At 38.8% G+C, this 132,845-nt stretch overlaps 1 long non-coding RNA gene across 1 annotated transcript; it reads left to right on the top strand.

Annotated features, from left to right (window-relative positions):
• The first annotated feature begins 78,056 nt into the window (after positions 1-78,056).
• On the top strand, positions 78,057-118,499 carry LOC131415858 (uncharacterized). The gene is made up of 3 exons (XR_009222521.1): positions 78,057-78,176; positions 95,595-95,682; positions 118,401-118,499. It is a non-coding gene; the product is annotated as an uncharacterized LOC131415858 (long non-coding RNA).
• The last annotated feature ends 14,346 nt before the right edge of the window (positions 118,500-132,845 follow it).

Below are 132,845 nucleotides of genomic sequence, written 5' to 3'. Positions count from 1 at the left end.
TTTGCTACTTGAGTCATAAGACAGGCTCCTTGGCTGTTCAGGCTTTCGATAAGACAGGGGACATAGTGTTTTATCACTATGTGATAAGCTTGAGAAGAATTGATGTCTAAGCTAGAATTAAGGAGGAATAGGAGTTAGTGTATAGAAGAAGGGAAAAAAGAGTTACAGCTAGATGACTTAGTGTGAGAAAGAGTGTGGTAGGTTCAGACATTTATAAGTGCTAGACCAAGGAAGATGTATATTTGAATTTACTGTATTTTTTTTACTTTTTTAAACCCAGAAAATGGTAAAAAAAAAAAAAAAAATCCAATACTACCTTCACTGTACATATAATACCTGCAAATGTTAAAAAAAGTCAGTCTTCGGTATTTGTAAATGAAATGCCTGTTGACAGAACAGATATAACTATAGCTGTAGATTCTTAATGTACCAAAAGTTTTAATTGCTATTATATGAACCTCAAAACATCTTTGGTTTATAATTTCCTCTGTTTGTACTTTTCTTTTTTTATCCTTAAAGCATTTAAAGATGCTGAAGCAATGTTATATTTTACCCATATTTTTAAGAATTCACCTAAAAAAAACTAAATGGATATGACCCTATTGAATAACTAAGTAGATTTCAACGAGGAATATTTTTTTCCAAATGAGACAAGCTAAAAGAACTGATACATTTATAATTTGAGCATATACTAAAATATTTAATATGCAGAGCTTGCAGAAAAGTAAAAAGCCAAGACTTCAAAAGGGTCAGACAGAGCAAGCAAAACAGCCTTTTTGGCACAAGAAATACTAAGTAATTCAAATAGTATCAATAACGTTAAGTCCATTTGTGCTCTCTGTAGCAAACTCATATTCTCAACATAAACTCTGAATTCTCATTATACTTTTATCCTCTATGTCCTTCCTGCAAATGGCCATGCTCATTCTGCCTCCCTTCCTTTAGTTCAGTGTTTGAAGCGCTGACCCTTTTCCTTCAAGAGCCTCTTCAAAGTCTTGTTCTTCATGGAACTTTCTCTGAGCGTTCTAACCCGTATCAATCTTCCCACTCTCTGAAGTAACAATGTTATCAATACCATGCATTTTGGCATCATTCATCAAACAGTGATCAAGTAATGCCCACCCTGTGCCAGGCACTGCACTAGGTGCCAGGGAGGCAATAATAAATAAGGCATGATGCCCTCTCTCAAGTTGCTCACAGTCTACTCAGGGAGACAGACATGGAAAAAATTACAACGGAATTTACGTTGTACGTTAAATGAGTTCAGGAAATGTCATTAGGATAACTGAGGCTACAGAGGTTCATTTAGTCATATTCCATCTTCATTCAGCTGTTTCATGTGACATGTATACTTTCCTACAGCTCCTCTTTGCCTCCTAAACTCACAGCAAATGCTACAACACTGAATATCTAGTGGTCTACTGAGTAGAATCTTTAAATATTTTTCTTCATGAAAAACTAACAATGTCTTTGCAATTTTTCTGTAAGTCTAAAACTGTTCTAAAATAAAATGTTCATTTAAAAAAATAACAATAAGGACTATGTCCGTCTAAAGAGAAGTAATATTTGTAAATTACTGAATTTCCCATCCATTCCACATATATTTTCCCCCCTTCTTAACAATTTTGACTCCTTTTCTCAGAGCCTATCACCTCTTCCCCATATGTAATTTTTTTTGTCTACAATTCCCATACATTCCTCTAAATTAGTTAATACCTGCAAGATGATGCAAATTTATTAACATGCAGTAATTTTGAGCACAAATTCCAGTTTTGAAAAATAAGTGTGTATTCATTTTTAGCGTTATAACTTGGAAATATCAGTTGGCTACATGTGCATATGGAGACTAAATGCTGAATGCCTGACTGCTATACCAGTTTGACTCTTTAAAAAAGGAGATTTGTAGTTCTTTGTGGAGGCAACCTGAGATAACAGGATACTCCTCACGTTATGACATTTCTTTTGCACCTGCTAGAATGTGCTTATGTCAGTTTCCTGTTGCTGCTATAACAAATTACCTCACACTTAATGGCTCGAAATAACACAAATTTATTGTCTTACACTTTAGGAAGTCATAAGCCCAAAACGAGTCTTACTGGGCTAAAAACCAAATGTCAGTAGGCCTGAGTTCCTACTGGTAGCTCTACGGGAGAATTTGTTTCTTAACCTTTTCCGGCTTCTAGAGACCACCCACATCCCTTGGTTCGTGGCCCCATCCTCCATCTTCAAAGCCAGCAACATTGACCTGAGTCCACACTGCATCTCTCTGGTTCTCTCTCTTCTGCCTCCCTCTTGCCTTATGATTATACTGAACCCACCTGGATCATCTCCCTATGTCCTGGTCAGCTGGTTAGCAACCTTAATTCCACCTGCTGCTTTAATTCCCTTTTGTCATGTAACCCATTTTAAAAGGTTCCAGGGATTATAACATAGATATCCTTGGGGGACCATTATTATCTCTACCACAATGCTAACAAAATTTCTGCCCTCCTCTGGTCTGACAAGACAGAACCAGCTTTTTAGGGTCTTACGGAGAGGGGAAACAACAGTCTACCCCCAGAAAATACAGCACCCTTAACGGCGTGAGTAATGAGAACATTTACCTCCCTTGACTTGGGGAGGCTACCCTTCCCAGGAGTACGTCTGTTGAATCTGTCTTGTGTGTGATAATGCTCACTGGGTTAAAAGCAAAAGAACCTGTTTTTAGTGTTCTTGGAACTCAATTTTAACAATTTTAACGATGCAGTATTGGCCAAGATTTTACTGCTTAGTCATCAGTTAAAGCTGATCCTGACTAGACATTGTTATTGAGAAAATTTGAGTGCCATATCTGTGCAGTGGACTGGATTGCAGCATTGCTTTCACAGGTTTTTATGCTGACCATGAGTTTAAGCCTCATTAATGATAGGCTGAGGGATTAATCTAGTCATTCAATGCGAATTTTTGAATACTACTGCCTTTAAGGCAAAGGGCTAACAAGTGGGGATTCAGAGGAAATAAAGATCGATGTAGTCTTATCCACATAAACTTAACATTTTACCAGGAGACAGAGATGTGAAACTACTAATTATAAATGAATTATTTAATTACAGTTGTGGCCAGTGTTGTGAAGAACAAAGCTCTGTATATCCAGTAATTCTCCAACTATCATCAATTAGGTTAGAAGGAAGAGCTCACAAAAAGGAAAAGAAAGCACTAAGGAAATGAAAGTTTTGCCTGTTTAGTTCACCACTGTGTGTGGATCACTTTGCACAGTACATGGCATTTACTAGAAACTTATTAAATATTTACTAAATGAAAGAAGATTCATTTAGAATGGAAGATTTAGAAAGAAGATTTCCATTTAGAATGGAAAAACCAGGGTGTTTTTATTAAGAACTATGTTATTAAAAATGTACAATATTTGGACAACAGATCAGCCTTACATAAACCACGTTTCCCATAGGTTTGTACAGAGGGGAAATGATTATCTGTATTGAATAACATATCCCTTCCTGTTTTATACCAGATCTTTGATTAGGCTCCTTCACAATTTTCTGAGCCCATGCTGGAGTAGTAGATCCAAAAACAGTCTGATATTTCTCAGACACTGGAGTAAATAGAGGTGGCATGCCCAAATCTAGGGTTTGAGGGAAAATCTAAGGCCTAAACTCATTGAAATCACACTTAAATATAGCAGCAAGTCTGAGAAGGGACTAACATGAGACCCAGATGAACAAAGAGAGAAGAGAGCCAGCAAGTGCTGATAGGAGGGAAAGTACAAAAATCAGGAATAAATATTTTTGTTAACCTTTGTCTAATTGCATTTGTCCAGACTACACTCGTCTGTCTCGGGATGTCCTATGAAAGTTGCAGAACACATATCCTATGTTAAGCTTCCAAAGACTTTCAGGACCCTCAAAATCTGATAACTGACAAGACTTACTTTCAGAAAAGGAGGTGTGGGATGAATGACAGGAATGTTCTTCTCTTCTAAATCAGCATGAAATGAAACCAAAAGTACGCATACGAGGGGGAGACAAAAAAGCTTCATTCCTCTTGTTTTCAGAATATGTATAATTTCCTAATATCGTAAGAAAATTAACCTTACGATCTTCTTACTTTACGTATCACATCTCCTCCAAAGAGGAAAAAATCAATTGTAGCTTTTCTTATTTTTCTTTTCTTCCTCTTCCTTTTTTTTTAAAATCTGTCCTGGAAACATTAAGAAAGGCAAAGTAGTCTCACAATTCTTTCAAAGAGAAACTAACCTTGAAGTCAAACAAAGAATGTCTATCATCTAAAGTAGAAATGAAGGAGATCTGATTAAAATCAGAATTCCCATCACTACATCTCTACTCACCAAACCAAAATCGGGAGCTATCGATTCCTTTAATTAAAAAAGACCTGATATGGAAATACTACATTGAGACCAGTCCCAGATGGATAAATCTGTCAGGATTTCTATTTTCTGCCTCACACCTCAGAGATGAACATGCTTAAATTTGCAATTAAATATTACAGGGCCATGATGCATACTCATCCACTGAAAAATCCCAAGGGAAAAGGGAAACAAGAACAAGGGGAGAGAAATGTGGGGAAATGAGTGGACTCTTATGTGAGAAGGGAAAAGATAATAAGAACCCAAAACACAGAACAAGGAGTCACAGGAACCAAAACAGAAAATAGGCAAAAGTAAAAGTTAATGAAGGCAAATCATTAAAATCAGGTGAGCTACACAATAATCACTCAAATCTCCCAAAGCGTATAAACAAAATACTATTTGATGAAGTTTAGAGTAGGTACAGACGTGTATTAAATACCAAGATCTAAAGATTAGTTATACATTAGCTCTAAAAATCTGAGTAGACCTTGTTTATTTTGACTCCATGTCTCTCTAAGACTGTCGTTCTATAAAGCTAGTATTAAAGACAGGCCTCAGCTAAGAAATAGGAGACAGTGTCTTTTTATAGTGTCTTTTTTTTTTTTTTACTAATAAGCAGTAATAACTATAATTCAAAGGAAACATCAGCTTTCTGAAAATATGTAAGTTGATACCAGTTAACGATGTTATACAGTTGTTTTCACTTTTTTTGTATATTAGTGTTCAGAACATACATATGGAAACAAAGAGAAAAGGAGGAGGAATTGGAAGGAAAGAGAAAGTCAGAAAAAGAGAGAGAGAGAGAGAAAAGAGCAAGAAAGAGCATCACTTTATAAATGGACCTGGTATTATATTTTCATTGCAAGTTATTTCATTTTTACAATTCAAGTACTTCAAGTATTTTAAAATACTTATACTACTTCTGTTTATTAAATGGCAAACTGGTTTAATGTTCTTAGGTCTGGGACCATGATGCTGGCATCTAAAGCAGAGCCAGTTCCTTACACTTATAAAACTGTCCTAAATATCTATTTCCTCCGTGTCTCATTAATAATGAATTTTTCTCTCTCTGGGACAGACTCTTTTATATTTGCACATGGGATGGTGCTTAAATGCAAAATGCAGCATAGAAAGAATAAAACCGCTGCAACAACTTCCAAAATTCTGAACAGAAAATAAGAAAGGCATAAAATAGACAAAGCTACAAGAAATGATAAAAAGAAAAAGGAAATAATGAGGAAACACAAAGTGTGAAACAGAAAAAGATGCTGAGAAAACAACGTGTGGGTCAGTTTGGCAGACACGACATCTGGTCACCCTGATTGTTTCCATTGGAAAGATTGATGCCTACAGACCTTGTCAATGATTCCTCTCCCTGAAGGTCCACAGCTGATTGATTAATCCGTCAGATAAGCTGTAAACATTTCAAAGGCATTTCTTCTAGTGTGTTTGTGGCACCTCGAAGCTCAAAAATATTCAGTCCATTCAAATTTTCTTTGACATTCCATCAAAATGGTTAAAAGAGAAACTATTGCCATGTATTACCATCCAGTTAAAAAAAAGAAAAAGAAAAAAAGATTTCAATCATTAATTTTTATGGTGATAGTTTATATATCAAAGAATTGATGATCATATTCAACTCACAATCTTCACCACAGTAGAGAAGGAACACTCCTTAGAAAAGAGAAAATAATTTGAAGTCACAGAGTATAAATTTCTTATCTTAGCTGTGATCCTTGAAGATCTGAGGAAGCCATTCACAATTGAGATGGCTTCCAGCTAAAGATTATGCTCCCCTTCACTTTGCTAATAACAGAGGGGGTCCTTTTAATGTCCAACATCTGGTTCACAGAAGAATTCATGAAAAGCTAAGAGGGCAAAATTAGGAGCAAATTCTCCCAGTGGTCTCAAATACTATTCTCAGAATCTATTGCAAGAGAGTTGAGTTTTATGGTCACTGAAAGTGATCATGAAAACTTTCTTGGCAAGTGTCAATGTAATTTCATGCTAAATAGATAAAGGAGGAGAAAGCACTGGAAAGAGGAAGGATGGGACAATAGCTTACAATTTGTCAAAACTATAGATAAGAGACCTCATTTTCTACAAAGAGAGGAAGGGAGGAAGGAAATGCAGCAGTAGAATGGATTGGCTAAAGATCTTAATTGAAAGTATTCCTGAGGTGCTTATCATCCTCAGTAATAATCATCATAACAATAACAACAACAATTAAAGTCTACTGAATATGTACTAAGGAACTGCACCAAGTGTTTTACATACCTTTTTCCATTTGATTTTCAAAATAGTGCTACGAAATTGCCATTATTTTTCTATCTACAAACAGAGAAACCAGGACATAAAGTTTAAATAACCTGTAACTGAGTTAATAATAGGAACTGATACTTGAGCCATATATATATGAAAATTGAAGGGACCTGTGTATCAGTCAGGGACCAGTTAAGAGACAGAAGTAATTATTTGAACAGGAAAGTTTAACATAAAGAATTGTCAACTAGGAATAGGACGTTAACTAATAAGGGGTACAGAAAACTCTAAAGAACATAGCAATAGCAGAATAGGGAGGGACCACTAACTCTAGGCTGAAGGAGGGCTCACAAGGAAGGAACAAATCTGCAGGAGTCAAACTACACCATGCTGAGATCTCTCTGAAGAGAGAGGGGCTGTGGTCCACTGCATGGCAGAGAAGACTGCTGGGGGCTGCAGGCTGGGGCTGGAGAGCAGAAAACAGCCAGCTGGGACGCCAGTGAAACCTGAGTATGTGCACCACTGAGTCTGAGTATCATTAGCCCAGAACCACTACTGGCAGCTGTGTGTCAGGCAGCCATGCCATACGACCAAGAAGAAGACCAGAAAAGTGGGAAAGAGGAAGAAAAGCTCCTACCTCTTGCACTGTTCCTCCAGCATCCCCTACCCCAGAAGGGGAATATTGTCCTCACTGGAAGTACTGACCAAGTCCATCTCCTGGATCACAAAGGGCAGAAAATGGGTGGGTTTTGAGCTGAGAGTTAATAAATTGATGACTGGTACAATCTGTGACTACGAACACTGCTTAACGTTAAAATGCATCGTTGCAGAGAATTTTCATATTTCAAAAAAAAGTCTGGAGTTAAACCACGTTAGATATTTTTAAAATCTTGATTATTTCTGCATTTATTTTACATTTGTTTATATTGGAAAATGGAAAGTCTGGGAAATTACCCAATTCTATGAAAGAGTTTCATATATGGAACTTCTTCAAATAAGAGTTTTAGAGAAACATACTCTTTTAGATGCCAAGAGAATGACAATGACCACCAGGTCCTCCAAAGGCAGGAGGTATTCGTGCTTTTCCTTGGTATGGAGATTTTGGCTGCTTGAATCTCCCTTGCTGGAGCACTTGGGCTAGGTCTGCTCTATTTCTTCTCTGTCCTCCCTACCCAGCACGTAATGTCTCCCATTATCTCAAGTTGGATATATCTGTTCCAGCACTTTTGATCACAGGAGGGCAATCTTCGCTCCGGTCTCTCACTTGGGCCAAAACCATCCGCTTAATGATTGGATGGATTAGATATTTTTACTGAAAGTACTTTGAGAAGTGCTCTCCACACCTGAATAAATATTTGCTTCAATTGATGCATATTATAACACTCTCCTCACCTGCAGCAGAGACAACAAATATCCTACCCCCAGAAATCGGCTGTGGTGATGCTCTGTTTTGCAGCAATAGCCTAGTGGTGCCCACTCCCTCACTTACAGGGAAGAGGAGATCTAGTGCTCCAGGTTCTTACTGGTTATATGCCAAAAGTAGTCGCCAATGTATTAAAATGTTGAAATACAAATACAAAATTATAGAAAAGTTGGCAGTAAAATACTTTATAGATCTGGAGATGTGATAATTTTCTCATCTTTGGAAAAATAAAAAGTCTGGAAAGAAAGATTGGCAATTTCAAAATTTCAGAAGCAGTGTTCATGTATGACAAAGAATTAATGACCACATTATGCATAGATTGCATTTGGATTTGCGAGAAAAATATCAAGATCCCCAAGAGATATGTAGGCAAGAATTATGAACAGATCATTAGCAAGCGAGGAAATACAAATAATGTAAAGGTGAAAAGAGTTCATCCTCACTGCTAAACTTAGAAATGCATAAAAAATCAATTAAAATACCATTTTAAGCCTACTAATTTATGGGGAGGGGAGTTCCACGCAGAGCTATTTGTTGGGGAGATAGATATGCTTATACAATGCTTGTTGAATTTTGAGCTGGCAAAATCCTTTATGCAAACAACATAAGGAGTACAAAAAGTGTTCATAATGTCGCAGGAATGTCGTCTCTAGACATTTATCATAAAAATAATTGAATGGAAGAAAAAGATCCATAGGTAGAAAGAAGCTCATCACAGCATTGTCAAATGATAAGCACACAAACACACACACACATACACATGCATTCTCCCTACATTTTTTGTCACACATAGCATACCCTGAAAGAAATATTATGCAAGCATTAAAATCATAATTTTGAAGACTATATAGAAACATAGACAAAGTTTACGGTGTCAAGAAAATGGAAAAAGAGTAAAAATAAATGAAGAGATGAATTTACACTGTGGCTTTAATTATATAATACATACAGTTCAAAAGACTGGCAGTTAATTTGTAAAACTAAAACTCATGTTAGGATGCTAGAATTACAGTCTATTTTTCTAACATTTTATTAATATTGTATTTCTCTTAAGATTTGCCAAAAAAAGGAGCTCCTTTGTTCTTTCAGAGATTTGTTGCTGGTAAGGTAAATCATTTGTCGTTCTCAATACTGTCACAAGAAAATTATAAAAGTTTTGTTTGCTATGGAAATAAATTCATTCAAAGTTTAGTTCACACTAAACCTTGTTAAACTTTTGATCTACAGAGAGGGAAAAATCTTGGAGAGAACTAGAAAGGAAGGTGAGGTTTCTTCTCCTTTAAGGGAAACCCAAACTGTCATCAACACCCTACGATACGGCATCTCTCTGCTCACTCAACTATACAAAAGGCAAATAAAGTCATGAAGACAAGGGAGCCGGAACGTGTGTGAAATTATTGGAGCATCCATATGTCAAAGAAGGAAGTCACAAGTTATTCTCTAAGCTAAGGTACCTACAGGCCCAGCTACGAGGAACTGCAAAAGCTTCTGATGTTGACTGACCTAAAGCTCCAGAGACTTCTTTAAACTCGGAGAAGGATTTTGACAATAAATTGCAAGAAACAGCTGCATAAATTCCAAGAAAAATAAACAAGTCACTGGATTGTAAATATGCCTAGGGACTTCTTATTGTTATGAACTGATGCTGAAAATACTCACATGTTTCTCACCTTTTAGGCATCACAACATGAGTGAATGTTTTTTATTAATTTAGCTTTTATTTTTATCAAAGATACATATACCTATAAAGAGTCAATTCTACAGGATGGTTTTGTAAAAACAGCACTCTCTTTGCCCCATTTCCTCTCTCCAGAGGATTCATTTTTAGTAAATCTTTTCATATTTACTTCCTTATCCCTAAATAAATTTCTCATAGTGACTATGAGCATATAGTGACTATAGTGACTTTTTTTATTTACTTTCATTTTTAGAGGCTATGATGTGAGTAGACAATGCCGCCCCAAACACACACATTCACATTTCCCAACCCCTAACCTCTGAATTTGGTTAAGATAAATATTCCCAGTTTTACTTTACTAGATGCATGATAGTCTCAGCTGAGCTATGTTCTCTAAATGATTATTTTTACTTTCCTGAAAAATATTTTATTTTCCCTTATAGTTAATTTTTTTCCTCATTTTCTTAGCTTTTGTGTACTTACCATTGATTCAACCTCCTAAACCTTCCCTAGATGTATAAATGTCTCCTCAATACACTGAAATAATTAGTTATGGCATTACTTTCCTTTTTTTAAAGAAATCTTTTCCAGAACCGTTTGCCCTGCTTTCACCTGTGTGTCCTCTGAACCTGATGCATCGTTGTTTCCTTGGGAACTTCTCTTACTGATGTCTTGGGCATTTCTGTTGCTTCTCTTCTGCTTTGGAGCCCTGTATTTTTCACTCTATATCTTCCCTTAGTTGTAAGTAAAAACTCTAGACAGGAAATAACTTTCCATCAGAATCATTAAGCCATTGCTCTATTACCTTCCAATTTCCAATCTGTCTTTTGAGATTATCTAATGCCATTCTGACTGTTGAAGTTTCAGATCGTCTCATTTGTATTATTTGAAAATTTTAGAGTGATGGGCAACCCAGCAGGTCTATTTCATCCCCTATACTGTACCCCTGGTGGGGGGACTTTCAGTCTTGGAACTGATGTTCACATCTACACATTTTTCTTAAGTTGTTTCTTTGATGATTTTCTATTCTCTGCTTTCTATTTTCTCTCTTTCTGGCAATCATACTATTCTGATGTTGGACAATCTGGCCTGGTTCTTTAATCTTGTTCTCTTTTCTCTCTTGATTTTCGTATCTTTTTCTCTTTGCCCAATTTTATGGAGATTTCCCCAACCTTATCTTCTTACTTTTTTGAGTTTTTCATTTCTATAATATTTTCAATATCCAAGAGTTCACTCTACATCTCAATGTTCCTTTTTCTAGCTTATTTTCCTTATTTTAAGGATATAGTATATTTTCTTATTGCTCTGAAAATATTAATGATGTTTTATATATTTTCTTCTTCCTTAAAAGTCCCTATTTATTCTAAATTGTGAGGCCATGTAATATACTGGTTACTGGTGTGGACTCCAGTAACTGAGTGCCTGCATTCAAGTCCTGGCCCCAGCACTTATTAGTCCTGTGACTGTGGGAAAGTTAGTTCACCTTTCAGTGCCCCAGTTTCTTTATCTATAAAAATCATAAGTGATAGAGTTGTTCTGGATATTAAATGACTAATACATGTAAAGCGCTTACAACAATGCTTTGTGTAAGGTAAGCCCTATATGTGTTATGTTAAATAAGAAGATGATCATTTGTTTTTCCATTTGTTGGTTTTAGACTTTGCCATTCATCGAAGGTCATTTCTTTAACTGTCTTGTCATCTCCAACTGTATGTTCAGACCTATTTCTAGAGTACTGAAAAGACGACCAGAAACTCTATGCAGGTCAAGGATCTTTCCATTTGCAGGCTTCACTGTAGGCCATTTAGTTGGGGAACCCTGGATCTCAATATGTTCATATCTTGGGCTTGCCAAATTTCCTGCCTGAAGAGTACACACCTATCTGCCAGGTAAGAAAAGATGGCTGGGGATTTCAACCTTCAGTATAAATTTTTACTTAAAGTTTTCCATAAGGTGTTTCCACCCATCACTCTGCTTTATGCTTTCTGGAGAATAAACTGCAGAGTTCAGTATGGAAAGGATGAGCTAAAAGAGGGAGAAGATCTGGGTGTCTAACTTCCTCTTAAAAAATTTTTTTAATTTAGGGTATATCTCAGATTTCATTAATACTGGCTTGAGAATCATATTCTCTGATCTGGTAAGTTAGTAACCACTTAACCACAACTTTCCAGGTTCCAATGATCTCAACAGAAGTGGTTTTATATCTTGTTATGAATCCCTTTGCTATTTTTAATGAGATTTTACAGAGAATAAAGGTAAATGTGAGTATTCAATTGACCATCTTTAACTAGAAGTTGAAATAACTATTTAAGACAATCAAATGCAATTGTTAGTGAAAAAAATTGTCTAATTTTACCTGGGCATTTACCTCTATAAATTTGTCTTTCTTAACAAGCATTGATATTTTGGGAATAGCATTTCTGAATAATTGCATCCTGTAGCCATTTAAAAATTGTTCTCACTAACAAATCAGAAATGAAACCTTTGTTCTGAATCCAACCATGATATTCACCTCTCTGCTTAGCCAACGTTGACCCTCTGCAGACAGATTCCCAGTATTCAGCATCAGCCACTAAGCGTTACCTTCTTCCCTTTGTGCTTAAGCAGGTTAATATACACGAGGTTGTCTATTTGTGAGGTGCTATATATCAAATATTATTTTTGCCATCTTCCATAAAAATGGTTCCAAAAAGAAATTTAAAAAAGAGTCTAGTGCTTCTGATAGAGCACAGAGAAATGTCATCTTTGAAAGTGATTCACAGAAGCTCAGCAAAAGAGAGTGAGAGAGAACAGCAGCCACCACATCCATTTTCTTTGCACACGGTGTGGCGAGGGAAGGCTTACTTTTAGGTTTGCATTTTCTACAAGCAGAGCTGCACTTTTAAACAGAATGTGCTTTATGGTAACAGTTATTTCAGGCAATGTCTTTTACGCCTCGCACTCTGAGGGGAAACAAATTAAAGGCATTAAACTGGGAGTAGGTGTATTTCTTTTGTAAAATATGGTTTCAGCAATGCTAATTAATATTGCCAAGCTTGGCTATTCATCTATTCTATTTTTTAATTAAATAAAATCATAATTGAATGGAAAGACATCTCATTTCCTATCTCCTTGATTATCACTATGGGGTTTAAAGCAACGACTTGCACTAAAACATTAATCAGTGGTACCATTATGGCAGCATAATCCCCACTGCAGGAAAGTATCTAGTGGAAATCTGTAGTCACTTCGGTATTGTGCCAAACCTACTAAACATACAACGTGACAACAGCTTCTGGAGCAGAACATCTCAACAGTCTACTGAAGCTTATCCTCCTTGGAAACGCTGTCTGTGTCTCTGTCCATGACATGTTATAGCTCATCCAAATGTCTCGACCAGTTTTGATATGAAAGGAACACAGCGAATGATTTAAGCATATAAGTAACACTAATGAGTGAAACATTTTTCCTCCTGCCTATATTCCATCTTTTCTGTAAAGTTAGTTCCGGAATTATCAATAGCTGTTACAGTACAACTCCTCTGCACATTTCTCTGGACTAAACAGAATTATTAAATTATTATTTATATTACTAAATTTAAAAAACTATATTTAATTCTTAAATTTAAGTATCCTCAGGATGTTCCATTATGCACTCAAATTTGTGATAACTATCCTGAAAAAAACTTTTTGCGATGTGTAAAAAGATTGCTATTGTATTCCTAAAGATCATTTTGCTTGGCACACATTGAAATTAGGTCAATGATTGCTCATTATTTTCCTTTTAAAAATTAAACAGCTGTATTTATAAATGTAAATATATATTATATATTTATATATATGTATATATTTTTTGCACAAAACAGTTAATCCAGTGAGACTTCCTGTGTAAATTTACCAACTCCACAAAAGCGTGTCTCTGTCATCCAAGATAACTCACACCTCTGTGTATTAGGCTCTGCTTAGGAGAGGAGTGGAGAATAAGATTATGTCACCATGTGGAAAAGTGAATTTAAATTATCTTAGATAGACAACATAAAATATCAGAAACTTAAATCACTGATACCCCATTATTTTCTTTTCTTAAATCATACACCCTCAGGCAACTTGTGGGCCTGCATAGATTGGTGACCGGATTCTCTGCAGCCTGGCAACTGAGCCGACTTGAGCAGGGCAGGGTGTGCACAAGGAGTGGGTGGAGAGTGTGGGGCGGTGGCAGAGTGTGTGGGGCTCCTGCCGTGGAGAGACTGGCTCCGCTTGGGGAGGTCGGGGCACTCACACAGGGCAGGACTGTGTTGACTGTGTGTGTGGACCTGTGGGCGGCAGGGCTTCTCAGCTGCAGAAGACTTGTACTTCTCAAAGATCCACATAGGAGGTTTGCTCCACCTTCCAAAACCTGAAACAATTGGGTGCTCCTGTGCCTGAGGCCAGCCCCACCCAGCTGCAATCCTCAGAGAGCTGACAAGAGACCTAATAGGCTAGAGGCTTACAGCAATTGTAAGGCCCTGAGCCTAACAACCTGCCACACTGGGGGCCTACTCACTTAAAAGAAATACTGCAACACAAATGTGGTATTAGAACTTGCAGCCAACTGTGCTGGGGATTCCCACACCTGATAAAGAGACTGAAGGGCCCACAACAACTACAAGTAGCTGAGCATTACAACAGCTGGCCAGGAGCATAACTCAGCCTCCCTGGGTGCCTATAGGGAGAGCAAACAGGCCACAACAGGACACACGTAGCCCACATAGGGGTCACACCTGGAACATTGAGAACTGAGGGAAGCACACTGGAAGCCTCCTAAGGCATCACTTACATAAGGTCACCTATCCAAGAGCAGGAAACGCAGCTGACATACATAATACGTAGACACAAACACAGGGAAAGAGGCGAAATGAAGAGGCAAAAGAATACATTCCAAGTAAGGGAACAGGACAAAACCCCAGAAAAGGAACTAAGTGAAACAGAAATGAGCAACCTACCCGACAGAGAGTTCAAACTAAGAGTGTTAAGGATACTCACTGATCTGGGGAGAAGAATAGATGAACTCAGTGAGAATGTCAACAAAGAAATGGAAGATATAAAAAAGAACCTATCAGAAATGAAGAATACAATACTGGAAATGAAAAATTCATTAGAGGGACTCAAAAGCAGAGTAGAGGATACAGAAAAACGGATCTGTGAGCTGGAAGAAAGACTAGAAGAAATTACCCGAGGTGAACAGGTAAAAGAGAAAAGAATTAAAAAGACTGAGGACAGTCTAAGGGACCTCTGGGACAACATCAAGCGCACTAACATCCGTGTTATAGGTGTCCCTGAAGGAGAAGAGCGAGACAAGGGGTCAGAGAATCTATTTCAAGAAATAATAGATGAAAAATTCCCTAACCTAAGGAAGGAAACAGACTCTCTGTACAGGAAGCACAGAGAGCCCCAAACAAGAAAAACCCAAAGAGGCCCACACCAAGGCACATCATAATCAAAATGTCCAGAATTAAAGATAAAAAGAGAATCCTAAAAGCCGCAAGAGAATGTCAAGTTACGTACAAAGGAAACCCCATAAGGCTATCAGCTGACTTCTCTGCAGAAACCTTACAGGCTAGAAGAGAATGGCACGATATATTTAAAGTGCTAAAAGGAAAAAACTTACAGCCAAGAATACTCTACCCAGCAAGGTTATCATTCAAAATGGAAGGAGAGATCAAAATTTTCCCAGATAAGCAAAAATTAAAGGAGTTTGTCACCAAGAAACCAGTGCTACAAGAAATGTTAAAGGGACTGATTTAAGGGGAAAAGAGAAGACCACAAATAGGAAAAATTATCTATTTCCATGATTAGAATGTAATGGATACAAATGCACAACAAAGAGGTTAGATATGATATCAAAAACATGAGGGAGGAGGGGAGTTAAAGAGTACAGCTTTCGGACAGAGGTCAAACTAAAGTGACCATCAATTCTGTATAGAAGAAGAAAGGAACAGAGAAGGACTACTAAAACACTGAAAAAAAAAAAAAAAGTTAAAAAATGGCAGTAAGTACATACTTGTCAATAGCTACTTTAAATGTCAATGGACTAAATGGTCCAATTAAAAGGCATAGGGTGGCTGACTGGATGAAAAAACAAGACCCATATATATGCTGCATACAAGAGACACACTTCAGACCTAAAGACACTCACAAACTGAAAGTGAAGGGATGGAAAAAGATACTCCACGCAAATGGCAATGAAAAGAAAGCTGGGGTAGCAGTACTCATATCAGACAAAATAGACTTTAAAACAAAAACTGTAAACAGAGACAAAGAAGGGCATTACATAATGATCAAGGGAACAATCCAACAAGAGGATATAACACTTGTAAATATCTATGCACCCAATGTAGGTGCACCTAAATATATAAAGCAATTATTAACAGACATAAAAACAGAAATAGACAGTAACACAATAATAGTAGGGGACTTTAACACTCCACTTACACCAACGGATAGATCATCCAAACAGAAGATCAATAAGGAAACATTGGTCTTAAACGACACACTACAACAGATGGACCTAGTAGATATATACAGAGCATTCCATCCAAAAACCGAAGAATACACATTCTTTTCAAAGGCACATGGAACATTCTCCAGGATTGATCACATATTAGGCCACAAAACAAGTCTCCATAAATTTAAGAAGATTGAAACAATACCAAGCATCTTTTCAGACCACAACGGTATGAAACTAGAAATCAATTATAGGAAGAAAATCAGAAAAGCCACAAATACTTGGAGATTAAACAAAATGCTACTGAACAATGACTGGGTTAACGAAGAAATCAAAGAAGAAATCAAAAAATACCTGGAGACAAATGAAAATGAAAATATGACATGCCAGAATTTATGGGATACAGCAAAAGCAGTTCTAAGAGGGAAGTTTATAGCGATACAGGCCTATCTCAACAAACAAGAAAAATCTCAAATAAACAATCTAACAATGCACCTGAAGGAACTGGAAAAAGAAGAACAAACAAAGCCCCAAATCAGTAGAAGAAGGGAAATAATAAAAATCAGAGCAGAAATAAATGAAACAGAGACCAAAAAAACAATAGAAAAAATTAATAAAACCAAGAGCTGGTTCTTTGAAAAGATCAACAAAATTGACAAACCTTTAGCTAGACTCACCAAGAAAAAAAGAGAGAAGGCACAAATAAGTAAAATCAGAAATGAAAGAGGAGAGGTTACAACAGACACCTCAGAAATACAAAAGATTATAAGAGAATACTATGAAAAGCTATATGCCAACCAATTCGACAATCTGGAAGAAATGGATAAATTCTTAGAATCATACAACCTTCCAAAACTGGATCAAGAAGAAGTAGAGAATTTGAATAGACCAATCACCAGTAAGGAGATCGAAACAGTAATCACAAACCTCCCCAAAAATAAAAGTCCAGGACCAGACGGCTTCCCTGCTGAATTCTACCAAACATTCAAAGAAGATGATACCTATCCTTCTCAAACTCTTCCAAAAAATTGAGGAGGGGGCGAAGCTCCCTAACTCATTCTACGAAGCTGACATTACCCTGATACCAAAACCAGACAAGGACAACACAAAAAAAAAAGAAAATTACAGGCCAATATCACTGATGAACATCGATGCGAAAATCCTCAACAAAATACTAGCAAATCGCATACAACAATACGTTAAAAAGATTATACATCATGATCAAGTGGGATTTATTCCAGGGATGCAGGGATGGTTTAACATTCGCAAATCAATCAACGTAATACACCACATTAATAAAATGAAGAATAAAAATCACATGATCATCTCAATAGATGCAGAGAAAGCATTTGACAAGATACAGCATCCATTTATGATAAAAACTCTGAATAAAATGGGTATAGAAGGAAAGTACCTCAACATAATAAAGACCATATATGACAAACCCACAGCTAATATCATCCTCAATGGTGAAAAACTGAAAGCCATCCCTCTGAGAACAGGAACCAGACAAGGATGCCCACTGTCACCACTCCTATTTAACATAGTACTGGAAGTCCTAGCCAGAGCAATCAGGCAAGAGAAAGAAATAAAAGGGATCCAAATTGGAAAGGAAGAAGTGAAACTGTCACTATTTGCAGATGACATGATTTTATATATAGAAAACCCTAAAGAATCCACCAGAAAACTTTTAGAAGTAATAAACGAATATGGTAAAGTTGCAGGATACAAAATCAACATACAAAAATCAGTTGCATTTCTGTACACTAACAACGAAGTAGCAGAAAGAGAAATTAAGAATACCATCCCATTTACAATTGCAACAAAAAGAATAAAATACCTAGGAATAAACTTAACCAAAGAGGTGAAAGATCTGTACACCGAAAACTATAAAACATTTCTGAAAGAAATTGAAGAAGACACAAAGAAATGGAAAGATATTCCGTGCTCTTGGATTGGAAGAATTAACATAGTTAAGATGTCCATACTTCCTAAAGCCATCTATAGATTCAATGCAATCCCTATCAAAGTTCCAACAGCATTTTTCACAGAAATAGAACAAAGAATCCTAAAATTTATATGGAACAACAAAAGACCCCGAATAGCTAAAGGAATCCTGAGAAAAAAGAACAAAGCTGGAGGTATCACACTCCCTGATTTCAAAATATACTACAAAGCTATAGTAACCAAAACGGCATGGTACTGGCACAAAAACAGACACACAGATCAATGGAATAGAATGGAAAGCCCAGAAATAAACCCACACATCTATGGACAGCTAATCTTTGACAAAGGAGCCAAGAACATACAATGGGGAAAAGAAAGTCTCTTCAACAAATGGTGTTGGGAAAACTGGATAGCCATATGCAAAAAAATGAAAGTAGACCCTTACCTTACACCATACACAAAAATTAACTCCAAATGGATTAAAGACTTGAATATAAGACCTGAAACTGTGAAACTTCTAGAAGAAAACATAGGCAGTACGCTCTTCGACATCAGTCTTAGCAACATCTTCTCAAACACCACGTCTGACCGGGCAAGAGAAACAATAGAAAAAATAAACAAATGGGACTACATCAAACTAAAAAGCTTCTGCACAGCAAAGGAAACCATCAACAAAACGAAAAGACAACCTAACAATTGGGACAAGATATTTGCAAACCATACTTCTGATAAGGACTTAATCTCCAAAATATATAAAGAACTCATGCATCTCAACAACAAAAAAACTACCAACCCAATTAAAAAATGGGCAAAGGACCTGAACAGACATTTCTCCAAAGAAGATATACAGATGGCCAACAGACACATGAAAAGATGTTCAAAATCATTAACTATCAGGGAAATGCAAATCAAAACTACAATGAGATATCACCTCTCACCTATCAGAATGGCTATAATTAACAAGACAGGAAACAACATGTGTTGGAGAGGATGTGGAGAGAAGGGAACTCTCATACACTGCTGGTGGGAGTGCAAACTGGTGCAGCCATTATGGAAAACAGTATGGAGATTCCTCAAAAAATCAAGGATAGAACTACCATATGATCCAGCCATCCCACTGCTGGGTATTTATCCAAAGAACTTGAAAACACCAATTTGTAAAGGTACATGCACCCCTGTGTTCATTGCAGCGTTATTCACAATAGCCAAGACTTGGAAGCAACCTAAGTGCCCATCAAGGGATGAATGTATAAAGAAGCTGTGGTATATATACACAATTGAATACTGCTCAGCCATAAGAAACGATGAAATCCAGCCATTTGTGACATCATGGATGGACATTGAGGGTATAATGCAAAGTGAAATAAGTCAGAGGGAGAAGGTCAAATACCGCATGATTTCCTTCATTAAGTAGTAGGTAATAACAACAATAAACAAACACATAGGGACAGAGATTGGATTGGTGGTTACCAGAGGGGAAGGGTGGAGGGAGGAGGGTGAAAGGGATAATTCGGTACATGTGTGTGGTGATGGGTTGTAATTAGTATTTTGGTGGTGAACATGATGTAATCTATGCAGAAATAGAAGTACAATGATGTACACCTGAAATTTTTACAATGTTATAAACCAATGTTACTGCAATAAACAAAAAATTAAAAAAAAAAAAAATCATACACAAGCCGTAGGACAGAAACGTGCCCTGGTGCCCAGCTGAACGACGAGAGCATGTGTCACACTCTGCCTATTCAAAACACACTCCCTGATAGAGATTGAAATTGTGGAGAGTGTTAATGGAAAGGCAGACTCTACAGTTCTGTAGAGGCTATTACCCAACGTAAATGAAAAGCGCAGAGCACGGTGCTCTGGGCTCTTTGGCCCATTCTGCTGAATTGAAAGGAAAAATTGAAAAGGCTCCAATTATGCCATTTATTACCTTGATGAGTTTTTATAACATGAAATGAATTTTGTGATTAATGAGCATTTTATGTAGACGGTACATAAAAAACTTCTACAAAAAGCAAATAGCATTATTTCCTGGCTAGTGAAGGTGAAAATGAAATGCAAAATAAAGTTGATTGACTTAAATTTAATATATAAAATGTAGCACTAGTTAATAGAGTATTGATTAAGGATATAAAAAGAGATGGTGACAATTCATCAAATATCCTTGTTCTAGGTCCTCAGAGTGGCTGCTGAATAAATATCTTCTCTTATAACTGATTTATATTTTAATATTACTCTTTTCATATCTTGTTTCTTTTTCCTGTAGACATACCAAAATCACACACTATCACTATCAGCAGCACATATTCATGCAAAAAACATTATTTAAAAAAACTCAATTTATTTAACATCTTAAGTGGGATTGATCTTACAACAGGACCAGGTGCCAAAGGGTTGGGTGTAAATATAATTAAAACACATCAGTCTGAATTGGATTGATTAATTCAGGCACAAAACTATAATTGACAAATAGGAAAATATACTTATAATCTGTATGTTTTTAATCCATGTAATATTAATTTTGCAACTAATTTAAATATATAATTCATTCATACGTGAAATTTATAATATAATTTGTTACTATAAAACACCAACACAAGACCAGCTTTATAATATATCAAATTATAAAACAATTTTTAAATCTTAGAAGAATGCTTGTTTTCTTATTGAATTCGTCATCTCTTCCCTTTTACTAGGTGTTGTACTCTCCACGCACAGACAACTTACATCCTCAACACACACAGACACATACATGCACACACACACACAAACACACAGACACACACACACACTCCAGCTTCTTTCCATTCCTCTCATTCCTCTCATTCCTTCTCCTGGGGAGAAGAAATCCACATGCAGCCTCTCCCCAGGATTATGCAAAAACAATTACAAATCCTAATTCAAGAAAAGATTTAACTATTTTATATGCAACAGCTTCCTCCTTTGTTTTCCTCTAAATCATCACACATAAAGTGATAGGTAAGTTCCTAAGGACCACACTTTTGTCCTCATGAGAATACCTCACAGAGTGCATGTCATTCTGCAACTCACAAATCTTGGAAGTGAATGAAAAATGAGGAAAATCGCCCTACTTATAGTATAGTGTTTTAAGCATTTTCTTCTTTTTCTTGACCTGCAGATAACTTTGCCCTCTGCTTGGCAATTTCAGCCTAGGCAAGAAATCTGCAACTCTGTGAAATAAGTGCCAATCAATCCTACTGTCTGTCTATATATAGCCAAATAAATGGACTCTGGTGCAGCACAGGGTGAATGGCCAAATTAACAATCAATCCAACTGGCAATCTGGTCAGTTGGCCCAAGAAACATCTACCTAGAACCAAAAGACAGCTCAAGGGAAAATATATCAAATAATTCTATTATGTCCCACGTAGTTTTCATGAATACTTTTCAATAGATAAGAGCCTAAAAAATACAGTAATGCATTCTATTTATTGACAATAGAGAAACAGGGTTGAGAGTTTCATTATTTCTGCTCACAAATAGGATCCTGCAGAGTGGAGAACACCCTATCCTAGAGCTATATTCTCTTTCTTGAAATAATATAATAAAAGAGGAAAAATGTTTGCCAGACTAGTATTTTACAAAGAAGTGCAAGATTTTAGACTTTAAAAAACAAACAAGCAAAAACTTGGCATATGTTTTTCTTCCAACTTTCTCATTTATGGTAAAAAAATAATTTACAGCACATCTTTGTATGTTTACCTCTTATAGTCAAGTGTAATCATTCTTGCCATTTACCTCCCAAGATAATAGAAACTAATAGCATTTTGTGGGAACAATTTTGAATCCTCATAAAAATGCTGCTGAATATGGTTAAGTATTATTATTAATCACCAGCTATGCTCAGGATCAATAAAGCCACACATTAAATTTAGCTTAGCCTGAGTTATGCCTGAAGATATATTTAAACAATTATGTGATGCTTCTACATAGCTATGCGAATCATACAACCCAAATTTTCCAGCTCAATCCCAGTGTTAAATATTATATTTCATTGTCAGCACGTGTCCTGGTTTTTATTTTGAAAAATTTAGTCACGTCATATGTTGGTGATAGTCCACGATTCACAGTATTTAGCTGGTGTATTCTAATTAACATTTCTTCTTGCTGTTTTACTAAAAACAACTCCAAACACAATTCCAAATAATATGGAAATGCCATATTATTTCCAAAATTCATGAGCATATATTTTTTCTTTTAATCTATTTGTCTAAAAGTTAGTGTAAACAATAGAAGATAATACTATTACGTTTGCCATCCATCCTTCTTTATAGTCATCAAAGTACTAAATCAATGTTAGTCAATTGGGAGAAGATATTTGCAAACCATACATCTGATAAGGGCTTAATCTCCAAAATATATAAAGAACTCATGCATCTCAACAACAAAAAAACTAACAACCCAATTAAAAAATGGGCAAAAGACCTGAACAGACATTTCTTCAAAGAAGATATACAGATGGCCAATAGACACATGAAAAGATGTTCAAAATCACTAACTATCAGGGAAATGTAAATCAAAACTACAATGAGATATCACCTCACCGTCAGAATGGCTATAATTAACAAGACAGGAAACAACATGTGTTGGAGAGGATGTGGAGAGAAGGGAACTCTCATACACTGCTGGTGGGAGTGCAAACTGGTGCAGCCACTATGGGAAACAGTATGGAGATTCCTCAAAAAATCAAGGATAGAACTACCATATGATCCAGCCATCCCACTGCTGGGTATTTATCCAAAGAACTTGAAAACACCAATTTGTAAAGGTACATGCACCCCTGTGTTCATTGCAGCGTTATTCACAATAGCCAAGACTTGGAAGCAACCTAAGTGCCCATCAAGGGACGAATGGATAAAGAAGCTGTGGTATATATACACAATGGAATACTACTCGGCCATAAGAAACGATGAAATACAGCCATTTGTGACAACATGGATGGACATTGAGGGTATTATCCAAAGTGAAATAAGTCAGAGGGAGAAGGTCAAATACCGCATGATTTCCTTCATTAAGTAGTAGATAATAACAACAATAAACAAACACGTAGGGACAGAGATTGGATTGGTGGTTACCAGAGGGGAAGGGGGGAGGGAGGAGGGTGAAAGAGATAATTCGGTACATGTGTGTGGTGATGGGTTGTAATTAGTATTTGAGTGGTGAACATGATGTAATCTATGCAGAAATAGAAGTATAATGATGTACACCTGAAATTTTTACAATGTTATAAACCAATGTTACTGCAATAAACAAAAAATTTAAAAAAAATAAAATAAAAATATAAAAAAAATAAAAATAAATAAATAAATCAATGTTAGTTACCATATGCACAAAATCAGTCACTGCTCAGTCTAAGAAAGTGGGCAAAGAGATTTTCCCACAACTGATATAGGCCCTATTTTCACAGAGGGTATATTAGGAACACAGTATGAAATACTTGTCACTATCCATAATTTAAGTTTGTAATGTTTCTTACAGTTTACAAAGTAATTTCACATTCATTTTTTACATTTTATTAGGACTAAATCTATAAGACTCATTTAAAAGAGTCAAAGATGCTAGAGCAAGACCCTAAATGATGGGGTCTTGTCAATTGAGCCATGTCTGTCTGGGTCCTTAGGAGAGATATTATGACTGAAATAGTGGGGCAGACGGCCAACTCCCAGGAAAATATTTCCCCAAGCTGCTGTTTAATGATATCCTCCCTTTCAATATTCCAAGTAGTATAGAGGGAGATGAAATCAAGATACTCAAAGTTGGGCCAAAGAAAATTGGATGGAAGTTGAGACAACAGATGAAATTAAACACAATTTAATGTAGGCAATTTTTTACTTTTTTCATCACTTGCCTAGTTGCTAGAAAGAGGTCGGCTGATCTGAACAAAAAACAGCAAGCTCAAGAAATAAATATACCCTTAAAAATAAGAGTGTAATAGTGTAAAACATGGACACAAATTCTTTAATGCTCCACCCATCAAGACATGAGGTCTATGCCCCTTCCTTCCTCTTAAATCTGGATGGAGTTGTGACTGGTACAAGCACAGAGTAAGATGGACATAATGCCATATGACTTCTCTGAGTACAGTTCATATAAAATCATGCATGGGGCCAGCCCAGTGGCGTAGCCGTTAAGTGCGCATGCTCTGCTTTGGCAGCCCGGGGTTCACAGGTTTGGATCCCAGGCACCGACCGACACACCACTTGTCAAGCCATGCTGTGGCGGCGTCCCATATAAAGTCGAGGAAGATGGGCACAGATGTTAGTCCAGGGCCAGTCTTCCTCAGCGAAAAGAGGAGGATTGACAACGGATGTTAGCTCAGGGCTGGTCTTCCTCACAAAAAAACAAACAAAAACAAAATAAATTAAAAAACTAAATAAATAAAACCATGCAGACTCTGCCTTGTTTTATTGGAATACTTGCTTTTGGAGCCCCAACTCCATGTCTGACTACCTTGAAATCTTCATGCCATGAAGAAACCCAAGCCACCAGGAGAATCCTCCAGTCATGTTAACAAAAAAGTCTCCAGATAATTCCAACCCTCAGTCATTCAAGTCACTCACAGCCATCTGATTCTTCCCAGCCTCGCCCCAACATTGTACAAACTATCCACACTGTACCCTTTCTAGTCTTCTGATTCACAGAACCTGTGAGCATAAGAAAACAGTGGTTGTTTTGTGTCTTTAAGCTTTGTAGTAGTTTGTTACACAGTAATAGATAACAGATACAACGCATAATTTCCACATATGTCAGAACAGGGCTTCATTCCCCAATTCTTTCTTGGAGCAAGGCTTTGGTGAGACAAATAAGAGAGAGAGAGAGACTCAGTTTGCTTGATAACGGATACAAAGTAGCTAAGAGAGGCTGACAAAACTAGCAAGATAAAGTTTTGTTGTTTGTATAGCTATTGCCCTCTGGAAACCATGAAGGATATAAATTTCCCCACCACACTCAGACAGAGTAAGGTCCAGAATGATCTGTTGCCTCTTCTGTGTCAAAGAAACAGAAGAACCTCATGTATCCCTCAAATAATGCAGTCTGAATCTTGGAAGGAGGGCAGAGTTGTGGAAAATGCAAAGAGAAATACGGAAGAGGAGTGAAGACAGAGAAAACAAAGAGAGAGGCAGACTCCAAATTGCCCATCTGAGGTGGATGCCATATGCACTAATAGATGAGTCCAGGACATTTTTGTGCCATGCTCTGGATTCATCCACTTATGATTCCTTCTGATGATCGTTATGGCAACATTGGGGCTTATATTTGGAATGTTCATCTAGTACACTGTTGAATAACTCTTTTTGGAAATGATTCCAGTGAATCATAGTTTTAAAAGTCTGTTAGCAAAATTGTTGAACTGTAGCAGAAGAGTAAAATGAGAACGTTGGCAAGGGTGGGGATCTTAGAAGAAAACAGAGTAGCCACAACTGGCAGCAGGAGAGCGTCCTTGCATCCGCTTAGGACATGAACAGACAGCAGCTGGAGTGATGGAGAGAGGGAGAGTGAAATCTAGACTCAGAGAAGTTACACACCCTCAACCGCAGCCTGCTGTCACCAGGTTCAGAGCTTCTAGCCATCCGGAAACACGAACAAAACACCATGGTGAACTCAACTGCGCCATCCGGATACAAACAGGATATCTCGAGGTAAAAAAAAAACTAGTGTAGGGATGGAAATTAATTTTAGTTGCTTACATATATGCAGATGTACAATCAGCAAAGAGGAATTTCACTCCTCCACTTAATTTGGGGGAGAGTTGAGATGCAGTAAAATACAGAAGGGAATACCTGAAACCCTAATCCAGCGGACTGAGTGCCATCAATTCTCAGAGGAAGCCACTTTTTTAGATTTCGGAGGCTTCACTTTTTTCTCACTAGGAGTTTATATTTCTTCTAGGAATCTCCTCTATTTATTTGTAATTAAAAAAAAAAAAGTCAGTCCTTAAACTTTATCTGACCAGTTTCCTGCTACCAATAACAAAAATGTGATATTTTTGTAATTTGTTAATAAATTGCAGCACAAAAAGATTCACGTCTCGACAATGTCGAGACCTAATGTATTTCAAAGGTATTTTATAACTAGGCTGGAATGTCTGGGAAGAAGGCAGAAAAAAAGAAAAAACACATTGTTTATTTGCATTTTAATAGAGTAAGAATCCCATTTTGAAAACTGCTGCAGTTTCATTTTAAACCAAGCCATGTTTGAATACACCAATTTCAGCATTTTTAAACACCTCTGTTTCCCGTTAAACCACTGCATACATTTAATTTCCTCCATTGAAACTCCACCGAGATAACAATATACAGAAAAAGGCAGGAGCACTTCGGGCAATCTACTGACAGATGTAATAGTACTCGTAGTACGTTCCATCTCAGTGCTCAGAAAAGTACAAAATCTGACAAAATAGATTCTTACCTCTCTAAACGGACAGACTCCACTACGCTAGCTCGAGATGACTACATAATATTACCACTTTCTGGAGGAAAATTTCGTTTACATATGCTTCCTTTCTCCTTGGCTCAAAACCAGATGAGTTGAGTGGCTCAAATATTTTCTTTTGTCTAGTACCTTGTAAATCATATTGAACATCTAAAGAATGTTTACTGTGAGGTAGTTTATTACCAAGTATTTACAACTGGTAATGTGAAGGGATTGTGGTATTCATTCACATAGGAAAGAAACTAGAAAATTGTAACTGTTGAACTACTGCTTATGTAATGAGGTTTATAACTTTTAATTTTAAGTTAGTGCCACTTAGTCCTCTTTTGGGAAGCTAACTTTCCCTCAAGTTAATTAGAAATAAATGCATGACGTTGAGAGATTATTCTACCTGTCAATAAAACTGACCCTAGGATGTTATGATGCCTGTCACTCTGAAACTCATAAATCATGAAAATAACATTGTTAATTCTTAATTATCTGAAAATTAATCTCTCTCCTCCTCCTTCCCTCCTGTTTCAGAGGAGAAATTATCCGTAGTCTTTTTCATGGCTAATGTCTCTTTCTCTATTCTGCTTTCATCTATTGCTGCCTTTTTCAGAGAAGTCCTTCTCTAGTGGAAGACACTGTAAGAGTTGAAAAAGATTGACTTTCAGGAAGAAAGAGACCTGGGTTCAGACCTTCATAACTCACTGCTTCCTAATTCCCAGAGGTGTGACCTTGGGGAAATTACTCAATCGCCTATCACCTGTAGGTAAAGAATTTGCAAAATCTTTTTCCCTATGGCATGAAAATTTGGCCATTGGTTAATTTTAGCCAAATGACTCCTTCCTGATAAATTGCATCTGGACAGGAAGGAACTATAAAGGTATTATGAATACCTTATGGGGAAGCCATAGGTAGGGACTTACCTAAATGTCAAGACTCTTGTGACTAGCATCTTCCTTGCAAGAGCCCTGGAAACTGAGCCTGTGGAGTTGTTCAAGAGCTATTGGCTTCCGTGGAGCATGAAGCTTCTAAGGTAGACCCAATTTTCATCATCCTCGTGAATCTTATCTCCTATACCTGAGCTGTCTGCTGGACCGCTGCGTGGTCTCCTGTAGGAGAAACATGTACGATGCTTCTCTGCTGGATTCCGTGTTCCTGTTCTATATATCTTTCTGAGCATTCATATCAAATATGGCCTACGATGGTCTTGTAAGTCTGAATGTCTAGTTGACCCTAAGACTCCCCGAAGAACAGTGTAAAAGGATAATAAAATCTACCTTCAAATGATACTATTAAGATTGCACATAAATACATACTCACATAGTGATGCAAACACACCTATATATGTTTCCGCACATATATAGTAAAAGGAAGCTCGTTATACTGGAATTTTATCACAATTGTAATTTACAATGTATTTTTGTAATTTATGATGTCAGTCTTCCACTGGTAATTATAAATTTGGTGAGGGCAAGGGTCACTACTTTCATTTCAGTGTTCCTAGCCTCTATCAGAGTGCTGCCACATAATGGCTGTTCAGTTTATGTCTGTTCTCTCCTATCACTCTCTCTCACTGCAGAGGTCCCAGACTGAGATCTGTGGAAAGCCAATTCCGTATAATTTCGACTTGAGTTATTCTAAATGAGAAATAAAAAGACTTATTGGTCCAATAAATTTGTGAAACACCCAGTTAGGTGATAAACAGATTTTCTTTTTATTGGTTTACTTCTTGCAACTCTCCAGAATGGAGTGGAGTGGGAGAAGGTGACACATACTCACTGCTTGTGCAATTCCATTCCCTCTCTTGTAGGGCCAGCTTTTGAGATAGGTTTTGTGTAAGAAATACTGCCAAAAATCTGAAGATAGATATAGATTAGAGCTATAAGGGTCCTTGGACATACACAGAAGCAACTAATTCTCTCATATACCAGTGAGGGGAATGAGAACAGAAAGATTTAGTAATTGCAAAGATCTCCCCGCAAGTAATATTTCTGTATAGAGCTCACCCTACTGTTGATTGAAAATTGCTCACACAACTTGCCGCAGCTGGTCTGTAACGTACCCACACACACACATGAACACGCGCACTCATCATTCCAGATGATAACACAGTAAAATGAAGTAGAAAACCGAGCATGTGTCCAAGAATCAGAAGGATCCTCAGGTGCTAGGTCTGTGGGAGTGACCTCGCCTGGTCCTCACACAGGAACTATCGGAATGTTTGCTCTCCGCAAGGACAAGCTGACGTTTTGCGTTGCATCTGCTTTTTCCAGTCTCCCTTGATCCTTGACTCTCGGCTCAATGATAACAAACCTGTGGCTCCCTTAGTGTTTCTAAAGCTCTCTAGCATTTTCTGATCTTGGAAGGGATCTGTATCCGCTTCTCTCTGGCACCTGTTTCCTTCTTTGCCTGCCCAGCTCAATCATAAATTCCACAGCAAGAGGAACCAGAAATCATTCATCACTAAACCTCCAGCCTTTAGCACATGGTATGTCCTTACCAAACATTCAGAAAAGGAATAGCTGAGCTAATGTGATGAGGAGAGTTTAAAAAATCACAGAGCTGGGGCCGACCCCGTGGCTTAGCGGTTAAGTGCACGCGCTCTGCTACTGGCGGCCCAGGTTCAGATCCTGGGCATGCACCCACGCACCGCTTCTCTGGCCATGCTGAGGCCGCGTCCCACATACAGCAACTAGAAGGATGTGCACCTATGACATACAACTACCTACTGGTGCTTTGGGGAGAAAAAGGAAAAAAAAAAAAAAAGGAGGAGGATTGGCAATAGATATTAGCTCAGGGCCGGTCTTCCTCAGCAAAAGAGGAGGATTGGCATGGATGTTAGCTCATGGCTGATCTTCCTCACAAAAAAAAAAAAAAAAACCTCACAGAGCCGATCTGAGCCAGGGACCCTGGAAAATCCAGAACCCAGTAGCTCTGTACACCAAGAATTTTAGATGCAGTGGAGAGAGCAATATTTCCAGATAATGATGGAGTTTTCTGTTTCTGAAAAGGGAGGGAGAGAGTGGGATATTTAATAAAATTCTGTCACTAACTATCACATCCATATAAGCATTTATTGAAAACTTAGGACCTTCTGATGATTTCTGCTCTATTTCACTGGGCTTGATAAAGACTCTGTGGGGTCCTGAGCACCCAAGCTGTCATTAGTTTAAGATAAATAATTAAGTATATAAGATTTAAAAAAGAATTCTCGAAGTATCTAAATCTTCTCTTTTAACTCAACATAGAGCAGTGTTGTTTTTTCTTGTTATAAAAGAAGCTGTAAAATCTCTAACCCTCAGAAATCTTTTAAGAAGAGACAATGGGGAAAGGGAACCATTTTACTTGTGAAGAGATTCTGGGGGAAGAAGAGAAGAGGTAAATTCAGAATTAGATCCTAAAAGACATGATGCTTATTGATGAACACGATGATGTATTGTACCATCAAATTTTACTCACGAAAAGAAAGAAAAATTGGCCTTCTGTGAAGCATTTAAGGGAACTTTGCCCTAATATTTGTACTAAAAGGACAGAAGGAAAGGTCTAAGGGTCATAAGGATGGATTTCAAGAACAAACTCTTATTTTTACTGTTAGTAAAAGGAAATCAGAAACATAGTTTGAGATAATACACAGACGTCCAATTTATTGACTAAAGAGGAATCTCTCCACCCACAGTGACTCTCCGTCATCATCTTACAAGCAAGCTCCTCCACTGTGAAGGACCTTACTTACTCAAGGTCTTGAATTAATAAGGAATATGTTGGTTACCATGAAACCCAATTGAAAATAGGTTAAACAAAAAAGGGGATTTGATTGGATAGAAACTCCAGCACCTCGTGAAAGAGATGAACGACCAAACCAAATGAATAAATGAGCTTATGTGGTAACAGCAGCAATGCAGGCTGGACCTCAGAGAGCAGTGAAGCAAGAGCTCAGGCCCCCACAGACCATCTCATGCCTCAGCTCTGCTTCTCTCTGCACACTAGTTCATTACTCTCTCTCATTCCAAACTTGTAAACTGTGCACATGGCAAAACATATGCTTCCAATAACCCTCAAGGTATGTGTTTGAGTGCTTCAGCATTGAGAGATTTCATTGTACTTTCTCTCTAGGTTCCAAGGGAGTGGCTCAGCTTGGATCAGGTACCCAACATATATCAATTAACTGTAATCGGGGAGGAAGTTGCTGTAAGAACGTAACAGCTCCCTTAGAGCCCATTTGAATGGAGTGAGGAGAAGCGCTATTTCCAGAAGAAGGAGAGCTATTCCCAGAAGAGTTGTCAGCAGACAAACAAATCAGACTGTGCTAGGCCAAATAATAGCCCCCCAAAGATGTCCACGTCCCAACCGTCCTAATCCCCAGAACCTGTGCATATGTTACCTCGTACTGTAAAAGGGACTTTGCAGGTGTGATTAAGTTAAGGGACTTGAAATGGGGAGGTTATACTGGATTGCCCGGGTACAATCAATATAATCACAGTGTCTTAATGAAAGAAAGAAGGAGGCAGAAGAGTCAGAGTCAGAGAGAGAGGTGAAGATGCTATACAGCTGGCTTTGAAGGTGGAAGAAGGCACTATATGCTAAGAAATACAGTCTGCCTCCAGAAGGTGGAAAAGGCAAGGAAACATTCTCTTCACATCTCCAAAAGGAACACAGCCATACTGACACCTTAATTTTAGCCTAGTAAACCCATTTTAGACTCCTGACCTCCAGATCTATATGGTATAGATAGAGTAGTACAGATAGTATACTATAGAGAGAGCATAGAAATAGCATAATAGATCTGCATTGTTTTGAGACACTAAGTTTGTGGTAATTTGTTACAGCAGCAATAGGAAACCAATGCACAGCTTGTCTATTGTAACCTTGCTTCTTTTTAAAGCAGCGGACTTAAGCATGCCACATCCCAACACACACTTTTCTGTTCTCTTAAAAGAGCAATCTAAACGTCAAATTTCACCTTCCCAATTATATTTTAATTCACAACTTTCTACTACATGACTTCTAACACCAGCCCTCTAAAACTGATCTCTAAAAGGCCATTAAATGACTTTTCAGTGGAGAAATCATATCTCTCCTTCTCATTCTTTGTATATGAAATACAGGCACATTAGGAGACTCCATTGACCGATATTCCTTCTGAAAAGGCTCTCCTCCACATCTTTTTTTATATAGAGGTACATTTGACAATTAAGAATTATATATATTTAAGGTGTACAATTCGAAGATTTGATATACATGTACATTGTGCAAAAGTCACCCCATTCAAGCTAATTAACATACACAGTTTAGCGGGATCTTTTAAGTCTCCTGCTATTCTTGATTTCTTTTGTTGTTCTTTCTTCTACTCATCCTTTAAATATAAATATCCTTTCCTTTGATATGTGGTCTGTTTCTCATCTATACACTTTCTCCAAAGAACACTGGCTTGGCACAGAGAGACACTCGAGTTTCAATCCTGTCTCTGACATCAGTAGCTGTATAATATTGGTGAGATTGTTTCACATGATTGCGTTTCCCAAATGACCACAACACCTGCTTATATGATGGTTGGATGATTAGAGACAACATAGAGAAAATATCTGCACATAGTATAGATTCAATAAATTGTCCCTTTGTTATTTCACTTCCATCATTTCTCCTTCTGTCCTGTTATAGTTGTCTTTCTCTAACCCTGCTCTTTCCTATTTAATTCTAAAACTGCCTACTGAACATCTCCATACAGGTAACATGATGGCCACATGTCTAAAACCCATCTCATATCTCCCTTCTCATAGACCACAACTGCTCCTCTTCTGAGCTTTATATCATCCTAACAGAATCACAAGTATTCATTCACTCTGCCTGGAAAGTGAATAATTCCCTTCCAACTAGCTGTTTCTCAAAACCAATTGATCCTGTAATATCTCAATTAACTTCTACATAGTATCCACACTGCTATTTCCAAAAATTTTCTGTTTTCTTTAAGCCCTGATTCCCAACTCTACTGTTTTCCCTTTCTGTAATGACTCTACTTTGTAATTTGATGAAAGAGAGTTCTGATAGGAGCTACCTCATCTTGCTGCCTCTTTACCTTAAATTTTCTCAACATCTCAATCACTCTCTTACCCTTCTCCTTCCATCAGAGAAAGAAGAATCATTCTTCCTCTCCATCTACCTTTGAAAGGAGGAAAACCTTATGGCAATTAAACCCAATTAAACTCCAGGTTTAAGAGTCCAAGAGACCTGGATTCAATTCCAAGCTTTTATCACATATTAGCTGGATGATCTTTAACAGCTTACCTCTGTCTGGTTTTACTCAACTGTAAAGCAGGAAACATACCTACCTTGAAAGACTGAGGTGGTGATTCAAAATGGAGGAGCTTTGGAAGGGTGCCTTTACCCTGGGCTCGATCCCATTTCCTCTTGGTGATGTCCACCTACTCTCTAACATATCTTCTCTCTCTCTCATCATTGGACTTCTAACCTCAATTTCATCTTCTTAAATTGAAACTAGTGTTTGAGACTAAATGCCCTTCTTCTAATCCAGATTGCCTGAAAAATGTTTAATCACCATAGAGGGGGTTGCCAGATTCAGCAAATAAAGATACAGCACACCCAGTTAAATTTGAATTTCAGATAAACAATGGATATTTTTCAGCATAATTTTTTAGTATAAGTATGTTGCATGCAATATTTGAGACATAACCATACCAAAAAGTATTCATCATTTATCTTAAATTAAAACTTAACCAGACATCCTGTATTTTATCTGGCAACCTTAACCATATAATGTATCTTTTTAGAAATAGATGAGACCTTATAAAAACCTCTGCTTTAATCTTTTCAAAGGACTTAAATGGAAAAGATGTCAAAGTTAAATGAGTTAATGTATGCAAAGCACCCAGAAAAATGCAGGGCACGTGGTAAATATTTGTTATATTGTTACTATAATTTTGAAATTCTTATAAATGCTTCTATTAATACTGACAAATATTATTTTATAGATGATAAAAATATCTTTAGGTTCAGAAAGAGTAGGTGACATTATCAAGGTCTTGCTGATATATAATGGTAGAAGCCCTCTAACTGCTAAGCTGATGTTGTTCATACTACTCCATTCTGTTGTGTGAGGCTACCTGCCACAAACTGTTGTTGGTCCCAATTTGTGCAGCAACATGTAGTGTTACCACAGAGTAGTAGTGTCTTGGCCAAAGTGACAATATACTTTAAAAAGATAAATCTGCTCTAACAGAAAGAGAGAAAAAAAGAGAGAGTAGGAAAGAAAGAAGAGAGGAAGGGAGGTAGTGCATTAAAATGAAAATGGACCATCCATTATCACTCTGGTTTTGTGGCTTAATAAGGGTCAGCTCATCCAGGTAATAAAGCACTAATACACTTTTACTTCTGCTGAGTGATTCATGCAATGGAAAAGTTTCCTGTTTTCTTTATCCCTCTCCTGCCAGTGGATAACACATTCTCTTATTAACAGTCATTTTCATTAGAGTTTGTGAAAACAAGTATTTAACATAAAGTATGTGTACTTAGCCCATAGCTGGGAGAATTCAGCTCTGAGGAAAACGAATTGCTGTCCTTCTCTGCAAAGGAGCAGTATCTGCCTGATGCCATTTTCTAGGTCTTCAGCTGGGAGGTATTGCCAACCTAACAGAGCCAAACCACTAATGTGTACAGTGACAGAAGACTCTCACGATATCTATTTTAAAAACACACTGGAATACATCTATCTCGTATGATTTATAACCTCCAGCATAGTATTAAAAACACACACTGCACTGAAGAAACAAAGTACAGAGGTCTAGTTACAAATAACTACAGAAGAAATGCACATTTGACTGTGAACAAACATTTACAGATATATTAAGGATTTAAATCTATTTTATTTTGAACTAGCAATGTTAAACATACTGGTCACCTAAACGGACTCATGAGAAACCTGATTTTATAATTCAATTCTTGAAAACTAGAGGGTCAATATTTATTTAGTTTTAAAACTAAATGGCTATAGCTATTGATCACAACAAACTCTCCCAAAATACAGGGTTGACTTGAACCCAGGTACAATGGGTAATTATTACGGTGAAGAATGTTTGAATTGTTAATGTCATCTATTAACTCATTTGAGAACCAATACTTAGTTTCCCTATTACATTTAAAGTTGTCACCTGCACTACCTTGATTGAAAATCAGCAGCAAATAAGTGTCTTAGACTTAGGTTTTTTCCTTCATTTTTTGAGTAATTCCCAGACTGCAGTGGTTACTCAATGTCATCAGTAAAAATAAAGCCATTAAAGAAAAGTGCAACATTTTCACTAACCTATCTAAAAAAATCTCATCTAAATAACTGCTCCAATCACTTCTTCTTCTTGCCTAGCAGCAGGGTTTTCCTGAAACTTTTCAGGGCTCACAGTAGCCCACACACTTGCGTTAGTTTACCTTCTTATTTTTGTGGTCAGGTTGCAAGAGTGACGAGAATTAGGGGAGTAAATATACTTTACTTCAATCAGAATTCTAGGTGCAACCTGCAGGGGACTTTTGTAACAACCAATTTGCTGTAGCCAAATCAGTCACAAACACTATGCAGGGGACATTTTGCAAGATGGGTTCACCGTAGGTGGGAGAACTTCTGAGGAAGAACCATTAGGGTAACTAGTGTCTGGTCAGCGCCAGTGGGGACCTGGCTGATTCAGCTGAAGATAGTACTCTCCCAGGCAAACATACCGTGATCAGAGGACTATTGTATCCCAATTTTCAGGCATTTCAGCTGAAATCCCTGAATATAATTTGGGGGACAAAGGACATAATTAAGATGACCCAAAACATCACAATAAATCAACTATATAAATTAATAAACCAGTAAATAGTTAAAAAAGATCCTCTCAATTTTCTCGTAAACCTGAAATTGCTGTAAAAAACGTCTTTCAAAAATACAGTCAACAAAGATGTATATATAATCAAGTATTATATGCATAGTAATAATAAAATAGTGATTCTGGTTTAAACAATTCTTAGGTTCCAATTTTAATTTTTTTAGCTACAAATGCCAAGTTATATCTTTTTGCTTAAATTACTTTTTTATAATATAAACCTATAACTAGTTATAAACTTCATATATGAACAGCTATTCTAAATTTATAAAATCTTTACACAAACAAAATTATAAAACTATCAAACCAATAATATCAAATTTTGTATCATTAATTTAACAGTTTGTGTTGTTTTACTAAAACTAAACAATTATTTTCTATATATATGATACATATTGCCATGAGGAAGGTTCTGAGTTTAAAATTTGTATATCTACTTTTTTATTGTGGGAAAATATACACAACATAAAATTTACCATTGTAGCCACTTTTTACCTGTACAGTTCTCTGGCATTAAGTACATTCATATTTTCATGCAACCATCACCACCATCCATCTTCAGAACTTTTCATCTTTTCCAACTGAAACTCTGTACCATTAAACACCAAATCCCCATGTCCCCTCCCCCAGCCCCTGGCAACCACTATTCTACTTTCTGACACTATGAAGTTGACTACTCTAGGTATCTCATGTAAATAGAATCATACAATATTTGTCTTTTTGTGACTGGCTTATTTCACTCAGCAAAATGTCCTCAAGGTTCATCTATGTTGTGTGATGTGTCAGAATTTCCTTCCTCTTTAGGGCTGAATGATATTCCCTTGTGCATATGTATCACCTTCTATTTACCTATTCATCTGTCGATGGACACTTGCGTAGCTTCCACCTCCTGCCTGCTGTGAGTAACACTGCAATGAACGCTGGTGAACAATATCTGTCTGAGTCCCTGCTTTCACTTCTTTTGGGTACATGCCCGCAAGAGAAATTGCTGGATCAGGTACCAATTCTATATTTAATTTTTGAGTAATTGCCATACTATTTTCCACAACAGCTACACCGTTTTACATTCTTACCGGCAACCAAGTTATATTTTTGATCCTATTCCTTTTTAGCAGTGCCCTGATCTTGAAGCCCAACTGCCTAATTTGGACTGACCAACTTTGCTGCTAGTAAAAATAATCTCAAAATTTATGCTGACAACGGAGGTCCTCATAAGTCTTTGATTTTAATGGATGAAAATTTCTGCTTAAATCTCTGCTAGCATTCTACTCCTGTTACTCCTAATTTCTGCCTATCTGGGGCTCTTTGCATGAGCATAAGCGTGTGCTAATGTAACACGGAGAGAAAGGCACATCTCGGTGTTTACTCAGGAAAACCAGTCTTTTTTGTCATCCCGCATTCATTTGCAAAAGGTTCAATATCTCTCTTCTTTATTAACTAATCCTTGTGTGCTTCTGGTCCTACTTCCCAGTACTGAGTTTTCTTTAGGCACATCTCAGATTTACCAGTCTTCTAAGGCTGTCACTGATGTCCTTGGTCACATTCCCGAGACAAGGGGAATGCTGCCCTGGCGTCGGTAAGCTCACTCCCCTTGCCTTCTTCTCCTAAGCTCTTCAGGTGGCCACCAATTCCTTTACCATCAGTACTTCATCCTCACCATCACGTCTTCAATTACTCTTGACTCTTGGCTTCCTGCCAGGTACTAGTTTTTGAACTTTTACATTCTCTATTGTTTGAGGCAGGAAGAACTTCTGAGCACCATTCTGCTAAGAAAAATATCACTCATCCAATTCATTCTGATCTTTTCTAATTCTTCTGCTAAAAAAAAAAGTAATTCAGGATATATATAGAAAAAATATATAGCACAAATAGATACATTTATCAATTTTATTTATGACAGGGTTTACGTCCTTAAATATAATGGAAGAAGTCAAAGAAAAATATAACATTTAAAACATCTGTACATAAAAAATTGCTACAACATGGATGGATCTGAAGAATATTATGCTAAGTGAAATAAGCCAGACGCAGAAAGACAAATACTGTATGATCTCACTTATATGTGGAATCTAAGACAATCAAACTCATAGAAACAGAGAGTAGAATGGTGGTTGCCAGGGACTGGGACAGGAGGAAATGAGGAAGTGTTTGTCAAAGGGTACAAAGTTTCAGTTATGCAAGAGAAATGGTTCTGGATATCCATTGTACAGCATAATGCCTGTAGCTAACTGCATTTTATACTTAAAATTTGTTAAGAGGGCAGATCTACGTTGTGTTCTTACCACAAAAAATAAATAAATAAATAAAAAGAATAATAATAAAGGGAGCAGGTAGAAATTTGGGGAGGCGATGGATATGTTTATGGTGTTGATGGTAGTGACGGTTTCACAGCTATATACTTATCCCCAAACTTGTGAAGTTGCGTACATCGAATATGTACAGCTTTCTACAGGTCAATCATACCTCAGTAAAGTTTTTTTTTTTTTTAAAGAAAGACAGCATGTGAGCTGGAAAGAAATGCTCAACATATTATCAGTAATTAAATCAAGTGTTGGGATGATTAGTGATTTGTTTTTCATAGATATTTTTGTGTTTGCTTCCCAAAACAATTACACATTACTCTCATTATCAGTAAAAATAAAATAGGTAATGAAAATAATTGATGATTTAAACAAAATACTTAGTAGTGGAAAGACTGAGTGCATTGGAGGCAGATCACCTTGCGTGTGAATTTTGTGTTTCACCACAAATGAGCCATGTGGGCTTGGTAAATTATGTAAGCTCTCTGAACCTCGGTTTACTCATCTGAAAATTAGATCTGATACTTTTCACCTGAAGGTGAAAATAATAAATTTTTTTTTAAATACTTTTTTTAAATAAATAATAAATAATAAAAATTGATATAAGGGCTATGAGGAAACACAAATGTGAACCACCAAAATGTGGTGCGGAGTAAGTGCTCAACCCATGAGAGCTAACATTACACCTTATAAAGTTTTTACTTGTTAATCATCCTTTCCTGAACCTCTGGGGAGCAAGAGACACAATGTTTAATACACTAAAGCTGTGGCCGGCATTGTTCAACTCAGCAGGAAGTCCATTTAAACACGTTTAATGCTGGAAAGTTTCCCAGTCCTACCTGTCTGCTCGAGCTAATGATCCCCAGCAGTAGGAGACCTGTCTTTTATTCCTCCTATGAGGCTCTGTCACTGACACAGTGATGTCTCTCACATCCTGTCCTTCCCTCGCACCACTTTGTTTAGAGTACTCTAATACCATCTCAGAAAGCAAACTTATGTCAGCCCAGGTAAACTTGGTTATCCTGTGGCACATTCCTGCTATGTCTCAAATGCTCTTGAGTAAATCTTCTGGCTCTGCAGTTTAATAGGGAGTCACTCAAGAGTTGTGGAATCAATTACGTTCCTACTCCCTGCTTCCCACGACTGAAAAGGATTGACAAATGACACACAGAGGCCTGGTTAGTGAAATGAGTCCTTTTCCCTTAACTGCAACTTAATCAGCACAGTAGTCTCAGTGCTAATAAACATTAGTCCAACCAAATCTCAGCTGGAAGCAACCCAGAGAACTTCTCCAAGGGGATCTTTTTATAGATGAGAAAATTGAAGTCCAAAGAGTGAATGGACCACTGGGACACAGGAGGTGCTGAATATAAGCTTGGTGAATGAATGTGCTTTTATGTCACAGGGCTAGATTGTATCACAAAAAGTGATGGCTAATATATTTTAAGGCCTTACTATTGTTAAATACTATTCTAAATGCTTTACACGCATTAGTTTAGGTGACCCTTGCCACAACGCATTCTACAAATAAGGAAACTGAGGTATGTAACAGTTTAGTGACTGCCAGAGCCACATAGATGATAAGTGGGGGAGGTGGACTTTGATCCCCAAAAGTCTGTCCCCAGATCACATACTCTTAATAAGTAGACTATCCTCTCCCTCAGATTAGGACTCCAGTCCTGCACTTCTATTTTAAAAATATCTCTTAAGTCTCTCCAGTTCTTTCCATCATTAATGTTAACCAAGCTCAGTCCCTACCTTCTCTCACCTCTGTTCCTGAAACTGCCTCCTAACACGTCCCCTTAGCTCCAGTCTTCTCCCCCTACTCTTCTCCCCAATGCCATCAAACGGATCGTTCTAAAAGACAAATTTAATCATGCCATTCCCCACGGTTAGAACCTCGCAATGCTTCCTCATTACCTCTGGTATATAATTCAACCTATCAAGGGTCTTAGGACACTTGATAACCATTTCGCCCTTGAAACTCACACGCCAGTCATATTGAACTTATTTCACTTCCTATAAAGCAATACCTCTTTGACTTCTACTCTGCTCTACCCTTTGCCCTTGCTGGCTAACTTCTATTGATTCCAGATTGCAGCTTCGACATCACTTAGACGGGGGAGCATCCACCCAACGTCTCCCCAGTCTTGCTTAGATGCCCCTTCTTTGTATGTGCTTCTCTAACACAGAAGCGATCATGCCATACAGAGCTTCTTGTTGAGCTGCTTATTTCTCCCATTAAATTCTTTACTAAGGCAAGAATCAAACTAAATTTGCCTTTTCTTCATTGGATCCCATTTCCCTAGTAAGTCTGCCACTCTCTCTGTACTTCAATTTCCTCAGCTCAAACTGGGATGACTTCATTGAATTAAATGAGAAAAGACATGTAAAGTATGCAGTGCCTGGCACATAGTAATTACTTAACAAATGGCAAGAAATATGGTTTTCAATATACAGATACTTTGTGACATTTCGTTAGGAAGACAGCATAATTACATTACATTATATTAAATATCAGCTAAAATGGTGGCTGATATGTTTAAAATGAAATATAAATTTAATTTTGAACAGTGGCAAGTGAAAGAAACGCCAAGGGAAAGGGTGACGAAGAGAGAGAGCAAAGGGAAAAGGCAAGGTGGGGAGGAGAGAAGCCGGGAGGAGACGCAGCTGGCCTTCCAGTGAGCCTACAGGGCTCAGTATCATGTGCAAAGTCCCCAGGGCCAGGGGAGCCCAGCGCAGCTTCCTCAGAGGAGGAATCTATTGGGTGGAGTGAGAAGTTCATAGGGCATATTATTGCAATATGGAATATTCCATATTATTTAGGACACTCTCATCTAAATTGTGGGAAAAAAAAAAACCTTGCCTATCTACTTGATATATCTTGCATTTTCTTAAGAAGAAACAAGACATTTTATTCCACAGCAAAAGAAGAAACACAACTTTACAGACGTGTAAGCGAACATTTTAAAACTCATTCACACTAAAGTATAAGCAGTCTGTCAGCAAGGTGTTTGGCCGTTGTTAGATTCTCCCCGTTTCCTTTCCAGAGGCAGATAGAGAGCAGTACGGCCAGTCACATCAAAACTCAAGTAAGTGGTAAGTCTTGGTGTCTGGGGGGTGAGTAGGCTGGGTTAGGTAGGTAGGTAGATGGTGGGCACAGCAATCAACACTAGATACAATTCAAAGACTTCCCGAACTTAGCTCAGTTTTGTCATGTGGCCTTCAGGGGAGGGGATAGTGGGAGTGGATCGAAATTGTGTATAAAGGCATTTTTGTGTTACTAGACTTTGAATTCACAAAGTTCTGCCTCATATATTTTAGGGAGATGCGTCATTGTTTAGTGTAGAATCTCCGTTCCCAGGGGAGTTCTTAGTCTTGTTGTCGTGTGCGTGGGAAACTGCCCTCCAAAAAGCTGGCAACCTTACATCAACTACAGCCGTGCCTGTGTGGGCTAGAGCTCAGCTGCTGTTGGGCTCACATTCACTTAGACCCCCATTGCTAGAAATTACCTTCTCACTCTCTCCTCCTTTTCTCATCCTGATTTTCCAATATGGACCCTGCCACTATCAGAGGGGGCTGAATTTGCAAACATGTTTTTAGCTCAGTCTTTTATGCTACCTAGCAGCATTTCCAAAGACGACTTCTGTCTCCAGAATTAATACCTGCTTGTCAGCTGCCCAGGACGACGCTGTCCATAACTTTGTCAAGATCCTAATGAAGGAGCTGCTCCATCCACCTGAAAATCCATGCTTTTGTGTGGGTGCACATTCCCTCCCCTTCAGAAGAAATCATGGGTGGACAATGTGGTCCCCTTAAAAAGTGAGCTGCACCACAATGAGGCTTCTCCAGTGCAGTGACCCAGGCCCTGAGTGGTCTTTCACCACACATACACACACTCTGTCCGTATGTATGTGTGAGTAGATGTATGTATACACACACACACATTATATAGATAATGAAATAAGTTACAAATTTTTCCAGTCATAGCTAGCAAAATAGGAGACAAAGTTCTTGTGATAAATTTGACTGGTGAGCACTAACTGTATGATTGATGTCATGCTAAGCACTTCATCTGTCTCCTTATCTATCCTCCCAACATCCTTGAGAGAGTCATGGTTATCCCTATTTTACTATCTAGACATTGAGGTTCATAGAGGTTAACTAAAGCCCAAGGTGACATAGCAGAACCAAAATTCAAGCCCTGCTCAGCCTTCCTATGCCTTAAAGATTAGGTGATAGCCCCAAACCACAGCCCAGATGATCCTCATCTGGGGTCCATGTGAACTGCCATGATTACAGAAGCACCCGATTTAGGACATGTGCAAACACAAGCGAGGTAAGTAAAGACCCTGGAGGATACAGCTTCACCTCCAAAAGAATAAACACAGTCAAGGTTGGACTATCCAGAAAGCACCCCAAACTGTAACGAATGATAGTCCCCTTCAAAGCCACCTTCATGATGCCAGAACGCCCAGTATTTCCTTGGCCGGAAGATACCGTCATGATTTTCCTGAGGACTGCCGCCCTGCTGCTTCCCTCACACTCAGCAGCCCGTGCCTGCGGCCTCCTGTTTACCTTTTCTTTATGAAAATGCCCTCCAGTCCCAAATATAATATCAAACAAAAATAACTTTTTATTTTATTAAAAGATCACTTGAGGCCAGAACAAGGATTCTGACAGCTTAATCTTGTTTTTATATCAAACATCTTAGTTGAAAAACAATTTACAGTCATTGATTTCCCCAAATTCTCACTCTGAAAACATATCCCAAATAGTTATTTCCTGGGAAGTTCCGTATAAGCCAATTAAGTGTTATTTCAGGTACATTGAATTGTGATCTATCAGACATTTAAAATAATGTAAGCAATAACTAAAATTACAACCTTCCAATTGTCCAGAGAGAACTTAATAGGCCTATTTTCCTTACGCTTTGTAGCAATGAGTGAAAGGAAACAAATATGTGAGTACTAAAGCAATACAATCTTCTTCTTCAGGGGTGAAAGTAAAAATAGGAAGTTGAGGGGCTGGCCCAGTGGCACAGCAGTTAAGTGCACATGCTCCGCTCCGGGGTTCAAGGGTTTGGATCCCGGGCACGCACCGACGCACCGCTTGTCAAGCCATGCTGTGGCAGCATCCCACATAAAGTAGAGGAAGATGGGCACGGATGGTAGCCCAGGGCCAGTCGTTCTCAGCAAAAAGAGGAGGATTGGCAGCGGATGTTAGCTCAGGGCTAATCTTGCTCACACACAAAAAAAAACATAGGAAGTTGATCTCCCTGTAAAATTAAGAAATTACATAGCACATTGCGGTACTTCTCAGACTTTAAAATGCATGTTAATTACTGCGAGATCTTGATAAATTTGAGATTCCATTTCAGTAGGTCTGGGGTGGGACTGAGATTCTGCATTTCTAACAAACTCCCAGTTGATGCTGCTGCTGGTCCACACACCACACTTCAAAGAGCAGAAGCCTGGTGGTTAAGGAAGTGGCCCTTGAGTTAAATAACCTGTTTTGTATCTGGGTTGCAATTGAACCATTGTTGTGACCTCGGGTACGTTATTTAACCTTCTGTCTGCACAGTAGCAGCTGTGAAGTAGAGCTAATCAGAATGTTGTTATATAAGACAATGTATGTGAAACATTTATCACAGTGCTTGGCACATAAGAGATAATTAGAAGAAGCAAGAGAAGGGGAATTAGGGACGAATTAACGTATTTCCTTTTAGCGTGGCTGTTTAACAGGCACAGAGGGACGAGTCCTTAGCCTTACTGAAATAATGGAATAGTGTGTGTGTGTATGTATGTGTATATATATGTTTGTATGTGTGTGTATATTCACTATTTCACAACTATTTCAATATATATGTATATATAGTCACTATTTCACAATTATATATGTAAATATATAGTTATAGCATCAACTCGTATCTTAGCCTTTCTCCAAAAAGAAGAAGAATGAATGATATAGGGATGAGCACCCCCCCAGATCGAAAGAGCAGATATAAATGGGGCAGCTAGTGTAAGATTCTTGGCCAGGCCCAAAATCTTAAGGATGGCTGAAAAGCCAGAAGTCTCAGGGAAGTCCTGAGCTCACAGGACAGCTGACATGGGACTAACTCTGCTACCGCTAAGGCTGCTGAGAAGTTTCAACAGCCACTCTAAGGCTCTTTGCCCAGGCTAATCTCCCAGCCAGAGGAACTCCTGATCAGCCAGTGATGATAAAAATTTTCTGGAGGAGTAAAAATTAACTTGACTTCTAGAAGGAGAAAACTTTTCAGACAAAAGAAACAGCATGTGCAAAGGCCATGTGATGAGATAGAGCGTGGTAGAAAAGAATCATTGAAAGAAGGCTAGTGTTGTGGGAGAGCAAACAACACGAGGCTACGTGGCAGTAAATGAGGGTAGATAACGTAACAGGTCCCAGACCACCCGGAGGCCATACTAAGGAGCTTTGTGTTGGTCTTTAGAGCACTAATATATTTCAAGCAAGCATTGTCATGATCAGATGTAAAATCATCAGACTAGTAAGGTCTGGAATGAAGCCAGAGCTGCTACTGACTTGATAGGAAACTATTAAATTAGTTAAAGACAATGGCGGCAGAGGGAGAGAAGGCATGATGGTGCATTGGCACTGGAAATCATTAAAGGATTTAAGCAGGGAATCAAGAGGGTAAATTTGTCATTTTAGAAACATATATGATAAGTTGAAGATAGCAAGCCCAAAGTAAGACCAGTTAAAAGGTTATGGCAAAAGTACAGGAATATGAAAGTCTGCACTAAGATTGAAGGGTTGGAGAGGAGAGGATGGATTTAAGAAATACTTAGAAATTAGAATCTTTTTTTTTTTTTACCAAGTTTTGGGTACTCCCCCAGGATTCGGTGACACGAATAAGGGAAGAACACAGGGAAGGAGAAAGGGATTCAAAAGGCCAGGTTAGAGGTTCATGACTTGTAACAAGACTTAGTTGATATACTTAATATACTTCACAATTCAGCAGCCTAATATGCCTCCCCTCAATCCTTCCGCCTTCTTCCTAATAAAATTTCAGAATGAAAATAATTCTCAGAACAACACTATAAGTCAAAATAATATCATTCAAGTCTAATTTCCCAAATACTTTCATTAAAGGGAATTGTGTTCTGACCAAGAGGTTGATATCCATTTTAAAAGCCAGACCTCAAACTTCACATTTAATCAACTGTAACTTGATGTGTGAGTACACTGTATGAATAAAAACCATTTTGTCAAGAGACAGTGCCAGAGTCTGTAAACACGATTGAACCTCAAGAGTAAGGCTGGTGGTCACAGGGTTTAGCCATCTGAAACCCGAACCTGGAGAATCAAATCTTATGAACTGAAACACATTGGGAGTCAATAGGTCAATGTAGCATTGCGCGATTTGCTGTAATGGCACTAAGCAATCACACGGATGGATTGGCAGAGCAACATACGTGTGAATCACTATTGTAGAATCATCCTGAGTTCATTTTAGTTTGAACTGTCTATGAAAGAGCTAGAAGATACACCTGGCAATGCCACTAAAGGAGTAAACAATGCCAAGGTGAGTGTCTATTTGTCTTCATCGCAGAGAGCCAGATGCAGCCTGGGAAAGTTCCAGAGACATAACTCACCCTGGATGACAAAGACATCAGTGCTTTAAGGGAAAAAACACAGGCTCTGAAGCTAGGCTAGATAAACCTGGTTTTGCACTAAGGTATTGCTCTTACTGGCTTTGTGATCTTGGAAAGGAGAGCGGAATCACATTTTCCCCTGTGAAATAATAATGACTGATTTATGCATGTATAAGGATTAAAAAGCTAATGTACAAAAAATACATAAAAAAGTGACGAGAATATAGGTGCTCATCAAATGTGTGCTCTTCTCCCTCATCTTTTTTTAAGAGTGGTTCGAGACTAGCGTACATGAACATCTCCTAGGGCGCTCGTCATAATGTAGGTTTCTATCTCCACTCCCCAGTAATTTTAAGTCCTGAGTCTAGGGTAGTGCTCAGAAATATACACCCCGAAGCACCCCCAGTGACCGACGCAGTTGATACACGGACTGGCTGTGTGTTGAGAAAGTGTTATAAGAAAGCTGACACAGTTACAAACCGACAATCCTGGAACCACCACAAAAAAAACGACTCAAGTCCTGACTCAAAATATCCTACAAAAAAGGACTCATTTCCTGGAGTGGTCCAGAATCTCCACAGGAAAGGAAAGTATTCATTTTCTAGGGCCAAAGGTAGAATTTTCCTCCGAAAGCCAAAGTCACTGACATTGGAGACCATGTTCTGCAAAGTCACCTCAGGTTTAAGACAAAACCATTGAGTGATCATCCTATGACAAAGAATATTTGTTTGAAAAAGGTTAACTCGCATTTAACCTCAATGAGTAAGTTTTCAGGAAGAAATAAAACAAATTGTTGAGTGTTAGGACCTATGTTTTCCTACTCAAAAACATCATTTGCTGTGTTTTTTACCCTGCTTTGGGATCTCAGAATTCCTAAAGAGCAAAGCCTGTTTCTCCTTGCTACCTCCTCACTTAACGTTTCTTTTGCTGGATTCTGTACACGGAGCTCCCACATTAAGAACGATGAGTCAGTCCTCTCCGTACGAGATAGAGAATTTTATACAGGGTTCAAACACCGCAGCAAGCACAATGACAACCGACCCGAATTCCAAAAACTGTTCATCTCGCTAAGCAAGCTCCATCCATTTCCCTCCGCAGCCAGCTTCCTGCTCTGGCGGTGGCTAGTGGGTGAACCGGCCATTCTCATTCCTGCTAGTTTTCCATTCATCTAATAGCCTTGCTCTTCAGGATGTGTGAATACATTAAATCACTCAGTGTTGAGTGGTGGTAACTCACAGCCCTGCACGCCTGACTTCCACTGAAGCCGCTGACAAGGAAACCTCATAAAAGGAGATCACTCGATATAATAATCTTGTTCCAGATATGATTTGGGGGGCGCCAGAGGCCATAAACGGGCAGAAAGGAAGAGAGGAATAAGATGTGATCGTGCAGCATGAATCAAAAATCAGAAAAAGAAGGAGAAAAGGAACATTTTAGGCTCCTTCTTTTAAAATAGCTTTGGTATATGAAAGAATGAGAAAAGATTTCCCCCAAATAACAATCCTTTGGGGACAAAACTAAACCAGGCTTTGTAAATAAGAATTTAGGACTTAGGAGAAAAATAGTTTAAAAGTCGTTAATCATCACTTTCAAATTCGAGTGCACTTTCAAAAGCTCCAAAAAATAAAAAAATAACTCCAAACATCTCTCTATATTTAGGTCTTTTTAGGGCCCCAGAGAGAAATCAGGGAACTGGTAATCAGCGCTTTTAAGATGAAATTCTAAGTGCCCCCAGACAATCAGGAAATGGAACTTTCTTCTCTTTAAAGGTTTATGTAGTTTGTGACCTGACTGCAATCAGGTAAAGAACGTAAAAGAAAAGACCTGATTCTGAGTTGAGACCAAATTTCAGAGGTACAGAGGAAAAGGAGCACTCCAGAAAAGGGAGACAGAAAGTCATCAATCTATATCTCTCAAAGCTTTTAGGACACAATACATTTTACCATATCTACAGTCTTGGTGGCTACAAGATGTTGCCTCAAGCTACAAAGACAAATTAAGGAATGCTTGTTTTGAGAAAAGTATCATTGAAGGGATTCAAGAGGTCCCCTATAAATAATTAGTTCTTATATAGTACACTCTGTGCTAAAATACATTTCTACGTGTCTCCTAGATCACATTTATTGCTTAAAATAAGATTCACCTATCTTCTGGTTTCCACAGTAAAGACTCTAATGTGTCTAAATTTCAGTCATTTAGGAAACTCGTCTTATGAACGAGAAAAATCTCTTGACAGGTTTTCATATATTTCCCCTTGAAATATTCGTGAAAGACTTTGAATGAAATATAATATTCATTCAGCAAAAATTCATGGAGTAGCAACTGTTCCAGGCTCTCTGCTTTCACAGCGTGAGGCTACTTCATTATGAAGACTCGTTGTGCAACCTGACACTACCAACGCATCCAGCTTTGCTCCCTCACACTGAGGCAGCCCGCAGAGTGCTTCCTCTTGTATGCCCTGGGTATAGCCTCCTTGTTGAAAGGGCCGGCTGCAGGTAGAAAGGACGTGTTAGATTAAGTTTCCCCATATCACTGGCCTAAGCATCTTATCTCCCCCACCACTAGGATTATTAGGCCACTTGACCCACACTGTGGGTATGTTTCATCACCAGCCCCAGGAAAATGTATAGCATGTCTAAACATTTGAGCTCTCACAAGCTCAACTCTCCAGCTTCAGCAGCAAGTACTTTGCTACCTGGTTCATTGTGATCTTGTGCACTATATATGGTAACAAGACCAACTGCTTATAGGCCCCCTTCCCCAGGCTCACCTCACCCTGTCCATCCCATGTCTGATAATTGGGCTTCTACTGTCCCTGTGCCAAAGATCCTCATGTGGTCCTAATTTTTCATGACAACATTAAACACCAGCTTAAGCCACAAGGCTACCCACAATCTATAACACCCGTCTCTGTAGCCCAGCCTCCTCTCCTGCCCCTCCAATAAAAAAAAATATGTGTGCCTATCGATACAGTCATACCCCACCAATTAGAGTTCCACAAATGAGGTGTATGGTTCCATATCTCTGTACCTTTGAATGTTCTTTCTCTCTGTTTATAAAGATAACTTCAGCACATCCTTCAAAACTCTACTCAGGCATAGAATCTCCTGGAAGCTTTCCCACGTCCCTCCTCCCCAAGTCTGTCTCACCTCTGTGACCCAAAGATCTGCTATACACAAATCCATGGTAACTTTTCACTATTCGTTCACTGGTCTGTCACCTTCAAGCAATTTGACTCATTGATTTATTAGCACGTTGCCATTTTAGTTCTTTGTACATGTGCTTCCATGCTAAGTACCCAGACCTCTGTTGTAGCATTTAATTCTTAAAAGTCAGAGATAGCAATTGTTTTCTCTATTTTTCAAAAGAGAAAGTAGTCTCAAGAAAAAAAAATGGTTTGCTCAAAGCCATACAACTAGTAAATAGTGGAGCAGAGGTTTGAACCTAAGTCTGCCTCCAAAGCTCTCAGTCTTCACAAGTTTCCAATACTGGTCTTCTATCTTGAATGACTATGGCAATGCTTAGCCCTTGCTAGGTACTGAGTAGATATTTACTGATAAAAATGAATGAATGACTGAATAAGTTCATGTTATGTTACCTCCACAGGACTATCCTGGAGAACCTCACTCATTCAGTGACAAATTGGGCACATAACTCACAGTCTCTCTCTCCTTCAAAACCTGCCATCACCCTGGTGGAAACTGGATGCCCCATCCAACATTCCAGCATCTCAATTCCCTGTAGCCTCCAATAGACATCTCTGTAGACATCTCTGACTCTTATCCTGATCCCTTTCTCTGAGAACTGACCCTTGTGTGGAGGGATATGACCTCTGGAAGTCGTGTTAGCAGTATGTAACACATTTCATGGACACAGTTGATTAGATTAGGAAAGATACTTGACCAGAGCTATGCCAATTGGATTCTCTCTCCCAAGGATTGAGAATTGGGCTGGTCAATTGAACAGAGAAAATGTTTAGACTCTGGACCTGTGAAGTGGCCTCATTTGTTCATGTACATGCCAAGCAGTGAAACCTAGTGTGCAGAGAGAGACTATTGAAGCAGATACATAAAGCAGAAGCAAAAAAGATACAGAATATCACTTGAATTATTAATGTTTTATACTTACTTTTATAGCATGGCTTAGTGCCAGGCTACTCTTGGGTTTGTTCCATAAACTATCCCTATATATATGTATATCTATCTATGTATTGATAGATAGATAGATAGATAGATAGATAGATAGATAGATAGATAGATAGATAGTTGATGGGTAAAATAGATAGATATAGATAATACATTTTCTTTATTGTTTTGCTAGAGTTTCTTGGAAAGTTTTAACCAAGATAATTCTTCATGTCTAGATATCTTCTCCGTCACTTTTCTTCCGTCACATGGACCCCAAATAGCTCTACTTCCAATATCACTAGGGCCAACATCCCTCTTCTAACCACAAACTTATGTTTTCCAACTCGGTTTTTCAACTAATTACTCTACCTATTCATCAACTCTAACTAATCCTCTATCCCATTGACACCTCAATCTTCTCCCTATTCAAAGCACCCAGTTGTGTATTCACTTCCCTCCCTATTCGGTTTAAATCCCATGGTCCTCCACTCCCACCACTTGTCAGTACACTTAACTTCCTTGCCATTTTGACATTCTCTGGAATCACCTGAAAACCAGACATCATCAGTACCAACCATGGCAACAACTTGGATGAATCCAATTATCATGCCTTTTTCCCTACCTGCACTTGGACAGCTAGTATATATATCACATATATATGTATATATGTAATATGAATATATTAAATATTAATACATTAATATTAAGATAGTATAGTAACATTAATATATCTTAAAATATATATATTAAAACTTCTATGTCAGGCACTGTTCCAAGCATTTTGCTTACAAAAACCCGTTTACCATATGAGGTTAGTATATTTTACAGAAAAATAAACTGAGGCACAAATGGAGAAGCAACTTCCCAAGGTCACACAGCTAGTAAGAGGTAGAGTCAGGATTCAAATCTAGATAGGTCTGGCTCTATAGAATCTGCTCTTATTTCATTCTATTTCACATAAAAATATAGAAATATTATTTTATAGAAATTTTCTCAATGTCCCACCAACAAATTTAAATGCAAGTATGTGCCCCATCCTTTACTCCGTTCTTCCATCCCTCTAGTAAGAATAATCCCTGTCTTTATCCCTGGATTCCCATTCCCTGCCCCTCATCTTCTCAGAAATCTTACTCGGGTTATTAGTCTCTCTCTTCTGTGTCTAAAACCCAAAGTTCTAATTTCTGGAGAATTTCCTATTTTTAAATTCCAAACATTTTGTTATTTATTTTGCTATTATATTTTTAACTACCAAGAGATATTCCTCAGTCCTGGTGTTTATTTCATGGCTTTACTTTTTTCTTGTTTAATGTGCACAAAAACTTTTCTTGTCTCTCAAAGGACATTAATTGTCATATTTTGAAGATTACTTTGTTTTCTCCATTATCCCTGTGTCACCCATGATCCTTTCATCTCTTTGTTTATTTTTATCTGTCTTTCACGATCGAGGTTTCTAGAGTATGCTGTTGCTCTTTGGCTATAGATTCATTCTTAAAGCACTGATGACCTAATGGAATCACTGTATTTGGGGCAGAGCTTTCCAATATGAACTTCTATGCAGGGTAATCTGGACTGTCTGTCTGGGGACTCCAAAATATATCTAGATTGGTTCAAGTTTGACATCTGTTAACGAGTTGAACTGTAGTTCCCCAAAATTCATATGTTAGAGTCCTAACCCCCAGTGCTTCAGCATATGAACTTGATTAGAAATGAGGTTGTTGCAGATGTAATTAAGTTAAGATAAAGGTGGGCCCCTAATCCAATCTGACTGGTATCCTTATAAAAAGGGGAAATTTGGCCATAAAGACCCACATACATGGAGAACATCACATGAAGATCAAGGCAGAGATTGGGATCCTGCAATAGAAGTCAAGGAATGCCAAGGATTGCAGGCAAACCACCAAAAGCTAGAAGAGGGGCATGCAACAGATTTTCCCTCACAGGCCTCAGAAGCAAACAACTCTGCAACACCTTGATCTCAGACTTCTAGCCTCCAGAACTGTGAGACAATAAAATTATGTTATTCAAGCCACCCAGTTTGTGGTACTTTGTTATGGCAGCCCTAGTGAACTAATATATATAACACCTCTAAATGCCCTTCAAGAGAGTTTGTTTCTGGCTTCTGCCATTTAAAGAGCAGGGTGAGGAATCCCAGCTGGGATGCCCACTCTTTAGTGTGCAAACTTGCACTCACTTCCTTTGTTTTTAGTCCTGTATTTCACCATCTACACAGCCAAACACACACACACACACACACACACACACCCCTCCTATTGTGTCAGGTGTCCTGAGCCTTTTGATGTAATGTCTTCAGAGAAAAGTCCTCTGGGTTGCTGTGTGGGAGGGTGGTCCTCCGGGTTCTGCTGACTGGGGCCGTGTGTTGCCCCCAGGTGCTCCATACACAGACCTTGAAGATCCCTGTTTTTTCTTCCTCTGCTTGCAGTTCACTTTGAATGGCACATGGTGTCTCTGAGACCTGAAGCTCTCTGAAGGGTCTTAGTCATTTTGGGGAACCGAAATTCAACCGTGTTGGTATCTCCTCCTGCAATAGCCTAGTTTCTAAATTTATATGGTCCATAAATGACTTATCATTTCTCTATCTGCTTTCTGGCTTTCCAAAGTGTGTTGCATTCTCATTATCACAGTGGATACATACCTTTTTTTGTGTGTGTGTGTGTGGAAGATTAGCCCTGGGCTACCATCCATGCCAATCCTCCTCTTTTTGCTAAGTAAGACCGGCCCTAAGCTAACATCTATTGCCAACCCTCCTCCTTTGTTTTTTCCCCTTTTTCTCCCCAAAGCCCCAGTAGATAGTTGTATGTCGTAGTTGCACATCCTGCTAGTTGCTGCATGTGGGACACTGCCTCAGCATGGCCTGACAAGCAGTGCATCAGGTCACGCCGGGGATCCAAACCCGGGCCACCAGTACTGGAGCGAGCGTGCACTTAACAGCTAAGCCACAGGGCCGGCCCCCAGATACATACCTTTTTAATCCCCTTATTCTCATTTTAGTTGGTTTTCTGTAAAGAGTGGAGGTAAGCACCGCGTGTGAACAATTTATCTTCCATCAACAAAACTCCATCAGCATTTTAAATATGCTCCTAAATTTGCACCTCATTTAATTCCACATTTCCCCTTGACTACTATTCTCTCAGCCTGCTCCTCCTCACAGACAAATTTCAAGTTGTTCAAGTTGTCCCTATTTCATCACCTCCCCCTCAATCTTCACACCTCTCTCGACTAGCTTCTGCCCCTACACCAGCTCCATTAAAAGTGCCCATATAATGTCCCCTAAGACTTCAATGTCATTGAATCCAACAGACACTTTCAGTGGACTTCTCATCAACGCTGGTTAGATGGCCATCCCCCCACTTCTTGCTACATTCTCTATCTTTGCCTCTTGTCACATTTCATTCTCATAACTTGCCTTGTACCTCTAAGGCTGTGCCTTTTCAGTCTCCTTTGTTGGCTGAGTCTCCTCTACCTCAACGGTAAATGTTGGGTACCCCCAGGGGTCTCTCTGAGGCCCGTTTCTCTTCTAAGGCTACTCTCTGCATGATGATGCATTCTACTCCCACGGCTTCACTTACTGTGCATTCTCTTATGATCCTTAGATGTAATTCTCCCGCTCAGACTGAGTCTGGGACCCACTGACCCATATATTCAATTACCTATTTGACATCTTCTTGCAGATTTCTTGTGGGCATTTCAGACTAAATATATAAGTAACAAAAGAAAAGTTAATATACGAGGACCATGATGTGAGGAACAGAAAAGCAGGAGTGTGTAAAGGAAATGTCACAGTAATAACCAGAAGTGTAGAGGAAACTAAGAGTGCTTGTTGTCAAGGAAAATGGAATAGAGCACTAGAAGGATAGATTTATAAAGCAAGGTATTATTAAGATCTTGTAAGGATCAAGATTTGGAGGAAGTAGGTATTAGGTGAGATAAACTTTGCAAGAAGAATGAGAGGTTTTGCTAAACTGTGGTTGTGCTAGCGTAGAGGGATTTAGTGAGAGTCTCCGGGCAGCAGGGAGGTCCAATGACGGCATGTGGGATGAAGAAGCCAGATGCTAGCCTTTGTCTATCTTCACAATTAGTCCTGGTGTTGGTCTTGACTACAGATTGGTTATTATGCAATTAATGTATAGAATATTTATATTTTCAAATCATTCATTCAGTGTTTTCAACCATCTCTCAAGCTACAGCCATTTGGGGATAGAGACAAGACTCAATTTGACTGTACATCCTTTGTTCCATAGTTTACCCCACCAGCTAGATCCCCACAACTCATGCATGAAAGCCCCTACCTCTACATGAAGGATGAAGATGGAGAGGAATGTCTGGAAGGTATGACCTCTGTCATGTCTGAGAATTGTTGTTTGTTCCTCTTGGAGATTCTTAGTTTTCCTCCTCAGTTAAGTAGTGCAAATTTTCCAGGAAATATGAGTGTCTGGTGCCAACATTACTTTCCCATCTGTGTTGTTGTTGTGGAATGAACTATGCTGGTTTGTCACAACAACCAACTTGCCGTTTCCTCTGCAAGAAGTCTCCTGCCAGGGTTATATATTAAGACTTTTGTTTTCTTTGCCCCAAAGCTTTGATCCCAAAAGGGTATAAAATGCTTCTCCAGGGCCACCAGTTGGATTACATCATTTTGCAATTCTGTCATTCTGATGGTTCTTTAGTTTTTGTTTCTTATGTCTCATCTTGGAACCAGTTTTTGAGATTGTTTCACTTTATTTGACATGGACGTTCAGTTTCACAGGGCAGAGCAGGCTCTCACAAAATTCTACCATTCAGTTCTTCCTTTTCCAAGGAACTATGCCTTCTATCTTGCCACATTCTCTGTAGTTTAGTCAGCAGCAACTTGATTATGTGTCTCTTTGAAGCTATAACTGTCCTGAAGCTAATACTGAGAAATAAAACCCATCTTGTGTTCCCATCTAAAAGATGACAAAACTGACACTCAGACTAGATAATTTTTTCAGGAAATTCATAAAGCTACTTAAATGAGATACTGTCTATAAAATGTTTAGCAGATAATTGTATTTCCTACAACTTCCACACCACCTGGCCAAGTCGTGATACTCTCTCGTCCAGATAGTTCTAACAGGCTCTTAATTGGTCCCCCCACAGTTTATTATTCATTCCCACACAATAGCTCAAGTGATATTTTTACAACATAGATTTAATTATGTCATTCCACAGCTCATATCTCCAGCGATTTCCCCTCTCACTCAGAGTCAAAACCAAAGTCCTGACAGTGCCCTATAAAGCTCCATCCACTCTGACCCTCCATTACATCCCTTATTTGATCTCAAACTATTTTCCCTTCACTTACCTGCCCATGTCACATTGGCCCCTTTGCAGTTCATGGAGTGCCCCCAGCATTCAGCCACCTCAAGGCCTTTACATTGTTCTCCACCTGGACAGCCCCCTCCCACCCCAGGTATTTCCTGGCTAGCTTCTGAACCTCCTTGAGGTCTCTGCTCACTCCACCTTTGCAGCTTGCCTGGCCACCCAACTGTAAATGGTAACGCTCCCATGACTCCCGAACTCCCCAGCCTCCTCTCTGTTTAATTTTCCTCCATAATACTTTTCACTATCTGATATACTCCACGTTTTAGTTATTTTGTATATTGTCTGTCTCCTCACCCCTCACACACACACATGCACACACACACGTACATGCATATACACACATGCATAAACACACACACAACACTGTAAGCTATAATAGCAGGGAACCGTATCTGTTTTTGTCTCTGCTATATCCCTGTGAATAGAAAGCCACCTAACAACTGTCACATATTGGGTGCTGGATATATGCGTTGAACCAACAATGTAAACTCTTTCACATAGTAAAGGTTAAGAAACATTTGGTATTTTTATTATTACTATTGTTGTTTTGTCACTGTACTCTTACCATGTGTATTAGCCAGAATGAGAGCCCGGTTCTTCTGATGTCACATCTCAGTGATCTTCTTACTCATCCAAGAATACTGTGAGTGAGAAGATAAAGAGAGAATAAATTATAGCAGCAAAAATAAATAAATAGATATAAAAAGCACTCCAATATAAGAGCTAATAAGCTAATAGTTCTAAGCTAAAATATGAAGGATACAGCACAACTGTTCAAATATGTTCCATATCCTCCCACATTATCTTCCAAAGTAGCACGGAGGCCAGCGATACAAATAATGATTCAGGTTTTGTTATCAGAGAATAGGCATTACGTGCTTCAAGGTGCATAAAGGCGTACATGCTAAGAGTATTTGGAGAAGGCATTTCTTAAATCAACAGAAGCTATCTGGGAGGAAAGGTTTATAACTTCTTTCCTTAAAAGGAAATACTGAGGACTGGAGGGCACTAAATCCACATTCTCAGAGTAGCCAAAAAATGGAAATATTTTCAAAAGTCCCTCTCCTTAATTTTGAAGATTATTAGATCATTCCCATGAAGATGGTCACATTACAATTTCCCCTAAAGACACCTCCTGCCTCCCAAAAGAAGTATTATTAGCCACATGCCTACTGTATTTATGGTTTATGGGCTATGTCAGACAACTGCTAATCTCCTGTCCATGTGACTACCTGCCTGGCTTATGGAGCCTGCTCATTCCACCGGGTTGGAATCAGTGTTCTCACACTAGTTGGAGGAGATTTGCAATGTTACTCAGCCCCCATGAGCCTCTGTTTTTCCGTCTGTAAATGGCTATCATTACATCCTCTGCACGTGATTGTTGCGAGGATTAAAGGGATGATGTATGTAAAGTTCCTGGCACAGAACCTGGAAAATAGCAGGTGCTTGATAAATGTTAATTTCCTATCAATTCCCCCAGATATTCAGAACCATGGGGCCCTTGCTCTGACTGGTTCATCTGATCACCTCATCCACGTTAAGCATGTTACCCTTCACTGATAACAGAAAACATTCCTACTGAAAAATGTTCTATGCCAAAATGAGTGACATAATTGATAGTAATATGGCATCTGAAATGCATCATAGAAGGGAAATTTAGAAGCAGATAAGACATAAGTAGCTGACTGACAACTTTACCCAGGGAAGCCCAGATCAGAATATATAGACTCAACAAATGTTTAGGGATTATTAAACAGGGCTGTAGTGGACAGTTGTTTTTGCTGCCCAGCTCCCATGCCCTCTTCTCATAGAAATTTTGCTTTATGGGAACCAGCCCTGCCCCACTCTCATGCTGTGCCTTGAAGGAGAAGTGAATGCCTTCTCCAGGCTGAGAGAGGGAACATACAGCCTAGGCTAAATCAGGCAATGCATTCCACCCACGTGTTCACACTGGATGTCTCAGAGATACCTGTCCTGAGTCTCATCACTCAGAGCCAATGAGACCAGTTTTAGGCTCTCGGGGAAGCTCTTCTGCTATACTGAGTTTGCTAAAAACATAAGCCTGAAGCTGTGGGTAGCCCCCCTGAAATGAAACCTTCCAGAGAAAGGAGAACCAGACGTGTTTTCTGGTGTTATAATTTCAGCCCTGAATTAAAATCACGTGATATTGTTGGTGCCCTGCCCTTATCTCTTCAGCACCTATGGTTTCCATTGCACACTCACGGCTTCCTACCGTCAGCGCCTACAGTTGTCTACCGGAAGTCTGTCTGAGGCTGCAGGAGCATGCTCAACCTGAGAGCAGAGGAGCTCAGAAACACTTGGAAGGTATAGGCCCTAGGAACAGCAATAAAAGGATGAGAGACAAGAATTGGAGGATCAATACCCCAGCTTCCTTTCCCATTGGAGTTGGGACAACTCTGAGACTGTCTTGCAACATTCCCAAGTGGATTGAGCCTCGGTTTTCCATGGAGGTAAACTGTTAACATGTCTTCACTTGGCTTCCTTCCTTTCCTCCCTCACTTTCCCGTGCCCCTACCAATTCTCCCTGGGATTACTCCCAAAATAAAGTACAAAAGTACACAAAGCCTTCTCTTGGAGTCTGCTTCTGGGAGAATCCACCCTAAGACAGTTGATGCTTGAGTAGCCCCAGGAAGCAGGCCCTCAAGGTGGAATTCTTGAATTAGATCACTCACTGGCCAACTGACAACAAGACTTCCACTGCTGGTTTGTGCAGTGGAATCCCTGACATGAGACAGGATCAAGATTGTTAAGAATCTTATCCATGGTAGGTTGGGTTGGGGTACAAATGGAAGGCAATGCAATATTACGGCCCTTGAAAGACATGGGATATTGATAATTACCATCATTATAGAGTTGGTAGGCTGTTGTTATTAGTTGAAAGATCCCTGAAGGAAGAAAATAAGCCAACTTTCAAAAGAGATTCTCATTTTCTGCAGGCAGAAGGAAGACTGTGCTAAAAATCAGGCCCAAGATTTGATTATAAGGGTTGTGTTACAAAAGAAGCTGGACTCATAGCCCTGGCAAGTCTCATACTCTCAAGGCAGAACTTGACAGGGAAAAATGAGGCCCTGAGGCTTAGGATGGGGAAATTTAGGGCAGAGGAAAGAGATGAGCTTGAGATAATCAAATACAGATGACCTTGAACCATCTGACCAAGAAAAGCGGCTCCTTTCTCCTTGTTAGAGGATAAGAGCTCCCCTGCTTGGAGACTCCTAAAAGGCCTCACCTGAGCAGATATTTCAGATCTACCCCCATCATACCTCTGTTTCACACCACAGCCCCACCACAGTGACATTTTGAAGAGAATAATTCTTTGTTGGGGGGGCTGTCCTGTGCATGGTTTAGCAGCATGCTGGCCTCTACCCACTAGATGCCAGTAGTGCCCCAATGGTGACAACCAAAAACATTTTCAGGCTTGGCCAAATGACCCGAGGAGGGGGAGGGAGAAGGAAGGGAGGAACAAAATCACTAATAAGGTCAAGCAGGAAAATACTACCTGTACTGTGGGATGAAAAAGATTATTTATTATAGAAAGAGCTGCAGGACCAGACTAATATGTATCAATAGGAATTGGGGAAGATGTCTGAGAGTGGTTCTTAGTATACTGGCTGTGATGGGATGAATAATGCCCCCACCCCCACAAAGAGGTCCCTGAACCAGTCCCCAGAACCTGTGAATATGTTGTCTTTACGTTGCACATGTGATTAAGTAAAGGATTTTAAGATGATGCAATCATCCTGGATTATCTAGGTGGGCTCAATGGCTAAGTCAGAAGATGTAAGGATGGAAACAGAAATCAGAGAAAGGAGAGCAGATGCCACCCTGCTATTTGTTTTTTTTTTTTTTTTTTTTTTAGGAAGATCAGCCCTGAGCTAACATCCGTGCTAATCCTCCTCTTTTTGCTGAGGAAGACCGGCTCTGAGCTAACATCTATTGCCAATCCTCCTCTTTTTTTTTCCCCCCAAAGCCCCAGTAGATAGTTGTACATCATAGTTGCACATCCTTCTAGTTGCCGTTATGTGGGACGCAGCCTCAGCATGGCTGGATAAGCGGTGCGTCGGTGCGCACCCGAGATCCTAATCCGGGCCACCAGTAGCGGAGCGCGCGCACTGACCGGCTAAGCCACCGGCCGGCCCCACTCCGCTATTTTTGAAGCTGGAGGAAGGGGCCACAAGCAGAGGAATATAGGTGTTCTTCATAAACTAGATAGAGGCAAGGAAATGAGTTCTCCCCTACAGCCTCCAAAAGGAATGCATCCCTGAGGACACATTTTAGACTCCTGACTCCAGAACTGTCAGATAAGTTCATGTTGCTTTAAGCCACTAAATTTATGATAATTTGTTACAGCAGTGATAGCAAACAAATACACTTGACTAGGGAGGACGTAATATAAACCTGGATAAAGAAGAGTTTACTTATACGAAAGCACAAGCCTAAGACTGAAGGTTTAACTCCTGGACAGGATGCCTAGAGCTGATCCTAACGTATGGCTAAAATGGTTCCTTTGAGCTTGGAAACAATGATGATCTTCAGTAAAAAAGAGGGGGAGACTGGGACTGCCTTGCTGGAAGATTGAGAAAATGGATCAAAATGCTGCCATGAGGGGCCGGCCTGGTGGCGTAGCAGTTAAGGGCGTGCACTCCTCTTCTGCAGCTCACAGTCTGCAGGTTTGGATCCTGGGCGCAGACCTGCGCACCACGTACCAAGCCATGCTGTGGAAGTGTCCCACATATGAAGTGGAGGAGCATGGGCGCAGACGTTAGCCCAGGGCCAATCTTCCTCAGCAAAAAGAGGAGGATTGGCAATGGATGTTAGCTCAGAGCTAATCATCCTCACACACACACACACAAAAAATGCTGCAATGAACACGTGAGTGCAGGTACCTCTGCAAGATCCTGATGTCAGTTCTTTTGGACACGACCCAGAAGTGGAATTGCTCGGTCACAGGGTAGTTCTGGTTTTAATTTTTTTTAGTAGCCTCCATACATTTTCCATAGTAGCTGCACCATTTTGCATTCCCATCAACATGCAATTTCTCCACATCCTCATCAACACCTGTCATCTTTTTCTCAATATAACGACCATCCGAACAGATGTGAGGTGATATCTCATTGCGGTCTTGATTTGCGTTTCCCTCATGATTAGTGATTTGAGCACCTTTTCATATATCTACTGGACATTTATGTGTCTTCTTCGAAGAAACGTCTATTCGGTCCCTGTACCTATTTTTTATATGTATTGTTTCTTTGCTATTGAGTTATAGGTGTTCCTTATATATTTTGGATATTAATCCCTTATCAGATATAGAGTTTGCATATATTTTTTCTCATTCTGTAGGTTGCCTTTCATTGTCTTGATTGTTTCCTTTGCTGTGCATAAATTTTTTAGTTTGCACAATAACTAAGATGTGGAAAAACCTAAATGTCCATTGATAGATGGATGGCTTGAGAAAACGTGGTATAGACATAACACGTTATTAAGTCTTAAAAAAGAAGGAAATCTTACAATAATTGATAACATAGACGAACCTTGAGGACATTATGCTAAGTGATATAAGCCAGTCGCAGAAGGACAAATACTGCATGATTTCATTTGTATGAGGTATCTAAAATAGTGAAATTCACAGAAACAGAATAGAATGGTGGTTGCAAGGAGCTGGGGGAAAGGGAAATGGGAAGTTGTTGTTTAACGGGTATAAAGTTTTAGTTATGCAAGGTGAATCAGTTCTAGAGATCTGCTGTATGACACAGTACCTATAGTGAACATTACAATATTGTGCAAATTCAAAATTTAAAATTCAAAATTTAAATGATAGACTCAGGTTAACTTTCTTACCACAATAAAAAAAAAAAGTGCAGGGAAGTAGTCATTTTATTTATTTATTTATTTATTTTTTTTTTTTTTTAATTTTTTTATTGTGAGGAAGATCAGCTAACATCCAATGCCAATCCTCCTCTTTTTTGCTGAGGAAGACTGGCCCTGGGCTAACATCCATGCGCATCTTCCACTACTTTATATGGGATGCCGCCACAGCCAGGCATGACACTTGGTGCATCGGTGCGTGCCCAGGATCCGAACCTGCAAAGCCCGGTCCGGCGAAGCAGAGCACATGCACTTAACCGCTGAGTCACCGGGCCGGCCCCAAGAAATAGTCATTTTAGAATGGATTTTTCAAAGTCCATTTAATCCATCCAATCCACAACTAATTCTTTTTCCCAGGAGGACCCAAAGGATGTTCCTTCACTACTTTAGTAATTTACTAGTAACAGGGCACCAGAATCACTGATGGTCTCAGTGGAGGCTGCCCTCCAAAGACAAAGGGTGATGATAGGAGATGATGCTCTGGACCTGGGCTCCCTAATGTCAATGGAAATGGTAGGATTCTGAAATATCAAAGGCCAAGGGGTTGCACTTAAGCATCTGGGGCAAGCAAGGTGAATGTAACTATCGTAATGGGCCAATAAGGTCTAAATGACAACCAATGGCCTTGACTCACAGGGGTCTGTCATTATGGCAATTAGACCATGGGGTTCCTAGGCGCAAGATAGATGGTCAGCCGTTGAGGGTGTTACTTGACTAACATAACCAAAAAAAAAAAAAATTCAGAAGATCAGGCAAGCAGAACTTTGATGTCAACTGACACAAAGGAAAAATCTCATTCCTCATCCAGTTTCCAAACCTGAGCCAGTTCTTAAACAGAGCACTCAGTTGAAGAGCAGGCCAGGCCCACTTGAAGAAGGATTTTGAAATTTCGTAGGAAGTACATACAATAGTGATTCCTCCAATTCTTTCCCAGTGTGATCTAAAAATATTTATCAACAAATGCCACTGAGGACAGGTGAATACCTAAATATTTTGAAAGCTGTTGGAAAATGGGTAGTAGCTGTCGTCAATACCAATATGCCATCACGGCCCTCACTTAAGGTGGGGGCATATAGAGGCCATGTGATTAATGGAGTCCTGTCCTAGGTCATCTCACATTAGGTTGATTCCACTGTGTCCACACGCCCACTCTGTGGTCATTTTCTTAGATCCTGAGATAAGATGGATATACTCTGCACCTGGTAGACCCCTCACCAGGTTCTGGACCTGTGCAGTCAGATCAATGATGGTAGTAAAGGCAAAGTGGAAGCCCCTAAAACTGTTCCACACCTCAACAAGATAGAAATTCAAAAGCATATGGCATCCTAGATTGATACAAAGACTTAAATGATGAAGATGTCCCCAACATATCCCATAACGCACCACTATGGCTCCTGCAAAAACCACATCTAGTGGTTGAAATCCCTTCAAACCCAATAGGAAGTCATTCACCTGGAATGCATGCATTCATAGTCTTACTCCAGGGCTATGTTAACTCCCCTGGTCTCTGTCACAGCATAGTCCAAACGGACCTTGATCATCTTAGACATTGATTATCTTGATATTCCAAAAATCGACATGCTGGTCTACTTTAGTAATCATATTAAGTCAATCAAACTGCTAAATAGGAAACTGCAAGTACTCTGGATGCCCTGGTAAGACACATGTGAAACAGAGGGTAGGTGATAAACCCTACAAAGATTAAGGGACCTATTAAATCAGTAAGTTTTGGTAGGTACAAAGTTCTGGGACATTCCAGGACACCCCCCCCCCAAGTTAAAGGGCATTATTGTGTACCTCCTACTTCCTGTCATTAAGAAGAGGCTCCAGGGTCCAGCCCGGTGGCGTAGCGGTTAAGTTCATGCGCTCTGCTTCGGCGACCTGGGGTTCGCAGGTTCAGATCTCAGGAGCAGACTGACATACCGCTTCTCAAGCCATGCTGTGACAGGCATCCCACATATAAAGTAGAGGAAGATGGGCACAGATGTTAGCCCAGGGCCAATCTTCCTCAGCAAAAAGAGGAGGATTGGCAACGGATGTTATCTCAGGGCTAATCTTTCTCACAAAAAAGAAAAAAAAGAAAGAAAGAGGCTCCATATCTCCATGTTTGCTAGGCCTTTTAAAAATTTGGAGCTAGCCTGTACACACTTGGGAATATTGCTTTAACTAGGTGACTGCTGCTAGTTTCACTAGATTTCTTCTGTCTTTTTTCTTTTTCGTAAATGGTAGCCAGCTGCCAACTTGAGGAATCAATGATAAAACAGAGTGAACGTGATAACGTAGGGAAGGAGTAGGTCTAAGTAGCGCGAGAGTGGACTGTAGGGGAGGCTCAGTGCTCCCCCATTCCCATATACCCTTTGCAATCAGCATCACTGTGCACGCTTAGAGCTTCCAACTACAAGAATCTGCCACTCTGTCCGTGGGCTCTCTCTGGCCGTAAAAGCATGTTCAGCCTGTTCTTATGGCAGGCAGAAGTGCCTGAGAGTCAATGTGGCTGTGAGCCCTCAACCAATAATAGAATAGGTTGGGTGTGCATATCCTAGCTTCTTCTCCTCTTAGGTAGAAAAACTCTTAGGCATAGTCTACACTGTGTCCCAGACGGAGTCTAGGTTGCTCACAATGATAACATGCTCATTTATCCATCCCATATAGGCTTCTTCCTCTTGCCTACCTTGTTCCACACTCCACTAATGGTGCTCCAGAGATCAAATCACAGACACCGTGCACCATGATTCTAGGTCTGCTTCTAGGTTTTCTTCTAGAGAAAACTAACCTAATACAGCACCTAGAGTTTAAATTAACTCTGAACATTTTTACTTAGGTGAGCTAGTAAATTTCTCTGTTTCCATAAACCTATTTGAGCCAGATTTTCTTTCACTGGCAACTAAAGAGTTCTACCTCTTACAGAGGCTATAATAAAGTAGTTTTATGCTTTTTTTTCCTTTTGTGAAGAAGATCAGCCCTGAGCTAACATCTGCCAATTCTCCTCTTTTTTTTGCTGCGGAAGACTGGCCCTGGGCTAACATCCATGCCCATCTTCCTCTGCTTTTTATGGGACGCCACCTCAGCATGGCTTGACAAGTGGTGCATCGGTGTGTGCCTGGGATCCGAAGCGGCGAACCCTGGGCCGCTGCAGCGGAGCGCACTCACTTAACCGCTTGTGCCAAGGGGTCAGTCCCAATTTTATGCTTATTTTTAAACAACAAGCTCTATTTGCACAATTCTGGAGACCAACATTACTTTTCTTAAGCATCACTGGTTATGTTATAGATTTTCTAAAATGGATATGCCTCCAAGCCAGGAGTCGTGGCATTGCTTTTTTTGTAATTTTCATAACTCTCTAAACAGGATCCATATCCCCTTTTGACTCCCATTTTCTAAACACAATTTCCTATTTTTCTATTCCACGTTTTAAGAATTAGCATTTCCCAAGTTTTTGTCTTTGATTTTCTCATATTCCTCAACATGAAAAAAAAAAAAAAGCTACCTCATTTCTCTCTCTTACACTCTATAGTTTCAACTTTTACCTTCTTACTTCTTACACCTGTTTACCTTCTGAGCTTCACACTAAATGCCCACATGACAGCCTGTGGGCTGAGCCTCAGGGACTAAATCAACCTCACTCCAGAACTAATCTTTCACCATTCCCATCTCCCACACGAAAACTTGTTAACTTCTTACATCTAACTAAGTGATTTTACCAACCATGGAAGCCCCAGCACCCGGAAAAAACTCTCTCTTCCCTTCTTTTTCTCCCTTTCTCCACCCTTTTTCTCACTTCTTTTCCTCTCTCTCTCCCTCTTTTTCCATCATCCACTCAACAACTGAGCATGACTTTTCACCTGTTGCCAAAATTACATCCATAAAAACAGAAAGGAAGGGCAGGGGGGCCAAACCAAACATTTTGTCTTAATTTACCCGTTGGGAAAGGATGCATGAATGAACTCTGACCATTCAGGACTAATGAGAATCAATTCAGAAATTAATATGTGAAAGAGTTACATAAGTATCTAAAGTACCTCCCCTCTGTTGTTCTTCATATCTCATTAATCCAATCATATTCATTTTAACATTACTATTTCTCACTTCTGTTGACTCTATCCTCCCCTTTTCTTGACCACTTGTGTTGGCCCTCACAGGGCTCTGTCCTTCCTGCCTGGACCACTGCAGCCTGAATACTCCACTCTCTCTAGCCTAGCCTCTACACTGTTGCTAGAATGATCATCCTAAAAATCCAAATTGGATTGTATTTCATCCTATTTAAATCCTTTTAGGTTGTAGTTGCCTTAAATATAAAATTCAATGTCTTGACCATATAAAGCCCTTCGTGATCTGATACCTGTATTCCTCCCAGTCTCAATCCCAGCAGCTCTGCACGTACCAGTTCCCCAAACTCATCTGGCTCCTCTGTATCAACTCAAGCATTACCTCCTCTTGAAAGTCTTCCTTGACTCCCCAAGGCTGACTTAGTTAAGTGCTCCCACTTCTATCCTCATGAACATTTTGTGCAGATCCATTATAGCAAATATCTCACTATATTCCCATTTGACACTAAGGCCCTGAGGGCAGGCATTGGGGCTTATTCAACTTTGATTTCCTAATGCTGAGCAAGGTGCCTGGTATGCAGTGGGCTTTTAGTAAATGCTTAAAGAAAAAATAAATGAGCGAATGAGCAGCTCAGCATCACGTGTGGCATAGCTTCTCTACATAGCATCGAGGGTCTATAGGAGAAACGCTGAATACTTATTTTCTTTATCAAAGGGCCCATAAAGATGTTCCACAGTGTCTCAGAAGCACTACGCCTCTGGATATGGGGGAAGAATAGGGCAGCTCAAGTCTTCTAATGGAGTCTGAGCAATGAAAGGTCATCTACAGAGCAATGTAATACACTTCTTTGGAGTGAAGCCTTGTGGCATATTTTCAATGACTTCGCAATGCATTATGTATTGTCAATAATATCCAGACTGCAGCCAAGTAGGTTTGCATGCGACTAGAACACAAGGTCACAGGAGAGTTTATGGTGCTTGTAACTGAATAACATAAAGTCAATCTTAAGTTCAATGAAGGAAATAACACTACTGACAGCATCACTTTCCAATATGAGACAAATAAATTGTTTTTAAGATTAGAGACATGTAACAGAAGTGTCCAATCTCCAATTAACTTCCAACAATGAGTTCAGCTCACATCTAACCCTAGCCTTCAGGGCCAAGCAGGTTATCATAAGACAGCATAATGCCTTCACAAGCCTTTCTCTACAACCCCTCCTCTGTAGTTAGTTCAACCCAAATGCATGTGAGTACACATACTTACACACACAGAGGAGCTGTGTACCATTTTGTCCCTCTGCCTGACCCAGGCTCGGTGGTATGTTCCTAACAGCATAAGGTCTTTCTGCCCTTGAACTCATATTCCTTTGCACTCTCTTCTCTCTCACTGGGCAAAACTCTTTGTCAAGCTCAAATACAACTTCCTTTTTGAAAACATCCAGTCTCTCTTGTTTAAAATGAGTCACTCCTCCCTCCTCCCATGGCCCTTTGAACAAAATACATAACATGTATATCAAAGTTATTCTAATTATTTGTTAACCTATGCCATTTTTTCACTTGGTGGTGAGCTCCTTAAGGACAGAGAATATGGTTTGCTCTGTTTTATGTCTCAGTGCATAGAAGGACGCCTGGCACATCTAAGGTGCTCAGTATATGTCATTGAACAAATCAATCATTAGATTGCAGCTGGCAATCTAATGACTTTCCCATTATTCTAAGAATACAACTTTAAGAACTGATAAATAATCCTGCTCAGATGGTCTACGTGGTTATAATTTCAGCATCATTCATATCTGGGAAAAGAAGACATAGCTTGCCTGGTCTGTCCAAGTGGTTAGAGCCTTATGTCCCCTGTAGGAGTCCTCCTTTCCAGCCAGACTGGCTCACACTGCCCTGCACACCTTAAATGCTAATCCCTGCCATGGTACCTTGGTTTATGCAACCTAGAGGGCCCCTCCTCCTCTTCTCAGCAAATCCAGCACCTACCCTTCGTGCAAGATGCCGCTGAAATCTCACTTCATCCATAAAGCCTTCCCAACAAGGCTGGTCCTGACTTCTCTCTTCACTCAAGGCCTGGAGCCATGGCTATGCCGAGCACCGGACCCAATGTTATCCGTCTCTCGTCTGCACACCTCCTTGATTTATATCCTCCACGACACTCCGCACTTGTAAATCCTTTCCTATATTGCTTTTCAATTATTTTTCCCCTCTTATCTCCCAAGCCCCCTGAAAGACATAGGGCATTTCGATGTTCCCCTTTCATAGCGTTCAGTTGTTATAGGTAATTTACATGGCAACCATAAACTTTGTCAAGTGCCATACCATCTCATGAGGAACTGATTAATTCCCTAAATATGGCTAAATCTGGGAACCTTGATTACAAAGATGATATTAAAATAAAATCAGATTCCTCAGTACTTATTTAGGATGGAATAAAAATTTTAAGAAAGAAAGATAATTAGGCCTTCAGCTACTTGACAAATTAGGGAAAGAAATTTTCTTTCATTAGGCCCAAAATAATTTTGATAAGTATAAAATTAATGAAAACACTACAAATTTATAGCAATTTTTTGTATAATCAGTATAAAAGAAGTTTATATTCAGGAACACTGAGAAATTAAAAATCTATTTATAGTAATACGACAGAAAAGCTTTACAAATAAAAGTCTACAACACACACAGATAAGCAAAACTATACCTCTCAGAATTCCTAGAACAATTCAATATGTGTTCTAATCTCAGTGTCTAACACATAACTGCATTAGTAAAAGCATAAAAATATTCAGGACTTATAATATCTGATACTGTACATCCCACAGTACTAATTTATGTAGATAGGTAACACACAAAATTCACTTTCTCTTTTGAAGAGGAGGTGGAAAGCACAGGAAAAATTATTGTAAGTGTATGGAGTTGGGTCTTTCAAATCATAACATTTATAGAGAAATATTTTACTGAAAAAAAGAGAAACTTAACACAATTTCTCAATTGTTTCCCAATAACTGAATGTTTGCTATTATGTAAATTTGGGCAATTTGCTTCATTTTTATTATTAAGATATATTAAGTCTATGGAGATGTAACTTGGCAATTCTGTTCAGTAATGATTTTTGTGAAACGTCTTTAGCCTTCAGGAGAAAGGAAAGAAATTGCATTTATTTATCACCCACTGTGATCCAGGAACTGTGGTTGTTACTTAACCCTCATCGTCTCTTGTACTATCTGGTTGATAAGCCTGTGATAGGTTGTTTGAATCAAAAACAATATTGATAATAATATTTTTATTTATATAATATTTTAGTAGTATAGTGTATGGTATATACAGTTTACAGTAGTGTAGCCAACTCTAGAGAGAGCGTTCCTGATTCAAATCACAACTGCTCCATTTTCTGTTATACATATGACTTCTCTGTTCCTCGATTTCCTACAATAAAATAATAACATTAAAACTTCTACCTCATAGCTTTGTTGTGAAGATTAAATTGAGTTTGATATTTATCAATCTCTTAGAATAATGCCTTGGCAAATAGAAGTGCTCTCTAAACGTTAGCTGATATTATTTAAAATGAATTATGTAATGAATTATTCCCTGTTCAGGACAGTTTTTGCTGTAGTTGCTTCTAGGATGTCAGTCATGAAATCATCCTTGCAGGGCCACCGACATGGAAATGAAATGATAGGCTGAGCTCCCTATACAAAAGCTCCCCAATGGATCTATTAAATTAGCACTTCGGAGATGGATAGATTATTAGGGGTTAACCATATGACTTTATAAATAAATGAAAGTGGTTTTGTTTAGTAAAAAATCAAACATTTTCATAAGTTACAGGCACTGATGTGCTGGTAAACCAACTCTCTGGAAAAAGAAACAAAATTTTGATTTTTAGCGTTTGCAGATTTCTGTGGTATAAGTCATCCCGCAACTATGTGGGAGAATTTCAAGCTAACTATGCTTTAACACCAACTAAGACAATTCCTGGATAGTCAACATTTGGTTCTTATGAGTCGACATGAGCCAGCCGTACAGGCCACTGGTATAGGTGTATTATCTGACTTCATTTTTTTTTTTATTATTTTATTGAGGTCATATTGGCTTATGACACTGTATAATTTCAAGTGTACATTATTATATTTCAGTTTCTGTATAGACTGCGTTGTGTTCACCACCAATAGTCTAGTTTTTATCTGTCATCATACATACGTGCCCCTTTACCCCTCTTGCCCTTCCCCTACCTCTTTCCCCTCAGGTAACCACCAATCTGTTCTCCTTATCCATGTGTGTGTTTGTTTATCTTCCACGTATGAGTGAAATCATACGATATTTGTCTTTCTCTGTCTGACTTATTGCGCTTAGCATAATACCCTCAAGGTCCATCCATGTTGTCGCAAATGGCAAGATTTTGTCCTTTTTATGGTTGAGTAGTATTCCACCGTATATATATACCACATCTTCTTTATCCATTCATTCATTGATGGACACCTGGGTTGCTCCCACATCTTGGCTATTTGTGAATAATGCTGTGATGAACATAGGTTCATCATATATCTTTTGGAATTAGTGATTTCATGATCTTTGGCTAAATACTCAGTAGTGGGATAGCTGGATGACATAGTATTTCTATTTTTAATTTTTTGAGGAACCTCCATACTATTTTCCATAGTGGCTGCACCAGTTTGCATTCCCACCAGCAGTGTATGAGGGTTCCCTTTTCTCCACATGCACTCCAACATTTGTTATTTCTTGTCTTGTTAATTATGGCCATTCTGACGGGTGTGAGGTGATATCTCATTATAGTTCTGATTTCCATTTCCCTAATAATTAGTGGTGGTGAACATCTTTTCTTGTTCCAATCAGAATCCCTCTGGTGACAGGGGCAGAGCATTTTCTTTGTCTTTGCTTTTCCCTTTATTACCTATTTTGGTTCCGTGACTACAGCCTTTTGACTGCTTGTGTATTTACACAATCTCCAGCCATTATGTCACCAAGGGTTTTGACGTGCTCACTGCCAAATGAGTCCCAGACAGCAGGGCGTAACATAAAGGTCACCACCCCGCAGTCACCAGGCTGGATTCAGCCTTCAGAGGAGTTTTGTTTGATCAGTCAACAGCTTTCTGAAATACTGAATTAATTAGCAGCATCTACTAATTAAGAGATTTCACATAAAAACAGAAATTCTCAGTTTGTCTTATGAAGTTTGAAGATCTGACAACACCAAGCCCACTTCCCGAGCGGGGCTATCTTCCTGGAGCTGGATGCACACTGCCCGCTCTAAATGAAGCACAGGCTCTCCAGCGTGCCACCGTGTCCTCCCCCGCTCATGCCTCACGCCCCAGCTGATTTTGCTCATTTCGATTACCTGCCTGGCTCCCGAAAGATTTTGAGTTGGGATCTGTGGAATAATGTGTTTAACAAAAAAAGAAAAGCTTTGGAGTCAGACAAACCTGGGAACTAGTCCAGCCTCTGCCACCGACGGACGTGTGAAGAGAAGCAAGTGACGAAACGAGCCTGAGTCTGTGTCTCTCTCGGAGAAATGGAAATAGAAATGGAGTCACCTCACGGGGTTAAAGGAGGGCTCACATGACAGCACATGCAGACACCTAGCCCAGCACCCAGCATAGGACAGCTGCTCCAGGCATGTTGGTCCTTCTCCCATCTCCCCCGGGCTGAACCCGACTGGCCTCCCCACCTATTTTATGTCCCTTTTGCTGAGCTCAGTGACTCTTGCGCTGTGCTCCCTGAGTCGGCTCACTCTCACACCAGGCGTCTCTATTTCTTTCCTTTACCTTCTCCTTTGTCCCAAGGTGCATTTTCTTTGTACAAGCAATGCTTGTTTCAGGGATGTCAGTTACCTCACTGGTCTCATTTTCTTGCTCTGCTCATGCCAATCATCCTAACTGTGCAGGCCCCAGGACACCTGCCCGACCTGACCTCCTGTCTGGTCTGCCCATGCCCGAAAGAAACAGGGATGTACCCCAGTGGTTCAGATTGGAAACAACCATGTACTGACCAATTCCACAACCCCCTCCCTGCTCCACAGAAAACAAAGTACAGACTTCCAGTTATAAGGTGAGTAAGGTTCTGAGGATGGAACGTATAACATGGTGACTGTAGCTGATAACGCTGTGTTGTGTAATTGAAATTTGCTAAGAGAGTAGAACTTAAATGTTCTCACCCAGAAAAATAAAAAATTAAGGTAAATTTGTTTGAGGTTATGGTGTGTTAATTAACTTGAGGGGGGAAGCCCTTTCACAATGTATACACATATCAAATCATCACATTGTACTCTTTAAATGTCTGACAATTTTATTTGTCAATTATACCTCAATAAAGCTTTGGGGAGGGGGGAAACAACGTAACTGCCCTTAATGTGTGCCCTGTTCTTTCAGTTTGAAGCTTTTTCCTACCTCCTGATACTGGATGAGGTAAAAATTGCCAAAAATCTAACTTACAAACCAGCTTCTGGTTCTATTCGCATTTCTGATGTCTCTATAGAGAAGTGTTTTACTACTTTATTACTTTTACTTTGATAACTCTTCCTTCCCAGCTGATGTATGCTACCAACAATCTAACTAAATGAAAGTACTTGTAATTTTTGTTAATAATAGTGGTAATGACAATATTTATCTCCCTTCTTTACTCACTGTCACCTAATAAGTCACACAAATCAACTGTTGATTCTACCTCGATCACACGCCTTGAGTCTATCTCTATCGGTGTCCCGGTCCGCTACCATCCGCCCTATTCTGAGCTGCCCTGATTTCTTTCACAGGAAACTGCAGTAGCCTCGCAGCTGCTCTGGCCACACACACTTTGACCCACAGTAACCTGGTCTCCATCCAGCAGCTAGAGTAATATCCTACGTTATCAAGTCTGATATTCACTCCCCTGCTTGAAATACTTCAAGGACTTCACTGCCCCTGGGATAAATCTCCAATTTCCTGATATGGCAGATGAGCGGGTAGTACAGCAAAGAAATAGCCAGATGGGCCCTGTCTGCAAGGAGTTTCACATCTAGTGGCAGACAGAGACAGGGAAATAATAACACATAGGTAGCTCTATAATTATAATGTTGGTAAGTTCTGTGAAGGAATTTTCATAAATCTCAATTGATATGAATTTATAGCTGTTATTATTTACATTTTATTTCTTTATTATTTTTTAGTTTTTTAACTTTGTTTATTGCAGTAACATTGGTTTATAACATTGTATAAATTTCAGGTGTACATCATTATACTTCTATTTCTACATAGATTACATCATGTTCACCACCAAAATACTAACTACAACCCATCACCACACACATGCACTGAATTATCCCTTTCACCCTCCTCCCTCTCCCCTTCTGCTGTGGTAACCACCAATCCAATCTCTGTCTCTGTGTGTTTGTTTATTGTTGTTATTATCCTTAATGAAGGAAATCATACAGTATTAGACCTTCTCCCTCTGACTTGTTTCACTTTGCATAATACCCTCAATGTCCATCCATGTTGTCACAAATGGCTGGATTTCATCGTTTCTTATGGCTGAGTAGTATTCCATTGTGTATCTATACCACATCTTCTTTATCCATTCATCCCTTGATGGGCACTTAGGTTGCTTCCAAGTCTGGGCTATTGTGAATAACGCTGCAATGAACACAGGGGTGCATGTGTCTTTACGCATTGGTGTTTTCAAGTTCTTTGGATAAATACCCAGCAGTGGAATAGCTGGATCATATGGTAGTTCTATCCTTGATTTTTTGAGGAATCTCCATACTGTTTTCCATAGTGGCTGCACCAGTTTGCACTCCCACCAGCAGTGTATGAGAGTTCCCTTCTCTCCACATCCTCTCCAACACATGTTGTTTCCTGTCTTGTTAATTATAGCCATTCTGACGGGCGTGAGGTGATATCTCATTGTAGTTTTGATTTGCATTTCCCTGATAGTTAATGATTTAAACATCTTTTCATGTGTCTGTTGGCCATCTGTATATCTTCTTTGAAGAAATGTCTGTTCAGATCTTTTGCCCATTTTTTAATTGGGTTGTTAGTTTTTTTGTTGTTGAGATGCATGAGTTCTTTATATATTTTGGAGATTAAGCCCTTATCAGATGTATGGTTTGCAAATATCTTCTTCCAATTGTTAGGTTGTCTTTTCATTGTGTTGATGGCTTCCTTTGCTGTGCAGAAGCTTTTTAGTTTGAGGTAGTCCCATTTGTTTATTTTTTCTATTGTTTCTCTTGCGCGGTCAGACATGGTGCTTGAAAATATATTGCTAAGACGGATGTCGAAGAGCGTACTGCCTATGTTTTCTTCTAGAAATTTCATAGTTTCAGGTCTTACATTCAAGTCCTTAATCCATTTTGAGTTAATTTTTGTGTATAGTGTAAGGTAAGGGTCTACTTTCATTTTTCTACATGTGGCTGTCCAGTTTTCCCAACACCTTTTGTTGAAGAGACTTTCTTTTCTCCATTGTATGTTCTTGGCTCCTTTGTCAAAGATTAGCTGTCCATAGGTGTGTGGGCTTATTTCTGGGCTTTCAATTCTATTCCATTGATCTGTGTGTCTGTTTTTGTGCCAGTACCATGCTGTTTTGGTTACTATAGCTTTGTAGTATATTTTGAAAACAGGGAGTGTGATACCTCCAGCTTTGTTCTTTTTTCTCAGGATTCCTTTAGGTATTTGGGGTCTTTTGTTGTTCCATATAAATTTTAGGATTCTTTGTTCTATTTCTGTGAAGTGAAAAGTGTTGTTGGAACTTGGAAAGGGATTGCATTGAATCTATAGATTGCTTTAGGAAGTATGGACATCTTGACTATGCTAATTCTTCCAATCCGAGGTCACGGAATATCTTTCCATTTCTTTGTGTATTTCTCAATTTCTTTCAGCAATGTTTTATAGTTTCCGTGTACAGATCTTTCACCTCTTTGGTTAAGTTCATTCCTAGGTATTTTATTCTTCTTGTTGCAATTGTAAATGGGATTGTATTCTTAATTTCTCTTTCTGCTACTTCGTTGTTAGTGTATAGAAATGCAACTGATATTGTACGTTGATTTTGTATCCTGCTACATGACCGTATTCGTTCATTAATTCTAAAAGTTTTCTGGTGGATTCTTTAGTGTTTTCTATATATAAAATCATGTCACCTGCAAATAGTGACAGTTTCATTTCTTCCTTTCCAATTTGGATCCCTTTTATTTCTTTTTCTTGCCTGATTGCTCTGGCTAGGACTTCCAGTACTATGTTAAATAGGAGTGGCGACAGCGGGCATCCTTGTCTGGTTCCTGTTCTTAGAGGGATAGCTTTCAGTTTTTCACCATTTAGGATGATATTAGCTGTGGGTTTGTCATATATGGTCTTTATTATGTTGAGGTACTTTCCTTCTATACCCATTTTATTCAGAGTTTTTATCATAAATGGATGCTGTATCTTGTCAAATGCTTTCTCTGCATCTATTGAGATGATCACGTGATTTTTATTCTTCATTTTATTAATGTGGTGTATTACATTGATTGATTTGTGAATGTAGAACCATCCCTGCATCCCTGGAATAAATCCCACTTGATCATGGTGTATAATCTTTTTAATGTATTGTTGTATGCAATTTGCTAGTATTTTGTTGAGGATTTTTGCATCAATATTCATCAGTGATATTGGCCTTTAGTTTTCTTTTTTTGTGTTGTCCTTGTCTGGTTTAGGTATCAGAGTAATGTCGGCTTCGTAGAATGAGTTAGGGAGCTTCCCACTCTCCTCAATTTTTTGGAAGAGTTTGAGAAGGATAGGTATTAAGTCTTCTTTGAATGTTTGGTAGAATTCAGCAGGGAAGCCGTCTGGTCCTGGACTTTTATTTTTGGGGAGGTTTGTGATTACTGTTTCGATCTCCTTACTGGTGATTGGTCTATTCAAATTCTCTACTTCTTCTTGATCCAGTTTTGGAAGGTTGTATGATTCTAAGAATTTATCCATTTCTTCCAGATTGTCGAATTGGTTGGCATATAGCTTTTCATAGTATTCTCTTATAATCTTTTGTATTTCTGTGGTGTCTGTTGTAATTTCTCCTCTTTCATTTCTGATTTTACTTATTTGTGCCTTCTCTCTTTTTTTCTTGGTGAGTCTAGCTAAAGGTTTGTCCATTTTGTTGGTCTTTTCAAAGAACCAGCTCTTGGTTTTATTAATTTTTTCTATTTTTTTTTTGGTCTCTATTTCATTTAGTTCTGCTCTGATTTTTATTATTTCCCTTCTTCTATTGATTTGGGGCTTTGTTTGTTCTTCTTTTTCCAGTTCCTTTAGGTGCATTGTTAGATTGTTTATTTGAGATTTTTCTTGTTTGTTGAGATAGGCCTGTATTGCTATAAACTTCCCTCTTAGAACCACTTTTGCTGTATCCCATAAATTCTGGCCTGTCATATTTTCATTTTCTTTTGTCTCCAGGTATTTTTTGATTTCTTCTTTGATTTTTTCGTTGACCCAGTCATTGTTCAGTAGCATTTTGTTTAATCTCCACGTATTTGTGGCTTTTCTGATTTTCTTCCTATAGTTGATTTCCAGTTTCATACCATTGTGGTCAGAAAAGATGCTTGGTATTATTTCAATCTTCTTGAATTTATGGAGACCCATTTTGTGGCCTAATAAGTGATCACTCCTGGAGAATGTTCCATGTGCATTTGAAAAGAATGTGTATTCTTCGGTTTTTGGATGGAATGTTCTGTATATATCTACTAGGTCCATCTGTTCTAGTGTGTCATTTAAGGCCAATGATTCCTTATTAATCTTCTGTTTGGATGGTCTATCCATTGGTGTAAGTGGAGTGTTAAAGTCCCCTACTATTATTGTGTTACTGTCTATTTCTGTTTTTATGTCTGTTAATAATTGCTTTATATATTTAGGTGCATCTACATTGGGTGCATAGATATTACAAGTGTTATATCCTCTTGTTGGATTGTTCCCTTGATCATTATGTAATGCCTTTCTTTGTCTCTTTTTACAGTTTTTGTTTTAAAGTCTATTTTGTCTGATATGAGTACTGCTACCCCAGCTTTCTTTTCATTGCCATTTGCGTGGAGTATCTTTTTCCATCCTTTCACTTTCAGTTTGTGAGTGTCTTTAGGTCTGAAGTGTGTCTCTTGTATGCAGCATATATATGGGTCTTGTTGTTTTATCCAATCAGCCACCCTATGCCTTTTACTTGGAGCATTTAGTCCATTGACGTTTAAAGTAGCTATTGATAAGTGTGTACTTACTGCCATTTTTTAACTTTTTTTCTCAGTGTTTTAGTAGTCCTTCTCTGTTCCTTTCTCCTTCTATACAGAATGGATGGTCTCTTTAGTTTGACCTCTGTCTGAAAGCTGTACTCTTTGACTCCCCTCCTCCCTCCTTTTATGTTTTTGATGTCATATCTAACCTCTTTTTTGTGCATTTGTATCCATTACCCTCTTATCATGGAAATAGCTAATTTTTCCTATTTGTGGTCTTCTCTTTTCCCCTTAAATCAGTCACTTTAACATTTCTTGTAGCACTGGTTTCATGGTGACAAACTCCTTTAATTTTTGCTTGTCTGGGAAATTTTTGATCTCTCCTTCCATTTTGAACGATAATCTTGCTGGGTAGAGTATTCTTGGCTGAAAGTTTTTTCCTTTTAGCATTTTAAATATATCATGCCACTCTCTTCTAGCCTGTAAGGTTTCTGCTGAGAAGTCAGCTAATAGCCTTATGGGGTTTCCTTTGTATATAACTTGTCTTTCTCTGGCAGCTTTTAGGATTCTCTCTTTATCTTTAATTCTGGACATTTTGATTATGATGTGTCTTGGTGTGGGCCCCTTTGGCTTTATCTTGTTTGGGGCTCTCTGTGCTTCCTGTACCTGGATATCTGTTTCCTTCCTTAGGTAAGGAAGTTTTCATCTATTATTTATTGAAATAGATTCTCTGCCCCTTTGTCTCACTCTCCCTCTCCGGGACACCTGTAACATGGATTTTAGTGCGCTTGATGTTGTCCCAGATGTCCTTTAGACTGTCCTCACTCTTTTTAATTCTTTTCTCTTTTACCTATTCAGATTGGGTAATTTCTTCTAGTCTTTCGTCCAGCTCACAGATCCGTTCTTCTGTATCTTCTACTCTGCTTTTCAGTCCCTCTAGCGAATTTTTCATTTCCAGTATTATATTCTTCATTTCTGATTGGTACTTTTTTATATCTTCCATTTCTTTGTTGACATTCTCACTGAGCTCATCTATTCTTCTCCCCACATCAGTGAGCATCCTTAACACTCTTAGTTTGAACTCTCTGTCGGGTAGGTTGCTCATTTCTGTTTCACTTAGTTCCTTTTCTGGGGTTTTGTCCTGTTCCCTTACTTGGAATGTATTCCTTTGCCTCCTCATTTTACCTCTTTCCCTGTGCTTGTGTCTACATATTAGGTAGGTCAGCTACGTCTCCTGCTCTTGGATAGGTGACCTTATACATGTGATGCCTCAGGAGTTCTGCAGTGTGCGTCCCTCAGTTCTCAATGTTCCAGGGGTGACCCCTATGTGGGCTACGTGTGTCCTTCAGTTGTGGCCTGTTTGCTCTCCCTGTATGCGCCCAGGGAGGCTGAGTTATTCTCCTGGTCAGCTGTTGTAATGCTCAGCTGTTTGTAGTTGTTGTGGGCCCTTCAGTCTCTTTATCAGGTGTGGGGAGCCCCAGCACAGTTTGCTGTAAGTTATGATACCACATTTGTGTTGCAGTATTTCTTTTAAGTGAGTAGGCCCCCAGTGTGGCAGGTTGTTAGGCTCAGGGGTTTACAATTGCTATAAGCCTCCAGCCTTTAGGTCTCTTGTCAGCTCTCTGAGGATTGCAGCTGGGTGGGACTGGCCTCAGGCACAGGAGCGCCCAATTGTTTCAGGCTTTGGAAGGTGGGGCAAACCCCCATGTGGGTCTTTGAGAAGCACAAGTCTTCTGAAGCTGACAAGCCCTGCTGCCCACAGGTCCACACACACAGTCAACACAGTCCTGCCCCGTGTACACACTTCGACCTCTGGAAGCAGACCCAGTCTCTCCACAGCAGGAGCCCCACGCACTCCACCACTGCCCCACACTTTCCACCCACTCCTTGTGCACGCCCAGCCCCACTGAAGTCAGCTCAGTTGCCAGGCTGCAGAGAATCTAGTCACTAATCTATGCAGGCCCACAAATTGCCTGGGGGCTTGTTGTTGGGTGGGGCCAGTCTCTAGGGTGGGCTGCCTGCCCTGGCTGAGCTGGATTAAATCGGTGCTCTAGGGGGTGGGGCAGACCTGGGCTACCGAGCCCCAGGGAGAACTCCAATGGCGTCTGTGTCAGCACTCCCACACCAGGCCACAACAATGGCCGCCGCCAATGTCCCTGTCCCTGGAGAGGTCTCACCTCTCACCGAGATGCACTCAGGGCCTATCAGGTGAGTCTCTTTTCACCAAAGCACTGTGCACGTTTCTTTCTGGTGATTTTAGGATGCTTTCTGAAGCGGGTGAGTTTGCACGCTGGCCCTTTAAGAGCCGGTTTTAGTTTCTTTGTGAACCGGGTTTTCTGGGGGGTGCTCCCCAGTGTTTTAGCAGCAGGCACAGTCAGATATTATGCTGCTGGTCTCGATTGTGCTGGGTCCACAAAATGCCCACAGTGGGGGTGCTCCCCGGCTCAGGACCCCGCGCCTCCAGGGAGGCTGCGGACCTGTGAGCTGCTCCCGGCAGCCGTGAAGCTGGCGGCTTGTGAAGGCGGCGTTTTTCCTCTCCAGAAGGGAGTTTCTGCCTCTTCTACCTCAGTTAGGATTGTGCTTTGTTGCAGGAGTTCCTCTCATCCAGTTTTCAGTTCTGTCTGGGGGTAATTTTTCCATGAGTAGTTGTAAATAGGCTGTGTCCCCGGGAGGAGGTGAGTTCAGAGTCTGCCTACGCCGCCATCTTGACTTCTCCCTCTATTATGTACATTTTAAAGAGTGCTATGACAAGATTCTGGTGAGTAAAGGAGAGAATGGTGCAAAGCTTTAATTAATTGCCTTTTCTTACAATAATACAGCAATGTTTTCTAGGTGCTTTGTGTGCATTCTCTCATTGAATTTAGGTAAGAGTCCTTTATTTATTCTTTTTCAAATATTTATTGACTACTTTGTGCCAGGCGTGGTGTGAGGAAATAATGTTACAAAAGGGATTAAGATAGAAAAGAGAGAGAGAGATTATAACCATAATAACAGAAGAAAAATCGGTAAAACTACAATTAAAATAATTAGAGTAAAGGAAGAGTTGAAAGTGGTGCGACGGACATAACAGGAACCAAGAATAGGGGTCAGGAAATCTTGAGGCCAAGCCCTAAAAAATGAATAGGACGCAAAGAACAGATAACAGACAAGAGGAAGGGAAGACAGCATAAAACCAAGGGATCTAGCATGTTACTATGAATTGAGATTAGAAAGCTGGAGTATTGATAGACTTGGTGAGTGGATTATCTCCATTTTACAGATGAAGAAACTGAGGCTGAAGAAAATTCATAAGCTGTCTAGGGTCCCTTATCTATAAAGCTACAATTCAAAGATTTGAACCCAATGCCATCTTACCCCCAAATCTATTCTCTGAACCACAGTGTTATGCCACTTCCTCGCACCCTCTCCACAAAGTAGAAGCATGTATTTAAGTCAAGAACTCTATGTTTATTCTATTATACACTTAAAAGAGCATGTCTTTTTTACTTTTAATAACTAAATATAGAATTTTAATTATAAAATAGAGTTTTGCACATGAAAAGCTACACAACAATTGAAAAACTGATGCTCATGACAGAGTATGAGGATTTGTTAATTGCATAATTAATTTTATTGATCTAAAAATCAAAATCACTTAATTACTTAAATCTTATAGTTTATCAGTCTCTATTGACCAAAATACTCAGAAGATTGCCAAATTTCCACTCCCTATTGAACTCCAAGTATAGAGTTTTTCAGGGTTTTTGTTTTGGTTAGGTTTTTGTTGGTCATTTCAACATAAAAAAAGAATTCTATTATGATAATAGTTGTATGAGAGCCATGTCTCCATATTTTGGCATATTTCAATAGAAAGAGATGCAAAATACAGTTAATTGAATGTCTTCTTCCTGGAAGAATGGAGTGTTTCAATAATCTAGGTAGAAAAACTGCCAAATCAAGCTGGATTACCATTTCCATGGAACCTTCACATCTCAGGATTGGACAGGATAGAAAAGGGATTCATGTCCAGCCTACTCTTTTTATTTGTGACTTACGGAGACCCAAGAACTTTTTATCACCTAGGAGCAACAGAAAATTCATGCAACAACTCAAGTTTTCATTCAAAGTCAAGGGAAGTACTACCCTGACTATTTTTTTTTTAATTGAAGTATAATTGACATTCAAGAGTATACTAGTTTCAGCTGTACAACATAGTGACTCAGCATCTATATAGATTACAAAATGATCACCACAACAAATCTAGTTACCATCTATCACCATACAAAGTTCATATAATATTGTCTATATTCCCCATGCTGTACATTACATCCTCATGACTTATTTATTTTATAACTGAAAGTTTGCATCTCTTAATCAGCTTCATGCATTTCACCCACCCACCCCCAACCTCCCTCTCCTCTGGCAACTGTCAGTTTGTTCCCTGTATCTACGGGTTTGGTTTTGTTTGTTCATTTGTTTTGTTTTTTAGATTCCACATATAAGTGAAATCATACAGTATTTGTCTTTCTCTGTCTGACTTATTTCACTTAGTATAATGCCCTCAAGGTCCATCCATGTTGTTGCAAATGGCAAGATTTCATTTCTCTTTATGGCCAAGTAATATACTATTATGGATGGATGGATGGATGGATAGATAGATAGATTAGATAGATAGATAGATAGATAGATAGATAGACAGACAGATACAGATATGTCACTCCTTCTTTATCCATTCATCTGTCAATGGACACTTAGGTTGCTTCCATATCTTAGCTGTAGTAATGAAAAGATCTAGTGATGAGATACTCACTTCTCAAAAAAGTCCATTTACTCTTCAGAAAGCTTAGAAAATTCTTCCACTTCTGGAACTGCAGTCTCTTTCCTGTAGCTCACACTCATTGATCCCAACTGTCCTATTTGAGGCATACAGAGCAAGTCTGGTTCCTCTTCAATATAACTAGCCCATTGGACATTGTTATGCATCTGTTAAAATGTCTCTATATTAACCATTAAAAGCAGAATAACTGTTATGTTACATTTGAGTTTTGCCTCCTAATGGTCAGTGTGAGGCTGCCTTTCTGATTCTATATCTCTGCAGAAATGAGTAGCTGTTATTATAATGTTCTCTAGCTGTTCTCCAAAGCTGTTTACTCTAGTTGCTATGTTGTCAGTTCCCTCGCCATCCTCTCTCCTAGACTAACCGGATCGGGTCCTACAAGCAATCACTACAGGAAATAGTTGTAACTTCCTGAGCATGTTTCCAAATCATTTGCATTCTTCTAGAGATAATGGCACAAAATGAATTCAACAGCTACTGCGTATATTTTTCTAAGCTGTTTTGATTATAAAATTAAAAATGAAAACTTGCTTAAATTAAAAAGAGAATCTATTTGGCTCCAATAAGTGAAAAGTTCAAGGGAAAATCTTTCTTCAGGCCTGACTGGATACAAGGCTGCTAGCAAGGAAGTCAGGGACCTGTATGTTGCACTTGACTCTGTGTTGGCTTCATTTTCTGGCAGCAGCTCTGTTTTATGTTCTACCAGCGTAGCAAAACTGCAGAAAGAAAGCACTCATTTTCCAGTTCTTTTTGCAAAATTCTCAGATTGACATTGACTTCCTGGCTTGTTCACATGTCTACTTTTAACCCCAAAACTGGGTCTTTGGGTTATTCTATTTGCTTTGGGCAGACCTGAGCCATGGGCCCATTCCAGGAGGCAGCATCAGTCCTACTCGAGTTACATGGATTAAAAAAGAAATGAGAGGACCGGCCCGGTGGCATAGCGGTTAAGTGTGCGCGCTCGGCTTTAGCAGCCCGAGGGTTCGCAGGTTTAGATCCTGGGCACTCACTGCTTGTTAAGCCATGCTGTGGCAGCGTTCCCATATAAAGTAGAGGAGGATGAGCACAGATGTTAGCCCAGGGCCAATCTTCCTCAGAAAAAGAGGAGGATTCGCATCGGATGTTAGCTCAGGGCTAATCTTCCTTACCAAAAAAAAGAAAAAAAAAAGAGTTCTCTTATACCAGAAAAAGGAAGGCGGGGCAGGTAAAAATACTGATATCCGCTATACCATAGGAAGAGCCATAGTAACAGCTCTTGTATGCCCTGTCATTGGACAGAGGCAGAAAATAAATTATCCTTTGGAGTGCGTGAAAGAGTCCATATAAGTTACACTTGGCCTTGAAGTGGTGGTTAGTGAGTTTAAGTTGGATGAATACCAGTTTCAATATGTCCCAACTTTGAATCTTTTTAATTCATCAATGTGTACCCTGTACCTAGCACAGTGCTTTGGCCATAATAGATGCTCCAATAATATTTGTAAAATTGTTGCTGAAATTATAAACTAACACAACTACGTGACACAATAAAATGGAGAATTTGTTTACAAATATAAACACTATAATTAGGACCCAAATGTAAATTGTCAATGAATCCAAATATACATCAATAAAGTATAAGACCTTAAAAAGGAAAGTGCCATTCAACGTGCAAAAACATTTACAGAGATTCCTTTATTTAAAACAGATGAGGGAAATATAAGGAGGTTTGGAAAAAATAAAGGAAAACTACATGTGGGATCATGGAGAAACAGAGAAGGAAGGTGTGTATTAGTAAAACTCCTTAACTGTGACTAATACATTTAATTATTAAAACTGAAAGCAGAGTAAACATTCTGTGTACTTTGATTTAACACTTTTCCCCCTTTTGTCTCAAACGAGAACATGAAAATAGACAGGTTCATTGTAATTTTCTAAACAGTCAGTTTCGCTTCTTGATCACAGCATAGATTTTTCATGGGTTCACAAGGCAGGGAATTTGTTGATCCAATGAAAACAATTTCCACAGGTTTTAAAAATTAATTTAATGACAGCTTTCCCACCAACACTAAAGTTTATGAAATTCATTTGCAAAATGAAATTAAAAGCTACACTTTTCATGGTGTCTAAGAAAATAGTAAATTATAAAATGAGAAAATTCACCAATAATCATCTACCAATGTGTAATTGGAACCATGCAAATTATATTCTAGTGATGGATATACAGAGAACAAACAATTAAGCAAAGCAATAAAGTAATTTGAAATGATAATTCTTGTGCAAGAAGCAAAAAACAGGCTGATACAGAGAATGTTAGAGGGTGGTTAGGGTCACTCTCTCTGAGAAGGTAGTATTTTAAAACAAAAGTGATGAGAAAGAGCTTTGCATATAAAGAATGAGAGGAAAGGTAACCCAGGCAGAGAGAACAGCTCATGCAAAGGTTCTGAGGCCAAATGACATTTGCAAATTTAATGAACTGTAAAAAGCCCTTGTGTGGCAGGTGTCTAAAGTAAAGGGTTTCATGCACAAAATAGAGTTCAACTCATGCAGGACGTTATAGGCTATGGTAACGAATTTGAGTTTAATTTTAAGTACAAACAATAAGGTGTATCATAGAGTTTGAAGTAGAGGAATAATATGATTCCGTTTGCACATATATTTATATAAATAGTAAAATGAAATCATCAAATATATATGCTATGGGAACCCAATATCTTCATCATTAAATAGCAATCCTAGTTCTCCCACTTCCTTTGCTCAGGATAATGAAATATGTTAACCACTATAAAAACTCTCAAGATTCCCCCAAACAGAAAATAAATAAGATCAGCCTCAGGAAATGGTAAAGGAAATAATCTCAAACTTGTTAAAGAGGGAATAGAGACGGTTCTAATAAGGGGTTTTGGAGAAGCCGAAATAGATCCTAAGAAAAAATCGCTAGGAAGAAAAAGAGTATTACAGACTCAAGAGCAAACACTTATTTAACACTTACTATGGGCAAGACAGTATTACAAGCACTTATTGGTGTAAACATATCTAATTCTTGTGATGATTTATCATGGCCATAGGTGCTTTACATAGTTAAACTCATTTAATAGTCATAATAATGAGATAGCTACCATTATTATCCTTATTTACCAACAAAATAACAGAGGCCTAGACATAGTAAGTACCTTGCCCAAGGTCGTAGAGCAAAGGTTAGAGCTGAGATGTGAGCCGGGCAGCCTGGCTGCAGAGTCAACACTCTGAAACATGCTCTGTTGTACACAGGAAAGGATGCCCTTGCTTGGAACCCTTGAACGAATCAGAGTTCTGCTGTTCTCTAGTGGGCCAAGCAAACTTGGATGTCACTTTCCTCCCATAGGCAGGTGTAGTGATGTAGAAGTCCTCTGAAGAATGCAAGAAACTCTGGCACACTTGGTTAGGGAACCCTGGATCCCCTCAGCTTCCCATGGTGCACCTCTTACTAGGAAAGTCTGTTCCTGGAGCATCATAGCAGGTCACATCCTGATACACGAATACCAGTTATGAGACCTGACCAAGACTCCTCCTCGAGCAAACTTTCATCAGGTTCCTCTGAGCCCTCTTCTCAACTAGGCCTCAACCTTCACCTGCTGGTCCAGTTTTCCCAAAGAATCCTGCTAAGTCAGTTTATCAAGAACTCCCCCACCCCTGATATCTGATCATTTTGGCCTGCCTTTAGCAAGAATCCTATTAATCCAGTTTAGCAAAAATACCCCTACTCTTGATATCTAATGGAATTCCTCTTCCTAACTTTCCATCCATGGGCCCCATTACTCTGCTTATTGGCCATAAATCCCCACCTGTCTTGGCTATGTCTGCAGTTGAGCAAAGTTCTGTACTAAACAATCTCTCCCTTACTGCAGTAGTTTGAATAAAATCTGTCTGGTTATTTTTAACAAGTATCCTGTACAAAAATTTTCTTCTACAGACTCTAAATTGCAGAAAGGTTCTGCTTACACCAACTCATAAAAAAAGGTAAAGTATTGTATATAAAATATTTACTTTGGGCAGAACACAATGCAACAATACTACACTGTGGAACTATATAAAATATATCACAAACCATTAAAGAAGAGAAATCTATATACATAACTTTATATATTGCATATTTAGCTATGATATAATGCGTGTATTTAACCACTACTATTCCCCTTGTATATGTAGATAAACTATTTGATGTTGGAGGAGATTAAAAAATTCACATTTTAATATGCCCAACTGAACAATCTTAAATATTTTAAATTGTGTAAACATATGTTCAAAAATGATTATTTCATATAATAGAAGGATGGAAATTCCAATATTAAGTAAACAGTTTAAAAATAAATAAAATTTAAATGTTCAGAAGCATTCATAAGGAATGCCAACTGTCTCTTCTTCTCCACAGTGTCACTCAGAAGAGCAGACTATCCTCTTGGAACAGTACGTGACTGCTCAACCCTTCCCCAGTTTCTTTTGTTAATTCTTGATGTTCAAAAACTCATTTTATTCTGATTTCAAAAAGTTATTAAAAGAGCAATTCGTTGCAAATATTCAAACTATTATGAAATATTTAAAATAGAAAGAGAACATCCTCCTTAATCGCGTCCCATGGAAATAACTACTGTTAACAGTATGTACATTATTTTCCAGGTCTTTTTCTCCGTTGCTCTTCATTTGTATTTTTATATGTATTTATATACATGCATGTGTATGTCAAATGTGGGTTTATGCTGAGCATGTTCTTCTACAATTTCTTTTTCATTTAACAAAATATCCATATGCATTGGACATCTTTCTGTGGCTACGGATCTACCACAATCCATTTAAGAGCACAGAAAACTGCTTTTAAACTAGTAGCCCTTTGTAAAATCATATGGCCATAAAAAAACTGAATTTTTCTCAAGACTTTACTAAATTTCTATTAATCTTTCTATTCATGAGAAAGTCATCAAGGACCACGCGAGAAAACAAGTGCAAGGCCTAACAATTGAGGGAGGAAAGAAAAACTCCAGCTGGAGTCCTTCACCACTGCAAGGTCTAAGGGTGGAATGACATCCTGAATTTAAAGGACTTCCGTAAGGAAATACTCCACAGTCCCGTAGCTGTGGAGCATAAAATGATTTTACAGCTAACAAAAAATATATTGCTAATAATGGAGGAGTGTATTGAAAGCTGGTTTGGGGGAAGACAACTGTTAAAGAAAAAGTCTGTCATCCCAGGCATTTCAGGGTTCTGAGGGTTATGGAAATAGACTCCATCAGGATTGTAGCTCAGGAAATGGAGTGGAACAGGTCAAGTTCTGTATCAATTTGGGGCAGGCCACTGGGCAGAAGCGCTCCCGGCATGGGTCACTGCCCCAGCTGAAATGAAAAAGAATATAAATAGATCCAGTTAAAAGCAATCCCCTTCTGGAGGTCACTTTGGCGTTAAAATAAGACAGGCAGGCGGATCTACCCATCTCCTGGCTAAGGTTTGAGGGAAAAAAATCCCTACCTCTCTAGCCTTCCATGGCTAGAGGTGGAATGTGTAACTAGGATGGAAGGAATAAAATAAAGTGCAAGGAGCCCTGTGTCAGCTACTGGGATGCTGCAATTCAATTTCTGTTGCAAATTTGTGACCTTAGGAAGTTTATCATTATGACTCATGATGGCTAAGCTTCCGTAAACATTAGAAACCAGAGGATTAAAAGAATTCTTTAGACAATTTGGGGGAAAGACCATTTGAGGCAAACAGGTTTTTTTGTTTTTGTTTTTGTTTTTGGTCTAAATTAGCTAGATTGGCAGAATACACTAAAGGAATTCACAACATGGGCCCAAATTTCACAAATATTTATTGAACACTCTGTTCAAAACACTGTGCTAGGTACATTCCCATAACTTTTCCTAAGCCTACTGAGGTAACAATTCTGTGACAGGGGTATTATGGAGACTGTTGCTCAGAGTTAAAAAGTGATTTTCCAGAAATCATCATTAGCACACACAAGAGCCCTTTTTGAACCCAATCCTCTGCTCACCACAGCCATAAAATTGCTAAATGTTCTACTTCGCTTAACAGAAGCACTTTCTGCGACATTTGATGTCTGGTCATACACAGTGACCCATGTCACTTTTCTAGAGCAGGGTCCACCAGTAAAAAGGCCACAAGGCTGCCCACAGGAAACCAGGGTTTCAGCCCTAGGGCTGCCCTTAGCAGCATCACCCAAAGCAAGTCAATTCCACTGGCTTTGATTTCCTACAAAATAAGAGGATTGGTAAAATCTAAGGTTTTTCTATTTCCACAATGCAAACTTTAACGGTTATTAGTATCAATCGTGAGCCTCGTCCAGATTTAGTAAAATGTGTTTTGAGAACCCACTGAGTAAAAGATACTGTGCTAAATATTTTCCCCAAAATTAGACATTTTATCCTTCCAACAATCATAGGGAGTAGATATTATTGTTCCTATTTTACATATTTAAAAAAGAATTTCAGAGAGTGTAGAAAAATAAGCTCTCACTGATTATAAATGACACGAACTATAATTTATATCTAGGTATTCTGATGACACGTTCAGTGTCTCTATCACCTCCACCCAGCTGTCTCTCGGTCATGGTGGATGAATTTAATTTATATCTGTTCCATTACCTCCAAACTCCATCTCAGGACCATTTTAGAGATTGGGGTTCCAGGAAAAGTGTAGAAAAATTTAACATCAAGCTTTTTTGGAAGTTACAGTAAAACTGGCATCTATGACACTGACTGTAGTTACTCACAACTTTAATCAGCCTGATTAAAGAAAGTCTGTTACTACATTTGTATTCCTAAAACCAAAATCAAGAAATGTGATCTGGCTAAGGGAAGGAAAATGTGATGACAGCATTTGTGGCTCTAGTATTTGAGGGGGTTTCTAAAAGCAGCTTTTCTATTTTATCATTTATTCAGTTTCCAAGGTCTGTTCTTGCACAAGTTACAGTCTGGGTGGCAAGACTAGAGAGAAGATACATACAAACATCGTTATTAACGCCTTCTTCCTAGGAAAATGCATCTGGATTTCTACATTTGAGAGTTCTTTCTTTTTACCCTTGTGCAAAAGACTTTAATTCTATTTTTACCAGTTTTATTGAGATATAATTGACATATAACATTGTATTAGTCCAAAGTGTATGACATAATGATTTGATATACTTACATATTGCACAATGATCACCACAATAAGCTTGGTTAACATATATCACCTCACATAGTTACAATTGTTTTTCTTCTGATGAAAACTTTTAAGATCTACTCTCTTAGCAACTTTCAAATATACAGTACAGTATTGTTAACTCTAGTCACCATGCTGCATATTATACCCCCGTGACTTATTTATCTTATAACTGGAAGTTTGTACCTTTTGACCCCCTTCACCCATTTCCCCGACCCCTCACCCCCCACCTCTGGCAACCACATCTGATCTTTGTATCTACGAGTTCAGCGTTTTTTAGATTCCACAAATAAGTGAGATTATACGGTATTTTTCTTTCTCTGTCTGACTTATTTCACTTACCATAATGCCCTCAAGTTCCATCCGTATTGTTACCAATGGCAGGATTTCCTTCTTTTTATGGCTAAATAATATTCCATTGTATATATATATATATACCACGTTTTCTTTACCCATTCATCTGTCAATGGACGCTTAGTTTGTTTCCATGTCTTGGTTATTATAAATAATGTTGCAATGAAAATGTGGGCACAGATATCTCTTTGAGACAGCGATTTCATTTCCTTTGGATGTATACTGAGAAGTGGGATTTCTGGATAATATGGTAGTTCAATATTTTTAATTTTTTGAGGAACCGCCATACTGTTTTCCAGAGTGGTTGCACCAATTTACATTCCCACCAACAGTGCACAAGTATTCTATTTCTCCACATCCTTGCCAGCATTTGTTATCTCTTATCTTTTTGATAATAGCCATTCTAACAGGAATGAGGTAATATCTCATTGTGGTTTTTAAAAATACTTAAATTCTTAAAATCACTGAAAAGAATATTTCTTAAGAGATAAGGAAAAAAATGAGAGTCACAAATGTCATTTCAGTAAACAGAATAGTGCACATTCATAAGAATAGTTGAACGTACCTCACACACACACACAAACTTCATCTTTAAAAACTACTTGCTGTGGGGCCGGCCCCATGGCTGAGTGGTTAAGTGCGCGTGCTCTGCTGCTGGTGGCCCGGATTCGGATCCCGGACACTCACCGACGCACCACTTCTCCGGCCATGCTGAGGCCGCGTCCCACGTGCAGCAACTAGAAGGATGTGTATCTGTGACATACAACTATCTACTGGGGCTTTGGGGGAAAAAAACAAATAAATAAAATTAAAAAAAAAAAAAAAACTACTTGCTGTGTAAAACCAACTATTTGCAACAATAGCAATCCTTTAAACTAGCAAGAAAAGTGATAAGAAAATGTGTTTGTATGCTCACTTTTCTGGGGAACATATTCAAAGAACTGTGACCCTCAGAAAAGTAGAGAACTACTACTTAGATATAGTGCAAAAAATTTAAAATGTACCAAAACTAATTGGACCATAATCTAGAAAATGTGTTAATTTCTATTTTTGTTGGGTTCAAAACTAATGGGAACTATTAAATTACCTACTTGGCAACTGGTACTCAGTGCTGTTGGGTAACTCTTGCTGGATAACTTGTGTCACTCACCATTCACATTGAACAATATTCAGAACATGCAGAAATAAGAATGCACCACTAAGTCAAATGCTCCATTTTTTATTGCCGGAATTCGTGGTATCATAGATAGAAATGTGTTAACAGAATAAGATAATAAACAATTTATTCTACTTGTAGAAAAAAGTAATAGTCTAGGGGAAATGATGAATTTTTGTCTTTCTATTGAGAATGTGGCATATTGGTGACACTTTAAATAAATTTTTGTGCCTAAAGACTTAATATGCATTTCCTGACCTTCTAGTCATATAATCTCTACATATTTCCTTTATTTTTTATTGGTTTATTTAAAATATTCTACTTATAACAGTTATTTGTATTTACACTCTCTCTCCAAATAGATGAAATTCTCTTAAATAGAGACTTTAAAAGATTAGTTTAGCTGCTGAATGGAAAATGAATTAGGAAAGGAGACTGAGAGGAAGAAAAGCAGTCAGAAGATTATAATAACAATTCAGGGTGTGGACAGAGGTAGGGCAAGTGGAGTAGAGCTTAAATTTATTTGAATTGAACAGACGAAGAACCATGGGATAAACTGGAAGCGTGTGGTGATATTTGTCAAGAATGACTCAGATGTTCTTGACTTCAGAAATTGCATCAATGGTGGTTGACTTTTCTTGTGTAGAAAGATAAAAAGAGCAGTTTGGGAGATGCAGCAAGGTATATCAAGAGTTTATCTGTGCATATTAAATTTGAGATGCCTGTAGGAAATGCTAGTGAAAATGGTAGATATTTGGCTACAGGAGTGAGGAGTGTAGAACTCAGAACAGATGTCTGAGTTGGAGAAATCTGGGCGTTACCACCACATAGAGTGCATTGTAAACCATGTCTTAAATAACCAAGAAAAAGAATACAGAAAGGGAATTTGGAAGGATCTTATGGCAATTCCTGGGGAACTTGGAAAGGAGTTGAAGTTACTCAAGGAAATGGAGAAAAAGAACCAGAGGAGTGGAAAGTACCTTAGAAGACAAGAGGAAAGACTGTTTCAAAGAGGACTGATCAACAATGTTATATTCTGCTAAGTCTAGTAACACAAACACAAAAAGTATCCATCCTCTTCTGTATTATGGGAGTCATCGGTAACCTTAGCAAGAGAATAATGAAATGGAAGGGGCATTCATCTGAAGAAAATGAAAAAGTGTTTGCAAAAACTCTTTGCAGAAGTTTGCTTGTGGAAAGGGATGGAGGAATACAGCAGTAGCTCTATTAACTAGGATAATTGATGCTAGCTGTCTCTAACAGGCAAACCCAAGGGCTTCACACAATGAATGTTCATGTCTCACTCACACAGTGTTCAATGATGACCCCCCTGCCCCCATTCTGTCAGTAGGCCATCTGGAACATGTGGCCTCTAAGTTCACCATGGCAGGGAAAGGATCTATGGAGAAGGAACACCTGCTCTTAGTGTTACATATCACTTTCACTTACAGCCCGTGGCTGACAGCCCAGAAAAGTCAGGAATTTTAAGGGAAAAGTTGAAATAGTTGGTGCACACATACTACTTTACCACAAAAATTGAAGCAGCATGTGGTGTCAAGGAATATTTTTATTTGTTGATTGGTTTGTTTTTAAGATGGGAGATATTAGAACACATTTGTTATCTAGTGAGAATAGTCTAAGAAAGAGAGAGAGAAAGAGAGAGGTAGAAGCAGCAGAGAAGGAAAATCAGAGAAGACAAAATTCCATGAGAAGGCAGAAGGGGATGGAATCCAAAACACACGGGAAGGAACTGGTCTCTGATGTTTCATCTGCTGAATCACTGTCATGAAAGGAGGCAATGGAGATTGGTTGAGGTATTCTTATAGACTTGGTGACAGAAAGATAAGGAAGTGCCCATTTGATGACTTCTGCTTTCTCTTTGTAACACGAAGCAAGGCTGAGCTCAAACTCAAGAGGGTGGTACACGGTAGGATGGAAGCCCAGGAGATTGAGGAGCGTGGTAAAGACACAAAATCGTTTCTATGGAGAACAGAAGTCTTTCACTTGACAACTTACTTGTCTTATTTTCTGCCACTTTACCCCAAATATTCTGTTCTCCAACCACCCTAAAATATTTAAGGTAACCCAAATATGCCATGTACTTGCTCGGGTTCCATGATTTTATTCTTAGTTTTTCTCTGCCTAGACTCTTCTCCCCACCTTGTCTGCTTTGCAAATCTTCAGTCATCCTTCAGCTCTTGCCTCAAATAGGGATTCTTTTACGAAGACTTTTCTGTTCCTCTAGGAAAAGTTGGTCCCTTCCCCTTCCTCCTCCAGTAATCCATGTCTTCCCATTAGACTTGGATCTTGAAGCCTTTGTTCTCAGAACCTAGCATAGAGCATTGCACAAAATGCAGAGATGCTCGTAATTGCTTGTGGACCAGCTGTTGGCATTTAGTAGAGCATACAGTATATTAAAGATATTGAACAAAGTTTGTCACTCTAAAAATCTGGTAGAAGTCTAAATTTTAAATATTTAAAATACCATTCAAACTAGCAAAACAGGATAGAAATCAGCCCCTATTTACTAAGGGAGGACTGGTGTTTTCTGCCACATAAGCAGCCAGTTCCAAGTCAGAAACGCTGTAAATAACTAATTAAAACATCTTTCTGCTGTAATAAAAATAAAATGCCTTAAGCGGTCTAACCTGCTTTCCCCAACTCATTTAACAACTTCCTTACTGTGTAAACGCCCTTTACAAAATAGACACCAGCTTTCCAGAAGGTATTTTTGAATAATTGAAATATGAAAGCAAAAATTTTAAGGCATGCCATCTGTTTTGTTTTTCTTGGAGCCCAATGATTTTATCTTTCCTGAGATTCAAACCACCTCACCCTTTATAGGAATTCATTAAAACTTCACTGCAGGGGGAAGGTGAACAGGAGAATCACAGCCATAGGATATAAAAAATAGCTGCTTCTGCTCCAATTTCTGTCTTCAAACCTCCCAGTTAATCCAGGGTGTCTCTACCACTTTGAATGATTCTTCTCAGCTCTACAGACTCCATGGGCAGGAAAACTTAAGAGTTGGTTTCCAATTTGGCAACTCAAGTTTTAGCCAAACTACATGACATGGTTATGTCTTCCCTACAATTGCACAAATCCAATTGAAATTGCTGCTATTTGGATAATAAAGTGTTGCCATATTTCTCAAAATCAAATTGAAATCCAGGGTTCTAAAGGTGCCATCACCACATGCGTACCTGCACATTATTAGGAAGCAATATATAGTTAGTGGAGGAAGAGTTTTATGTGGAGCTCTCAAACGTATTTGGCTAAAGGCAAAGTTTTAGAGCATAGTCCTTTATCCTTAATTAAATTACAAAATTAAATGTCACTTCAAAAGTAGAGGAAGCCCCCTTTCCATGGGAAACCCTGAAATGAAACTGTGGTATGACGGAAGGAACACTGGTCACAATGTGAGAGCCTCTGGTGTCAGCAGCTCTGCCACTTCCCAGCTGTGCAGCATAGAGTATCTCTGAGTCTCAGTTTCCCCACCCATTAAACGAGGGCACTAGACCTCTTGATTTCTAAGATCAATTTCAGCCCTATAATTTGAAGAAATGCAAAGTCTACCTAGATAACATTTATCTCTAATTGTGAAACCTGCCTGTATACCTTTCATATTACCCAGTGCTGTGAAACTCAATAGGTATTCAATAAATAGTGAATTAGCAAATGAATGCCTATAGGTAAGCAGGCGTATGAAGAGATTTGTAGGAGTCTATGGAATGCAAGAAATAGAAGAGAGAAACGAGGATAATGGGTAGCTAAAAAGAAGAAAAAAAAACAAGAGAAATGAAATATTTACTTTTATTTAGCGTGCTTACCCACCTCTCCTGACTCACCTGCTACTTAGTCTTCTCTCGGGTACTGTTTGCTCCTAAACCTGTAGTGAAAGGAATTATTAGGTATTAAAGTATCTGTTTTAATTAGTATTTAGCTCAGCTACCGGCTTCAGAAAATCCAAAATAATAGTGGCTTAACCGAGAAAAAACATTAGCTCTAACTCATGTAAGTCGGGCAGTTTAGAACTGGAGGCGTAGCTCCATGACCATCAGTAACACAGGCTCCTTCTGTTCTTTGCTCTCTCATTCTTAAAAGGAAGATTCCACCCTGCAGCTGAGATGGCTGCTCCAGCCCTAGCATATCAGCATAGTAGAGCTAAGAGAATGAAAAGGAAGAGAAAATGCTTGCCTATCTTTGAGAACACATCACTTCCTTTTACATGCAAAGAACATAGTCATATGGCCACACAGAGACACAAAGGAGGCTGAAAAGTTTAGTCTTTTCCTGGGAAACTGTTATTACCACTAATATTTGGGGGTATGTCCACTGCTTTGAAGGAAAAGGAGAATGGGTATTGAGGGACGGTATGTCTCATTAGACTTCTGGCCTACTAAAGAATCTTATTCTGGGCTCAGAGGAAAAACTGTGAAGTAACTGTCAGGAATGCCTAGCTTCCATTTTTTGTGTCCCTCTCATTCTCGTAACAGTCACTTGTTTCCTCCCAGGCTTCTTTAATCTGGAGGAAACTAGACAAATTCTTCAATTTTAATCTATTAGATGCTTAGTGTGGTATCTCTCCAAAGAATGTTTGCATTTTCAAAGAAAATCCGAAGAGGTCAAAACTTAAGCCTAGTAATGAAATAAGTGTCTCATTAAATAAAGTCTCATTGAATAAATGTCTCAGCGAAGAGTTTTAAGAGGCACTCTTCTCTGAGCTTCTTAAAGGATCCTAGTAAGCACCACCTAGTCTGTCTTGCAATAGGACAGACCTTGTAGCACATTCATTCTTGGTTTTGCTCCAATAGCTATTTGTTCCATCCTTCCACTGGGTCATGGTTTTCTTCTTCCTATGTTCTGACTAAGTGTTACAGAACTACATGGTATATAGCAGAGTTTTATTTTAATTTTAATTTTAATACTGTAGTTAAATTTGATCTTCTACATCTAAATGAAGATTATGGTTTGAGGTCATTGAAAACTTCAGGGTACAAGTTCACTAAAAATATAACTATCAAAATCTTAGTAGACACTAATGTATGGACACTAATGCACTCACATGCCATTAATAATATTAAATTTTAAATGAGCAATAACTGTGCTAGTTAAAGCAACAATAATGAAATAAATGACTTCTATTACTATAAGACATTCTAACTTATGGAGGAAATTCAGCACTTAAAATGTCCCACTGTGTCCAGCTAATAGACCCTAGGGATTACTTTTGATTCCATATTGTGAGTCACTTACCATTACCATTCACTTGGTTCACTTCATAGCCACTATGGTTTACTGGGTGAATTCCAGACTCTAAATTAAATAGCTGAAGAGCATGACAGCTCTCCGTATCTCTAGAGTTCTACATTTTGAAAACAATGTAGACTTTAAAATTGTGCTAAAGCATCTGGTAGGTGTTATTTCATTTAAACATGACACATTTTTATCCTAAATTAAAAGACTGGAAAATTTTAAGAATCTTTTAAAGATATCACAGTTATGCTCCCGAGTTGGAAATCGCGGGACACAGTTTCATGACCACCTAGTCCACCAACATGCAAATTCCTCAGAGAGCATTCGTTCTGGGTTCCCAAGACAGCTCAATTCAGACTTGGTCAAAGACAAAGAATGGTACATATAATGAGGAAAAGAGGTGCATGAAAATATCTGAGAAACTCTTAAAAGTGCAAATGCACGCAAATTTCCGGGATTCGATCTTGTAAAGGCATAGAGGGCAGGAATTTTCCATTTTTTTAATTACAAAAAAATTAGGTGACTCTAATAGAGGTTCTAGTAGGCAGAATACTTCCCCTCCCACCACCCCATCCTAGTCCCTGGAACCTGTGAATATTTACTTTACACAGAAAAAGGACCTGTTTGTTAGAGCAAAGGAACTTGAGACGGGGAAGAAGAGCCTGGATCACCCAAGTGGACCCCACATAATCACACAAATCCTTAAAAGTAGAGAACCTTTCCCAGCTATGGTCGGAGGGAGCCGTGACTTCAGAAGACAGATCAGAGAAATGCAGTGTTGTGGGATGTGAAGATGGAGGAAGTGGGCCATAAAACAAGCAATGGGGGTGGCCTCTAGAACCTATACAAGGCAAGGAAACAGATTTATTTTCCCCCCTAGAGCCTCCAGAAAAGAATGCAATCCTGCTGACATCTTGATTTTAGCCCAATGAGACCTGTGTTGGACGTCTAACCTACAGAACTGTAAGGTAATCAATTTGTATTGTTTTAAGCCATTATGTTTGTGATAATTTGTGACAGCAACAATAGAAAATTAATACATAGGTGGTCTGAGAACCACACTTTGAACTCCTATTAAACATTCAAAAATACTAAAAATCAAATGACATTTGAGTAGAGTAAATGTGGCCTATTCCTCGAAAGGGAAAACATTTTCTTGAGTGTTCAATGATTGTTTAAATTCAGTGATGGGGTGTTGTTTCTTCTTATGATATGCTTCTAAAGCATATGTAAAATCATCTTCAATTTCATAAAAAACTAAAAAAAGAAAGAAGGGAGATATGACGATGAGGAACAAAAGAAAGAATACAGGAATTTGGAAGAGAATAGGAAGAAACAAAAAACGAGAGAAAAGGGGAGACTTTTGTTTACTTTCATGGGGGTAACCAGCCTGATAAAGGATTTTACTGCTTTCATGTTACAAACAAATACAAGGGCCTGACAAGCTAAGAAAAGAAGATCGTGAAGTGGCCTAATGGCCACAGCTGTTCTCCATTGTAGAAGTTTTCTCTGAAGATGGCAATGCTATTATGTCCTATGAAGCACATGTGCACCAGTCATTTTTCTTCTGTTCTAAATTTGGCTCACACTCACTATTCCATTTTCAATCAAAAATGCTTGCTTCTATCATCTCCAAACATTTTGATTTTTTTCCTATAATAAAATCTCTGAATCTATTAAATACTATGTATTTCCCAAGTCCTAGATTCCAAATCAATATATTTTAAAACCCACTAACCCAACCAAATTTCCTTATCTCTTCTCTAGGGCCAACCACAAGCAAAATGGTAAATGAGGTGAAGTATGTTCCTGAGTGAAAGGTTTTTATCTTGCAAGAGGCTGTCATCAGTCCCATAGGTTGGAAAACCCCAGGCTATATGGAAAGCTCTTAAATCGTTTGTCAGCCCCAGGCTGGGATAATCTGGGAAGCGTGTGGCAGTTTGAGTTTCCGTATGTCAAAGCCAAAGATCAGATTCAGAAAAAGTTGCAGTTTTAACAGGTACTAGTTAATATGTAGATGATGTAACCCTGCAGCTTGGTAAGAGTGAGGAGACTTGGTATTGACCTAGCTGGACCTCAGCCCTGATCTAGCTAAATATGCCACCAACCCTACGTGCACTGTCTTGGGGAAGCCTTCTTTCTTCCACTGGATTTTTTATGATAGAATACTCTCATTTACAAAAATTAAGCCAATGCTCACTACCATGTTTATAAAAGTACCTTATCTCTGCTGACCTTATCCCTGCTAATCCACAGGGATCTTGGTCTCCCATAAACCTTCCTTCTCTATTAATATCTCTGCCTACCTTACACCCTTTATTCTCCTCCATACCACTCATCTGGTGCTCCAGCTGTCTCAATGATCGTCATGTCAGAGCATTATGGATAATTCACAGACCTTCCTTATCACCCAGAGTGTCCCCTCCTGTGTTCTAAACCCCCAGTAGGCTCTAAAGGAGAAAGTAAAGGCAAGCCAGGATCCAAAGGAGGCCTCCAGCCCAGTTACCTTTACAATATGGCCCAAGAATTCAGTTTACAAAAAGCAGTCAGATTTGGATTTTTTAAAAGATCTTCTAAGGCCATCAATGCAGAATACAGGGAAAAAATTAGAAGATGTTCATCTCTTTGAACTGAACTAAGCATGAGCAGAAGGGATTTCTTCATGGGATGGACAGTGCTTTTTCTGCTCTAATTGAAGCTGAAACTCAGGCACAAGCATCTGCAAGAAAACGAAGTCTTATACTGAGGAGCAGCCAGAGCAGTGCGGCAGCTACCCCTCAAAGAAATGGGGGATGCTGACACTGCTGACAACATGTGTCACCCTTCCCTATGTAGCCCGTGCAAGAGGGAGAAGAATGAACAATAAATGGGTCAAAGACTTGCATATGAAAAACAAACCAGGGCCGGCCCAGTGGCGCAAGCAGTTAAGTGTGCGCGCTCTGCTGTGGCGGCCCGGGGTTCGCTGGTTCGAATCCTGGGCCTGCACGGACGCACCGCTTCTCAAGCCATGCTGTGACAGCGTCCCATATAAAGTGGAGGAAGATGGGCATGGATGTCAGCCCAGGGCCAGTCTTCCTCAGCAAAAAGAAGAGGATTGGCAGACGTTAGCTCAGGGCCCATCTTCCTCACACATAAAAAAACCATAAAAGTTCTGAAAGGAACAACAGAGAATGTTGGTGTGCTGGTGGTTGTTATTTTGTGGTGAAGAAGTATTTCTATGGTTTTTATAATTTTATTTTTAAAATTTTCAAATATATAGTGTGGTTGGCAGAATGGTCCCCCAAAGATGTCTACACCCTAATCCCTGGATCCTGTGATGATATTACTCTATAGGGCAAAAGGGACTTTGCAGGTATAATTGAGGTAATGGATTTTAAGGTAAGGAGAGTACCCTGGATTACCCAGGTGGACCCAGTCTAATCACATGAGCCCTTAAAAGGAGAGAACTTTCTCTGGCTGGAGTCAGAGCGGTGTGGCAGAAGGAGAAGTTGGAGAGATTGAAAGTGTGAGAGGGATTTGATCCACGTTTGTTGAAGGGAGGCGCGTAGAAAGCGTGAGATGGAATGTGGTAGCCTCTGGGAGAAAAGACTGAGCTCAGCCAACAGCCAGCAAGGAAGCTGGGAGCCCAGTCCTACAAGCTCAAGGAATGAATTTGGCCAACATCCTGAATGCCCTTGGAAGCAAATTCACCCCCGAAACCTCAAGAAAGGAACTCTGCCCTGCTGACTGACTGAAGCTGGTTTTGTGATACTTCAGCAGAGGTCCCAGTTGAACTACCCTGTACCTGGTCTTCTGATCTGCGTACTAGGAGATGATAAATTACAGAAGCAATAGAAAACTACTTCATATCAACAAAAAATTTTATGTGCAATAAACTTCTATATGCCCACTGCTTAGATTCAACAATTCTAAACATTTTGTGATATTACTTTATTTGTTTGTTATTTTGTTTAATCATTTCAAAGTGAGTTATAGATCTGACTTCACCACTAAATGCTTGATCATGCATCCCCTGAAAATAAGGATACTCTCCTATGTAACTACAATATCATTTCACAATTAACAAAATTGAAAATACAGTCAGTTCTGCTATAATGCTTATTCTAAAAGTATGAATTTGTTTCAATATAATTAATATGTTAGGAAAAATTTGAGCATAACATAACAGACTTTTGAGGTAATTTTGTTTATGTATGATTTTTGTCAGCAAGCTATAAATACTAACTTCTTTAATCTGGAACAGGATCCAAGCAAATATCACAGATTGCATTTGGTTGCTATATCTCTTAAATATTTTTCTCTGGAAGAGCACATACTTTTTTTTATGAAACTGATTTTTTTTTTTTTTAATCAGGCCAAGTTGTCTTAGAATGCCTTAAATTGTTTCTGGACTTATCTGATTATTTCTGCTTGATTTAATTTAACTTGTTTGTCTCTCCCTTATATTTTCTGTAAAATGTTAGATCTAAAGTCTTAATTAGGATCAGGTTAAATATTTGGGGAAGAATAATCCATAGACAATAACTGTAAACGAACCTTCCTTCCTCCCTTCTTTCCTTTCTTTCATCAACAGGGTCTATTCATTGCTGTCTAGATTTCTACTAAGTCAGGAAAAATGTTTGATTCTTCCACTTTAGTTACCAATTTTCAGAATAAGGAATTAGGTATAATAGGAATATGGCATTTCTAAGAATGAAACAATGATTAATTTGATAATCATTACCAAATGGCCTTCAGTAAATGTACCAATTTCAACTTCCAGTAGCAACATATGAGAACACTTGCTTCTCCACACATTTCAATTTCAATGTATCTCTATCATTATTATACATATTATTATACATGGATAAAAATTGTACATTGATACATCTTTGATCAAAGAGTGGGTCACACTCTTTGACCCAACAATTGTCCTTTTAAGAATTTAGCCTATGGACAGTCTCACACAGTTTCAAAACTAACTTATTCAACAGACAATACTATTTATTTCAATTATGTTTTCAATAAGAAAAATTGGAAATGATCTAAATGTCTATTAATTAGGATTAAATGTGAATTTTGGCAGGTTTATAAAATGAAATACTATGAAATAATGGAAATGAATGAGGCATAATAATGTGAAATAATTTTACAGGCATATTAAGTGAAAAAGTAACATGCAGAACAGTGCACATACGCCAGAACTGGTATTTATTAAAAATATAGGTGTATATACACAAGTGCGTGCACACACATTACAACGTACATAGGTATGTATTTGCTTGTATATGAATAGACGATCTACAAAAGTAACTGATAGCTGTCAGCTCCTAGAATGAGAACTGCGTGGCTGGGGATAACGGCTAGAGAGAAACTTTTGCTGTATATTCTTTTGTACTTTGCAAAAGTTATGCTTTTTGGATATATTACCTATCCAAAAATTAAAATAAAATACATACATGTGACTGAAAGAGATCACCTGAGTGAATGTAGTAGAGAGGAGAAATTCAAGAATTTGATTCTCTGACAGTTCTGGAGGCTAGAAGTGAGAGCTCAAGCTGTCAGAAGGGCCATGTTCCCACTGAAGGCTCCAGAGAAGAATCCTTTCTCACTTCTAGCTTCCAGTGTCCCCAGGTACTCCTTGGCTTATGAGAGAATAACTCCAATCTCTGCCTCCCTCTTTACACTGCCCTCTTTTCTGTGCGTGTCTCTGTATTTCTCCAAGTTCTCTCTTCTTCTTATAAGGACATTAGTCATTGGATTTAGGCCATGCATCCCCAAACTCAGGAGGACTTCATCTCAAGATGCTTAATTACATCTGCAAAGACCCTATTTCTGAGTAAGGTCACATTCTGAGGTTTCAGACAAACATGAATTTTGGAGGGGACACTGTTCAACCCACTCCACACTCCTACTAGGGGAGCTGAGAAGCATAGCATTTATTCTGGGCAGCCACAGACTCGGTGAAAATTGAGAGTTCTGTTGCTGTGAGAAAGGAGGCTGAACTGATTTGGAGGGAACAAGCTGTCTCTGCCTCACTGCACTCGCTTGGTTTTATTTTCACCTCACTGACTGCTCCTTTTCAGTCTTTATCGGTTTTCTTTCCTTTTATCGAACTCTAAATGTTGGAGAGCCTCAGATCTCAGTTCTTGAATTTCTCTAACTCTGTGATTTCCCTGTGTAATGAGGTTTATATCCAAAATCCACAAGACTCTAGCCTCACATCATGCCCTCATCATTGTGCCCAAGCCAGGAGCACGGACTGTCTCCCATCTTAGTCTAGGAAAACGGTGCACCCTGGAGCCATGCAGTTCAGTCTGTGCAGCCTACTTGGTGGCGCTAGGACTGGCCACACATCTTTTTTTTTTTCCAGCACATTCATTCTCATGCTTCTTACTCATGCTTTTCCCTCTATCTGGAATTCTTCCAATTCTTCATCTGCCTTGTTCAAACTCATCCTTCAACTGTCAGCTAAATATAGCTTTCTGAGAGAAGCTTTCCCCACCTACCACAACTTAAGCTCCGTCCTTCTGTTATACGTTCTCACGGCTCTCTACACTTTTCCATCATAGCGCTTATTTATTTCCATTAAATTGAATTCATCATTTTTGCAACTGCATGTTTAATGAAAGGCAGCATGAGAAAGTGATTAAGAACTCAGGCTCTGAAACCAGACCAACCGGCTTTAAATCCTGACTCATAACTTCCTAGCTCCGTGACCTTGGACAAATTGCTTGACTACCCTCAGCTTCCTCCTCTGTAAAATGGAATAAGGATAGTCCGTGCCTGATGAGGTGCTTGTGGGAACACGGATTAAAGATGTGAATGTTTCTAAATGTAAAGGCATGTGAATAAATACACCTGATACGTGTCATGGCACATGGTTCAGCCATGGAATAATCACATGTGAGCAGAAAGATATTTGTCAACTCTATGAATGACACATCTATAACTTTAGGTATTATGAAAGCTGGGGCTTATTTCCTTTTGTAATTGTGGATGATTTGGGGGCACTTTTGCATATTTGGTTAAAGTATGTTTCTTTAAAAAGCCATATATGTGTGTAGAAGATACCATAGCTTGGCTCAGATACCCAATTCCTATTTTTTCCCATTATCTTGCCCAAAATACAGGCTTGAATGCAGAATACTAGGATTCTAAGCTTTTCAGCAGCCAGAAATGACCAGGAGACCAAATTTTGGCTAATGACAAAGGTGCAGAAATCTCTGGGAGAGCTTTCCTCCCCAAATCAAGACAAATCCTTACAAGGACATGGCTTAGGTGGTATGTTTACTTACACCTTTGCTGAGATTCCCTGCCCAGAGTTCAGATGTGATGCCTAGGGGCACAGCAGCCTTTTCTACCCCCATGAAATCCAAAGCCTCATGATTAAGAATGGCAGAGCAAGAGAATGGAAAGAGCCAGGTTCCTTGGTGACTTTCCTTGTATGGCTATAAGAGCCCAGGGCGCCCACACTGGACTCATGTGAGAATCATTAACTCTGAGAGGCTGAGTATACAGACAGTGACCAGACTATATATGGCAATAGAATTCTGATCCACATACAAAGCCTAGGAAGTCAAACCACAACCTGCAGCAATGGGCCCGGCATGGTCAAGACTTTGTCAAGGGTGACTGACAACTATTTTAGCTCCTTCTCCTCCCTCAACTCAGGGCCAACCAGAGAAACCCAATATTTTCCTCCGAACCAATCATATGTGATGCTCTACTTCTAGTTGACATCTCCAGCTTCCCCACACCAATCAGAACACACATAAAACCTTGCCTTTTTCCATTATAGAGCTTTCCCACTCCTCTAATTACCCTTGAGTCTCTGCCAAATGCAAATGATGGGGTCTGACTCTCTTGCTGTAGAAAGTTCTGAATAAATAGCCTCTGTTCTCACTTGGGTGGTCTTCATTTGTTTCCACAGCCTCATATTTGTTTAAACATCTGTTTGCTAGCTTTCCTGTTACTCAAAGCTAAGTGAAATCCCAATGCACCATTTTTCTTGCTATTTTTAATGCTGTATTTATCTTATTTTACTAAGGAGGTAAAGAAGTCTTTTCTATAGTGCAGTGCTTCTCACACTTCAATGTACACATAAACGTCTTGGGTTTCTGATTTAGTAGGTTCGGGGCGAGGCTCAAGACTCTAGTTCTAACAGGCTCCCAGGTGATACCAATGCTCCTCGTCTGAGGACCACACTTAGAGTGCAGGGCTATAGTGGCTAACTTCCAGACAGCATTTAGATTTTTCTCCTTCTACAACAACAATGTTATAATGAAAAATAACCATTTTCCTCTTTTTATTAGGAGGAGAGGGATGCCAGAAATGCATATGCGTTCAGCCAAAGAAGTGAACATGATTTTTTTCTGTTCTCCTTGCCCTCAATCTTTGATTCTTTGGTATCTGGGGCTTCTCTGGGTTTCTTTTCAAGACCCTCTGGGTAGGCAAAGTCAGAAAGAGTTTATCAAAATGCCCTAGAGGACCAGAGATCCAATCTGAATCCCTCACTCAAACCCTCATTCTTGTGAAATGAGATAGGAAACCGTGCTTGACAGCCTGGGTGTTGCAGTCATTGACCACCCATCGGTCACACAATCTGGTCCTCCAGCATCAAAATGATGACACAGCAGTGCTTTGGTGATGAGAGGAAAACGTTTTTAGAAAGAGCCTGCAAAGTGCTGAGTCTCCAACAGATAAATATGGGAATGAGAGATAAGGGAATTCAACATCAAATATTCTTTCACTACGTCACATTTTTTACATTCAAAACAAACATACAGCATTTCCCAAACCACTCCCTTATACAAACACCGTAACAAAAAAAGAGAGGCTCTCCACCACAATAAATAACAAGTCTGTTTATTAACGTCACAGGAAGGTGTGCTCTGAATTTCTGAGGGAGATTTTACTTTTTGAAAATTTAGAAAAACCAAGCCTGAAACCTTGTTTAAACAAATCTTCACCAAAGGCCTTATCAATAGAAGAAATAAAATCTTTGAATCCGGTAGTTATCTTTTTTCTGGACATCTTGAAATGCATGAAATTCAAACAGAGTTTGCCACAACTCCCAGCAGCCACAGAGGCAAGCTTCAGTCTCAATTAATTTTGTGCCAACTTGATTTTAGAAACATTGTGAACATTTAAAATATTGTTTTGAGAACTGAAAATCAGACTGTCTGCTCAATTCATAGAAAATAAAGCCATCATCATACCTCTCTCCCTGGACCTGGAAATCCGTAACACCCACTGAAAGAGTGAAAGGCTATTGTACTCCTGATATCTGATAAATGGATATAAAGCATGTATATTAGCACTTACGTCTTTGTGCTCTGATAGCGTAACAAAGTAAATATAATCGTTAACATGGTAGATGACCAAGACAGCCTAGCATCTTCCTTGACTAACCTTGCATGACTAAAAGTTAAGTGGACGTCATGACTCTAGGCCCTGACCTCCCTGGTCTTATAGAATTTACCTGAGGAAACTTGCCATTGTGAATTCTGTCTCTGTCCTTTTGAGATGTAAATCTTCTTATAAGTTTGTTTCCAGTGTTACAGTGTCACCTATACATCTATAGGTTTATAGATGTCTTTCTGAAGGACCTGGAGCCACCCCTTTGAAATGAAATCATTAAGGAAGATAGAGCCCCTATCTCCCAGCCACTTTGGGAGGGTAGGAGTCTAACTTCTGTGGGATCCTTGTTCCAAGTTGTAAAACTACCTCTTATGAAGGTAAAAGAAAGCTTACTTTTCTTTTGGGTAAGGCCAATTAGCAAACACAGGTGGCCTAAGATTCCTCTCCCCTCAGCTCTCAAAAACACTCCAGCCCTTTGTTTCAGCTGAGCTGAGCTCAGACTGTGTTCTGGCCTCTCTCTCCTATTACAATAGTCTTGAATAAAGTCTCACTTGCCTGTTTAACTCTACCCAATGCAATTTCTGCTTTGACATAGACAGACATTCAATTATGTAATTTACCACTAACCAAATATACCCATGTTCTCTGACATGTTCACAATCAAAGAAATGTAATAAGAGGGGCAATTCTCCAGGTAGTACTAACAACCACTACCAGCAAATCATGAGCCTTCTGGATTGGAAGAAGGTACCAATGAATTTATTTATTAAATCTCACAACAAATATATTAGGTTTATACACCATATTAGAGGTAAGATATAAGAAAATAAAGGTACAGAGAGGAGAGGCACACTTCTGCTCACTATCACATACTCTCACACTCTGCTTTAGAGGAGTCTGCAATATAAATCAAAAATTGTAATTCAGTGTGGTAATTGCTTTCAGAGGAGTACATGCGCTAAGTCTTTAGAAGGTCAAAGAGGACTATATAATTTAGATTGGGGAGGTTTTAGAGAGCAAGTGACATTTTAATTACAACTTGAAGGATCAGTAGGTATTAACCAGGCAGAAAGTCAGAGAATGGTTGATGTAGGTAGCAGGAACAACATGCATAAGCCATGGAAACATGAGGAGGCAAAGCATAATCTGAGATGATGTGCAGTTTGGTCAGTGGCTGGTTCATAGGGTGAGCACTTAGCTCGTTTTCCCTCACTGCACAGCACATGCATTAGCAAGTACTTTCAATTCAACTTCCAAAACAAAACCTGTCTGTCCACTTCTCTCCATCTCAACTCTACTTAAGTTAACTTTGAAAAACAGAACACATGTAAGAGTTCCATTTCAGAGGCTCAAAATTGAGCCTCTATGGCTTGAGCAAGGTCATGACACTAGTAAAATGGCTAGCATAGAATGCAACCACTTCTCACCCCCTCCATCATTGCCACCCTGCCCTGGCCACCATATTTCTCACCAGGTTCATTCCAACGCCTTCCTAACTAGTCTCCCTGCTACCACTCTTTGCCCTCCTAGAATTTAATCTTCAGAATAGTCCTTTACAAATGCAAATCAGGGGCTGGACTGGTGGCATAGTGGTTGGGTTCGTGCGCTCTCCTTCGGCGGCCCAGGGTTCACAGGTTCGAATCCCAGGCTCAGACAGATGCACCACTCATCAAGCCATGCTGTGGTGGCATCCCACATACAAAACAGAGGGAGATGGACATGGATGTTAGCTTGGAGCCAATCTTCCTCACCAAAAAAAAAAAAAAAACAAACACACAAATCGCCTGTCACACTCTTGGTTAAATTTTTCCAGTTGTTTTCCATTGTCCTTAGAATAAAATCTATACTTTTTTTGCTTGAGTGGAAGAAAAATACATCTGTTCTTCTTCTCTGGTTTCATGAAGGGTTTTACCAAAATACTCTTAGGCTTTTTTTCCATTTTAAAATCCTCCCCACAGAGGTATCTTTAATTACTGGATCAATAAATTGGGAGAGGAACTGGGCACAGATGGCTCAGCCCCTCCCTTCTCCCTGGGATCTATGGGTGGAGAACTTGCCTAGAGGTCTGCTCTCTGCCAAGCAGAGCAAGGACCCTGGCCCTTGTGCGGATTTTTGCATGATTGGCTCCTTATTTAGGGATGCAGCTCATCGTGTCTAAAGTAAGCCCCCCACCCCCATCACTCTCTTAAAGGAATTACTATTATTTTCTTTATTACGTCACTCAGTGCCTGACATTGTATTCATCATTGATGTTTGTTTGGTTGGTTTTCTTTGTGTCCCCGCACTGGAATGTAAATCATTAAGAGCAGGAATCTTTTCCTTCTTATGCACTCCTATATCTCCAAAGCCTAGAGCCACACCTGGCACAGGTAGACAAATACTCGTTAAATAGATGGAATCTACAGAAGTAAAGACAGGCTAGATAATGAAAGACATTTGTCCCTAGCTAAGGGCCTCAAATTTCATAGAATGAAAGCTTTGCCATCTTCAAATAGAGAGATTTTAGAAATTAAAACTTTAAAGCGTTATTCAAAGTTTCCAAAATGGGGGCCAGCCTGGCAGCATGGTGGTGAAGTTTGCGCACTCTGCTTTGGTAGCCTGAGGCTCGTGGGTTTGGATCCCAGGCATGGACCTATACACCACTCATCAAGCCACGCTGTGGCAGGTTTCCACATACAAAATAGGGGAGGATTGGCACAGATGTTAGCTCAGGGACAATCTTCCTCAAGCAAAAAAAAAAAAAAAAAATTCCAAAAATGAATAAAATATAAGGAGGATTTAAGTAATTAAACTTCCAAATAATGATTTTTTGTGTGTGTGTGAGGAAGATCAGCCTTGAGCTAACGTCCAATGCCAATTCTCCTCTTTTTGCTGAGGAAGACTGGCCCTGGGCTGACATCTGTGCCCATCTTCCTCTACTTTATATGGGACACCGGCACAGCATGGCCTGACAAGTGGTGCATCGGTGCGCACCCGGGATCCTAGCCTGCAAACCCCGGGCCACGGAAGTGGAGCCTGCACACTTAACTGCTACACCACCTGGCCGGCCCCCACAAGTAATGATCTTTATAAAGCAGATTAAGAAATAATTAAAATAAATGTAGCTATTCAGAATACATGATGTTTTTCTATTGGCTAGTTGAAAGAAATACATCAATAGACAAGTTCCGAATTGGTTACATCAAAAATGGTCACATTTTGATTAATCGCCTAATACTTTAAGGATGTAAATTTACAGCTTACCTATACTTAAGAACCTGAGAAATAAAATTGGGGTCTCTACCCTATGTGAGTAATCTCTAATTTTTAAATTCTATTAATCACTTTTAATCTCGCACACAAAAATATGCTGCTGTCCCCAGTTGTCTAAATTGAAAGATCCTTTTGTAAATGAAAGCATCTGTAACATGACTCATTAATCTCTATAACATCACAGATGATTTAAAGGACATGATTTTAAAACAATTACCTTCCTTGTACTATATAAAGACAGTTTTTAATTTGCTGTCAATATCTCCTGGTCACTTGCTGGTGGTTTTAAGATAAGTCTCAGCTAATGTGTCTAGCTTGATTTAGACAAATCTAAGGCATTGTATATCTGAAGCAAAGATACAGATCTTCTTGAGTGACAACGTTTAAATTCGCGCAGTCCATATCCTCCAAAAGAAATGCATTAATAGAAAAGAAGATGCTCAGGAATTACGAAGACAAAAGATAATTTCTCCTTTTAACACTTCATTCCATTGATCCTCTCTAACTCCTCCTCTCTCAGATGAGGCTTGGTAATGCATCTGAGCAACAAGGTTATTATTGTTGCTGTCGAAGTGACATTTGATTAAGCCAAGCTTCTAGGGCTTATGTTTAAAAGTACTGGATTCTGATGCTAAGAAGTTAATCCTAGTGTTTCTGGTTCAATTACATTTGCAGATTCAACCAGGGTTTTTAATTCTGTCTCTTCCATGGGTGATTACTTTGAAGGAGTTCTGATAGTCTGTGATGTTTGCTGTTTCTTTTGGAGATCTTCAAATAAAGTAATATAGGTAGACTTAGAAAATATTTTCCTCTTTCTATTTTTATAAGTGAGGAGGTTATTGCATTCTTTAAGTTATTGATTATTATCGATTTTGTCAATGTTTCTGAACCTTAAAGTAATGTACAAACCACTTTCAAATAACAAAGTGTCTTGAATACTATTGGTATTAAATTGTTTGGTAAAGTGATTTAAGTTTATACAAACATAAAATCCTTTTGTTTATAGATCTTAACTACTATAGCACTGAAATAAATTGAAATATTAAACACTAAAAAACCTACAAAACCGATAAAGTTACAATTTTATTTACTGTGATGGATGATGTCGTATCACTAGAATTAAATTGCCAAAGTTGGGATTTAATAGTTGAAAGATGGAGCCTCAGGTCTAGTTCTATATATAATACATTTCTCAGTTTTAACTTAATAATATTAATTCAGAAAATGGATTTTTGCAAAAACATGATTGGTAAGAATACATTCATAATTCTTATTTTTGTTTGCTATTTCAGAAAACTCAGACAATCACCCCTTACAAATCACGGCCATCAAGTGTGTTCTCAAATGCCAGTTTTAATAGTCAATTGATAACCCTGAAAACTTTCTCATTCAAGTTAGCATTAAACTGAATTATAATCCAATGGTTGATGGAATGGGGAAAAGCATTACTCATTTCATATTTACTACCACAGTTACTGCTAATGAAGTATTATAAATTGGTCTATACAAATTAGATTTACTGTAATACTTCTGATCACAACATTTGCATATGGTACCATTTTGGCGCAGGTTCTTTGCACTTGGTGGGCTTGTACTGCTTTCTGTGTCACGAGCACTCAGTTTCCCACTGACGGCCTCTGAGCTACCTCAATACCTTCTTTCATACAGCACATCACAATGCATTCAGCCTTCATCTGGGGCAAACATGATCCTAAACACAGACATAAATGTAGGCATCGTAATTATATGACAATCCTCAACAGTAACTCTTGAACCTCCCAGAACTTGTCGCCAGATCCATAGAAGTTTTGACTTTAAGTGATTATTCATTTAGCCAAAATAGATGTAGGTAAAATTGGTGAGTATCATTTGTTTCGAAGGAAAGCCACATCATTTTCCCTTCCTTTCCTTATCTTTTTTAACTCCCTTCTCTCGTGTTCCCCCAACCCGGACCCAGGGAGGGGCAGATAAGGAGGGCTCAGCAAGGCTGGGGTGGTTAGCCCTCTTCTCTGCGCCTGTGATTTACACACTTAATCTCATCATCCCTGAAAGCTGGTCCGTCAGGACACAGGCGTTCAGAGGGATTATACAACCTGCTCAATCTCACAAACTAAGTCATTACAGTCAGTTTCCAAACCTAGTGTTTTCTCTCTCCAAAGCCAAGGCTCTTTCCCCTGGAGCCTTAATCCAAAGAACCCATACCATCAAATTTAAGTGACCATCATTCATTTACAAGTTTTTTTTTTCTCAAAAGGCAGCAAACTCCTTAGGAAGAGGTGTAGTATCATGTTCACTGGTGAAAGGAGTCTAGCCTAGCGTGAGGACACTTAGTTGTCCATTACTACTTTTCTGTGAATGAATAAATGGAAGAATGAGAAAATTTATTCCTGGACATAAAATTTACATCTTCAAATCAATCCCAGTTTAGATCATTCTCTCTGCAACTGGAATGAGACACCCTTACACTGACTAACTTCTGTGAGCCATCACTGATAAACCCAGAACAGGAATAGAGACTCAGACTATTTGCCTCATGGAGCTAACCCCAGAAAACAGATACCTGGTTACCAATAATGTCATTATACTAGTTACTAAATAATCTTAAGCATCGTGAGCTACAAGTACAAAGTCAGGTCCTGAGTGATACCCAAGCAAATAAAAAAGTCTGGCAGGAAAGTTCTGTTAGTGCATTTACTATATTTGCTGAAGTTTACAATAAAAAAGGAAAAATTCCCAGTCAAAGTCCTAGACAGCGATTTTTCTTATGGGCTACTAAAAATGACACTTATATCTTCTCTTATGCTTCCCATTCATTTATGTATTTAGCTAATTTATTGTTATTATTATTATTATTACTACTACCCGTTTTTGACTCTGTGCTGGCTTCTGAAGAGTACGCCAAAAACAATTTTGTAAAAATGTATATTGTCTTGAGGAGAAAATATCAGAGTAGAGGTAAGAAAATTATAAATTATGCAACAAAAGGGAAAGTGCAGGGCAGTATAATGACAAATGCTAAATTAATCAGCCCTCACCGTAAATATAGTAAGGAATAATGGCTGTCACATCCATTATAACATACAATGCGGTGAGCAACCACCCCAATTCTATTTTCTCCAATTCTTCTTCATTTATATCTTTGATAAGAGGAATAATTCTTGTCAAAAAGTGCTACCAAAGGGAAGCCTGAGTGACCTAAGGAAGTGTTCTCAGGTTGGAACTAAGTGTCTGCACCCTGAAGCTTCTAGAAGATAGTGACATAGTGAGTTTCCTAAGGATGAGCCACAGGTGTGTTTTATTTATTCTTTATCCAGACTATTGGAATAAAGTAGTTCTCCCCAAAACCACCTATGTCTTATGAAAAGGAAGGCGAAAGCTCAAATTAATCACCCCACAATCACTCTTCATTCCCGCCAGAAAAGGCACGACCCATTTTAAAGATGGCTGCTATATTTTTTCCAAAATAGTTAAAAAAATTTATTTTGCTAAGATGTTCTCAAAAATGCACGAAAATAGGCAGCAAAACAAAAGTGAGATTTTCTTATAGAGTCTCTTTACCCTGATTATTTCTGACAGAAGCATCATAAAACAGATAAATTTATATGAAAAAGTTCCTACAGATTTGTTATATTTTCATTAAATATTAGATGAATGTTAAAATTCACCCTCCAATTCTCTCTGGTAATAATGTGGTATTTATGAATGTACAGTTAAATTCAGAAATCTTGGAAATGTATTTTATTTTAAGCAATTAAAAAAAGTTTATTTGAAGTTGAAAAATCAAAATTATTTGATTATTTAAAAGTATCAATTATTTGAAATTGAAAAAAACTCAATTGAAATTGAGTTTCATAGGTGCCTACATTTTTGTGCTATTTATTTTTACCCTATTAGGCAAGGTTAATAAATAAAAGCTGTGTCCATTGTTATGCTATGAGAGAAAAAGTCTTGTTCTTCCTTTTTTTAACATTTTCAATTTACTTTGCAATTGTCCATTAGCATTAATACCTACAAGATTTCCTTATGTCAGTTGTAACTAGGCTAACTCACCATTATTAGAATGGTGTAGGGATTAATACTGTTAAGTTTTCCAGATCATTTTCTTAGTCAAGGGAGAGATGGACTATATTCTTGCGCCATTTCTTTCAGCTTGTTCCCTTTTTCTTTAGAAAGAATTATGCCTTAAATATTCTCTGTAGAAAGGAGACAGGCAGAAATAAGACATACAATCTACAAGAGAGAAATATATTAGTAAATGTCATGATGCTAATTCCTTCAGTGAGCACTTCTGTGCCAGGACTGCGGTAGTCACAGGGATACAGTGGTGAGCAAGACTGATCTTGTATAGACTATCACAGAACTTCAGACTAGCTGGAAACGGAGAAGAGAACATTCCAATATTCAAGACAGGGCACCATCAGAAGACTAACTTAGCAAGTCCTCTGAGGGAAATGACAAGAATGTGGACTGGACCAAATGGAAGATAGAACGAGATGGCAGTGAGATAAGGTGTTTGAGAGGCGATGAGGAAGGGAGCAGGGATGGCTGGAATCCTGGGATTCATGTCGTTGAATAAAATGGAAAATTGGATTCTAGACGTAGTCTAGAATGTGATCTAAGTGAAACTAGAAATAGAGGTATAGCTGCTTCGTGAGTTTGCTCCGACCATCAGCCCATGTTTATTTAATCTAATCGGGCTGTGCTCCATGTGTGACATTTTATTTTGGTTTGGGGGGCATTTAGAATGTAGTATTTCAAAAAGCAGATGTCATGATTCTGTCTTTTTTTTGGTAAATGTGTTTTGAAGGACTTGTTTGAAAGATGTAAATTATCAGCTAATCAGGAGCAATAAATTCCAAAAACATAAATCAATGTAGAAAAAGTAGCATTCATTCATTTGTTCAATACTTTTTCTTTGATTATTTACTATGTACCAGGCACTGCTTCTATATCTCAGGTGTGAGATGGGGAACCAAAAAGAAAATGTGTCCATTTTTATGGAGTTTGCGTTACAGTGAAAGAGACAGTTACGAGAATAAACAAATTGCTATGTAATACAATGGCAGGTGGAGATGTTCACCCTGAGGAAAAGTAGAGCAGGTGTGAAGAGGGACGGAGAGGGTGGCGGACAGCCTGGGTATTTTAGATACGGTAAGGAGGTAGGAAGGTTAGAGGAGGTGACATTTGACCAAAGACCTGAAGGGGATGAGGAATGAGCCATGTGAGGATCTGGGTGTTGGGTGGTAAAGGAGGGCTTCCAGGAAGAGGGAACAGTGCGTGTAAATGCCCTGAGGTGAGAACTTTTCATGTTTGAGAAACACCAAGGAGGACAATGGGGCTATGAGCGAAAAAGAGGAGTGGAAGGAGAGAGGACAGAGAGGTCGTCAAGTCGGGCTTTGTAGGCCACAGTAAAACCCTTGAATTGCATTCTAAATAGCATGGAAACCAACAACTTTGAGCACAAGACTAATGCAATCTGATTTGTGTTTTAAAGGCTCTCACTCCTGTTTTGAGAAGAAACAGTAGGACACGATAAAAACAGGGGAAGTAGTTAAAAGGCAATTAGTAATGACCTAGGTAAGAGACTCGTGACTTGGATATATGGAAGCGGTGAAGTGGTCAAAAAGCGGCTAGATTCAGGGGCCGGCCCGGTGGCGCAAGCGGTTAAGTGCGCGCGCTCCGCTGTGGCGGCCCGGGGTTCACTGGCCCGGCTCCCGGGCACACACCGACGCACCGCTTGTCAAGCCACGCTGTGGCGGCCCCATAGAAAGTGGAGGAAGATGGGCACAGATGTTAGCCCAGGGCCAGTCTTCCTCAGCAAAAAGAGGAGGATTGGCAGATGTTAGCTCAGGGCTGATCTCCTCACACACACACACAAAAAAAGTGGCTAGATTCAGAATATAATCTGTAAAAGGATTGACAGAATTTGCTAAAGGATATGATTTGTGAAGTGAGAAAATAAGTAGAATTCGCCATGATGCCAGAGTCTGGGGGTCTAAGCAACCGGGTAGGTGGCCGTGCCATTTACCAAAGTGGGCACTATTAAGAGAGGGTTAGATTGGTTGGAAACAGAACAGGAGGTAGAGAAGTGAAGAAAATGTGGGAGAGGTGTTCTCATTCAGTGCAGAAATAGAAAGGAAAAGCAAGAGAATAAATGGAAGGTGAATGCAGAAGTTGCAGATGATAGTTTAAGTGCAACAATTTTGTTTATTGAAATTAAAACTTTTTGAAAGCTCAGTTACTTGACTTTGTAACTGAATAGCTCTCTTGTCACAGACCAGGAAATGTCCTCAGACCATGGGCAGACTCTACATTGAATAGTCACTGTATTATCATTACATTACACTCCCCTGGAGAATTGTTGTGATAGTATATTAGTATGTCAGTTGTTTGAAGCTCTCAGACAAGTAGAGCACAGTAGGTCTGTGAATTCATGTCTTGTCGAACCTGAAAGAGAAGGTGCAGCAATCTAAGTGTCTTGCTCTCATGGAAGGTGATGGCAGCCCGAGCAGAGAATCATCTTCCGTGGGGTGGACAAATAGCCCACATGCCGCTGTACGCTACTGATGGGTCCACCCAGAGCAATTTCTTACTTAAATTTTGAATTTCCCTAAGGAAAAATATCCTTTCACAGGCACAGGTTTTCTCAGTGAATGCTTATGACAGAGCATTTCCTCTTCATTCTGTGTCACAAAGCTGCCTATCTATTTGGAATGGGAAAAGTCAGCTTTGATAAATTGGAAGCCTGTTTAAAATTCTCCAGCTCAGCCATTATCTCTGAATGCCTTTCAGTGCTTCTCATTCCCTATTTTCAAGCTAAAGGGGAAACGGGGAAAAGGCTATCCCTTCTAATAGAGTATATGGCTTCGATTGCTGGAGTTTCGGTTGCAAAACAACTTGTAAGTCACATCGATTACATTAACTTCCAATTTTAGTTTTTATAGCTATAAAATAAATAGCACCAGAGTTGGCCTTAAAAGGAAACACAGCAAGACCACCATTTATATTTCAGGCCCTGACCCAAACTCCCAATATCATAGCTTCTCAGATTTTTGTTTTCCAGTAGCACCACCCCCCATTTGAGTAGAAATAACTTTATTAGGTGTGGGATTTGATCTTTTATCCACACCCTATTGATGCTAATGACAGCTGTACTGTGATGTATCCTAACCTTACATCTGGGGCAGGGGGAAGAATCTCTAGAGTCCTGGGGCAGTAGGGCTAAAATCAAACCTACTTTCCAACGTTGTCTAGGGTTAGCTCAGAATCCCATAAGAGGCATGCTGGTACCACTGGGCTATCTCCATAGGGCTGGCAGGTGGATCATTGTATGAGTTAAGACCACAAAAAATTGCAAGCTTAGGCAACTCCTATGCTTTGTGAGGTACACCCATCCAACAATGCTGGTACTTAAGCCTTTTCATTTGATGTTGACCCCAAATCACCCCTCTCACCAGTAAGCTGAGTTGGAGTATATTTAAACCTAGCTGACCTTATTGAGATATTTCACTTTGCCCCCAGATACAAAGTTTTGAAATGCAGGTTACCTCGGAGACCTTTAAGTAACTCAACCCTGCAGAGCAGACAATTCTTCAAATCACTCTATCATCTTCTTTGCTCAGACTAACCTCTGGAAGATCCTGCCTGGCCCCTCTGTTGTGTAGGGCTTCTTCCATGAGACTGGGTTTATTCTTCTGTTAGGATTGATCACGTCTTCTTGTCTTAGTCCTCCACATATTGAGTGTTGATATTAATAGCTAACACCCAACACACCTAGAACAAAGTAGGAGTTGAATAAATATTGGCTAGATTAGCAAGTTAGTTCTAATAACACCATATCTAGGAAGACATCATTTCTGCCTTTAAAAAGTTTTAAGTTTAAGTAGTTGGGTGTTGGGGGGGATTGCTAAGAAGATGACGGCTAAAAATGCGAGCAGAACTGGCGAGGAGGTGAGCAGAGGCCCTGCTGGCCGTCACCCCTGACTCCTGGAAATCCTCACCATTGAAAGAGCCCTTGACGAAAGCTTTAAGATCTGAATCTACATGTTATCTAATATTTGGGAAGACCTTCTCTATTAGCTCCAAATTAATTTTTTTAAAAGGTAGAGAAACCACCTTTCTTTTAAAATGCAAAGCTACTGCTGTTGTTTTTACTGCTACTGGAAACAAATCTTACTGACCAAAACTATTTGAATGAGCTGGATCATTCTATAAATGGACTATGTACTTCCACTGGTGTTGATGAAACCACAATTTATTAACGATTTGGAATCCTCAAGTAAAAGACACTCTTTTAAATAAAGGAATTTCAGCATGATATATCCAGTTTTCTCCTTCCTAATGTTACTCCCAATATTTTGCTCTGTGTTGGCAATGTTGTTCTGTCTATTTGGAGAAAATCTGCCTTAAATATAATAGAAAGCATAAAGGAGAGTAAAGAGACTCCCTTAAGAAAAGGCAGCCAAAGGAATTGTTTTTTTCTTTTTTAAGTAAGATGATGGGAAACCTGGACAAAGAGGTTAAGAAATGAAAAGAAAAGGGATTCTGGAAGTGAGTGGCATTCACTAGTTAGAGTGAGATAACCTTCACTTATATAAGTGATTAGGAAAAAAAGACAACAGAGGAAGAGTGGGCACTGAGAGGATCTTCAGACAAGATCAAACCCTGTCACCGCCTCCTTCAGGAAGCCCACTAACACGACTGAAAGCCTGCGCTGGCCCTCAAGTCCCACTCGGCTTGACATGTAATCACATATTGCCGTGACTTCAAGAAAATGTCCTTGGCATGTGGATATGTCTCCCGGGATACTTCAACACCTACCTCTTAGGATCCTTCAAACAGCCTAGGACAATGCCATTACAACGTCTGGTGAACTGGACCTGGTAAATTAGGTCATATATGGGAGAGATATTTAGAGATTCTTACACCAGGACTTTGAGGGAGAAAAGAGGTGACGGAGTCTTAGATTATAACTTCAGAGAGGAAATAAAGGCATCTCAAGTCCAGGGTCCTTTGACCAAGATAGCCTAACGTTGGCCTAGGCCTGACTAAACCTTTTGTTCTGATTAAAGGCCTCTGGCCTCCCTTTTCTTAGAACATTTACCTTAGAAAACTTGTAATTGTACATTCTTTCTCTGCCTCTTTAAAATGCAAATCTTTTTAAAAGTCTCTTAACAATTTTACCACCCAGAAATGTCTTTCTCAAGGACCAGGAGCCTTCCTTTTGAAATATAATTATCGAGGAAGACAGAGCCCCTATCTCCCAGTCTCTGTGGAAGGGTAGGAGCCTCACTTCTGCAGGTGCTTTGCTCCAAATTATAGAACCACCTCCTGCGAGAGTTTACCCTTCTTTTGGGTAAGGCCAGTTAGCAAACACAGGTGGCCTAAGATTCCACACCCACACCCACACCAGCTATTAAAAACTCTCCCACCCTTGTTTCCTCCTAGCTGGGTATCCAGACTTGGTGTGCTCTCCTCCATTGCTGGCAATAGTATTGGAATAAAATCAACTTACATTTGCCCATCTTGTCCAGTGAGATTTTTTTCTTTAACACCTTACTGCTCCTAGACCAAAAAAGGAACAGAGTTTTCAGCTCTGCCAACGAATGGAGGACAGGACCCCTTCATCTGGGCACTCACCAAGCTCTACACTCTCCTAGTCGGAGATACCATCTTTCTCTTTCTCCTCCTCCTCCTAATTCTCTCCTCTCCTCTCTCTCCCTTCCTCTCTCTCTTTCTTTAGTGACAATTACTCACTTCTCTTCCTTAAAGACACTTAATCTTTTTAATGAGCTCAGGATTTCAGAGGAAATAGAAAGAAATGGATTTCATTCTAATATGAAGGAAATCACCAACGTGGTTCTGCTTCCCACCCTGAAAAGGCCACTGAGGTAAGGAAGGCTAAAGGTCAGACTACCACCTTGAAGGGGAGAGGAGTGGACACAAAATAGGAGGCACAGAAAACAAATTCAAAAACTGATATCTCAATAAAGTATCCTGCTAAAATAGCACAACCAAATCATTCTCCCAAAGGAGAAGGGAGACTTTGCCCTCCATTTTTCTATGAACAATTCAGGTGTAACTCTCCTTGACATGAGACAAAGTGGTGGCAAGCTGCACACTAATAGCACTGGCATCACCTGGGAGCCTTCAGACACCCAGAATCTCAGATCCTGCCTAGACCTACTGGGTCTGACCTGCAGGGTAATCAGGACCCCAAGTGATTCCAATGCTCAGTCAAGTCTGAGAAGCCCTGGCCCGCAGAGCAACTCCAGAGTCTGAGTAATAAGGGTGCAATTCAACACGATGTGTTCAGTATAGTCAAGCAATTTATATTATCACCAACACTTTGTTCTTAACAGATGAGAAAACAAGGCAATGAGAAGTTAAGGAACTTGTCCAAAGTCACAAAGCTAATAAATTGAATCAGGAAGTTAAATAATAAATTAACTAAATTAACTTAATTAAATCAAACTCGAGTTAATGCCCTCACTCTGCTGCTTACTGGCTAGGTGACCTTGAGCAAGTTACCTAATCATTCTGAGGTTGTTTTATCATTTGAAAAATAGGTATTATATGAACATCCCACTGTTGTTAAGTAGATGAAATGCGATGACTTGTATAAAGAATCTCACATACATAGATATTAGTATTTGTATTTGCAATGCTTCTGATAATCTCTGGAAAAAATTAGCCATCCTCTTCAGGAATAAATATATTTAATCTTCATTATGTTAGATGTGAGATGTGAGTAAAGGCAACTGCAGCAAGAGGTAAGTGAAACAGTACCGAGGAGAATTTACTTAATCTTCCGATCTTTGGCTGTGGAAATACATGATCTATTTCGGGACAGAGACTAGAGAAGAAATTTGACAGGTCAGAGATCTCAAAGAGAAAATGAAACAAGTCATGGGAGGAAATGTTTAAAGCAGTAAAATGTTAAAAGTTGCCAATTGGCAGATGTTTTTAATTTAATATTTGCATTAAACCCTCAAGTGTATAAAGTTAGCATAATCCATCAGTTTGTTATGGTTTTTGCTTTAGGTTTTCCCTTTGCTTTATTTTTTTCGTTTTGTTTCTTTTTTTTTTTTAGCTGGAGGTTTACTCCATAAGGTAGAGGATGGGAGACATAACAAGGCAGACCCTGCTGAGAAGTTGTGGGGTGAAAATCACGTTTCCTAGAATCCTGGTACTATAGTAGACCCGCAAGCCATAAAGCAAACTGAGAAATCGCCTGCAGTGTTTTCAAAGAAACCAGACACGAAAAACCATCTAAAACAAGCAGTGTGAGGTGTGAAAGAAATCATGCTGCTGCAAAGACCCTCCCTCAGTTTAACCCAGGCGCGCGCACGCACACACACACCCCCACATGAGTGCACTCATCACCTCTGCACATACACACACACACACACACACACGTGCATACACACACCCTATATGCCCTCCCCATCCATCTGTCTCCAGTGTTTTGCGTTCCTGGCCACAAGAGTAGAGGTTCTGAAATTACACTGTTTATGGGGTCCAATTGAAAAAGGAAAAAAAATTGTTTTAAATTTCCTTTAAAATATATTTTTACCTTGAAATTTATCACCAAGCACATGTAACATGGGGCATTCTACAGGGCAGGCAGGGAATATTGCTAGGGTTCCTAATACCATTTGAGCCTCCAATTTTCTAGTTAACACCTACTTACTACTCCCCAGAGTGAACCTTAGTGTATTTTACAGTATTAATAGATCTTTTATTAGCAATTATGTTTCAGAATTGCTTTTCATATAAAAGCCTTGCACTCACTGTGTCATCCCATTGATCTTACCTCAACATGCTCCTTAAGTCATTTCAAATGGCTAATAACTTGCTAATATAACTTTACAGGTATATTTTGTACCTTTCTCTATACTGATTGTAGACATACCAGTTCATTAAACACTGTGAAAGAACACAGGCTAAGGCCCTTTCTTTTAACACGCCAGCAGTGTGAAACCAAAATCTAAGCTCTTTTTATTGTAACGATCTTGCTGAGCCACCTCCCTAACTCCAGGAGGAAGGATGTGGGGAGGGCGTACCTCAAGGAGCTGTTTCTACAAGGGATAGTTAATATTTGGGTGGTATTTCTAAAGTTTTCTTTCAGATGTTATTTTAATCTCATTCCTATCTTGTGTGATTTCAAAGTCTCCTCGGGGCAGTTAGCTGGCTGAATGAGAAGCAAGTCAAGGTCTTACTGAACAATGACACTTGTATCGAGGCACACTGCCACACTAACGTTACTAGTTCCAGTGCAGACCTACCTCTAACAACACACAAAAGAACAACAAGCTGCCGTCACTTGGCAAAATAGTATCAAGGACGGTGTGAGTCTGCAGGAATCCTGAAGGAATAGTGGTTGCTAACACAGTTGCTAACTATAAAACACAGGATTTTTCTATTCCCAGCAGTCCTTGTGGTTACACTTGCTTATTTGGGGTTAAGTTGGAATGGAAGGTGTTTTCACTGGTCCAGACTATTTAGTAAACTGCTTACAGGTAAGGGAGACATATGCCTGAAATTGTTTATATATTCAACAAGAAAATAGAAACCAGTCCACAGTAGAACCAATAAGAATTTAATAGAATCTCTTGCTGAGTTTACCATATATTTATATAAAACAGATATTGCATACCTGCCAGAAAAAAAAAAAAATTAGCACAGAGCTTCATTTGAATTCCATTACTCCAGTTAAATTAACACAAAATGACAAAATTGTTCAATAATTGTATGCTTTTATTATACCCACTGCTTATACTTTCAAATAAATTCAGTCAGCTCTCACACAGTGTTTTTCGCAGGAGACCCTTTTAGTGAAAGCTTGCTCCCCAAGTCTTCACTCAGAGAAAACCCCACTGATTTGATTCATTTACAGATATTTTCGTGACTCTCTCACACAAACATAAATGTTCATGGGCTACATCCAAGAAGTTAACAAGCCCAAGACAACAGCTCCGCCGAGCTATGCACTCAATTCCTCCTCCACTTTGAGAGAGAACATGTGGTGCTAGCAAAATGATGAAATGCACTACATCAACCTGTCTGCCTAGAGAACTCAACTTGCTCCGAATAAATTAATTTAAGCCACCAATCCTGAGAGTTGAAATGCAAATGAACCAACACGGCTGTATTACCAACTCCACCTAGTTCTCACTGTAGCATTCATTTTAGGTGATTGGAACACAGACATAGTGGCTCTCACCACAGTGCTCCTAGAGTGCTTTGTACACACTGCTACTCTAGCCTTTTCTTTAATGTATTGTACTTATTTCTTTGGATTAATTTTTCCCCCTAGTGATCTTGAGTCCCCTGAAGGTAGGGAGCATATTTTTGGTTTTCATAAACTCTTGTCAAATGAATGAATGAATGAAAAAGTGAATAAATTAATACTAAACATTTCCATTTTCTTTTCAAATGATTTGAGCCTCTCAGTTCTAACTTATATTATGTGTTTAATATTAATACTATTTTATGTCTGCAGGTATTTTAAATTTCGAATCTACCATCTCACTTTATTTTGCTAATCATCTTTCAAAGACCATTTCAAATGTAGCTTAAACCATGAAGCCTTTGTTAATTCCTCTAACTGTGGTATCTCTTCCGCCTTTGAATACCCATAGCGTTTGAAATGTACTTCAGTTTCCGAACTTTTCTTACGCCCTTTAATTTAGAGTTATTTGTGTAATTCTTTTATTTCCCCCAACCCACAATAGGCTAAAATTTCCTCAAGGGCAAGGATCACCTTTTCATCAGTTGCTGAGTTCAGCATGCAGCCATGTACATGGTAGGTGTTTGATTCATTGCAACTTAGCCAAAATTACTGACCACAAAATATGGCTGCATACTATAAAAGATATCTTAATGATTTCAAAAAAATAAATAAGACATAATCTCTGCTTGTAAAATGTTCTGGCCTTAAAAATAAAATTAAAATACATGAAATTTACCTAATTCAACTAATTCACCAAAGGGATGAGCGCAGGCTAAATTAGTTATAGATATCAGCACAAAGAAAGAGGTAAAATTTTGAAAGGTAGAGGAGAAACAGAATCTCTGAAAGACACATATCAGGAGTCACATATAGAGGAACGAGCTTGGCCATTTGCTGTTTCACATGACCTTGGCAAAACTGCACTGCTTTTGGGGTCTTTATATAATGGACATAATCCTGCCACTTTATTTATTGTGAGAAGAAAGAGAAGATTTCTGAAGCTTCCTCTAAACTCTAAGATGCTACACAAGTATAAGACGTTTTTAAACCCACAGAGGATATGGGTTCAGGAATAGAGGGAAATGAGATAGATGGGAAGGGTACAGTTGTATCGAAAACTCCCAGACAGAACAGCTTGAATTTGGTGAATTAAAAAGTAGAACACGTGCATATATCTTTAATGTGGGGAATGACGTTATAAAAGTAGTTTTAATGTGTGTAATCAAGAAGTATTCAGCAGAAGTGAAATAAGTCAGAGAAAGACAAATCCTGTATGTTCTCACCTATATGTGGAATCTAAAAAAGGTGAACTCCTAGAAATAGTAGAGTGGTGGTTGCTAGGGGTTGAGGGGTGGGGGAAATGGAGAGATTTGGTCAAAGGGTAAGATGCAAGTTCTGGGGGTCTAATGTATAGCATGGGGACGATAGTTAATAACACTGTATTATATACTTGAAAGTTGCTAAGAGAGGAGTTCTTAAATGTTCTCAACTCTCACCGAAAAAAAAGGTAATTATGTGAGGTGATAGAGGTGTTAACTAACCTTATTGTGGTAATCATGTCACTATATATATATATCAAATCATCATATTGTACAATTTAAACTCACACATTATTATATGTCAATTATATCAATAAAGTTGGGGGAAAAGAGATACAGTAAATTTGTATGCGTGAGACAGGACTTAGGCATGAGTGTTTCTTTTTTATTATTTTTTAATTGTTAATTTATTTTTTTATTGCAGTAACATTGGCTTATAACATTATATAAATATCAGGTGTTCATCATTATACTTCTGTTTCTGCATAGATTACATCATGTTCACCACCCAAATACTAATTACAGTCCATCACCACACACATGTGCCTAATCATCCCTTTTGCCCTCCTCCCTCCCCTCCTCCCCTCTGGTAACCACCAATCCAATCTCTGTCTCTACGTGTCTGTTTGTTCTTGTTTTTATCTTCTACTTACTAGTGAGATCATACAGTATTTGAGCTTCTCCCTCTGACTTATTTCGCTTAGCATAATACCCTCAATGTCCATCCATGTTGTCACAAATGGCTGGATTTCATCGTTTCTTATGGCTGAGTAGTATTCCATTGTGTATATGTAACCCATCTTCTTCATCCATTCGTCCCTTGATGGACACTTAGGTTGCTTCCAAGTCTCGGCTATTATGAATAATGCTGCGGTGAACACAGGGGTGCATGTATCTTTATGCAATGGTGTTTTCAAGTTCTTTGGATAAATACCCAGCAGTGGAATAGCTGGATCATATGGTAGTTCTATCCTTAATTTTTTGAGAAATCTCCATACTGTTTTCCATAGTGGCTGCACCAGTGTGCACTCCCATCAGCAGTGTATGAGAGTTCCCATCTCTCCACATCCTCTCCAACACTTGTTGTTTCCTGTGTTGTTAATTATAGCTATTCTGACGGGCGTGAGGTGATATCTCATTGTAGTTTTGATTTGCATTTCCCTGATAGTTAATGATGTTGAACATCTTTTCATGTGCCTGTTGTCCATCTGTCTATCTTTGGAGAAATGTCTGTTCAGGTCCTTTGCCCATTTTTTAATTGGGTTGTTTTTTTGTTGTTGAGATGTATGTGTTCTTTATATATTTTGGAGATTAACCCCTTATCAGATATACGGTTTGCAAATATCTTCTCCCAATTGTGAGGTTGTCTTTTCATTTTTTTGATGGTTTCCTTTGCTGAGGCATCAGTGTTTTTTAAAACACACCAACTGATTCCAATGTGAGCCAAATGGAGAATTGGACTACATGCAGTGCTAATCATACTTTAATATGCATAAGTTCCACTTGGGGACGTTGTCAATATGCATATTTTGAGGCAGTGGTCTGGGTTGTGTCTGAGGCTCTGTATTTCTAATAAGCCATAGGTCCTACCAAACTCCTCTTTACTCTCAGATAAATAAACTTTGATAGATAAAAATAATTTTTAAATGATCTGTAATGTTTCCAACTCAAAATTCCTGTACACTATGTCATATTTGGGAGAATTTTTTTTGGAGGAGGTTTTGTTTTTGCGTTTTTTTCAAATTTTATTGAGATATATTTGACATATAAGATTGTGTAAGTTTAAGGTATACAACATAATGATTTGGTACATGTATATATTGTGAGAAGATTACCACGACAAGTTTTGTTAACATCCATCACCTCACATAGTTGCAAAATTTTTTTTGCTTGTGATGAGAACTTTTAAGATCTACTCTCTTAGCAACTTTCAAATATATCAAACAGTATTGTTAGCTATAGTCATCATATTGTACATTAAATTCTCAGAACTTGTTTATCTTATAACTGAAAGTTAATACGTTTTGATCACCTTCACCCATTTTCCCCACCCTCCACCTCTGTCCACCACAAATCTGATCTCTGTTCCTGAGTTCAGTTGTTTTAGATTCCACATATAAGACAGATAAAATAGTATTTGTCTTTCTCTGTCTGACTTATTTTACTTGACATAATGTCCCCAAGTCCATCCACGTTGTCACAAATGGCAGATATCCTTCTTTTTTTTTTTTTTTCGTGAGGGAGATCAGCCCTGAGCTAACATTCGTGCCAGTCTTCCTCTTTTTGCTCAGGAAGACCGGCTCTGAGCTAACATCTATTGCCAATCCTCCTCCTTGTTTTTCCCCAAAGCCCCAGTAGATAGTTGTATGTCACAGTTGCACATCCTTCTAGTTGCTGTATGTGGGACACAGCCTCAGCATGGTCGGAGAAGCAGTGCGTCAGTGCACGCCCAGGATCCAAACCTGGGCCACCAGTAGCGGAGCATGCGCACTTAACCACTAAGCCACCGGGCCGGCCCAGATATCCTTCTTTTTTATAGCTGAGTAGTATTCAAGTGTGTGTGTGTATAAAAGTGTACATATGTGCGTGTTTGTGTTATATATATACATGTAAATACACACCACATTTTCTTTCCCCATTCTTCTGTTAATAGACACTTAGGTTCTTTCCATTTCTTGGTTATTGTGAATAATGCTGCAGTGAACATGGGGGTGCAGATATCTTTTTAGGATGACAATTTCATTTCTTTGGATATATACCCAAAAGTGGAATTCCTGGATCATATGGTAGTTCTGTTTTTAATTTTCTTGTGGAAACTCCATACTGTTGTCCACAGTGGTTGCATCAATTTACACTCCCACCAACAGGGCACAAGGGTACCCTTTTCTCTACATCCTCAGCAACATTTCTTATCTCTTGTCTTTTTGATGATAGCTATTCTAACAGGAGTGAGGTGATCTCTCACTGTGGTTTTGATTTACATTTCCCTAATGATTAGTGACTTTGAGCACATTTTCATGTACCTGTTGGGCATCTGAATATCTTCTTTGGAAAACTGTCTATTCAGGTTCTTTGCCCACTTCTTAATTGGATTATTTATATTTTTCCTATTGAGTTGTATGAGTTCCTGGTATATTTTGGATATTACCCCCTTATCAGATATACGGTTTGCAAATATTTTCTCCCACTCCTTTGCCATTTCATTTCATCGATGCTTTCCTTTGCTGTGCAGAAGCTTTTTGTTTGATGTAGTCCCACTTTACTATTTTGTTGCCTTTGCTTTTGGTGTCATATCCAAAAGATCACTGCCAAGACCAATGACAAGGAAATTTTTCCCTATGTTTTCTTCTAGGAGTTTTATGCTTTGGGGTCTTACATTCAAGTCTTTAACCTACTTTGAGTTAATTTTTGTGAATGGTGTAAGATAGGGTTCAGTTTCATTCTTTTGCATGTGAATATCCAATTTTCTCAGCACCATTTATTGAAGAGACTGTCTTTTCTCCACTGAGTATTCTTGGCTCCCTTATCAAATATAAGTTGACCATATATTCATGGGTTTATTTCAAGGCACTTGATCCTCTTCCATTGGTCTAATTCTGTTTATATGCCAGTACCATACTGTTTTGATTATTATAGCTTTGTACTATAGTTTGAAATCAGGAAGTATGATGCCGCCAGCTTTGTCTTTCTTAAAATTGCTTTGGCTATTCTGGGTCTTTTGTGGTTCTACACGAATTTTAGGATTTTTTTTCTTTTTCTGTAAAAAATGCCATTGGAATCTAGATGGGAATTGCATTGAATCTATAGATAACTTTGGGTAGTATGGACATTTTAACAATATTAATTCTTCCAATCCATAAGCACAGGATATCTTTCCACTTATTTGTGTCTTCTTCAATTTCTTTCATCAATGTCTAATAGATTTCAGTGTAGAGATCTGTCACCTCCTTGGTTAAACTTATTCCTAAGTGTTTCATTGTTTTTGATACTGTTGTAAATGGGATGGTTTTCTTTATTTCTTTTTCAGATAATTTATTGTTAGCATATAGAAATGCTACTGATTTTTGTATGTTAACTTTGTATCTTGCAACTTTACTGAATTTGTTGATTAGATCTAATAGTTTTTTGGTGGAGTCTTTAAAATTTCTATGAATAAAATCATGTCATCTGCAAATAGAGACAATTTTACTTCTTCCTTTCCAATTCTGATGCTTTATAGTTCTTTTCCTTGCCTGCTTGTTCTGGCCAGGACTTCCAGTACTGTGTTGAATAGGAGCGGTAAGAATGGGTACCCTTGATTTGTTCCTGACCTTAGAGGAAAAGCTTTCAACCTTTCACCATTGAGTATGATGTTTGCTGTGGGCTTGGGAGATATATTTTTAAATTTTGAAATAAAGTTTAAACACACTATACACACAAAGTATTCAGCAGGCCCTGGTGATTGGGAGACCAGAATAAAGGAGACTAAGCTAGGAGATAGTTGTAGGAATTTAGGCAAGAGGTGTTTGAAGCCTGACAATGGCACATAAATTGAAGAAAGGGAAGACCTGAGAGACATCTTAATGGAATACTGACTAGAACTTGAACAGATAGGGATAGAATGATGGAAAAAAGCTAAAGATGAGTAAAACTGAGACAAGGAAAATGAATGGTGGCACAGTAAGAGATGGAACTAGTGAAAGGGGAAGCTAGCATAATATATTATTTTAGGTTGGATATGAATTTGGAAACAACGGTCAGAATCTGCAATTTGGGGTCTATCCAAATTCCTGTAGTGGAACCACATAGATTTTGGAGGAACTAGATAGCTTATTATCCAGAAAAGTTGATTCAGCCCTCAACTCTCTGGATGGGGGGCTGGGTGTGGAGAAGCTTTATTGTCATAAGTGATAATGCTCTCAGGAAGCACACCTGCCATTTACAGACAATATTAGATCTGTCATTTTTTACTCTCAGAACTGTATCTTCCTGAAACTCTAGCTTATTTATTTTTAAATATACCCCTTACATAGACTGAATCAATTTCTATTTTCAAGACCTAAGTAAATTAACATAATTTATTGGATACTTAGCACTAGGTATTTTTATAAATGTGATCGAATACAAAATAGAGAATCAAAGATTCTTCACACGTTCACACGGCGTTTATAGTCTAGAAACTAAAGGAGAGGCCCATAGTCCTTCCCAGATGCTATAAATGAGACCTTTTATTTTCAGAATCAGTTGTGTCTGATTCTTCAGTCATTCGTGGTCATAGCAGGCTTGATATTAACAAGGAGGAAATTCATGTTTCTTTGAAGATCCGGTGTCTGGCATGAGCCTCAGTAACTTGGAAACCCACTAAGTTAACCCTACCTTCATTCTGTCTACAGTGGCTGGACTCCTGCCTCAGTTTCTCTGCATAGTCCTGCTGCTCTGCTCTTGGCTATTTTTGACAGCCAATCTAGGTCTTGTTGGATGTTCTCCCTTGGGAATAAATTTTGTACATAGCCTGGCCTGGCTATAAATATACTTCAAGCATATCTTGTCGCCTAGACACATCTTACTATGATTTGTTCATCAGATTCAGTCATTCTTTGATTCAACAAATACTTATTAAGCATCTAATATATTCCAGGTTGGCTCTTATATTCCAAAACTATATAACTACATTTATCAGCCTGAGTCAAGCCTAACCCTTCTACCAACTCTACACTGAACTGTTGCAATACCTTAATAAGATTAAGAACCTGTAGCCAAGCCTGTTACTCACCTTCAAATCCAGGCTAGTTTCCTATATGAACTTGCTAGGCATGCAGTGTCACAACTCTGTGATGTTTCTCATGTTCTTTCACCTGCCACTTGATTTCCTACTCCCATACTGATCCCCATTCACCTGCTCATCCAATCTTCGTTCACATGATAAAAGCCAACTTCTTTTTTGTTACCAAGCTCTGGCACAGTTTGTTGTCTACAGTCTTTCCTTTTGTTTCTTTGAAGGCTAAATCAATCCTGCCTCTGTGGAAGCTTGAAAGTAGCATGAATTATAAAGGGGCTGCTTGACCAAATTTTCCCATTCTGGTTGCCATAATCTTAAATGAAATTGTCTTATGGATCCCACCCATCTATATATCAACCTATATAGGTTATTTAACTCTGAACCTTGTATGGACAGCAAAATACTTAGTTAAGAATGACATTCCTCACTATGGAATAAAAATTATATACACATTAGTTACCACAATTATACGAAAACATTTTTTTAAGGGCTATACATGCAGTGGGGCTATGATACTAATCCTGTTAAAGATCATTAAGGAATGATGAAAACCTTTAACCTAATACGGCACCAGTCCAGCTGGGATTTCTCTTCTTATGTTGTCAAAGTTATTCTGATCTTCTCCTGTGGCTTAAACACAATTCTTGTCTTCTAAAAGTCTGTTCAGAGATGTTACTTTCTTATCACTGGATCCTTATCCTCAATGTTACTTTTTAAAATCGCTGAAGTTTTACTCTAAGTGCCTGGTCTGGGGCAGAGACAAGCCAGTTGTTCACCAACCCACCTCTTCTTTCTCCTGAGCACAGGAGTAGATTATGTTTCCTGGCAATGAGATGTGACCCTGTGACTAAGCTCCAATCAATGGAATGCAGGCAGGGAGCCACACTCATAAAAACCTTCCACAAGTGGTTCTCCATGCTCTGTTTCTCTTCTGACTGTCTAGAAGGGTGATGACCCTGAGGGCCACCTTGTGAACCATGGGTTGAAAATGGTAAAGTCACAAGAAGAAACGTGATGTTTCTACATCAGTACGACAAGAGCCACCCACTATCAGGAATACCTCTTCAGACATCATGGGAGAGAAAAATAAACTTGTGATAATCCACTGAAATTTGAGGTTTTATCTATTATAGCAACTAGTGTTATCTTAATAATGCACTATATTATATAAGCCTAGAAATGGCTGATTTCTGCTATTGTCTTTATGACTTGGGTGTTCTGTGTTTGGCCACTCATCTGCTAAATGTTTTATCTATTTATGTCTTGGGTTTAAATTTCAAAGCTCTAATTAATTTTCTATTACTTTCTTCCTCAGTAGTAAACCATTTTACTCTGTCCAGTTAAAATCCAAGAACAAAGATCATTTATGCATCTATTCTTTTCCTACTCCTATTTCTGTGGCATAAAGAAAACAAGAAAAGGAAAGGTTTACAACTTCTCAACCAAGCTCACTTTGTGTCAGTGAAGAAAAACAGTTCTTCATGGTGATAAGACTGGTCCACAGTATCTCTGGACGTGTAGCCAGATAAGCAACAAAATAGACTCTCAAAACAAAATTCCAATTTGGAAAGAGGTCTGGGAAGCTATTCTATCTTAGAGTAGCTCATGTGAAAATTGTGCACCTAGTTGGGCAAAGTCATGACATGGGAAGTGGTGGCTAGAACAGCTAGTGTTAGCTGTCAGACCCCATACCATGTACATTTCTATCCCCTCCACCTGCCCATGGAGAGCTGCACTCATCTTCTCTGTGCTCTGGGGTGTCTGCCTTAGGTGATAGCAGATATTTTTCCTCTGGGCCCTGTCTCAGTGCTTGGAATTTAAGACACGCGTTACGTGTTTTACTAACACTTGTTATGTCAGGAAGTTTATACAAGTTAGCTTATATATTCTGTCAATGATAGGTTAATCTCTTATCCCATCATCTCCCATGAGTACCCCTTCTCTACAGCACTCCTGCCCCAGTTCTGAAAGTCCTTACAAAATGTTGTAAGTAGTAAAAGAGAAGCTCTTTAAATTGGGAGTTAGACCCCAAACCTCTTTTCCTCAGTAATACTACTCAACAAATATTTATTGAGCATCTACTGTGTGCAAGTGACTGTGCTGGGCTCTAGCTGTGAACAAAGCAGGCTCAGCCCCTGCCCTTGCTAGAGATTTAAGTCTAGTCAAATATGCTGGAAGGGAGATAGAGGGAAGGTACGTTCTGTCCTCGTTACCAGGAATTATACTTTTCTGATGATTATCTGAACTAAAAAGACCTTCCTGTTCAACATCATTAGCAGTTTGAAGGAGCTAAAGAACACGATATGTAAAATACTCACATTCTATGTCCTGGCAGCACAACAACTGTATGTTATGATGTCTTTACCTTCATTTTTTTTCCATCAAGTTTGTACATTCTTTAGGACAGCAACCATATTTTATGTATGATTATTTCCATTGCCAAGCATAATACCTGACACATGGTGAACCCTCAATAAATATTTAAGTGATTTCTACAAATAGTTCTGTGACCAGGTTGCCTGAGTACTGATTCTGCTGGCATGAAAAATGGCTGCCGTCTCCTGCTACCTTTTACTATTCATGTGAGAATTGTGGAAATGTGCCCTACTGACTGTGAAGTCAATTGTGAAATCTCCATCTATCCTAGAGAAATCTCTTCATTAAAGCCGTTTTCAGTTCAGACTCAAATCTCCTTCCCACACTTGCCAACATCTCCATCACATTTCTGACTCACGGAAATTATTCCTGGGTGTATAACCTCCTACTTTCCCCGGAAAAAAACAGCAGGGCAAGTTTACATGCTTGCCCTTATTTCAAGAGAAGGGACTGCGAGGGTACAGTCATCAATCACTCTCTAGAAGGTAATGAGAGAGGTAAAATCTTTGCGAAATCAGTAATAAGGTGAGTGGGTGTGCAGGAGAGCGATGGCAGAATCTTGAAAATCAGAGTAATTTCAATGACAGAACCTCCTTACTCCAGATACTATACAAAAATAATACTGGGAATGTTTAAAATATCCAATTCTAAAAAAAATACTGAGTGTAGTTATCAGAAAATCTTTGGCCCTGACCTGACTATTCATTCCTATATTGATGGCCACTCTTTCCAAATACTTAATTAAAACTTAGTCATTAGGGATCATAAACTACTTATGCACAAATTTTTCAGAAAACATGCGTTTTTTAAAGTAAGAGTTTAATTTGATTATCTTATTCTTTGGCTCCATGAGGAGAGGTTATCTCTATACTACCATCAAATGCTTAAAAAGTACACATATACCAGAAGGTTACAAATGTATATATATATTTCTGATATACATATATAAAGTGATATATATATATATATCACTTTCTGCTATAATTGGAGCCTGCAAAATTATAATAAGGGGCTTAGGTGATAGTCATAGCAGAAAAAGAGAGGATTTCATTCCTTATGCCCCTTAAAGCTTTTACTAGTATCAGCTTATAATAAAGCAAACATAACAAGACCTGTATATTCCTAAAATTTCATTGGCAATTAAAAGACAATAAACTTCAGTGAGGTCCAAAAATTAATCAGATTAATTATTTTGTTTATCTTTTTTTGACTTTTGCAAACTTTTTGGAAGAGCTAATATCATCGGGTTAGTTGGGGTTGTCATAATTAAAGATAACAGTAAAAGCCAGATACTCTGACTTTCAAATGAAGATTCACTCCACTACTCTACATGGCTTCCCCTAAATATTAAAATCCAAGACAATGCTTAGATTAACCATTAAATCATATTTGTCTATTTATAGGATTGTTCCAGGAATGGAATTATTCATTCCATGTAACAGAGGAGGTGTAACGATATTCAAAACTGAAACACATTGAGAAATAGTAGAGAATAATAACAATAATAATATATTAATATAGCAAACATTTCAAGTTTTAATGTCAGGAAGGACATGACTAACGGACAACCAAAATTATAATTTCCTACAGAAAATGAGATGAGTAAGAGAAGAAAGGCAGTATTCCCCATATGTGTGTGTGTGTGAGTGTGTCTATCAACCAAAAATGACTGCAAGGTGAGAGAAGAAATTCCCTTAGGAATCAACCTCTCAAGTAAAATGTGATTGATTCTCGAAGGCAACAGTTACAAGAACTGCGTGGACTGGGTCCAAAGTGGGACTGGGTAACAAAGTGAGAACAAGTCTCCAAGCCACTGATCCTAACTCCTGCCCCTGTAGTTCATATGGCTTAAATGTAAATCTCAGTGTATACCCCTACAAAAAATTCCCCACTTCACCCTCAAACTTCAAGGTTATCTTATAAGAGGTGATGAATAGAACCTTCAGTTGATCCTGAGAAGAAATTCAATTTGATTTCTCCTGAAGCAGCATCCTGCCACTCACATATTATCCATCCTTCGAGTTGAAATAACTCTTAGCATTCAGATGAACAAAAGTTCAAAAATGCAGAAAATACAGGTTTGGAGCTATTGAATTGCAGTCCAAATCTGACAACAAAATTTAGGGAGTTAGTATAAAATCCAAAACTGAGTGGCAATGTGGTGACCATATGGGTTCACACATCCATTGTAAATAGCCCTATGGGGAAAACTTAAGGGATTCCACGTGGAAATAGGCCCCAAAGCTCTAGTGTATTTCAGTCTTTGGTCACCCTTGACTACCACCACTGCCATTTTTAGTGTTTAGAGAGAGTGACAGGGCAATAATAGAGAAGACTGGTCATCATAAGCACCCCTTTCCACATTATCGATTAAGTTCAGTCCACAGTGTGAGAGGGGTGTTTTTGTTTATTTTTCTCTCTCTTAGTACAATTTTTCGGTTTACAATCCTCTGTTTTAAGCCAAGATCACCAAAGTGGCAGCATTACACTGCCAGATTGGCATTACAACATAAACACATTCAAAGCAAATGGTACTGCACCACGCCAAGATCGTGCACTCAGCTGCTCTGGATGGACTTCAACTTTTGATGCTTCCCCAAAATTATATCAAGGAAGGGGAAATGTGGCTTTCAGAGTATTACAAATCATACACAAAGCAAAAGGCAAATTCCATTCAAATTATATGTCAAAAAGAGGCATTAATTTTCTCTAAAAAGAAACTCTGCTTTTAAGTATGTGTTTATTTTTTTAAATATGGGAAACTCATAAGAGATCAAAGAAAAATATAAATGGATATTATGTCACCACCTGGATAGAAACATTGCTAATATTTTAGAATATTTTCACATT

This window comes from Diceros bicornis, chromosome 17, assembly GCF_020826845.1.
Source record: "Diceros bicornis minor isolate mBicDic1 chromosome 17, mDicBic1.mat.cur, whole genome shotgun sequence".
Classification (NCBI taxonomy): Eukaryota; Metazoa; Chordata; class Mammalia; order Perissodactyla; family Rhinocerotidae; genus Diceros; species Diceros bicornis.
This window is presented reverse-complemented; position numbering and strand designations above follow the sequence as displayed.